The 112,099-nt window shown below is 38.8% G+C and overlaps 7 protein-coding genes, 2 long non-coding RNA genes and 5 pseudogenes across 17 annotated transcripts; 7 read left to right on the top strand and 7 right to left on the bottom strand.

Annotated features, from left to right (window-relative positions):
* Nucleotides 1–4,811: 4,811 nt before the first annotated feature.
* Nucleotides 4,812–7,274, bottom strand: LOC143470980 (uncharacterized). Its single transcript, XM_076969289.1, has 6 exons — nucleotides 6,959–7,274; nucleotides 6,579–6,663; nucleotides 5,989–6,146; nucleotides 5,611–5,735; nucleotides 5,182–5,282; nucleotides 4,812–5,049 (listed from the first exon to the last, which is right to left on the bottom strand). The coding sequence occupies exons 1-6, from the start codon at nucleotides 7,008–7,010 to the stop codon at nucleotides 5,001–5,003; spliced, it is 570 nt and encodes a 189-aa protein (XP_076825404.1). The 5' UTR covers nucleotides 7,011–7,274; the 3' UTR covers nucleotides 4,812–5,000.
* Nucleotides 7,275–13,650: 6,376 nt separating this feature from the next.
* LOC143470979 (uncharacterized) lies at nucleotides 13,651–16,891 on the bottom strand. Of its 2 annotated transcripts, none has more exons than XM_076969288.1 (6): nucleotides 16,794–16,891; nucleotides 16,101–16,182; nucleotides 15,667–15,824; nucleotides 14,635–14,759; nucleotides 14,192–14,292; nucleotides 13,651–14,070 (listed from the first exon to the last, which is right to left on the bottom strand). In XM_076969288.1, the coding sequence occupies exons 2-6, from the start codon at nucleotides 16,121–16,123 to the stop codon at nucleotides 13,998–14,000; spliced, it is 480 nt and encodes a 159-aa protein (XP_076825403.1). In that variant the 5' UTR covers nucleotides 16,124–16,182; nucleotides 16,794–16,891; the 3' UTR covers nucleotides 13,651–13,997. The 2 variants fall into 2 exon arrangements, with proteins under 2 accessions (XP_076825403.1, XP_076825402.1); XM_076969287.1 differs by lacking the exon at nucleotides 16,794–16,891 and adding an exon at nucleotides 16,385–16,529.
* Nucleotides 15,189–18,906, top strand: LOC143470981 (uncharacterized). Its single transcript, XR_013119456.1, has 5 exons — nucleotides 15,189–15,326; nucleotides 15,603–15,855; nucleotides 16,111–16,259; nucleotides 16,372–16,415; nucleotides 18,478–18,906. It is a non-coding gene; the product is annotated as an uncharacterized LOC143470981 (long non-coding RNA).
* Nucleotides 18,907–20,245: 1,339 nt separating this feature from the next.
* LOC143471033 (uncharacterized) lies at nucleotides 20,246–38,715 on the bottom strand. Of its 2 annotated transcripts, XM_076969358.1 has the most exons (11): nucleotides 38,508–38,715; nucleotides 31,827–31,992; nucleotides 30,959–31,156; nucleotides 29,727–29,815; nucleotides 29,044–29,283; nucleotides 26,617–26,810; nucleotides 24,655–24,787; nucleotides 23,746–24,444; nucleotides 21,678–21,878; nucleotides 21,426–21,512; nucleotides 20,246–21,181 (listed from the first exon to the last, which is right to left on the bottom strand). In XM_076969358.1, the coding sequence occupies exons 1-11, from the start codon at nucleotides 38,608–38,610 to the stop codon at nucleotides 21,066–21,068; spliced, it is 2,226 nt and encodes a 741-aa protein (XP_076825473.1). In that variant the 5' UTR covers nucleotides 38,611–38,715; the 3' UTR covers nucleotides 20,246–21,065. The 2 variants fall into 2 exon arrangements, with proteins under 2 accessions (XP_076825473.1, XP_076825474.1); XM_076969359.1 differs by lacking the exon at nucleotides 23,746–24,444.
* A 2,862-nt stretch (nucleotides 38,716–41,577) lies between these two features.
* LOC143471398 (glutathione S-transferase Mu 1 pseudogene) lies at nucleotides 41,578–42,255 on the top strand (annotated as a pseudogene).
* Nucleotides 42,256–43,339: 1,084 nt separating this feature from the next.
* Nucleotides 43,340–44,428, top strand: LOC143470718 (glutathione S-transferase Mu 1 pseudogene; annotated as a pseudogene).
* A 2,212-nt stretch (nucleotides 44,429–46,640) lies between these two features.
* LOC143470771 (glutathione S-transferase Mu 4 pseudogene) lies at nucleotides 46,641–47,425 on the top strand (annotated as a pseudogene).
* Nucleotides 47,426–49,057: 1,632 nt separating this feature from the next.
* Nucleotides 49,058–50,178, bottom strand: LOC143471245 (glutathione S-transferase Mu 4 pseudogene; annotated as a pseudogene).
* A 6,154-nt stretch (nucleotides 50,179–56,332) lies between these two features.
* LOC143470738 (uncharacterized) lies at nucleotides 56,333–57,547 on the bottom strand. The gene is made up of 3 exons (XR_013119395.1): nucleotides 57,291–57,547; nucleotides 57,104–57,202; nucleotides 56,333–56,755 (listed from the first exon to the last, which is right to left on the bottom strand). It is a non-coding gene; the product is annotated as an uncharacterized LOC143470738 (long non-coding RNA).
* Nucleotides 57,548–58,636: 1,089 nt separating this feature from the next.
* Nucleotides 58,637–59,547, bottom strand: LOC143470555 (glutathione S-transferase Mu 1 pseudogene; annotated as a pseudogene).
* Nucleotides 59,548–65,204: 5,657 nt separating this feature from the next.
* On the top strand, nucleotides 65,205–70,336 carry LOC143470883 (uncharacterized). Its single transcript, XM_076969168.1, has 6 exons — nucleotides 65,205–65,345; nucleotides 66,411–66,648; nucleotides 66,966–67,260; nucleotides 67,463–67,652; nucleotides 67,830–68,428; nucleotides 68,571–70,336. The coding sequence occupies exons 1-6, from the start codon at nucleotides 65,288–65,290 to the stop codon at nucleotides 70,128–70,130; spliced, it is 2,940 nt and encodes a 979-aa protein (XP_076825283.1). The 5' UTR covers nucleotides 65,205–65,287; the 3' UTR covers nucleotides 70,131–70,336.
* A 1,916-nt stretch (nucleotides 70,337–72,252) lies between these two features.
* LOC143470882 (uncharacterized) lies at nucleotides 72,253–78,462 on the top strand. Its single transcript, XM_076969167.1, has 10 exons — nucleotides 72,253–72,488; nucleotides 72,585–72,640; nucleotides 73,562–73,752; nucleotides 73,831–73,962; nucleotides 74,152–75,055; nucleotides 75,170–75,737; nucleotides 75,962–76,098; nucleotides 76,317–76,531; nucleotides 76,826–77,138; nucleotides 77,414–78,462. Exons 1-10 carry the CDS (start codon nucleotides 72,409–72,411, stop codon nucleotides 77,962–77,964), a joined length of 3,147 nt encoding a protein of 1,048 aa, XP_076825282.1. The 5' UTR covers nucleotides 72,253–72,408; the 3' UTR covers nucleotides 77,965–78,462.
* A 778-nt stretch (nucleotides 78,463–79,240) lies between these two features.
* LOC143470978 (uncharacterized) lies at nucleotides 79,241–80,773 on the top strand. The gene is made up of 2 exons (XM_076969286.1): nucleotides 79,241–79,728; nucleotides 79,967–80,773. Exons 1-2 carry the CDS (start codon nucleotides 79,357–79,359, stop codon nucleotides 80,627–80,629), a joined length of 1,035 nt encoding a protein of 344 aa, XP_076825401.1. The 5' UTR covers nucleotides 79,241–79,356; the 3' UTR covers nucleotides 80,630–80,773.
* A 323-nt stretch (nucleotides 80,774–81,096) lies between these two features.
* On the bottom strand, nucleotides 81,097–110,945 carry LOC143470976 (uncharacterized). Of its 7 annotated transcripts, none has more exons than XM_076969285.1 (35): nucleotides 110,661–110,945; nucleotides 110,291–110,418; nucleotides 109,875–109,958; nucleotides 99,496–99,571; nucleotides 98,516–98,659; nucleotides 98,196–98,303; nucleotides 97,833–97,971; nucleotides 97,436–97,572; nucleotides 96,962–97,117; nucleotides 96,603–96,752; nucleotides 96,007–96,168; nucleotides 95,635–95,814; nucleotides 95,234–95,357; nucleotides 94,749–94,865; nucleotides 94,492–94,626; nucleotides 93,852–93,924; nucleotides 92,288–92,463; nucleotides 91,891–92,042; nucleotides 91,544–91,629; nucleotides 91,362–91,470; nucleotides 90,717–90,834; nucleotides 90,347–90,497; nucleotides 89,859–90,070; nucleotides 89,572–89,695; nucleotides 89,139–89,335; nucleotides 88,633–88,869; nucleotides 86,327–86,505; nucleotides 86,126–86,195; nucleotides 85,669–86,001; nucleotides 85,182–85,348; nucleotides 83,128–84,793; nucleotides 82,781–82,970; nucleotides 82,411–82,616; nucleotides 82,006–82,140; nucleotides 81,097–81,868 (listed from the first exon to the last, which is right to left on the bottom strand). In XM_076969285.1, exons 1-35 carry the CDS (start codon nucleotides 110,730–110,732, stop codon nucleotides 81,831–81,833), a joined length of 6,531 nt encoding a protein of 2,176 aa, XP_076825400.1. In that variant the 5' UTR covers nucleotides 110,733–110,945; the 3' UTR covers nucleotides 81,097–81,830. The 7 variants fall into 7 exon arrangements, with proteins under 7 accessions (XP_076825400.1, XP_076825395.1, XP_076825394.1 ...); XM_076969280.1 differs by lacking the exon at nucleotides 93,852–93,924 and adding an exon at nucleotides 93,481–93,571 and having other exon boundaries at nucleotides 82,763–82,970; XM_076969279.1 differs by lacking the exon at nucleotides 93,852–93,924 and adding an exon at nucleotides 94,202–94,289 and having other exon boundaries at nucleotides 82,763–82,970; nucleotides 85,669–86,007; nucleotides 110,661–110,944.
* Between the last annotated feature and the right edge of the window lie 1,154 nt (nucleotides 110,946–112,099).

Here is a 112,099-nt window from a genome sequence, read left to right as displayed (position 1 = left end):
GGCGGGGAGGTGCAAACCGCAGAGACCGTGTTATATCTGACTGTTTAATTATCACGTGTCCACAGAATACATGACCTGCGTGTTTTAGATGACGTTGCAGTGGTGGCTCGACTTCGGTCCTGCGACAGCTGTTGCCTGGATGGCTGAACAACTTTGGTTCACCACAGTACGACGACCTGTGGCGAGGTGGTTGAACATTGTCGAAAAATCGATAAGAAATATCTCAAACTTCGACTCTTGTGAGCTAAAATTTATATAAAAATTAGTTCATTGAATAAGTTTTTTTAGAAAACTCACTCGACTGCTGGTTAAAATACTAGTTTCAAATTTTTCTTCATTTTTTTTGTTATAAAGCATTTTACTTAAATTTTGTGGAACTGGATCGACCACAATAAAATTAAGTTTTTTTTTGCCTTATTCCGAAGAACATAAAGCTAAACTTTACGCATACAGCTGAAAGCACAAACATAACAAGTGGTACCGGTCATCATGCGTATATAGATACGTCATGACTCGTCTTCACGGTAAATCGCGACACCCTTTACTGTATGTGCACTTTTGCTCTCGCTTCTTATGATATCGCGGCCCGAACTTCGATTAAGTCGCGTTTATTTCTGAATTTTGTCGACAATCTACTTCACACGACCTCTTTCGTACATGCGCCACATTTGACAGACTTAAAAAGTGCTGTAGGCGAGTCTTTAATATAAGGTTTTACCTTGGAAAGTGTGTGTAGAGTTAATCAGTAAATGTTAATCATTTGATCGTGTTAATCAGTAAAACTTTGCAAATAAGCAATACATTAATGTGCACTGGCCTAACAAATTTCTTCACACAATCGACTCAAAAACTCTTCTATACAGAGCTGTTGCCGCTGAGTTGAAGTTTGGCAAATCGATAAAGAGCAGACAACTGCATACACGTGATAAAATCTAAAAAATGCTTCTTTGTTTAAACTCAATGAGACGTATGACGTAATGAACATCGATTACTAAGTTTATGTAAAAGTGTTTTGTATACATAGTGTAAGTATATGCTCAAGTATACAGTATAAACCAAAATATCTGTTGTAAATAGGTGGGTTTTCGGTCCATGAAAAATGCATATTGTAGCTTAAGACGCAAAGATGGATTGAAAGTTTTGTACAACTATAAATAATAAGCTAAGGCCTAAGGCTGTGATGTTTTGTTCCACGAACAGAAACATATTTACGAGAAATTCCCAAGTTTTCGTGGTTGACAGCTGTTTCCAGAAAGTCTCTGTTTAACATCAACTTATCTAAGAAGCAAAATATCAAAGCTTCTTAACGGTACAAATGAAAAGAATGTCGAGGTGAATGTCGCGATCGCAACACATCCGGGATTAGCATATAATATTGTATCATATTACATCACGTAGCTTCAACCTGTAGCTGTTTCAGACTTTTTAGAGGGAATGGAACACGTTGGTTTTTATTTGTTAGCACTAATTATTTTAACTTTCACTGCATAGCGCCGAAGAAAATCATGATTTTTTTAGTTTTTATGTTGGTAAATTTTACCTTGATTTCATCAATACTTTGAAGTTAATTCAAGCAAGCCATCAAATTTGCCTGTTTTAGAAAAGTGTTTCTTGCATTTCGAAAGAATAAACACAGATAAGCGGTTTTTGATTCAACTTTGTAAAATTTCTGAAAAGCAGCTTGCAAAGCCAAGTACGTGGAAATGATAATTACCTGATGCTGGTATTAAGTGCACTCTGTGAACGTGACTTTGGCCGTGTACACATTAAACACGTTTCTAAGTTCGTGGCAATTGTCTTAGAATAAAGGACAAAGAAGTTTTCGATTGTTAAGATTCTGCTGTTTGTTTTTTTTTTTTAGTAAAACCGCAATCGCAGTAAAAGGCAAAATCTGCCGGTTGCAGTGCCAAATGTTTAAGCGTGAAGTTATACATTTCAACTTATCTTTTGCGTGATAAAATTATATATAAATATATACATAAAAGTTCGGTTATAAAATTTACATTTGCGCAGCTATACATAAAGTTGACCCTCGGTGTTATAAAATGGCGCATGTTTGTAATGATGAAAAATTTGTACAATGATCAGGATAAATGACAAATAGACTGAACGTGATTGTCTGGGTCGTGTTTTTAAACTGGCGCCGAAAAAGGTCACCTGCAAATTACGTCACTTGCATAGCGCAAGTTTGACGTAATTCATGACGAAGTGAACTTGGTTATTTTATGATATAAATAATGTTGAATAACTTGCAAACATCAAGTAATCTTGTAGCAACCCGTAATTAACGGTAATAGTTTCTCAAAATTAGGGTTCACAAAAACGTAAAGTATTTCCATTTTGACTATAACAAGATTGAATGTTGTAATTTCTGGCAGTTTTCAAAGCCTAGAACTTTTGTATTTCTTCTCTTAATGATGTGTCTCTTTTTTCCAAGTTTCCTATTGTTACGAAAATGTTTTCCAAATAGCATGTTCCTTATAAGGTCAGTCAACTTACTATAAGTGGTTGCAACGATTTACTACAAGTTTAACGAGATGCAATTGGAGACTTGGCGTGACTAAAGCAGCGCGGTATGACTTATCTCCTGGAAGGTTAAACATAATCACAGAATCACATCAATATTCATTGACTTTGGGACTGAGTGAAAATATTTCAAACTATTGTTTACCAACCAACAAATTTGGGATGAAACAAATCTTTCAAAATTGCTTGCTTCAACAAAAAGCATTTTGACCAAAAAAATTGCTGATTTAGCACTCGGTCAAGTGTGTTTGAAACAGAGAAAGACAAACTACGTGCAAATAATGCGGCGCTTTGCGTCTCAGGGTTGCCTTCATTTTCCTTAATTATGTGGTAATTACCCAAGATGTAACTGCCTTAAGTTCATTCTACCTGTGGTGCAGTGGAAAGCGGCCATTTGTTTTTTTATCTGGTACTGTACTTTTAATATTTTGTTTGATCCGAGTCGCTGCTTGTTCGGAAACAGAGAGGATTTACAGAACCTAGGAAAACTTAACAACAATACCCATACCTGAAGCTGCGGCATTGAATGCTTTGCTAAACCAAATTGCCGCAGGTCAAACATGAAGCGTTAATTCTGCTTAACGGAAACAAAAAACGTATACGTGACTTTGGTTCTGTTTCTTTGCTTTTGAGATCCGTCTTCTTATGACGATTGATGACGTGCCGCATTTCTATTATTTTGATGTTTTGCTTTTTCACTAAAACTATTCCCCGCTTTCTCGTTTTATTGTTTATCATGTTTTACAACAGAATTTTTTTGTCAGCGAAAAATATCATTGCATATTTCTATTTTCGTTTGCACATGATTTTAGTTAATTTAAGCCATCGTATGAAGTAACACACCTTGTATACTCAGCTTTATGGCTCCATTCAACTGTAGAACGTTGAATGGAGGAAAAAATCGTTAGAATTGCAAAATATTCATGCTTCTGGTTGCATTGGCAAACTTTGATTAGTAATGCATACAATACATTAAAATGCCCAACGAATTTCCGTTTAATAGCGGCTAAAAATTCAAATGAAACTTTACGAAAAATACCAAAAAATAAGTCTAAGAAACCAAACTCCGCTTTGAAATGCGGAGAAAGGTTCCGCACATCGTGACAAGAGCTTCTAAATAAAGTCTAGTGGTGCGGGACTATATTAGGTTGGACTTGATCTTGATTTTAAGCCGCTGTTATATTTGTTTTTGCTGTAAGGAAAAAAGTTTTGTTGTTAGACTTATATAACACGACGTGTTTTATGTTCCTTCGGTGTAAGACTTTGTAGACTTTTAGTACTTAATTTAGTTCCTATAAGCATCTGCAAAGATAATAATAGGTTAACAACAGACATTGTAGCGCCTGTCAATTGAGCTAACTGTGCGGGGAAAGTTTCAACATTTTTTATTCAAGGGTTTTTTGTCAAAGTTACATCACAAGGAATACAATAAGCGAGAAATGCCGTATATCGACAAACAAAACTTGATTATTATTGAATGAGCTTTGGTTTTGTGCTTTTCAAAGATATGACCAAAGATATACACGATTATGACGTCAACTGCTAATCATATATTCAGGCGGCTGTGGCGGGAAAGTACGTTTTATATTTTCGTAACGATCGGTGGTCGATGGAAAATTTTGGCACGAATTTCCTCAGAACTTGGAAATCTTGATTGACAGCTTGAATTAGTTACATAAGCGTCTGCTCGACTAAAGGTTAATACTTAGCACGTGATGATATTATAACTTGTAAACTAAGACTAACATGCCTTTTGAAAACGCAGCTATATTTCAAGCGACTGTACTGCCTTTACAACGCTTTTATAATTACAGGCGTCGCTGGTACCACCGCGGCCGCCAGACACCGCACTTTTAAGCTTTGTGCTGTAATTTACACCTTTTGCAGGGAAAAGATTTTAAGGAGCACGCAATCATAATACACGATTATAAAGTTTCAAAATCCTCATTTTTCTGTTGTCTGTTAAAAGCACAAAATCCTCATTTTGTGCTTTACCACAAACGTTTTGTTGGCAGGTTTCAATGTTAAAATGTTAATGTTAATGTCAATGTCATTACTTTATCCAATGGACAAACTGATCATAGCTAGCAGCGCTATATAGCCGCTGGTTTTAAGACTTGTGTTATAACTTTACAGTTTGCTGCAAAAGGACGAATTATAGAAAACATGATATGCGGTAAATCAGTTGCTTTATAAAAGAGTTGAAATTTTTGACTCATTTTGTGCATAGGACTTATTATACTTATGGAGATTTCATACATGGCAACATTTTGTCGCAAACAAAATAATTGTAAATTATTATTATATTATTATACATATCATCATATTTTTCTAAATAAACAAAAAGACAGAAAACAATAAAAAATGAAAAACGAAACAAACAGAGAAATTTTGGATCATAAATAGTTTTGCAGTAAAAATAAAAATAAAAAAAAACGCAAAAAAACTTATTAAACTATGATCTCATTGACTGGTTATTCTTCGGTTTGTTGCTGTGGCAACGATGACGTAGATTGCAAGTCACTGCAAAGTGCAAAAACACGACTTTTAAATTTGGAAGCATTTACAGGAAATTACCTAAAACTTGTGCAGTAGAGTTCATGATGGTATAGCTAGCAATTTTGTTTAGTCGTAACAAATTGGCTTAAAACTCACTTTTCAAACGCATCGTTGTCTTCATATGCAGGTGGTGGTGATTGCTCGTCAATGTCTTCTTCCGTTTCTTGCGGCCATTTTGATAAAACTCCATAAAAATTCTGATGATTTGATTAAAATTAACAACGGTAAGTTACAAGGAAACGAATGGTTGCGTGGTGCAATGTGTATTGAAATTAATTTCTTTAACACATTATTAATGTTCTAAAAAACTTCAAGCTTATCTTAAAGTTCTGCCGCACACAATTCAAGCCGCAAACTCACAAGTTAAAGACAATCAAAGTTTAAATAAGCCACAAGGTTTACAACAGAAGTCGCACCGACTCAGCGGACTGTAATTTGACAACAAACGAAATACTTTGACATAATGCTCGCGACTTATGCATTTCTATCTGCACAAGGTTGAGCAACTTTCCGCATTCCTCGTACCTTCAAACCGGGTACACTGTAGTATATCGGCGTGCTGGTGGCAAGATCAAGTTGCTTGTATTTGTGGATGACGTCATAGGATGGAGGCTTGGTCAAACACTGCGGTATCGTTATCTGCAACGAACCTGCGAAGATTTACATTCACCTGTTTAATTGGAGATTTTGTATAAATGTTTATCAGCTTATGTCCTGAAGCTATTTTGATACTTAAAATAGTTCGATATTGTTCTCCGGTTTTGTTTCTTATATTTATTTTGCCTCAAAAACTTATTTATTTTGTTTAATGTATTTTGTCATATCGTGAGTTTTTTCAGCAATGATGGTCTCCCAAGAAGCAATACATTGAAACTAAAGCTGTGAAACAACCAAGTAACTTACCGTCAGTGAGATGTGTGACTTGTGCAGATTCTCTATTTTCGTTGTTCGCCGATGACTTGTTTTTGCACAAGAACTTTTTAATGGCCCATTGTAACAGAAGAATGACCACAAATGACGCAATAATGGAGCCAATTATGACGGCTAGTGACGTCAAAGCCCTGCACAAAGCAACTGTTCGTAAATATTTCGATTATACCGAACAGATTACGTCAAAAATCGAAGAATTTCTGCAAAAGTTAGACACGAAAATCTAAAAAGATATTTTTTATACTTTCCCGGAAAACATGATGCCATAAAAAATTCATACTGTATATGACAAGTGATATGAAACAAATAAGACCGTTACATTAACAATGCAATTGGGAAAAGATCATATTGACCTGACAAGTGGTTTTCAAACAGGAGTTTGCAAAAGGGGGGGAGGTGCTTTACTTTCTTAACATCGTTTAAGTTGGAAGTCACCGAGAAAAGAATTTACGCAGGTGGGAGGCGTCGAACCTGTGCTGGCTGCTTTACATTGGCGTGATGAATTTCCGGTCATTTGATTCAACACGCACCAACACGTTTTATTATAAAGAAAAGAAACTTACGAATTTACATCAGGTCTCGTCTCGGTCTCGGTTGGAGCTTCAGTAGCATTTTCATTTTCCTTCAGCAGAGACATCGCGAAACTTCCTGACATAAAATTATGAATTTTGAAAAGTTATTAATTCTAGTAAAACCGTTTTCGACTGATACTTATAACTTTATAAGTTGCATGAACGAATGTATCGATAGTAATTCTGACCAATTGGATTCGGAAAGTTTTGAAAAGTTATCTATTTTAGGAAACACCTTCCTCAATGGAAAATTACCATTAAATCAATGTATACTCAGTAATTCAGAATTACTTAAATTAGAACAGGTTTGTCTATGAGTCATCGCTTAGACTTGTTCTTAAATAGGCTTTAATTGTAGACAAGCAGATTACCTTGGTTGAAAATAGCGCAGGGAATCACCACGTGAAGATATAGTTCGGACATTTTCGTCGAATTAATTAATTTTGATCGTGATGTCTAAAAATAATTGCTATAGCTATTAAAGGGTTAAACAATCTGCAAAAAAGTATAAAATTAGATCATTAAAAATTAATTGTGAGATACATTTACATTTCTTCACTTTTCTATTTTCGAAATTCCTTTTAATAGCTTTTTTTAGTTTAGTTGGAAACTTCACAAAAACCTCAAGTAAGGTTACAGCTTCGTTAATTTTTAGATCTAGCCTTGACATGCGATCTATGTAGCCTACAGTCCCACAGGACAAAAGATGTACAATTTACAAGGTGACGCTTTATTTTTTACTTGGTATTATTTTCCTTCTTACTGTATATATTGTTAGCCGGTAATATATTTTCTATTTAAATCGAATGTTTTAAAAATAAACATGACATTTTGTATACATTTCTATAAACGATACCATCTCTCCCTGTGGTATGTTCATAATCAAAAAGAATTCTCAATACGGAGATTGCAGATAAAATAATAGACTATCATTTTTGTACAATCCTTTTCAACGTTAAGGCGCAGCTGACAGCTACGTGTATACGCTTGGTAAAAATGCTTCGTCTAAGGGACAACGTTTATATTGATATTAAGCTAAGATTTTGATATAAGCTAATAATTGGCTTAATTTGATATGAAGCTAATAATTAATAGCTAATGTTGTGCTGTTAAGAATGATTTCAAGCTTACCATACCTTTTCTTCACTGTTCTAGTAGATGCAGCTGTATGCTTGCTTGCGTGCTTTACTGTAACCAGCTAAACACCTAACCGGCGTAAATTTTTAAAGTTGTTTAAATCGAAGCATCTTTGCCCGTAGCATGCTGTACTTGTCTGAATAAAACGTAATCTAACGTCTGATACAACGATAGATGTCTATAACTTATACATTATATTGATGGCGATATTACTTATTTGGTTACTTTGACCACCGCTGATTAAGCTGCATGCCTGTAGTCTTGATGAGTTTTTTACGGTAACATTCCAAAATGCTGACCACGGTATGATTAACGCAACGTAGTTACAAAGTCATCTAATTAAAAGCATCTTTGTCCATAACTTATTAATTCCATCTAATATCTAATACAAGGATAGATGCCCAACCAAGCACTACAGCTTGAGATATCATATGCTACATAAAGCATTGAAGTTGCTTGAAGCGTATTTGCATACAACTGAAGTGGGGAATAAAAAGGTACTTCGACAGCGTTCCATTACTTAACTTCAACTTTAACTTTTCTATTCAACATCAACGCTGGCAGCCTTGAAGCGTTTCCAAAGCTATCACTTTTCGGTTTCCTTACGCCGGCAAGAGGGCAACTTTCTTCGCTGAATCATTTGCCAGTAAATGATACACTCCGTTCGTCATCACACTCATTCGGTTGATGTCGTTTAGAAAGTTGAATGTAGATTATATACAAGCGCTCTAAGGACACCTCAGTGTCCGATGTAGCGGTTTTAATTGACCGCTAATTACAAGCGAGACGGGTGTGGTCAAGCTTGCTTTACAAGACCTGAAAACGGCTTTTAATACTTTTCAGAAAATGTTTTTCTAATCTGGATTTAACATATTCATGGAATGGTGACGTCACGTTTATCGTTTTGAAACCTGTTTTTGTTGCTTTGTGTTTCCTTGTATTCCGCACTTTGTGAAATGTGAACGGAATTTTACAATTAAGAAAATAAGCTATTGCTCATGTTTATAGATATTTATACACACACTAACACAAAAATATCTTTAATCTGGTACCTGGAATTATAATTGCAGTCACAATGGGTCATGATTTTGTATGCTACGTCATAATGATATACAAATTGTTGAAGTATGACGTTTACTCACAAAGTAAATTTTAGGTGTTATTCATCGAGACTTGGAAACAGATAATCGTTGACGTGTGGACGTTTGGTTCGGTTTCGAATTAATATTTACCAACTAAAGTCAGGGTCAAAGTCAAAGCAAGTTCATTTTGTTCTTAAACGAAATCTCAAACTTAATATATTAGAGAAGGAATCTTAAAATCGAAGATATCTGCAGCTTCATAACAATGCTTCTTTACACATTGCTTCATTTAATCTTGCTTTCTAATCTTGCTGATGCCTCGCTCCACCCTAAGGCATTAAAATGAAAAAGAGAGTCACTATGTTCAGCCTTTTAACCAAATAAACAACGTTTGAGTAAAATTTTCTGAAACTTTATTTGTTCTGATTTTCTCGCAGGCGGGCTTCACTGCAAACACTTGATCTGCCGATTATTATTATATAAGATTATCAGCGATTGCTTGTATAATACCGCCTCGCTAGTCTAACCGCAGGCATTCGGCACTCCTCGTACGTTTGTCACTAATCTACTGCAGAGATCATGGCTTGCATATCTAAGACTCAATCTTAACATTCTATTCCACCTGTACCGTGAAGAATCTTTTGAAATTTTTTTTATTGCAAATAAATGTTAACATTTATATTCTAATAATAATAATAATAATAATAATAATAATAACAATAATAGAATCGTAAAAGTTTGGCCAATTCTCAAAAATATGCTTTTCATAACTGATTAAAAAGGGACTTTTCAAAGCAACCATAACACCAGACTGCATCAATTTTGCTGAATTAAAAGTAAAATGTGTGTTTGGTTAATCGTTGGGCGCTGATTCCAAAAATAACCGCAGATTTGTTCTATCACGTCAATTTTTTTCACAAAACGCAATTCGATGTTTTGACGGTAAGAACAAATAAGTATAGCATTAAGCATTATTCACAATACGTAAATTATGCCTTGGTGTAAAAAGCACTAAAAATTAGTAACAGCATTACAATACTGAAATCAACATTATTTTATGGAAGAAGCTTTGTCTTTTTGTCTTTCGACAATGTTCATGTGTTTCCTCATCTCTCACCAACAGTAATCGACCATCATATTAACGTTCCACCGATCTTGGTATCTTTTTTCCATGGTTTTTATATCTTGGTGGAAACGTTCACCTTGCTGTTCAATCATAGCACCTAAATTTTCTGGAAAATAATCCAAATGACCATGCAAGAAGTGCACTTTTACACTCATGTTACAGCCTAGTTTTTTAGATGCGCAAAGCAAGTGCTAAACAAGTTCTTTGTAATCAGGTGATTTGGTATTACCCAAAACTTGCTCACAACCTGGGTAAAAGCCATCCAACCTTCTTTTTCATCTTGGTTCAAGGTTTTGATAAATTCCTTGTCTTTCATTAGCTGCCTTATCTTTGGCCCATCAAATATTCCCGCTTTTTGTTTTTCTTTATTCAAGGCATGAAAGTTTTGGCAAATATACACAAAACATGCCTCAGGCTTATCAGAGGTGGTTGTAATACTTTACTTTGATCTACTAATGCTTAGTTACAGATGTTTCTTTCTCCAAGAGTAAATTCTTTTCTCTCAAGTCATTGCTCTTTTTCTCAATGTTTCGGTTTTAGCTCTACTATCCCATAGACATAAAAAGCATGAATACTTAGTGTAGCCACCTTGTTGGCAGGGAAGCAAACCAAAAAATTTCAAGTCACCACATATCAACCAGTTGTGCTCAGAATATTTGCATTTAGTTATTAAGACTTTATTATTTTCATATGTTTCTTTGAGATGTACTGAATGACCAATTGGTACGGAGGCATATTTGTTTTCATTGTACAACAGCACACACTTTAAACTAGCCTTGGAGCTGTCTATGAATAGACGTCATTCCTTTGAATCATACACATAGCTTATTGCATGTAAGAGGCCACCTACGTCATGAAAAAGCACAAAGGTATTTTCCATGCTGGAGTACGGATCAAACCTTCCTCTCTTCGTCTGTATAATGGGTTTGGTGACACTTAATCACGCGACAATTAATCACGCGACGCTTAATCACCGACACATAATCACTAGGACATTTAATCACGCGACATTTTATCACGCGACACATAATCACTAGGACATTTAATCACGCGACATTTAATCACACATTTACAATATTTTTTTACATTTACAATTTACAGCAATGTTATGCATGGGAAATGTAAGCAACTGCACGAAGATAGACTGAAATCTCGCTTGACAGATAACGGTCAACTGTGTTTTGCACGCGCAGTTTCAGTGCCTTGTACCGCATTGGAATAGAAGGTTGAGTACCAGCAATTCCTTGCAGAAACGTTGCACGTTGCATTTGAATGTCTTTTTCAATTCCCCGTATGAAAGTCCACAATGTCGGGTGGTGGCATTGAAAAAGCACTTGGAGACCAAAATGCCAACCTTCGACTGCATTTGTGGTTCTTGCAATGCAACCTGCCCCGGCTTCGTAATGATTCCAACTTTCGATTGGAAAGATGGCTGAGCCGTAATTTTCACCACGTCCCGGACGTCGTCTGCCTCTGATATATGTGTGTTCGAAATACGAAAGCAGCTCAGGCATCTTCTCGTGATCGGGCATGCTATCAGCTAAGATCAGAAATGACTCGACTACGTCAGAGGAAGGGGCCATGGCTAAGGCTGGTAAACACCGAACAGCTGTTCTTAATTCGTCATCAGACTCGTAGTCACACTTCATGCCAATTTCATTAACTTTGCGCAGGACGCTTTGCGTTAGGTGAAAATAACAACTCCTAACATTGCTGTAGGAAATGCTGTGCGGAAAGCACTTACTGCGGCAGTCTCAAAATCGAGCAAAACGCATTCCGGTGCAGCAGTGGGGATCATTGTTTTAATTGCATCAAGGATGCGATCGTACGTTGCTCGCGTTTTATTTTGAACGAGGCAGTAAACTGCTGCAGGAATAAGACCGGGAACAAGTTCAAAATGTACTGTGTACAGTTGAAAGAACAAAGACGGTACAACCTTGAACGTTCCATCAGCTAGCCACAATTTCGCTCTGGCCAAACCGTCTAGCAGATCCCTGCTGCCAAGAAGAATCAGACGATTGTTTCCAGGTCCAGAGTCGTGCAAAATCATGCGCTGGAATGTTTCTGGTATTGTGAAATTAGTATCCATCGGAGACTGTAGAGCGGCCGTACAGTGTGCAGTCAGCATATCGCGACGTTTTCTCTGCAAGGTCCGCTTCAAAGATTGCTTTTTTGGCAGCGCCATGAGTACACCTGGTTCCAAGTCTCTGCTTACAGACCCGATGACGTTGCTTGTACTGGCTGACAGTTCACCCTTATTCACCTTCATTTGACTGATAGCCTGTCTTGCCAAAGCCGTGATAGTAAATTGTAAACCGGTCGTGATAGTAAATTGTAATAATTCATTCATTGGCATTGTTCCAGAGTTCCAAAACCGACGCTCTGACACAGTTTCAAGTAGCATTGTATTTTACGGTGTAACGTTTTGATGGTACTTTGGTCAAGAGCTTCGGTGACAATACAGTAGAATAATGTTAGATATTACATAGGTTATACTTTCGGACAATGTAACAATTAGACTTTATGAAGCTGGTGTTGATTTAAAGAAACATTATAGAGAAAGCCGGCGCAACGGAGTCAAAACAATTGTCGGGGAGTTCTAAAAGAAAGACCAAGGAAGCCTTTGGCAGTCGCATCCAAGTGATTATGTGTCGCGTGATTAAATGTCGCGTGATTAAGTATCCAAGTTGCGTGATTAAATGTCTTAGTGATTATGTGTCGCGTGATTAAATGTCCTAGTGATTATGTGTCGCGTGATTAAATGTCCTAGTGATTATGTGTCGGTGATTAAGCGTCGCGTGATTAAGTGTCGCGTGATTAAGTGTCGGTACACCGTATAATGAATATGTGGTTCCAGGAACCAGGAGATTGTTGAGGTTATTTTTGGAATCAACAGCCCAAAATTAACCAGAAGAAGTCATCTTTTGTAAACAGCATAAAAAAAACTTTTTTGATTACCAGTGATTATCTATATGGGTCTTGGCCGATTGTTTAATTGAGAAATTTAAGTTTATCTTTTCTTCTTAATGTGCCTCTTTCTTTGGATCGAGAACCCGATTATACGACTAAGGTGTTTCTATTAGGCTTGGCAAGGCTTGCTCATATGTGTATGTTTGCATCAAACCGTTAATGTACATGAAAGAAGTGATCAATATTCATCACATCATACTTCTTGTTGAGTATAAAAGGAAAGTTATTTCTTAGATTTTATCACGTGTTGCCTGCATTTTGTCGTTCCGTTAAACAGCAAAAGCCCCTGTGACGTGTGCAGGAGATTCTGAGTTTTTGTTATGTTTGAGCTTTTCAGCTTAATGAAGATAAAATTAACAACGTACTGATGGATGAGACAAAGATGGTTGTTGCAAACAACATTTTCGCGGTATTAACATTTTTGACTGACAACTTGAATCGATGTATAAATTCATGAGCGTCCCCGCTCGACTAAAAGCTAATACTTATAGCACACGATGATGTTCAAAAAAATACAGTGACGTGTGAACTAAAACTAAAATCTATTTTCAAAACGCAGCTATATGGGCTACATATTGAGCAACTGAATTATTTTAAGAGGTTTATAGTTACAGCTGTTGCTGTAACAGCCAGAGCGCCGTGTTGGCGATTTTAAAATATTCGATGATAATTTAGTTGAAATTTTTGCACAACGTTTAGTGCTTGTCAAAACTAGAAAAGAAAATTTCATACAATTTTAGATTTTTTGTAAGCTTTATTACGTAGTTTCAATTTGATAAATGTCATTTTATTGGCACTGTATAGAAGGTGGCAGACGGACTGAGGAATGGCTTGTACCAACAAATCACAATAGCTCTAAAAGCCTATTCTATCTTGAGTCTACCTTACATCTTAAGCGTGTCAAAACAAACATGAAAAAAAAAACTTAAAAAGTTTCATAAAATAAGCCCAAAATTGTACTAGATAGCTTTCATCTCACGACATGAACGACGAGGTCACGTTAATTTTACAAAACGATAAAAAATGAAGAAATAAAACAAAGAAAAAGGTAGTAGATCATTAATAGTTTTGCATCAAAAATACTACAAAAATCCATTAAACTATGATCTCGTTGGCTGGCAATTTTTCGGCTTGTTGCTCTGTCAACGATGACGTAGACTGCACGTCCCTACAAAAAGATGACATTTACGTTTGGAAGTAAACATTTACCGAAAATTACTTAAAACTTGTACAGGTTACGACAAAGTTAGCAACTTCCTTGATTCATAATAAGGGAAGTTAAAACTCACTTTTCAAACGCATCGTTGTCTTCATATGCAGGGGGTGGTGATTGCTCGTCAATGTCGTCTTCCGTTTCTTGTGGCCATTTTGATAAAACTCCGTAATAACTCTTGAGTTATTTGAAATTAACAACGGTAAATTATAAGTACGAGTATATAACTAAACGCAGTGCTGCATGTTGTAATGTATATAATGAAATGCTTTAACATAGATAAAGTAAAATTTCAGTAAAATCTGCAATGTCAATAAATTGGCGCTCGAACACGATCCACAAGGTAAAAACAAATTGTAAAGAAGCATTATAATACTAAAAAGAGTTGAATATTATTCGCGACGCATTTTAATTGATGTTAACAACATAACAACATCCCTACTAACCGCACTGACTAGGCCTATATAACAAAGAGCAAACTGTAATTTGACAACAAATTTGAATTTGAGTTTGAACCACCTTCATGCCAGGTACACTGTAGTATATCGGCGTGCTGGTGGCAAGGTCAAGTTGCTTGTATTTGTGGATGACGTCATAGGATGGAGGCTTGGTCAAACACTGCGGTATCGTTATCTGCAACGAACCTGCGAAGATTTACATTCATCTGTTTAATTGGGGATTTTAGGAAGAATTATATCTACATTTGCTTAAACTTAGCGAAAAGCGTGTAGGCAGAAGTATCACAAAAATTTCACGTTTTATAATCGTTTGCATAATACCAATGCCGATAGGTTTGTTAGTTTACTACCCCCGGTATTGATTTGTGTTTAGACATAGATTTAAAGATATGTCACCCACGATGCGTGACTTCGTGTTTAGTATCAAGGTTTTAAGCCACTTGTGATCCTTTTTAATGCTTTTTTTAGTCCGTTTTAGATACACGTACCTTACACGTTTAACGCTCTTCCCTACACAACACCTTCCCAAGGCAGGTTGCGCTGCCCCCGATTCCTTATCTCGCTCCTAATCATGACAGCGCGGTGGTGATGAAAATCGGTTTTTAGTTAAGGTTTTGATCCTTGCAAGAAGAACTGGTGTTTTTCTGTCAGATGATGAGGAAATTTGTTTTTATCGTGCACCAGCGAAGAAAAGGAAAGTTCGGAATTAATTCCAACAGTGAACGAAGGTTGTTAACAGTTCGAAAAGCAAAGGTTGGTTATGTGACTAGTCGTGTAAGCGGTGAGAGCCAGATAGGAAGGAATTTATCATGACAAAAGAAACCACAAACTTATAAATATTTAAAAAGTTGGTAGTTTTTTGTTAAAAAACGTTTTTAAGGAAACTATCGTCACAGTCAATAATTAGCTTTAAATTTTTCTTAACACTGAGAAATACATAAACATCTGCAAAATCTATTCCTCAATCATTTATAAAATGTACTTAAATTTTTAAAAATAATTAATTTTCTAAATCATGAGTTTTTTCAGCAATGGTGGTCTCCCAAGAAGCAATTCATTGAAACTAAAGCTGTAAAACAACTAAGTCACTTACCGTCAGTGAGATGCGTGACTTGTGCAGATTCTCTATTTTCGTTGTTCGCCGATGACTTGTTTTTGCACAAGAACTTTTTAATGGTCCATTGTAACAGAAGAATGACCACAAATGACGCAATAATAGAGCCAATTATGACGGCAAGTGACGTCCAAGACCTACGCAAACAATCTCTCATAAATGCTTAAAGTGAGGGGCAAGTCCAAAAACAAGTTAATCTTATACGAAAGAATATTATTAACTTAACATTCTGGTAAAATATTTTGGAAAGTTTTAGTGGTTAGGTAGTAATCGGCAAAAAGAAAATCGCAAAAAGATTTTGGCCTTCTTTCTGACGTAGATGAAGGCTCTTGTTATGTCATAGATTAGTCAAGTTGTTTGACAACACGCTGTTGCTGTAAAGGTTCTTGTGTGGCCTGCAAAATAAAACTTACGAATTTACAGATCCCGTCTCCATCTCGGTTGTAGCTTCAGTGGCATTTCCATTCTTTTCCTGCAGAAACGTCGCGAAACTCCCTGACATGAAATTATGAGGAAACGTTTAGAATGCTGTTACTTTTAGGAACAACGTCGTCAATGGAAATTTATATATTGTAAGTTATAATTCATTAACTTATATTTAGTACATTCAAAACTACTTTAAATAAAACAGATTTGTCCATGAGTCATCGCTTAGACTTGTTCTTAAACATGTTCCAATTATAGACAAGCGGATTACCTTGGTATGGAAAAGCGCAGATAACCATCAGGTAAAGATATGAATTGGTCATGTTAAACGAATTGCAATAATTACTTTTAGTCCTGATTTTTAAAAATAACAACGCTTTTTAAACCTGAACATTTATGATATCCTGCAATAAAAACGGCAGCATTTGACTATAATGTCACTCATGTCCTCTTAAGCTGTCGTTTGAGATAAAGCAATCTCTCATAAGGACTTATGTTAAAGCTTTTTCTAACGTAAGGGCTTACCTGGAATACTTATTTAGAATCAAAAATAAAGTTAACCTTCACAGTTCCAAGCTATATCTTGTTTATATTTTATAAGAGCTTACTTCATGACGTAATGCAAAACACAAAAGCCGCCAAATACGCATGACTTGACATGCCATGACACAGATACTCACCGTAAGAAGCAACTGATCATGCGCTGGACACGTGATAGACATTCTTGCAATCAGCCTTGTATCATGCGCGATACACATGATCGATATGCTCGACTGCTCGTAAAGATAATAAAGAGAGAAGAAAAAGGAGTGGAAAGTTTTATTTTGACACGTGGAACCACTTGGTCTCGTAATTCTGGATTCGACTGCATAATGATATGATTCTCGTAGATTTTGTATTCTAGATTCTAGAATGCCTATTTTCATTTGAGGTTAAATGGGCCAGGGCCAGAACTTTGAGCGCAAAGATGTTTTTGCAGTTGGACAACGGTGCTATGATATTTGTTTATATTTTGGTTAATGTTATAAGGCTGCCCTATAATTATACACTGCGAACAATTCGTTCCGTACTAAGTCAAGAGAAAGCGGTAAATTTTCATTTTTCAATCAAAAACGTTTTTGGTTGAAATTTGCAGAAATTATATTTGTTATGATTTTCTCGCAGCCGATAAATTTCGCTGCAAAGATCTGACTTTCCAACTACATAACATTATCTGGCATTCGTTAGTTATATAATACTGCTTCGCCCGTGCATTCTTATTCCACACTTAGTTTACATCTGCTTTACGCGCACAATTACTATTTGATTGTTTCAGCACATTCGGTGTTTCTAACTTAAACAAGATCCGACGTTTGGCAGAGTTATACCCGGACAGATTTTGGTTTGTAAACCAGGCTCTGCTTGAAATGTTGCACTGACCTCCTTAACTGCTTTGCACAACTGTGGGTAAATTTCGACGTTTTTTACCTGCCCCGCTGTGAGTCTTTTCTTGTAAAAGTAAATGCCTAAAGGAATTCACCTAAATAAGCATTGAACCATTAAAACTCAGCCACGCCGCCCATGCGTGCTTGTGACTCAAATACTCATATAATCGGTTAAAAGCAAGTAACATTTTATTGCATGGTATTCTAAACTTGGTTTACATGTGAATCGGTAGACCAGTTAATCGCGTAAACCCATTAATTAATTCGAAATTAATGGAGTTAAGTGGAAATGGAGAGCACGCGTTTTTATTACGGCGTGCTTTATACACGCTGATATGATGTAATTTCATTTGAATACTTAAAACGTCAAGAATTAGTTAAAGTAATGAAAAGAATATGCTTTCAACACCGCCCGTAAGCAAAAAAATACGTAAAAAGCTTGAAAAATCACTACATGTATTCAACTTGTTTCGCCTGGTACAAAAACTCATACGGCTTATCAAAAGAAGCTAGACGCTTTCTTTGTGGCTTTGACTTGTTGATTGCATCAAATTTATTTTCTATACAAACTTTAGTTTAAAAGCGTCATCGTTATAGCATCACTCATGTACTCTTAAGCTGTCGTTTAAGATAAATTTTCAATAAGTTTATTCTAAAAATTGATAAAAATTTTCTTAATTAAAGTCGCTTTTTATTTACATAGATACAACCGGTAAACGTAGATCTAGTTTTTATGTAACAGAAGAACGACCACATATGATGCAATAATAGAGTCAATTGTTGTGACTAGTGACGTGAACATCCTGCACAAAGCAATCTCTCGTAAGCATTTATGTTCAAGCTTTTTCTAACATAAGGACTTACCTGGAATACTTATTTAGAATGAAAACTAAAGTTAACCTTCACAGTGTCAAGCCATATCTTGTTTATATTTTATAAGAGCTTACATGATGACGTAATGCAAAACACAAACGCCGCCAAGTACGCATGACTTGACATGCCATGACCCAGATACTCATCATAAGAAACAACTGATCATGCGCTGGACACGTGACAGACATTCTTGCAATCAGCCTTGTATCATGCGCGATACACGTGATCGTTATGCTCGACTGCTCGTAAAGATAATAAAGAAATAAGAAAAAGGAGTGGAAAGTTTTATTTTGACACGTGGAACTACTTAGTCTCGTAATTCTGGATTCGACTGCGTAATGATATGATTCTCGTAGATTTTGTATTCTAGATTCTAGAATGCCTATTTTCATTTGAGGTTAAATGGGCCAGGGCCAGAACTTTGAGCGCAAAGATGTTTTTGCAGTTGGACAACGGTGCTATGATATTTGTTTATATTTTGGTTAATGTTATAAGGCTGCCCTATCATTATACACTGCGAACAATTCGCTCCGTACTAAGTCAAGAGAAAGCGATAAATTTTGCTTTTTCAATCAAAAACGTTTTTGGTGGAAATTTGCAGAAATCACATTTGTTATGATTTTCTCGCAGGCGATAAATTTCGCTGCAAACATCAGACTTTCCAACTACATAAAATTATCTGGCATTCGTTCGTTATATAATACTGCCTCGCCCGTGCATTCTTATTCCACACTTATTTGGCATGGCTGGCTTTGACTTGATGATGGTAACAAATCTATTTTTATACACACTTTAGTTTAAAAGCGTCATCGTTTGAGTTGTTTCTTCAGTAACTTTTCGACACCAAAGCGCTAAAGAGCAGTGTTAATTGTCGATCAATCAAAAGCAAAATGAAAACAATATTACCTCGTTTGAATATCAGCAAAGAAATAACAATCAACACAAAAACAAAGGAAAATCTACCAAAAAGGAACGAACCGAAGCTTAATTAGGGTCTGGTGAGCAATATTTCAGGATGTTCAGCTCATTTGAACGTGAAGTGAACAAAAGTGTACATTCTTCCAAAAAGGACCTACCCTTGTTGTAGACAAATGACAAATACGTTTTCGCATTTTCTAATGAACGAGACTGTACGCTTTAGCTCGATTATTTATTCTCAAACAAAGCAACTGTCCACCGCACAATCAAAAATGGAACGACCCGTCGTAGCAGATAATTGGGGTCACGTGTGTTGCGTAACGAGAATAAACGTCTCGGCCTGCTTCACGGCGAGGCACGTCACCAGGGTAACACTTGAGTGTTCATGATATTTATAATTGAAAACTACGCACAAAAGAAGACGTTGTCATATAGTTAAAAACTCACTGTCAGAGCAAAGAACAAACGACGTCCTACCGCCAGCACTCACCGACAGATTTGTCTCTATTTTTATTAATTGTGTGAGTGAGAAAAGCGGGAAAATTTGGTCATTTTGAACTTTTACTGAAACCTAGCGGTAAAGCTACCTACACTTTTAGTACCGCTGAAAGACACCAAGCGCCTAAATGGTTGGTGAATCAAAGCTGACTACACTTCAAAGCGGTTTATTTCTTCTCATAAGTTTTTTTAACTTTTGTGTGACCAGTTAATTTGTTGATCTTGGGTTATAGAAATTAACCTTTAATTGCGCGGTTTAATTTTTCAGAAATGAACTGTATGTTCAGACGCAGCGTGCGTCTACTTTTCAACCGTTTTCAACCAGGAATGCTTCTTAACATTTGTTGCGTGTACATAAGCAAGACAACTTCGGCTTTCTGTCTATCAAGGTCGCTCCAAATTAAATGACACAAGTACAGTTAGAAGACGAACAAACATTTATTGAAATAGTCTGTCGAAAAACTTGCACTTGCGCCTTACAAGGTCAATAAAACTATCAGGGACCTTATTAAGATCAGTCATTCTGCATGGCTACTGCATTTATAGCAAACTGTATAAGAAAATGACGTAGATTTCAATGACGTAACGCGTTTGGATGACGTAATGTGGTTGACATGGAATAGAGAGACGCAAAGCTGGAATAAAACCGGTACGATATAATGTAAGAAAACAAACCATGTACAAGTAAAGCAAAAAGATACAGAATACTCTTTCCACACAAACACTATAAAAAATACCAATCAGCAACTTTCGTAAGGAAACAAATTTGGCTCCATACAAAGTGACTTATATGGCTAAATTGGCAGTGTTTTAGCACATCTAAGGTCTAATTTGAAGGTATTCAACCGTTTATAAGCAGTCTTACTAATGTGCTTTATACACTTACAACCATTCTGCTACAAGCGGTTTGATAAAACATTTTTGGCAGATTTTAGGTAGCTTAAACTTTAGGGAGACGCACACAAAAAGCATGTTTGCCACAAAAAAAACAAACTCTAGACGATCGAGTAGCTATTTCAGAAAAAAACAAGCGAACAGACAAAGTTTGTAACATCTACAATTAACTTATACATTCTACTGTAATTTGAAGTAATAAGGTGGTATCACAACGAAATACACATATTACATAAACAATAAGAAAAAAAATCACAAAATTCCAAACGTCGTACATTTGGCAATATTAAGCAAGTTCTTCGTCAAATTCAGAAAAATACTGCACCAGTTTGATCAAGGCTGAAACTACTGTGCACTTATTAGTCCCATATTTGCCGTGTGTTCCTTTGCGCGCAATCTTAAATTGTTCAAACTCGAATCTTGCTCCGCAACGCCATCGTGCAGATGTACCGGGGCCCCATCTAACAAAAGAACATTTGTGATTTTCTTGATTAAATGTCATTTTATGTTAAATGTTTGTTGGAGCTGTAATTTTTTCTATATATACCAACATTTCCCATTAAAGTAATGACTTATAAATATTTCTTTGTAAATCTATTGTCAATTGTCCGTAAATGTATAACTAATTGTTTACAAAACTATAAATCCAACCAAACCAACTAAAATAACCTTGAAATTACTCTCCAACGCCCAAAAAAAACTCACCGAAAACGGGCGGTTGAGTGATTTTCCATGATTCGTTGTAGCCTGTATAGGGGTGCCTCGCGCTTCGCTGGTCTGGGTAATTGCTGCCTGTCAGGGAAGAGTAACTCTGTTTACTTCAAACCTTTGCTACGTGACGTTACAAAACCTTTACTGAACATTCTGTATTGTAAATGGAGCCAGCAAATAATTAATATGCGAGTCCATGAAAACAGTAATTTATTCGTTGCGAGCAGTTCGTTGTGGTCAACTTACCATAAAGAGAGTGATCGGTAGCTGGCGGTAGAGGTGTTTTCTGTGATGATGTCTTTATCGCGGAATACGAAGCTGGATTGTTGACGTCAGAATAGGCATTGTTATCACAAGTTGACGGAAGTGATGTAGTGGGGACGCAGGATGGACTTCCGTTTGCTACGTCACATCCTTCGCTTCTGTTCGGATCTTGGTGAGGCAAGACTGAAAATTTAGAGTTAAATTTGCGTAAAATGTTCAAAAATATACGACAAAAAGCTTCACTTTTAGAAAGAGAGAAAAAACAGTAAGTGAGTATAGTTAAAAAAAGCAAGCAAAGGAAAATAAAAATGAAAACAAGACCGATGAAGATTTTCTGCAAAAACATCCTTAAGCCCCGTAAAAATACATAACATGAAGCCATCAACCACAGGGATTAACTTGCGTCCCACTCTAAATATTGTCTTCTGTCGTATCTCAACGATCGCCTTATTACCTCACAAAGCTCTTTTAGAATGCCGTAATTAGGTTTATCCTGATAACACAGCTCGCTCCTGTTTCGTAATAATGTCTCTTTTTGGTGCTGCTAGGTCGTTGAGTAATCCCGCAAAATTGCTGCCTTGCTTAAAAATTACGTTCTTCCCCCCGCACAAAAGTAGACAGAGTTTACGTAGGAGCACGTCGCAAAAGTACGTCACCCACAAACGAAAATCGCAGGTGATTTAAATAACGGTTATTTTTATAACAAAAAACAGGCTTATTCTCCTTGCACGCAAAATTTCCCGAAAATACATGAAAGGTTAATCTTATAATGTTAAATTTAAATTAAAAAATGTGCATAGCTTTGCCGTGACGTATCAGGCCTTAATCAGATGAAAACCATTTCGTTTTCAAGTTTTCGCTTTTCCAAAATGGTGGCAGAAACTTATCCTTTTGTGCCTTGGGGTGGGCGCAGAAGTTGTCCCGTGGCCCCAATTTTAAAAACGCTGATATTTACCAAAACCCATTAAGCTATAAAATCTCAATGAGTTTATTTATGTTTTGTGTTCCACATATTTAGGGTTACCTTATATTACTATCATATACTAAAATTAGGCAAATCTAACATCCTATTGGCACTAGATCTGCAGAATAGGCACCAGTCGTAATGAAAGCGCTGCGACTTCGAAACATTGATAAGTGAGTGTCCCGTGAACAAGTCTGCCGGTTTAAAGGCAAAACAAAAAGTGTTTTTGGCAAAATTACTTTAAAATTTGGATTCCTTTTTGTAGAAAATTTATTTAAATATTTATTAAATTTTTTTATAGGAAATACTGTACACAGAAAGATTTTACAAAATTTTTGATTGTGATGTTATTGTAGCTAAAACATAGAACTTATACAAGAGCGAATTCAAGATTTGGTTGAAAAAATGAAAAACGCAAACTACAGCTATACAGTTTAACCCGGTTTTCAACCATTTCCAGAACTTAATGTTTCACCCACAACTGCGGAAGTAAATTCAGTAAGTTCTGGGTTAAATTTTCGCTTAAACAGGTGCAAGCGTGTAGTTGGTATCATGCGACTTACTGCGAGGGTCACCGGGTACCCACTCAACTGTAATCATAAGCTTGACAACCAACTAAGATGTCGGGTGTAAATCTGTTAAAACAAAAATTAAAAAGCTAGAAGAAGTAATCAACGATTGCTGTGCGGCTGAAATATTATCTTTTTTACAGATCACAGTCATTATTTTATTTATCGCTATACATGAAATCGCTGTCAGGTTCCCAAGTGGTTCAGAAATCTTTTAATTTTGGACTCAATTGCTCTACCGACGCTTGGCTGCATTTTACAGTTATAACGCTGTTTAAGTTGTCGTCTGCGCACAACCTTAGATCTCAGCCCATAAAAAAAATGTTTTGTACAGAGAGAGGCAAAGTGATTTATGAAGTAATAAAAAAGTCAAAAAGGTCACATAAACGTAACCACTAAAACCATAAAAATCAAGCACATTAACACAACCAAAATGACACTACCCAGTCAACATAAAGGAACATGTGGTATGTAGAACAGAGTTAGTGTTTAAGACAACTACGAATGAAAGAACTACCTGAGAGTTGTGTTTGATTAGAAGATGTCGATGGAGCGTAGTGAGCATGATGATGATAATTTGGATGAGATGAACCGTGCAGGAATGACGGGACCGGGGGGAGGGAGGGGCACGAAGGAGAGGATTGGTTTGGATCCCGATGATCATTCGGGGGCAAGGCGGGGAAAAACGGTTGGTTGGGAGCATGGTTTTGGTTAGGATGCATCACGAATGCGGGATCGTGTGCGTAACCAGGGGCAAAAGGAGAGTAGCCGGGCCCCATGTTTGTCGTCGGAAGAGCTTGAGAAGTGGGGTAAAGAAACGGTTGGTAAGATGACGAAATCTCTATTGGAGCAGCGGGTTTAGGAGGTTGGTATTGTACTGGTGTAGGTTCTTGTTGGGTTGGTACCGTACTCGCAATAGTACCGGAGTGTACCCCTGGGGCAGTCTGCAGGGAATCCCCAGGTTGGTTAGGTCTGGTAGGTTGGTTAGCTGCGGGGTCGATGGGTTGCATCGTGGTGAGTTGGGGTTCGTGCGATGCTGGGCGGGGTGTGTGGGGTGAACTAACAACTTGGGGGTACTGCGAGATTGGGTTCAATTTATCGATTGCATTGGTGTTGAGGTGTTTTGCAGCTGGGGTCACAGTTGCCCCCAAATCATCGGTTTCCTCTTTAATGCTAATAACCCGATCACGTTCACTTCCAATTTGACCGCTACTACCTGTGGGTGATGAACAGGGTGAAGCGGGTGACTTGAGGCCAACGGAACCCTAATATTCTCATGGGTTCATTACATCATGAAACTTACTAAACTTCATTTCATGAAACGTACGTTACTACAATCATAACTGTCGTGACTTCACAGACAACGTCTACATGACACAGGCATGACGTAATGAGGATGACGTAATTAAAAACCACCCTACTGTACCTGTGTAGATTGCTGAAGAGCTCTCCGGGCGAGATTGGTGCAAACTCCCGCAGGCGGTACTGGCAGGTGCCGTGGTGCGGGGGACCATTGTCCCACACTGTCCGAACGTATCGTATTCGCTTCGGTTGGTCGCCTGAAATATTTAAAAAATCGTTAAGGTTTCTATGCCTTTGAAACACTTTAGACTTTAGGTCCTGATAAAATAAACTAGATTTCGAAATACAAGGTACAAGCATTCACCATTCATTTGAATGCAAAGTCGTGTTGGTGTAATTATGAAAAATAATTTAACAACAATACTACTGCTTGTATTGAAAAGGCACAAGAAGCGTAAATTTTCCAGTACTATTTCAAAACAATATACGGACATAACGGTTATATGTTATTCCAAACAAAATAATAGGTCTTAGGGAAGATTCGTGCTTTGGCAAAGAATTCTTTCCTTATGTCGCTTCCTCAGCGCAAAAATGATCTTTATAGAATGTAGGAAGATTGTCTTCGCGCTTAAATTATAGGGTCTAAAACGCGCACCCCCTTTTGTTGGCACCATCCAGTAGGATAATATTTACCCATGATTATCGCGAAACAAGAAAGGGGCTTTATTATCGAGATAAAAGAAGTAACAAAAGGTTTTGTTTCTTTATATTTCCTCCTTCAAAAGCGGCTTCGAGAATTTCAAGGAACAATAATGGAACTGCACGAAACCTAAAAGAAACACTCAGAAACAAGCACAACGAAAAACAACGAGAGACAAAATAAGATGACTGAGTCGGGAGAAAAAGACAAAAGCATTTACTGTAAGATCAAAAAATTTTGCTGTCGCGGGATCACGATGAAGATCAATTTTAAAACCTGGAAAACCGCAACTGTGAGGTTTTATTTCAAGCATCGGCAAATATCGTGATCGCTTATGATATTTTTAGTACCGAGAATCTCCTCTATTGGGACCAAAGTAAACAAATTAAATATGAATTGACGATCGGTTCCTGTATTAACTCGTCTTGCAAGTTTGTTTTCGATTTGCAAAAGGGCTCAACACATCTATTAGAAATACATAAAAAAATACCGAAGCCAGTGATTTTTGGAACCCGTAATTTCTTTTCAAAAAACCTGAACAGGATGTAGGTAAATAAGTACTCGGCCATAAATCATATAATGTCTGTATAGAAAACTTCTTCCTCTAACATTTTAATATGTTTGCGCTTGTAGCGTTTACACTGTCGTTTGAATTTGTATTCAAATATAGTCAGAAATTTGATAACAAAAATATAGCCAAACTATACAACATATTACGTTGTTTATGTTTCCAATAACGCACCACAGAAAAATAGCGCTAAATAATATGTCATTTTGGCCATATTTTTTACTGTTACTGTGACACATTGTCTGATTTTTCAACAGAAAAGTCACAGGTGGCAAAAAAGGCACTCGATAACCGGTCAAGTCGCCTCTGTGGGATCATTTTCGTGATATTTGATATTTTCGTGATATTTACACCTAAAATAGAAACTCTAGAAACTGCAAACTTTATCAAGTATACGAGTTTATAACTCCGTCTGGAACAACAGACGTGACGTGCTAGAATCCTCACCCAAACCCTCACCCAAAACTAACCCCATTATATACGTTGGAGGTTAAGGTGAGGCTCATTAAGTTTAGGTCTGTTTTATTTACACAGTACTCCGGCCGCGCTGCACCACAAAGTAGAGAAATATTCAGCTTTGACTCCACTAAAGAATTTTGATGCTTATGATATGACACTTGTCCAGAAATTGTTGTACTGAGTTACAATAAAGTTTGTTTTTGAGCTCAAATCCAAGCAAATAATAGACCCCCGTGTCGCGTCACAGCTTGAAAGCACCACAACGCCTAACCTGTAGCACACTGATGTAAGCTATCCGCAGCCCTATACATTTCGAAAACTCTTTCGCAGTTTTTCTGAAGTTTCACTGAACAGCTCACCTTATTGTCCAAAGATGTTTCTTTCATTCCTCCTGCAGCAAACTGGCGTTGTGTTCCCTGCAAACTCTGACCGTGCATGTTCGATATCACGTGATTAGCTTGGTGTGGGGAGTGGGCTGCTGAGGCAAAGCGGTCGTGGTACATAGGTCTCGTCGACCCTTCTGTGGGGACGCTTAAGCTGGGGTAGCCGTTTTCTGTTGACAAAAATAATTCCTGTTCGTTAAACAAAAACCAGATGATAGTTGAAAAGTGACGTCATACGACGCATGACATATAATTCAAGTAAGATGATGATGGTGATTTTACTACAGCAGAAGATTCTTAAAAGGAGGAGTCGTTACGTGTAAAGCTGTTGTCAGCTGCTTTCTTGGAACCCTTGAGCTAATAAAGTTTGAAATTCTGAAAAATGACTTCGCAGCCCCTGGGAAATATTGAAGGGATGTCCAAGATTTTGTGGTTGTCCAAATGATGTAGTAGGCCACGGTAAATTTTAATGTCGGTCTGTTTTAATGAAATTAAGTCTTGCTAAAGCCCCGGTTAAGATGTGTATTGAACGCTGTAATTAAGCGTCTACACCGATTCGTACAAAGGTGCTACAAGAAGAACAAGGCACGAACTTTTCACGTGTTTTAGACTGACTGAAATCCAGCAATCCCGTAGGCGCCAGTTGAATACGACCCATGATGCCTAGTGGCACCCTTTGATCCTTACTATCGTTTCCTTCGTAGATCATTGAAAGTAAAACCAATTATTACATGTCGCCTTGAAATCCCTTTTCTGAATAGTCAGGTACCGCCAACGTAATGCTGCAGTCAAACGGGTTGTTAAAGACCAAACGGTTAAGACCCACTAATGCTAGGCTTAAGCGTTAGGATTCAGACTTTATCATAAAGCGAAATGGTCAGGATATTTTGACGATATTGTTTGTTCTGTCGAAGGTACCAGGTTTCCAAAGAAATTGCTTAACTTATGTAAAGTATTTGGTAATTTAGATGGGCTAATTTTTTCGGTATTTTTGCATTTATAAACGCTCATGTAAAAAAGCTTTAGTTTTAAGTTAAAAATTTATTATCAGTTTAAAATTATCGTATATGGTTAAAACGAAAGCCCAAGTAAAATTGACCAATAAAGTTTCCGAAGTAACTCTCCCAATACACAAACTTCAAGTTTTTTACCTGCTAATGGCAGAAGACGTTCATTTATGGTGGCATCAATCATAGCCCATTGCATGACTTGAGTGAGGAATTCAAACATTACTCACTCCTCGACCTTCGCTAACGAGCCTTAAAAAGCTTGTCCAAACACAATCAAAAACACGTGTCTTTACTCGGGCACGTATAATTGGATCAAATAATTAAGCGACTGATTTGGGCGTTGGTGCTTTATACTTTCATGGGAAGAAAGAACACAACGACCGTCTATGCCCAGTTGGACATTATTTTAACGTTACCATTTCTTTGGCCGGTGAATCAGTTCTCCTTTCTTCTTATTACTTCGTTGAACATTACGTAGGTGTTGAACAGTTTTGAGAAATTGACGCGACGTTTGCTTTCTGCGTTTTTTATTGGGTGATGTTGATTACGCTAATAGCGGGACCAAAACACCATGGTATGATGTTACCCATCGACGTCACACCGTAAACAACCCACAATGAGAAGGGCCGTCTATCTTGACTTAATCGCTCGTTTGATTCATAGCGTACCGGCTAACTAGTTACTGTTCCCATTGCCGCTGGTGTTTTCAGAAAACAATTTTCGATACGTGATTCAACTGGTCTCATTCAATTACCCGAACTTAAATAGGTCTGCCCTGGAGTTAATTTGCATCATGTGACAGTCTAAACGTTGCCCTGTTTAGACTAAAACACGCCCGGATCGCTTTTATCCCGGGGCAATTTTCGAAATGGGTTAGACACCGGGTTATTGCTTCCTTTCTATACCTTCGTGACCTCTTCCAGTCGCTTTTCTGTAATCGTTTGGTGTCACAGGAAATTACCACAGGAAAACGAACGGCTCTCGAACATGTAAAAAGCGGCTGTTATTAGGCCTACAACTGTACGGGATAATGAACAGCTTGTCGACAACTAACGCTCCATCATTTCAAACTTAAAGTCTTAAAATATTTAACACGTAGCCGCATTTGCGCGGGTATGTGTGATCGATCAATCATGAGGCCAGAATGATTTTTTTGGGTAGGGTGGTGTGATTTTTTTGCTTAATAAAATAAATTAAGCAATAAAATTTAGCATAAATTTAGCAATAAAATCGTTTTTTTTCATAATTCGTCTGCTTTAGACCTACTACGTTTCTTTGTAAATGTAAACGACTTTTTGATTCACGTAACGAATAAAATGCCATAAAACCAATAAAGATGGATGATAAAAAGGCAAAATGAAACGCAGATAGAGTGATGGAAAACATATCGTACCTTGTGTTTGGTGAGGAGGATAAATCTGCATCCTCGGAACGGAGACACCGCCAGGAGGGGTGAGGTGGGCCCCTTTCGGGTAATTGTACATTGCGGGATTTGTCTCCGTAGAAGAGCCGTGGACATGATGTGGAAGAAGATGAGGATTGGATGGAGGAATCCCGAGTATCCCGTTGATAGTATACGAAGATCTTATATCGTGGTCTGCAGTCATGGACGGTATGCAAGTGGAAGGCATACCTGGAGTTAAAATGTTTTTCTATTAAATTGGTATTTTTAGGTGATTCTAAAAACCAGGAAAGAAAGTCGTATCTTCTGTACTGGTTATGTTTTTTATAGACGGTCGTAAGAGTGTCACTGTCATAAGATTTTTGTTCATATCACCGAAATCAATGGGTTTGATATAACTTAAAGTTCAGGATATTATATTCTAAGATCAGGTTGATGTCAAAATATGCTCGTAAATTCCTTTGCCCTAATAAAAAATTCCTTTGCCAGTTTAAAGAGCGTTGAAAGCAAAACGTTTCTCAAATCGAATTTTCAAATTCTTCACTTCGAGTGCGAGGTGTTTTAGGTGTAGACATGGGTACACTTAGCGTAGACATTCCATCGTATTAAATTTTTCAAGGAATTTGGCTCCGAGCTTCGAGCTTATTTGCCCCAAGAAAGCAAAATAAACTTACCCAGTGAGGGGGAGGGAGGCATGCCAACGACGTGAGCTAACTGATGGTGATGATGCTTGGCGTTCTCCGCCGCTTTGTTGCGCACAATTCTGAAAACAATGGAGTAGAAAAAATATCTCATTGCTGCTAAAAAGACGTTAAAATAAATTTTGGTATAATAATCTCCACTAAAGACCGTGGGTAAAGTAAAAACTAATCACAAAGCAGGAAGCAGACCAACACTATACCCCAACATGTACAAACAATTGTGACTAACATAAGACGCAACTTACATCAGCGTAATTCATGTCTACATATATCCAAGGTATAAGCTGATGATGACACCTTGGTGCCCTTGTGCCTATAATTCTATCACATGACCAAAGGCCTCCATTTATTTGGGTTATATTTCAAAATATTTCAGCTCTAAATCTCTCCCTTCCTTTATTCTTAGAACGATCACAAAACGCATTATGTTAATCATGACGTCGACTAACGCGCCATTACGTCTTCAAAGCAACCCGTACACGTCATACAAAGGGTTAGGCTTAGAAGCGGGTCTTTGTCTAATCTCTCCCGTTTTTGTCGACCAAGAGATTTTTATGCTTTAACGCCATTTTGTTCCGAGTCAGGAAATTTCACGATAAGTCGATTTTAACCAGCTTGGATTTAAGCAGAACCGGTTTGAAATAGACCTGTAAAGCAATTTCGACTTTAGGCAAAACGTCCACTGGTTTTAACTACTGTAATCTGCGGAAAATTTTCTGGGTGGTCTGCTATGTTACCCCTTTAACGATATGAGTTTACCCTGAAATGTAAAATATAAAGGGGTAAAATACGTTTAAGTTAATGGTGTTCTCACGACTTGACGGAAAATGGCTGTTTATTACTTAATGTTTCTCGTTTTACCCAATTTAGGTTTCCAGTTCGTCATAAATCGTTCATAAATGTCTTCTTTATTTCTCCACATGCAACGTGCAATAGCAATAAACATCTTACAACCGAACCTGAGGGTGCCATTTGGGGTCTCAAATGTTACAAAGCATCTTGCACTTTAACAATCTCCCATTTTGTTATGCGATACATTGTCTGTTATTTGACAGAAAGCGAAATATTTTCAGTCTTTATGAGATGCTTATGTTGGAAAACTACTTTTAACTTTCCCCAATAGGTCGGAGTGTTGAACAGCAGCAAATAGTAATTTCATGGTCATAACTCTTGCACCACAAGAGCTTACACGTATGTGTACTCACCTGTTAATGGAGCTAACACTTGGCACATTGTCTTGGTCACATATCGTTTCGTTCAGCAGCCTGTCCCTTATCTCCCAGGCGAACATGGTCGGGTTCTGTCGCTTGTATTCGCAGATTTTTTCCACAACCCTTGGGGTAGCCACTTTGGGTTTGCTGCCCCCTATCACTCCGGGTCTTATGCTGCCAGTTTCGTAATACCTGGGTAAGAAATATAATTTTGAGCCGGTCCCTTATGCCGACCGAGCCTGTAATCTATAAATTTTGTAAATATCGCGAATGATTAATGATAAGCAGTTTAAGCTGCCGAAACAATAACATATTTATATGACCTCAAGTTTTATTAGATATTATTTATTTAACAGTTGTGGTACAAATGTGGGAATTGTCTTGCTTTTCTACGATTTTGTGGCATAAAAACCGAAACAAAAAGTTTAGAACTAGGTCTGAAGCAAGGTAACCCTTAAAACTAAGCGATAATCACTTCGATACTGTACAATACTAAATGTCAAAGTACACTCATTAATCAATATATATAGACTCTTCCTAAATACTGTATTTTGCAAAAGGTGATTTCATTTCACCTTTTTGAGAAAGCTTGGTAAATGATTTTTAGTGTAAACGGCGTAAATTCGCAAGTTTTAGTTCAAATATTTTGTGTACATGACGAAGCAGCTCTTTTTTTAAAACTGCTATTTATCGGATCAGTTGAAAGTTCAAACAGTGAATGACATGCTTTGAAGTTTACGGTTAATTTAACGCCAGACTAAAATAAATTGTCTATTTTGGAAATCCGTTTAAATCAGTACAAAAACGTTTTATGTTGCGAGCTTAAAACTCCGTCGCTATTTCGATATTTGGAACCACTAACCTGGCCAGGATCTTGCTCACGCATCCGTGAGAGACGCGAAGCTGCCGCGCGATGTCGCAAGGGCGCACTCCGTGATGAGCCTGGTCGACAATCTGCTGACGAATCCTATCTGGAAGTGGACGCCCGTTGACGTAAACACCTCCCAGCTGATTAATACCTCCGTGGCCTATGAAATACGAAAACAAAATCGTTAATTATTACACGGCACATATTGCCTAATCTGCACCTGTCCGACGTACAACCCTGGGTATATGTAATTGTAATTGATTTAAGCCCTAACTACTACATGACAGGGTTAGAACCCTCAATGAGTATAAATAGCAGCGGAACGGTTAATACCCCTCAGTCACTGCTATGCTGCCGACACTGAGTCTAGAATTTAAAGACGATGAATGTGAATTTTGATTTTCTTGAAAATTTTGAAAAGAGAAAATCAATACGAAATTATTAAAGATAAAGGCGATATGTGTGACACTTTAAAATGGATAGATTTCCGCTTAAAACTGAAAATGTAGCTAACAATGGTGTAAATAGTCTTTTTATAGTAACAAAACGGAGACATCACAAAATAGCGGTAACTTAGACAACATTTAAATATGATACGATCGAGTCATTCACCTTTAGACAACAGACAACTCTATATGTACGGAAACTAACGTTTGATAGGTCCAACAAATGAAGTTAAAAATATTATATGAAATTTAACGAAATTCAGCTCAATAATATTTTAAGAGACGACTCTGCATATTCTCATCTTACGTATCAACAATGTCGTAATAATTCATAACGTTGATTTTTCTCCCCGGAAATACTTCTTTAAGTTTAAGACCTTGTAAATCGGCGGATGTCGCCATAACAGCAGTCAGTAGGATTCTCCCACGCCGTCCAGGAACTGACAAGCCGTAAAATCCTCGCGTGTTCCTTGCTCCGCCCAATTTAATTTGCCCAAACAGAAAAAACTAGCTTCAAAAACAAACGATACACCGCTGGAGGCTTAGGATGTGCTTGTGGCAAAAAAGATTTAACTAAAGCAGGGTACCGGTTGAAAGCATAAGAAAGCATTAGCCATCATTCATTCATTCATTTTGTCCTTTTCCGCTACACGCTTTCTCGCCTTCCGTTTCACATGGTTGCCCAAAGTTTTTGCCGGTTCGTTTAGCACCTTATTAATAATACTCTTTATCGCTTGTTCTCTTATGTGCGGGCTTACTTCCAAAGAAAATAGATTGTGCCAAGTGTCAATAATTTGAAACAAATCTCAATCAATCAGGCTGACGCGACTGCTAGCGACAAAGTGGTCGCTGACGGGTTCGCGTCCAGGTCAACGGGGGGTGTTGAAAGGCGGTGGATTTGAATGGAATAATACGATTATAATGCGGTGCTTTTCTTTACCAATCAAACACGCCATTGATTCGGCAACCCTGTTACTATTGGCCATACTTTCCAACCCGATTCAGACGGTCACCCTTCTTGAATAAGCAGTCAGTCAACTGTACATCTACGATAAACTATACCAAGCCGCAGAACGTGCGCCGGATAGAACTTTTACACGGACTTTACACATATTTTTGGTGCCATAGTAAACCGTCAAGGTGCTTAAACACCTACAAAAGTGTGAAAGTTTTTGTAACGAGTTAGATAGGTTACAAGCAGGCCAGAGCTTGCCGGTGCCTGGTGCCAGCAGCCACGCAGTTCTTTAGATCTAAGTCAACTCCGCTTTACCCCGTGTTGAAATGCATGAGGCAAAAATTTTGTAGCTTCCCTGCGATTGGTCTGCATAGACCAATCAAATTAGTGGACGCAATTTGACTTAATCAGACCGTTGCATTATGGAAAGTCTTTTATTTCATGACGACGTCGTTCCCTTCTGCTGAACACTGGCAGAAGTACGAAATCTAAAATACGGCGAAACACGACATTTTACTGTACATAACAAGAAATATGTAGTATTTCCGTTATAAATCAAGAACTGTGGAGACGAGGAAATAATTGCCTTTACCTGGATTGTTATTTTGCTCAAAGGAATACTTCCTGTCCTGTACAGAATCTCCGAATACTTATATTTTGACAAAGTTTTCAGTAACTTAGAGAGGTTTCATATCTGGTTGGAAGGTAACACTGAGTGCTTCCGAGTGATTGGCAAAACCACTTCATTCTTCACGATTATTGAGCGCGATTGGTCAGTTGACCGGCAGAAGACCGCTCCATGTTTAGTGTGTGTTTGTTTAAGCAATGCATTGGAATGACGGTCGTATTTTCTTCAAAATGTTTTCAATATTTCTAGAAAAACCTGAGTTGTCTTTTATGGTTAAAGCTAAGCTTCGATACGAATTAAACGAAAAAGGTTTTTTGACAAGTGTAAAACCAGATGACATTTGTGTCAGAATAAACCTAAAACATTAACAACCACTAATATAGTGAGAAATGTTCAATTAAAATCAGCGTCACTCGCATAATGACAAAGACTCACTTCGGAGAGAACACGCAAGAGCTTACATGCTGTATGAAAACAGAGCCCTGTGTAAGCTGTGGAAGTTTAAAGTAACAAGAACATCCAACTTTCACCCATCATCCATCCACCGTCAAATTGATGAGAATGAATTATCGTTGAGAAGTGTTCCACTGAATAGTTTTTATAACAGCAAAGTTGTCTTCGTTTGAGAAAGAATTAAAATTTCTCGCTCGTTATTGTTTTCCTATTATTACCTATGAGTCATTTCATTATAAACGTGCTTATCATATAGGTTTAGTGTGGTTATGTTATATAACTACATTTTACAATTTTGTGAAATGTTACTTTGAAAGAATTGCTTTGGGGTAGAAAAAATTGGTTGATAATTGTCAATTTTACCTTAAATTCTAAGAAAAATAGCACAGAATCTCTTCTATCACACCAACTTTAGCAAACGAATTAAACCTCCAATAAAACAACACATTATTTCGAATCCAACTTTCATCGCGAAGACCAACTCTTTAACCGCTCATTGTCAAAACAAGTTGGTATAAGACGTGGAGCGTCGAGTATTTGCGCCACCTGCGCGGGAGAAGGAATAGCAAATGAGGGCGACACAGAAAGCGTACGAACCTTACAGCTGAGTTTTGTCTCTCGCTGAAAGCGCGTAAAGAAAACGAACGGCTGTAAATTGCGGGGTCTTGATGGGCAATTGAAAGTAAAGCTACGTTGTTCGAGAGCCTAAATTTCATCCGAGAATTTTCCTATCTACATAAGAGGTTTTTGGTGATCAGCAGTAATAACACACACGCAAGTTGATGGTGCTATAAAATTGCTCGAAACTGAATTAAGCAAAGCAAACTATGACAACAGCCGGCCACGAATTGGCATCTTAATTGGAGGAAATGTGATTAATCTGGAAACAGGATGTAATAATTTTAAGAGCGGAAATGAATATAACACCAAAATAAAAACCCAATACTTTCACTACCAAAAAAAGGAAGAATGACGTCATAGATAACTTAAATGCCGCAATACACCCGCGCTTATAAATGGCATTAGTTTGCGCACACAGACACATTGCTTTTTGAAATATCAACTTTCGGAGAAATTTCTTGCCGCAAGATAATGTCCATGAACAAGTTTTAATGAAAATATTCCAATTCTCAGCGGAACCAACTGATACAAGTTCAGAACAACTCAAAACATTCACATAGGTATGTCGTAACATCGGTTCCAATGTGAAGCAATTACATCAAGTCAATCCAGATTGCTTTGGATTTGTAGTTTTACCCACACCAAAGCCTGAGCGCCTCAGCCAGGGTTATTTATCACTTTCGGTTGAAGTAATCTTTGCTTCACGCAATCGCGGCCCGATTGGTTTAACCTATTGATATAAACCTATTTGTAATAAGCGAGGTTAATTCCATGTTACTTTTAATTGATAATAATGATCGTGTAACGATAACTGATCCTTATAAAGATTAGAATTTGAACCGAAGGAACGCATCGCTAGCGTATGACTCCGACTGCTATACAATAAAGGAATGCATGGTACTGAAAGCACTGGAAACAGAGCAGATTTCGACAACATTTAACGAATTGTAGAAAATGATGAGCCGGGCACAGGTCAAATGTGAATGTAGAAAATCGCCCTTTTACCATCAAGCCTACTCCAGCGCTGCTCGTATGTGGCAAAGTGAATAAACGACGTTATCTTTTCCATTTCTGAAAGCGCTTTTGTTACACTTTCAAAACGACACTTGACGTTTGAAATGTCTTTGTTTATACCAAGGAAGAGCAAATATGTCCAAGGACCATTCTAATTAGTCCCGTTGATCTCGTTATTATACGTTGCTGGCTCTTGTACATAACAAGACATTCAACCGATATGCAGTGCCATACACCTCAGGTTTTAATCGAACCGTCAACTCACTGTTGTGTACTAGCAGAAGTGCATGGGTGCTGTTGGCAATTTGCATGTCCACTAGCAGATGTCCACAGAACACGCGGTGGAGCGATGAACGGAATGTGATCCATAACATGTCTTAACGACGTTATAAAATTCTCATAAATGGATGGTTTGGCAACAGCACATTTTCTTCTTCTTTTCAACCTCGAGATTGTATTTCCTACCATATATCCGTCCTTTCTATGCGCTTTGTTTTTACGACAAACATACTCGAAAGTAGCTTTGATGTTGGTAAGACGAAGAAAGTTGTTACTGATACTTTTGCACCAAATAATTTGAAATTGTAGTCACGCATTTTCGACAAAATTTCGCTACGGGATCTGGTGGTGACAGCTGAACGCGTTAGAGAGTTCAAATAAACGGACAACAACGAAAATGTTTCGTCTTCATAATCGAGGTGAAACGTATTTTGTGTTACAACTAAGAAACAAAACCTAACGCACAATCTTCGGCGTAATTACGAGGGAAAAGCAATCACGTCTTCCTGCATATCGTCTTGATGTGCGCTGCAAAAAACAACCTCCCACTTCACAGGTTTATTGCCGTAATGACGTCATGTGATACGTACGTGACGTCGAAATGAAAGCGATGTAATCTTGAAAATCAAACACCTTTAAACAAAACCCATCACAAAACCCTTCATCAGCGCCGCAAAGAGATTTCCTCTGTTTAAGTTACAAGAACGTACGCTCTGCGGCAATGACATTCCAAAGTCAGTATAAATTTAAAACAAGACAACGTTTTTGCCCGTTATTAATCACAACTACATAATGTTGCCGACTTACAAAAAGGAATTGAGCCCCAGCGTGTGGTCATCCTAGCAGGAGTCTATTCCGTGCTGGATGCCAAAAGGCTACTACTTTAATTCAATTTCCATTTGTCAATATGCAACGAAACAAGGATAAAAACCGACAATCATGTGTTAGAAAATACCCGTTGGTGACACAGCGGACTCAGGACGAGCGCTAATATGAACTACAAGCGATTATGAACGCAGTGGCTTAGACCATAACAAAGGAGAGTATTTCACCTAAGTACGGGTGCGGTGTATTGTAATGATACTTAAAGTCATACATGCTCTGTTTTATTAATACAAGACATTTCGTACGCACATTATCTATTTGAATAGACGAAAACGGCTTATGTGCTGAGCCTGTGTATAAAAAGTTTTTGTTGAATTATGCGAAATACAATGTTGAGAGTTATACCGGTGACCACAAAGAACACCATAAACATCATAAACTAATCATAAAATGCAGGACATGCATGAATCAGAAATGTTGACTTTTTAAAACGTCCGAACGTCAATGAAAGAGCGACTAAAACTCACTCAATGGCAATTCCTTGGACAGACATCAGCCATCGACATCTCAAACCGTCAAATTGCAAACGTCGTCCCTTGGGTATAAGATTTCAATGCCTTGATGGACAGCCAATTAACAAACTGACATACGAAAATTGGTTTGGGCATCAACCCTTAAACCAAAATACTGACTTGACGGTGTGAGGAACAACAGCGGTTGGAGATTTGTCTGTTTAAAAGTTTAATTTAGCTCCGGTTCAAGCCAAGTGTAGAATTTCATTAAATCTGGCAGCAGATCTATCTGAGGTTGTAAATATTTCTTTATGAATTTGCCTAAATCTTCTTCAAATTAGTCTTAACGCTATATAAATGTGACGATTACTGAGTGTTATATTAAAGTTATGAAACCAGCAGGGCGCTTGCAAGTTTCCTGCCGTAACTTCTTTAGGAAGTTACCGGTGATGTCAGAAAATGGCGACCGGGGTCGATGTTTTTTCAAAGTTGGCGACCTTCGCCTGATAGCTCCCTGCGGAGTGATCGGGGGGAAACGATTATTTCTGCCGCGACCTGATAAAAGGCAATTACTGATGTTTTAGTCAAAGGGAATTGCATTTCGACGCTTTTTGAAACCTTCTCTTTGAAACCTGGTTTGCGTCGGTATACTTTTAAGCAACAAAACTTAGTTATTCCAGTTATTTCATTCAGTCCGAAATAAATCAGCTTGCTGGTATTTACAGCAGCATTTACATTACCTTAGTTGTATACTTAGTATCTTAGTATTAATAGATTCTGTACAAAACACACACACCTAACTCACTTGACACAAATAATTAGAATCAAGAACTTCAAATACAGTTACAATTTGCTTCAAATATTTCATTATGAATTCAACTGGATATAATTAGCGTTAAATAACTCAAAATCCTAACCTGAAATATTTTTAAAAAATCTTACCTGATCTTGTCGGGGTCAAGTTCATCGGGTTCGGGGACCCTCCGGTGGCAAAATGATGCCCCATCGGGCTCGGTCCAACAGTCATGGCCGGACCCCAATTCATATTATAGGGGCGACGATCCAAATTTACAAACTTTCTCCAAACGACAAGCTACACTTGACTACAAAGATTACCAAGTAGCTGATCACTGATCAAAAAGTCCAAAAAATCACAATTTTTAGTTGCGATATAAACTTTTAAAAGCTGTAAGACTGCGAAAACTTTCCTGAAATTTTTTTATACACGTCTGGACTTGTATATTGTATAATTAAAACCTTGCATTAAAAAAATAAAAAGATAAAAACGTTAGTACAAAGGAGACAAAAATACGTTGTTGACTTTAAAATTTTAAACCTCTGGGGATCTGTGGTAAACTATCCTAGGCACTACTACACGCTCATAAATAAAAATTCTTTCAATGGAAACTTTAACTTTTATCATACGCTACACTTTGGCCGTACTACTAACAATTTAGTACTGATTCTTACTCTGTGCAATTTTAAGCATTTCGTAGCACTCAAAGCATCTTCTATCATCATACCGAGAATATTCCATCTCATTGGGAAATAAACGACGTAAGATTTTAGAGACACGCGCGATGCGTTCCACTCGGTGCACTTTTTATGTGAAAAAGCGAAAAGCGATTTCGCGACTTTAGCCGAGTTCTCGAGAGCTGAAAAAAGCTCGATGGCGTATTGGGCCTCACCTCGAGTGACGTAAACAAAGTCATAGGAAAACGGGTGACGTCGTTCGCTATTAAAACCACTTAAATAATGTTTTCTTGTGACAGGTTTCCCATGATTATTGTCTTTGCTGCCGACGAACGGAATTTAGCTTCATTTGCCCTTGTGGTAAAATGACAAGCGAGGAAACGAATTTAAAATTCAGAAGAGATATTTCTTCAATAACAGATGCGATGAGTCGCGATATTACAGCTTTTGCTAAACTTATAACCTCAAGCTGATGTACATTTTGCGGTGTTAGGCTTCCTAAGTCTGTAAGTTAATTTATGCATTTTCACGGAAAAATTTACATTTTACTTTTCGTCTTTGTTTTTAAAGCACTTGACGAAAGGAAGTGTTGGATACTTTGTTGTAGGAACGTTCCCAATCCGATTCCCATTTACTGCAGAACAATCCTGCCTTTTGTTAATCCCTTCCGACAAACTTAGCTTCCGTCGGCGGCATAACTTGGTGCACTTGTCTTTGAAATCCTGTCCCTTCGTTTATTTTGTTTGTGCGCTGTGGCAAGTCTTTGACAATGGTCTCCTGTAACAAGTTTGGCGCCGCCTTGACTACACACGCCACAATAACATCGTGCAGTCATTTTGTCAAGTTTGTCTTCTATCGGCAAACTAATTAAAACTACATTTCCTCTTTTGACAACTCTTTTCTTGCTAGTCAGGATTTTTGATTAGTAATTAACAGTAATTGCTTTATTGCATTGATCGACTTCTTTTGTTTGGGTTAAACTTTGTTTAGACATTTTTGGGCAAGTTTATTTAAAAAAATTGGTATATTAATTAATTGGTATAAAATTATTTACAAGATATTCTGTTTGCAGTGTTTGGTATTTTTGCAGTAGTTTGTTAAAATAGTTAATAGTTTCAAACAAGGACGCATGGTTAAAAGCTTACCGTGTTTGCTATGTACTGACACAGGCCGGTAATACTAAACACGAAAAATGATCACAAGGTGATGCACGAGGACCTAAATACAAGTCCATTCTACATGCGGTGTTCTTCCGTGTGGTTGCGATTTAGCGGGCGTCATATACAAAGCCGCCCTGAAGAAACCGAGATAGGTTATGTCTTAATGACAAGTAAGACATAGCGGTTGATTACGTTCTACATGTTTTTCGCTTTTAAGTGCGAATTCGTATTATAGACAGAAGTCTTGAATTTCAGTCAAGCTAACATGGGTTACAGCTTTGCAAGAAAATCTTCATTTAAAAGAATGGGCCAAAGTTTTGTGCGATGTTTTACAACGTATCGTTGTAAATTAGCATTTTGCCTATTACGAACTTAAAAATACTCGTTAACTCTCTGTGTGGTTAATTGGCAAAAGCGTGACAAAATCACACAAACATCAACCAAAGAGGATAGTCGTAATACTTGCTTTTTCTCGATGGCTTGGAGCTTGTGTATCTTCATTGTACATATATTATATGATGTTTAAATCACTTTTTATTGTACAAACGAAAGATACTTTGAAAGTCAAGAAACAAACGATTTAATGCTTATTGATTGGCCATATGGCTTGGTCTGTTGAACTGTGGCAATAGCCTAATGTCGATTTGGAAATGCTTATGGATGGGATGCGGTACATCAATCGAAAATAGGTTGTGTGCTTTGTACAAACGAAAACACAGAGCTCGAGATTAATAATTAACTCACTTTACGATTAATATCATCCAGAAAGGCCCTTATTTTCTTCAGTAACCGACATGTTATGGTTTGTAAGAATTGTTTAACTTTCTCAGAGTAAGAATATCTGAGCAAACACGCCATAAAGTATGCTCTCAGTACAACAGCCTGAACAGTTCAGTGTATCAGCTTCAGGCGAAAGACAATCGTTCATGTCAATGAGTAGGAAATATCTCCGTTACCGCTTTAAATAGATAAGCAGATTGTGCGTTGTCCCACCATGCAATATTGATGTGGGTATTGAATAGTTCTGACGTAACGTCTCGCTTGAATGCACATTACTAGTTCCTGCTCCCAAACGAGTAACACGACGCCAAGTCTGCTGGTAGAGTAAAACGGCGCGTTTGCAAAGTTAGGTGCGATTTATGACGGCAACTATCTCTTGCATTTCAAAATCAGCATGCGCAATGTGCTAGCACGTTCATCAATTCCCTTGTGATGGAATGGAGCGGAGTTATAAGCGTTGTGGCAGCAAACGCTTCTTAAATAACACTTGGAGATGTATCAAGCAGTTGTTTCAAGTTTGTATGTTTGCGATCATTTGTGATTATATTTGATATGTATTGACAGGTGCATGTTGACTGGCCTGAAAACGTATAACAAAAATGTCTAAAATAATTCTTGGCTATTGGGGTATTCGGGCTAGGGGTGAATCCATTCGTTTAATGTTGGAATTTTGTGGGGTTGATTACGAGGACAAAAGATATGAAATGACAGGGGAACCCCCAAACGTGAACAGAAGTGATTGGCTTGACGTCAAATTTAAGCTCGGATTGGACTTTCCAAATTTACCTTACATCATCGACGGTGACGTCAAGATGACGCAACAGTGGGCGATTATGAAATACCTCTCCAGAAAATACGGAAAACTTCTTCCGAAAACTGATGAAGAGATGAGGAGATGCGATATGGCACAAGAAACAATTAGGGATTTACTCTTGGGTTTCAAGCAGGTCTTATTCGGCAAGGACTACCAAGATGCAAGAAAGAATTTCGAAAAGGAGGTTTTGCCCAAGCATCTTGAAAGCCTGGAGAAGTTTCTCTCAGACAAAGATTGGATGTCCGGTGCCGCTCTCACCTACGTTGATTTCGAGATCTGCGAAAGACTCGACGAAATGATTGAACTTAAATCCAGTTGCTTGGATAAATATCCGAATGTGAAGAATTACAAGGAAAGGTTCTTTGCACTCGACAAGATAGCAGCATATCGTCGCTCTGAGAGGTTCAAGGAATACCCGATAATAGTTCATATTGCAAACTGGGGATTTAAAAAGGAATCTTAAGGAAACCAGTTATCTATGCGCTTTATGTAATCCCATATTACTCATATTACTATCTTGATGAGTCTGTTTGTTATGTGTAGATCAAGTGACTTGAAAAATAAAAATAAATTGACTTGGTATATTTCAGTCCAGGCCGATGCAGCTGATGCAGCTGAAATTTAAGCCAATGCAATGTTTTGTGTTCTTGTGCAAATAGGGAATGTAAATGACGCAGTTTTAAACAGAAAGAAACAACTATAACTGCGTGACTTTTCAGACGAAAATCAAGTAAGCAGAAAATTACAGCAGCAAAATTTATACCTAATTTTCAAGGAGAACACAGAAAATGATCTGAGCGAAATAGTTCAAGACTAGTTTTCCTGTAAAGTTATTTTGAGATTTTGGGAAAATTTTCGTCAAAAACACTTTTTAACGGTACGTTTTCCTTTCTTGGTTCCAATGACAACCAAAAAATTATTTTCGTAGATACGATTTTCGAAAATCAGTGGATCCACTGCTAAAGCATTGATCTTGTGCCCAACCACACACAAGTGTCGCGCAAATGTTTTTCTGTTTCAATAAATAGAGGCAAGACAAGAATGCACGCAAGAAACGCGTGACGTCAAACGCGCAGGAATCACAAAACCACTCCGTGTCTTTCATTCTCTTGAGAAACTCAAGTTTATTGAATTCTTTAAAATGGTATTGATCTGCTCTCTACTGACACCGTTTGACAATGTGATGTAGAATAGAAAGTCACAAGAGGGCATAATCGAGACGACAGTAAAAGAGATGTTGAAAAGACATTGATCACTTGAAGCGATGAATGAATCCTGTAACGGTTATAAGAGCAAATAATGACTTGATAAAAACGGCGTCGATCGACGTTCTTCAAGTGAACAGCGAATTCAGTTATGGTAGTCAATTATTATTAATGGGGGATTGCTTATATAAGGTCGTTTTAGAAACGCTTGGTGTGACTTTGAAGTTTGTGAGTGTGTTTAATTGCAGCACCATCCATAAGCGGTTTTATTCAGGAGGGATTTGGAAAAATATTTGATCATTTAAGATCAGGAATTTAATATTTCATTGCACGTGTAGGATCGGATAAAGTTAATAAAACTCAATAAAAATGCCTAAGATTATTCTTGGTTATTACGATGTCAGGGCTTTGGCTGAATCAATTCGAACCATATTGGAATATTGTGGAGCTGATTATGAAGACAAAATATATCAATTAAGAGGGGAACCACCTAATGTTGATAGAAGTGATTGGCTTGGCGTCAAATTTAAGCTTGGATTAGATTTACCGAATGTACCCTACCTTATCGATGGTGACGTCAAGATGACGCAACAATGGGCGATTTTGAAGTACGTTGCCAGGAAGTTCGGAAATCTCGTCCCAAAGACTGAGGAAGAAACGAGAAGATGCGACATGGCACAAGAAGTGAGCAAAGACATCTTGTCTGGGTTTTTTCGTGTGATTTTTGACTTCGCCAATTACGAAACCTCGAAGAAGACTTTTTTGGAAGAAACTCTGCCGAAAATACTGGAAGCCATGGACGCATTTCTTCAGAACTCTGATTGGATGGCCGGTTCCACTCTCACCTACGTTGATTTTGAGATCTGTGAACGCCTCGACGTGTTGACTGAATTTAAATCCAGTTGTCTGGATAAATATCCGAATGTGAAGAAATACAAGGAAAGGTTCTTTGCACTCGACAAGATAGCAGCATATCGTCGTTCTGAGAGGTTCAAGGAATATCCCATTGTTGTACATTTTGCAAAGTGGGGTTACAAGAAGGAAAAATAAATGAAATAAATGGCTTTCTTCGTTTTTATCTCTAACCACAGCGTATAATCAAACAAATTGTTTGCTTTCCTGAGTTATAGTAATTACGTAATTAAATACAGTAATTTAAACCAAAATACTGCTAAGAGACGTAATACGTAAACTGTATGTAGCCTAATCGAATTATGATCATGCATATTGTGCGTTGAATTTATGTATATTATCTTTTGTGAAATCACACAGCTAGAATGTAATTGAAATTTTTATATAGTTATCTACAAACCTTGGTTTATGGAGGTAACGTAGCAACCACATAGCATTTACTTCTGCGAAACATATTTAACCATTGCAATTGTAATTGCGCACAATTATCTGCTGGAATTAAACACGTTGCAATCGTCATTCATGCGATTGCAAACTCTTCGGAACGTCATAGCCAGATTCAGCGATCTGTTGTTTCATTGAAATTTGATTTACAGCATTCAAGCAGAAAGCGGAACTCATATAGGTAGGTAACTCACATAAGTCGCTGTCGTAATGTTAACAATACGCAAAGTACCATCAACAGAAATCAATACGGTTGCTGCCATGTCGGCTCCTTCATTGAATGGTTAAAGCAAACATAGACCAGCGTAAATCTTTACCAGTAAATGTTCAGCGGATTTCTGGATTTCTTTATTGACGACTTTATAAGTCAAACAATGACAGGCGTATTTTCTGAATGATTGCTTCCCAAACGCAATGTGTCGATTTCGCGGCTAAGAATCGGCCTTAGCTTTGATTGGATATTTTACGCGCAACTAACTCAGACCAATTCGAAACAGCAACTTTGTTTAAAAATCTATGGACATTGTGCACGCAATAATAAATTGTGAAAATTTAATTTTTCACGCGTCGATCTCTTCAAAATCCATCAAATCATAACAACCAGTCAGTTCCCCGCGTAAATGGCCCAAGCTCGTTTATTTCGTGCTTACCACCTTGACAAATTTATTTGGAAAGATAAGGTTCCGGTTATTGAGCGAATTTTACATCCATCTAGCTTTCTTAGGTTTTCTAGATGCTTTCTTTCAATATTATGTCGTTAAGTTTCCCACATGGCGCACAACGACATCAATCGTCATCGACACGTCATCGACACGTCATACATCATACAAACAGTGATCACTGGCTGTGATGTAATTGCAATGTCACGCTACAATGTGCATAGACACAATCCATCAATTAAAAAGCAACCAATCAATTCAAATGATTTCCGAATCTAATACTCTATTAATTATTTATTTACTGCGTTCATTATTGGACAGTGTGAAAAACGCTTCGAGTATGTGAGAAGTAATCAAAGTGATGCTTCTTCATTCTTTCCACACAATGGACAACATATCGGCTAAATTTGAAACTCGTTGATGCCCAGCTGCAGGGCTGCAACCCCTCCTTTAACTTTTTCAACTTGAAATGAAGCAAAACGCTCACGTTCTATTTTTCTTTCAAAGTGTTAAATATTTTTCATTGTTTTTTTTAATATTTTTTTATTATTATCTTTTTTCGATATTTTTTTTGAAATTTTTTTTTAATTGAAACCAATTACTGGGCTGCGCCCTACAGTATTTTGGCTTGTTGTTCTTCTTCGACTCACAGAAGGAAAATTCCCTGTTAGCAAGTTGTAAGCAACATAGTTGGTGGTTTGGTCAGCAGGAGTAGCAGTCTGAAATTGTACAAAACTGCGCAGCACGCACTGGATTCCTGCTGATCTTAAACAAGTTAACATTGCTGGCAGGTCAACGCTGCTGCGCTGGTACTGGATGACTTACCTACTTGCTACTGCAACAGGACCTTTCACTTGTAGGCTAGGATCGTTTTAACGGTCGTTTTAAAGACGCAATAGGCGAGACCGCTAGACTAAGGCAATGAACCTGGGAGAGGCTTAGGCCAAGGTTGTGTGGGCAAGGCAGGGCAGGGTTCATTTCGTATTGAGTTGAGTTAGCCTGCTAACTAACTAACCAACTAACCAACCAACCAACCAACCAACCAACCAACCAACCAACCAACCAACTAACTAACTACTAACTAACTGGTTAAAAGTTTTCATAGAGCCTTGTAGAGGAAAGTTTCAAAAGTAACTTTGATTAATCAAAACAAATCATGAACATAAGCCCTTGCAAAATTTCCTGCTGGCGCCACTAGTGGTAAAGTTGCAAAAACTTGTCTTGGGCTCTTAAATAATTGCCCTTTTCTGACATCGTGCGGCAATCCTACACCAAAATAAAAGTTTCAAGAAATGGAATTAACCAAAGTAAAAGAGATGTTGAAAAGACCTCATCACTTGAAGCGATGAATGGATCCTGAAACAGTTATAAGAGCAAATAATTACTTGATAAAAACGGCGTCGATCAACGTTCTTCAAGTGAACAGCGAATTCAGTTATGGTAGTCAATTATTGATGGAGGATTGCTTTTATAAGGTCGTTTTAGAAACGCTTGGTGCGACTTTGCAGTTTGTGAGTGTGTTTAATTGTGACACCATCCTTAAGCGGTTTAATTCAGGAGAGATTTTGCAAAATATTTGACCATTTAAGATCAGGAATTTAATATTTCATTGCATGTGTAGGATTGGATAAAGGTAGTAAAACTCAGTAAAAATGTCTAAGATTACTCTTGGTTATTACGATGTCAGGGCTTTGGCTGAATCAATTCGAACCATATTGGAATATTGTGGAGCTGATTACGAAGACAAAATATATCAATTAAGAGGGGAACCACCTAATGTTGATAGAAGTGATTGGCTTGACGTCAAATTTAAACTTGGATTGGATTTACCGAATGTACCCTACCTTATCGATGGTGACGTCAAGATGACGCAACAATGGGCGATTTTGAAGTACGTTGCCAGGAAGTTCGGAAATCTCGTCCCAAAGACTAAGGAAGAAACGAGAAGATGCGACATGGCACAAGAAGTGAGCAAGGATATCTTGTCTGGGTTTTTTCGTGTGATTTTTGACTTCGCCAATTACGAAACCTCGAAGAAGACTTTTCTGGAAGAAACTCTGCCGAAAATACTGGAAGCTATGGAAGCATTTCTTCAGAACTCTGATTGGATGGCCGGTGCCACTCTCACCTACGTTGATTTCGAGATCTGTGAACGCCTCGACGTGTTGACTGAATTTAAATCCAGTTGTCTGGATAAATATCCAAATGTGAAGAAGTACAAGGAAAGGTTCTTTGCACTCGACAAGATAGCAGCATATCGTCGTTCTGAGAGGTTCAAGGAATATCCGATTGTTGTACATTTTGCAAAGTGGGGTTACAAGAAGGAAAACTAAATGAAATAAATGGCTTTCTTCGTTTTTATCTCTAACAACAGCGTATAATCAAACCAATTGTTTGCTTACGTGAGTTATAGTAATTAAATACAGTAATTTAAACCAAAATACTGCTAATAAACGTAATACGTAAACTGTATGTAGCCTAATCGAAATATGATCATGCATATTGTGCGTAGAATTTATTTATATTATCTTTTGTGAAATCACACAGCTAGAATGTAATTGAAATTTTTATATAGTTAACTACAAAGCTTGCTTTATGGAGGTAACGTAGCAACCACATAGCATTTACTTCTGCGAAACATATTTAACCATTGCAATTGTAATTGCGCACAATTATCTGCCGGTATTAAAAAAGTTGCAATCGTCATTTCATGCGATTGCAAACTCTTTGGAACGTCATAGCCAGATTCAACGATCTGTTGTTTCATTGAAATTTGATTTACAGCATTCAAGCAGAAAGCGGAGCTCATATAGGTTGCTGTCGTGATGTTAACAATACGCAAAGCACCATCAACAGAAATCAATACGGTTGCTGCCATGTCGGCTCCTTCATTGAATGGTTAAAGCAAACATAGACCAGCGTAAATCTTTACCAGTAAATGTTCAGCGGATTTCTTCATTTTTTTTGTTGTCGACTTTACAAGTCAAACTCAAAAGCTAACTAACTAAAAAGCCAACTCGTTAAAAGTTTTCATGGTCGAGTAATAAGTAACTGATATTGACAAATCAATTGACAGCAAAGTGGTAGATGTCATTAACCTTCCTTACGTTTTCCATTTCACAGTTAATTCCACTTCTTGTAACTTTTATTTTGTTGTAGGATTGCCGCATGGTGTCAGAACAGAGCAATTATTTAAGAGCCCAAGACAAGTTTTTGCAACTTTACCAGTAGTGGCGTCAGCAGGAAATTTTGCAAGAGCTCATGTTCATGATTTGTTTTGAATAATCAAAGTTCCTTTTGAAACTTTTCTCTACAAAGCTTTATGAAAACTTTTAACGAGTTAGCTTTTTAGTTAGTTAGTTAGCTTTTGAGTTATCTTTTAAAGCTTAACGGAACCTAAATTAAATGTGGGGGTGCGGCTAACCTAAAAAAGCTTTAGCGTGGACCATCGTATATTTGCAGTTAATAATCCCAATTTTTAGTTGCCTGTTTTTCTTGCAGGCTAACTCAACTCAATACGAAATGAACCCTGCCCTGCCCACACAGCCTTCAGCACTAGGCCTCTCCCAGATTCAAACTTAAATTCTCACAATTTATTATTGCGTGCACAATGTCCAAAGATGTTTAAACAAAGTTGCTATTTCGAATTGGTCTGAGTTATTTGCGCGTAAAATATCCAATCAAAGCTAAGGCCGATAATTCTTAGCCGCGAAATCGACATATTGCGTTTGGGAAGCAATCATTCAGAAAATACGCCTGTCATTGTTTGACTTATAAAGTCGTTAATAAAGAAATCCAGAAATCCGCTGAACATTTACTGGTAAAGATTTACGCTGGTCTATGTTTGCTTTAACCATTCAATGAAGGAGCCGGCATGGCAGCAACCGTATTGATTCTGTTGATGGTACTTTGCGTATTGTTAACATCACAATTGCAACTTATATGAGTTCCGCTTTCTGCTTGAATGCTGTAAATCAAATTTCAATGAAACAACAGATCGCTGAAACTGGCTATGACGTTCCGAAAAGTTTGCAATCGCATGAAATGACGATTGCAACGTGTTTAATTCCAGCAGATAATTGTGCGCAATTACAATTGCAATGGTTAAATATGTTTCGCAGAAGTAAATGCTCTGTGTTTGCTACATCAACACCATAAATGCATAAACCAAGCTTTGTAGTTAACTATATAAAAATTTCAATTACATTCTAGCTGTGTGATTTCACAAAAGATAATATAAATAAATTCTACGCACAATATGCACGATCATAATTGGATTAGGCTACATACAGTTTACGTATTATGTCTCTTAGCAGTATTTTGGTTTAAATTACTGTATTTAATTACGTAATTACTATAACTCACGTAAGCAAACAATTGGTTTGATTATACGCTGTGGTTAGGGATCAAAACGAAGAAAGACATTTATTTCGTTTAATTTTCCTTCTTGTATCCCCACTTTGCAAAATGTACAATAATCGGGTATTCCTTGAACCTCTCAGAGCGACGATATGCTGCTATCTTGTCGAGTGCAAAAAACCTTTCCTTGTACTTCTTCACATTCGGATATTTATCCAGGCAATCCGACTTCATCTCAGTCAACACGTCGAGGCGTTCACAGATCTCGAAATCAACGTAGGTGAGAGTGGCACCGGCCATCCAATCAGAGTTCTGAAGAAATGCTTCCATAGCTTCCAGTATTTTCGGCAGAGTTTCTTCCAGAAAAGTCTTCTTCGAGGCTTCGTAATTGGCGAAGTCAAAAATCACACGATGAAAACCAGACCAGATATCCTTGCTCACTTCTTGTGCCATGTCGCATCTTCTCGTTTCTTCCTCAGTCTTTGGGACGAGATTTCCGAACTTCCTGGCAACGTACTTCAAAATCGCCCATTGTTGCGTCATCTTGACGTCACCATCGATAAGGTAAGGTAAATTCGGAAAATCTAATCCAAGCTTAAATTTGACGTCAAACCAATCACTTCTGTCAATATTAGGTAGTTCTCCTCTTAGTTGATATCTTTTGTCTTCGTAATCAGCTCCGCAATATTCCAATATGGTGCGAATTGATTCAGCCAAAGCCCTGATATCCCAGTAACCAAGAGTAATCTTAGGCATTTTTATTGAGTTTTATTAACTTTATCCGATCCTACGCGTGCAATGAAATATTAAATTCCTGATTTAATATTTAGCAAAATCTCTCCTAAATAAAACCGCTTACGTATAGTGCCACAATTGAACACACTCACTAACTGCAAAGCCGCACCAAGGGTTTCTAAAACGACCTTATATAAGCAATCCTCCATCAATAGTTAATAATTGACTACCATAACTGAATTCGCTGTTCACTTGAAGAACGTCGATCGACGCCGTTTTTGTCAAGTCATTATTTGCTCTCATAACCGTTACAGGATCCAATCATCGCTTCAAGTGATGAGTGTCTTTTCAACATCTCTTTTACTTTTGTCTCGATTATGCCGTCTTGTGACTTTCGATTCTACATAACATTGTCGTACGCTGTCAGTAGAGAGCAGATCAATACCATTTTAAAGAATTCAATAAACTTGAGTTTCTCAAGAGAATGAAAGACACGGATTGGTTTTGTAATTCTTGCGTGCATTCTTGTCTTGCGTATATTAATTGAAACAGAAAAACATTTGCGCGACACTTGTGTGTGGTTGGGCACAAGGTCAAAACGTCAAATGTTTGCAGATTGTCAATTAAGCAAATATTTTTTACGGCTGTGTTTGCATAAGGGAGAACAAGCCAAGTTTATTGAACTTAACTAACACCACATGCTACAAAGCAAACAACATTTTCAATACATTAAAGCTATACTGTAACTTCCCATAAGTTTAGCGTCAAACGTGTAGAACTTTGGAACCAAATTGGCTGGTTGCGAACTTTGAAGCTGAAGTCGTGACGTCATCGGCTTGTACTTATTGCATAACGTCTCTATTTACTTTTGTTAAAGTGATAAGTGGCGGTAATAATCGCAACATGTTGTACTCATGTAATTGGAAACAATCCACAAAGCAAGTATCTCTATCCACAACACTCTCTATGCATGATGATTGATGGGGCCGTTCGAGGATTCTTCTGGATGATTCTTTATCCTGGTCATGCGTCCATGATTGTTGTAGGTTATATATTTAATTTGTTTCTTTTTGCGCTAAAACCTGTGACTAACTGCTGCTAAAACCTAAAACTAACAATTGCACATGCATAGGCTAATCGTTGCATATGACGCTTGAGACGTTGGTTCATATCTTTTCCAACAGAACAATGTTCGCGTTTAAACGTTTTCTCGTATAGTAGTGGCTATGTGTAATACATGCCTGACATTTGCCTTTAAGATAAATGACATAATAATGACTGTAGCAAGAGTAAGATAATGACTGTAGTATAAATGACATTTGCCTGTAAGATTGTATTTTTTTGTTTTTAGCATTTCTCCGTATAGCACTTTCCCGGTTATTACTCAAACACTCGACGAATTTTCAGTTTTGCTACATTCGCTTCAACACTGATTCGTTCTTTTTGTCACGCGGACCAGTGATGCCGCCGGCTTATTCTGCTAATTGTATTAAGTTCCCGCCGTTTCATCCTGAAATTCTTTGCGAAGAACGTCAGTTCGGTTGGGAAGGTTAGTGAAGCAACAGCCTTTCTTAAAACTGCTGTTTTCTTCTGCTTGATTGGCTGACAAGATCTGTGTAGTTTGCTGGTCTTAAGTATGAAACGCCGCATTGTATACAAGTGCACAACCACAGGATGTCTTTTTATACTAGACTCCAGCTACTCAAACTGTGGCATCATCTGGTTGTGCAATTATATATTAGACCCGAAAGCGTTTGGTTTGCACTGAAAAGGTAGCCTATATACAGCTATACATAGAACCACGTAAATTGATAAGCAGCATAGCTAAAATAAGCTTAATTTCGAAGTGACTATTTCACTGTGTGTAGGTAACGCAGCCTGTTGTCAAAAACATAGGCGATTAAGTTAGGAGAATGGGTACGTGCTTAAATGGTCGATTAAGTTAGCTGTTTAAGGTTTTGTTACCTGCATCAATGTTGCAGAAACGTTCTGGCAGACACAGTTTCCTAGCTTCATAAAAATCAAGTGGTCAACTAAATTGGTAACAAACTTTATTGTTTTATTGCTTCTAGAACACCAAGCAGAAACAAATGGCTGTTTGACGTGACTTTCAATTACGTTCGAAAAGTGTTTGTACTATAGACTTGAAACATGAAAACTTATATGCTCAATTAGCCATTTTTTTGCAGTTAAGTTGTCACATGAAATAAACTTTCTATGCTCTGGTATTTATACATGTGCCATCTATTGTCAGGAATAACATATGAAGAAAAAGCATTGCTCAAGGATGAGCAGAGAAAAATTCGGAAAACTTCAATTAGCTTCACGATGTCAAAGTCTTGTTCCCAGAAAACAACAAGTTACAGACGAGTTACAGACAAGTAAAACAGATGTGCTTCCCCAACTTTGTATTTTGTTTAGTGTAAAATTGACAATAGGTTCAGTGTGTAGCAAAACTACGCCAGCTAAATATTCAGTAAATGACTATTTTTCATGCAGCTTTCGATTGTATTGCTTAATTTCACCCTGAACTGTGTTTAAAATGTCCCTACTTCAGGGGGTTATTTATTCATATTGGAGACACTGGAAGATTTATACAATATTATCGAGTGTCAAGTTCCTGTGCCGTCATTGTATTTATATGAAAGGCAAATAATTCATAAATTTGTAGTTTTAATTTGCTGGAATCCTTTAAGATTAAACTCTTTCTTGACATCTCAACAATTTCAGTCACGTCTTTCCCAAAATATATGTTAAACACACATATGTTAAACACTCTTTGACGTAAGCGCAGCTACTTTTCTATTGTAAGTCAATAACTTTAAATTTCTAATGATTTTCGTTGGATTCTTTGCAGAATAATCTTAAACACACCGCAAGAATTTTCCTTGATTCCAATTTAAGTCCGTTGATGAAAAGGGAAGATGTTCTCAAAAAGGCAGCATTTACTAATCTCTGCTCTCTCGATGAGGCGAACAGAGACTTGAAAAGGTACTTTACCTTCAAAGCACACTTGTGCACGTTAGGGTTCGTCGTATTGAGGTTATGTTAAATAGACTAATCACATTCTCTATCAATCAAAACCAAATTTGCAAAAAAATTCAGCTTTCTGACCTCACTCATAAGCAATGTTCCCTCTAATTTTTTACGAGTCTGAGCAAACACACTAACTCCCTGAGCGGTCCCTTGGACCACCGTGAGCAACATCAGACGTGCCACGTGCGCACTGTGGCCATTATTATGCGTTTATTCTATTTTCAATTCAGATTGGATTATTTTCTTGTGCGCAGCACAGATTTTCTGTGCGCAGCACAGATTTTCTGTGCGCGGAGACCGTATCAGCAGTGCGCATTTGCGCACGCGCGCAGCTTAGAGGGAACATAGCTCATAAGCCTCAAATTCTTACTTAAAAAAAAAAAATGCTAAATTTGGGAATTCCCCCTAACCGAAAATGTTGAAAAACAGATTATAACAGCGCTGCGAAAAACCTAAAACATTTTTTGTTTCTCACTTACAAATGTCTCAACTTAGTTTAAAAAATATTGATATATTTTCCTGACTAATGTAAACTAGAGTCAACATTTGTTACTGAAGGTCATTTACTTAAGGGTTTTACTTTTCAAATGAACTTTTGATCATTTGGACAATTATATCACGTTACAAGCAAGATTTGACAACTTTTTGATGAAATTTTGTGAAAACATTTGGGCTCATTAGCGGGGTCAGAAAATTAAAATACAAAAGAATTTTTTTTCGCAAACTTGGTTTCGGTTGATACAGAATGGGATAGAATGGTTGATACAGTATGATAGTTTATTTAACTTGAAAACTTTTTAAACACGACCTAAATATAAAAAATCCTAGTGCACGTGTATACCGTGTACAGCATTTAATGTGGTCGAGGGCGCTCACGATGATGCAACTCGAGTTCGATACCCAGCTGTGCCACCGTAGTAATGCTTTAAAGCAAGGTAAGAATTAAGCTTTGATCATGATGAAGAGACTCAGGTTCGGGCAAAACCACAAATAAAAAATTGAAAATAAATACGCCAACCATCTGATACCGTTCACGCACAGCCTTGGACTCAAACGACGAGAGAATTGTCTCCCAGTTTAACTCTTGCAAAGACTTTCCCAATCCGAGCATAAATATTCTGAAGAAAACGTTGTATGCTGAGTCGGCCGTTAATTTTTGTTGATAAACGCTACAAGTGCATCATGATCATGAGGATATTGAACCTGAGGACTTGTCTAGTATGTAAAAGCAGTAGAAGACATCATCTATGCCCTCTTTCTATACTGCTGCCCGCAATTTCTCTTTTTCCTGTGTTTTCTGCTCGAAATTTTTGCTGAAATAAATGAACACGGACCAGCATAGCATAGCCCCGAATGTTCTAAGTCTAGTTGAACCAGACAAATGCACTTAAGCCTGTCCGTGTCGTTCGCCGTATTCGTACTTTACCAAAAATGTATGAGTTATGAATTATTGTGATTATTGTTATTTTGTGATTATGAATTATTATGAGTAATTAATAATTATTAATACTATTAATCAATTAATTAATTAATTATTAATTAATATCAACCAGTAATTAATAAAAATGTGTGAACTAGAGGAAATTTCATTGTTTGTATCACTGTTTTCATTAGTTTCAGTTGAACTAAGTTCAGTTGTAAAACATGTAGATAATGCACAGCGCTGCTGCAGGGTTTGACAAAATTAACCAACTGAAGTATGCTTTATGAAGAATACATACGAACTGCATTCGTCTAATTTTTTGTGTAAATAATTATTTTGGTGTGCCTTAACTTTTCACAAATCGCTGCAAATGGATGTATCCTGGCCGATTCCGGCTTCTGTTCAGTGAACAGGCATAATTTCGGGCAAGTTGTGTGACAATTGGAACAATTAAATAACATAACTTAAGTACCTTTACACTTAAACAAATATCATGGTAGGTTATTTCCTATCACTATTTCGTGCTGTTGTCGCGGGATCAATTAAAATTATTTCCTATTGATTATTTCCAGGGGTTCTAATACTTGTCTAGAATTTAGGTGCTTCCCCTACTTTTAGCAATTTTCTACAAATTAGGTGTTTTCCCTATTTTAGCAATTTTCCACAAATTAGGTGCTTCCCCTACTTTTAGGATTTGTCTACAAATTAGGTCAACGGTTATCCATAGCAAGTGCAAGGCATTGCATGTGTAATTGTATACCTTTCATTGAAATGTTAGATACTGGCACAAATCTTGTACAAGCGCAAATTGAAGCGTAAGCATACAGTCCTGCTTTTCTTATCGATTTGAGCAATATAGATTGCTTACGAACCATTTTTTGATAAAAAAAAAACAGTTGATGGTCATGTATTAATCCAACTTCGCTGAAAGATATCGCTTCATAGCTCGGCTACAGGTGACGTTCATTCGGCTTTAAGAGTTCAGGGTTCGAATCCCCAGATGATACTTTTCCTTTTTTCTAGAACCATCACCTGATGCCAGGTTAAATACGTGAATTTACCTCTGTCCACAGTTGCCACTTCTTAGCTCGTATTCTTCGACACTGCACTCGGTGCGATAGGTTCCAGGTTCGAACCCCGGCCATAAGCCATTCTAGCCCAATTCACGGCCATAAGCCGCTTAAGCTGTAATTACGGCCGTAAGCCGCGATAGATTAAACCCCGGCCGTAAGCCACTCTTAACCCAACAAAGGCCATAAGCCACTCTTAAACAGTCCATGGCCTTAAGCCGCTTTGTGTCCTATCCCTCGGCCTTGGGCCACTCTAACCCCTTTAAACCCCACCCCAACCCCACCCCTCCCTTCCTAATCCCTTCCCTATCTCCAACCCCATCAGTAAGTTAACGGCCTTAAGCCACCTAACAATGTCTGGGACTGAGGCGCCGGCCGGGGACGCGGGTGAAGTGGCAACATTAGTGGGAAGATGTTTTTACTTGGCAAGACGATTCCGAATGATATATATTTAAAAATTGAATCAAAATAAAATCGGTGGTTTAGCATGGTGGTAAAGGTTTTGCCTAATAGCATGAAGGTAGCGGGTTCGATTCCCGGCCATGCAGCATCTGCAGAGAAAATTTTTTCTTGCATCGTGGTTGAAAGCTCAGCTGGAGTTTGATCATTAGCACCGTTTAGTGCTGAAACTTTTTATAAATCAATGTCCACGAGGAAACAATAAAAATCACTAATACCTAAATACGATAATTAATTAATCAATATTTCACATTTTATTAAACAGATGCTTTTTACCTTAAATAGTTTACGCAACTTTCCGTTAAAGCTATTTAATGAAAGCTTAAGGAATTAGATCTACGCATTAAGATTAATAAACTAACTATGTTGTATACCAGCTAAGTTAGGTCAAGGAGAATTTAGCTTTGAAATTATGGATTTTTCGGCAAAATAGTGACAGCGTAAAAGAATTTAAAGACATAAAATTCAAAGAGAACATTACGATTGAACTATTCCACTGAACACATGATCCGCAACAATTAAAAGAATTTAATTTTGCGAGTTGTTTATCGATCAAAGTTTTGCTAAATTCGCTCACGTCAATAAAAGTAACTGAACTTTTCCAGAAAGTCTACGTCATTGTCGAAATGTTGAGAATTGATCGGAGGTACATCGCCTGAACCTGTAAACATATTTTAAATAAAAAATTTTAAAGTTTCGTAAAGTTAACGTAAAAAGCTAAACTAATAATTTCTTACAAAATAAAGTTAATTTACGAGCTGGCTTTGTTACAAAAATAAAATGGGGTAACTTCACACCAGTTTAAATACAAGTCAACAGAAATTGTTTACAATCAAATAGAAATATCAAAGGGAAAGCTTTAAAAACTTCCTAATCGTCTAAGACCTAATAATGTTAATACGTATACTATATGTATATACTGCATCTGTACACATAAAGATTATGTTTGAATTATTTTTATCATTAACATATTCATCACTATTAACAAAATGTTGAACATTCAACTCACCAACGTACCAAGGAAAGCTTTCACTCTGCGCTGTAATGTTGAGCTCACCAAGCCAACGCATAAGTTCTCTCAACTGCGACCTTCTCAGCTACCGTCAAACTGAAATGATCACAAGCTTCTTTATTCACTTGTGACGTCAACTTACATTCCACGCGTCGCGCGCTAATTACAGATGTTTTCAACTAACCAATCAAACGTCTTCGCGATTAATCACTGCGAAATTGTCATTCAGGACTTTTGTGAATACGTCATACGAGTTCATATTTCCCGGATTATTTCCAATACCCAGAAATTTTGGTTTTCCTGGGTTTAATTGCCGGGTTTGGATCGACCTGGACCATTAAGCTGAGATAAAATGATGAAGTGACCCAACTTTCTGAACTGGACTCATGCGGCTTCCTTCTTTCGAACATTTTTACTTGAGCGGGCAGGTAATTTCGAATGATATAAGCTTAAAATTAGCAAAAAAATAAAAGCTTTGGTTGTAAAATTTTTAATGATGGAGTGATGAGGAATGATCGCCGGTTTTAAGGAGGCGTCAAACAATTAAAACTAAGATCAAAAAGATTAAAAGATTAAAGATTAAAACTACTCACATCACATTCAATTTTCAAAAACACCTATAACGTCATGTACAATACACCCAATAGGCCTCCTACCTATTATCTGGTCTAGCTGGAGGTGTAGGGTTAATATTTGATTTCCAGTAGTAGCGAGACTTCGAGGAAAATAATACACGAAATCGAGCTTTCGTCTCGTTTGAACTGCAAGCAAGACAAGTTGGTTGTATGGCCGACCATTCCTTTGTTAAAATGATTGCATTTGTATCGCTATGGGAAAATAAAAACATAATAGAAATATTTAATCAGTTACTGTACCATTCACATATTGGTCTAGGAGTCTACATTGACGAAATATGGATAGTGAAATCATTTATGACATTGCTCATCGTCCTCATGATAAAACCTTGTTTCTTTTGTTTTCCTTTTTCTTTCTTTCTTTCTCCTCTCTCTCTCGTTCTCTTTGGACATAAATACTGTCAAACAATAGACTTGTACCGAGATTAGTCTATGTTATTGAGACCAGACTTCTGGTACCTTGACAACTAAACATTACAATAAACTGTAAAAAACCGAAAGATAGTTTTTGACATAGGTGGGCAGTACCGCAGTACTATAGTACGGAATTACTGTACCGTGGTACTTTTTCAGTACGGATACCGGTACCGTCGGTACTTTTGGAAAAAAGTCCCGAATCCCAATGAAAGCCTTGGTGATTCATTTAACGTTCATCACATCTAGCGTTATGCAAATTAGTTTCAACTCACTTCAATTCTCGAGAGATTCCATCGGCTGTTAAACGATGAGTGCTTTGCCAAATAAACTTTCCTTTACTCAGTTAGTTTGGTTTGTTACATTTTTAGCATTGATTGCAAGTTCACGTCATGGTAACTGTCAAAAGCAAGCAGCAAATGCCCGGAAAATGTTTTTATTCGAATGTGACAGACACTCAATTCAGTTTGCAACTTTTTTCGGGTTTTTTTATAGCATAAGACTATTCAGAGATCAATAACTAACAGTAATAAATACAATACCAGGTTGAAATATGTAATTGTCCAACTGATAAAAATAAAATTTGAATCACCTCAATAACTTCCACTATAAATCAGGGTACAGTCTTTTTGCTAACGCAGTAACGTGATACTTATAAGCCCAATATACACAAAGGCAATACAGGAATTGTTTTCAAGCACTGTAACTGATTTACTGTACACTTTTTTTGCCGTCCCAGGCAGCCCAGGGGCCATAAACCGACATTTTCATAAATCTTTTTGATTCCCGGTATGCTGCTATCTTGTCGAGAGCAAGAAATCGTTCCAAGTACTTCTTGACCGCGGGATTTTGATCCAAGTTACCTGGATCCATTGTTACGACACAATCCAGTACCTCACAGAGCATAAAATCCACGTATGTCATCTTATCTCCAGCAACCCACTTGAAATCCCCGAGAAAATTCCGAAAAGCCTCAAGAAAAGCCGGATTTGTTTCTTCTAAAAATTTCTTCTTTGAAACCTCGAAGTTCTTGAGGTCATAACACATCACGCCAAAGGCAATCCATAAATCGCGAGTTACTCCTTCGACAACGTCACACCGACGAATCTCTTCCGCCGTTGTTGGAAAGAGCCCGAATTTTTTCCCTAGATATTTCATAATCGCAAAACCTTGCGTCATTTTGACGTCACCGTCGATGATGTAAGAAATATTTGGCAAGTCAAGGCCCATCATAGGCTTGACGTCAAACCATTCTTTGCCGTCAATGTTGGGTGGCGCCCCGGATAGCTTGTATCTCCTTTCCTCAAACGCCACGCCAGCATATTCCAGCAGATGACGTATTGGCTCGGCTCGACCTCTTTAGTTCCAGTAACCGAGAATTATCTTTGACATTTTTCAAAAATTTTGACTTACGTTATAAACCTTAAACAGTCTTGTGCCTGAATATGTTACTGTGTGTTACTGTATAGCTTTAAAATCATAATGAAACTTTCAAACCCACATTTATTCTAAGCCGCAAGAGCACAGCACAAGCTGTGTTGCTTAACTAGTTCATTGGTTCATTTCACCTCAAATACTTACAACCACGTTTCTGCTTTTTATGCTCCACTTTGTTACAAGTCTGAAACAGGTTTTTCTCTTCATACGTTTCTTAAATTTTTATTATAACGAATGTAAAAAAATGGCGAAAATGTGAACACCAACTCAACAATTCCTCTGGAATTACTGGTAAGCCGTAAAGCAAACCTTTCTGATTACCGCATCACAGCAATGTAATCTCTCCCAATGATTTGCTTTTCTTATTTACACAGTTCGCTGTTTGGTAGAAAAGCAAACAGTGCAAAAAAGGATGATTAGGCCTACAGCACTAGTTTGGTTCAGCTTGTCATATTTTATTTGTTTGCGATACCATCGACATTCTCTCATTCTATCAAATGCTAAATTGAGCCCAACTGCGAATCAAAATTAAGTATTCCTTGGTTCTGCCTTTGCCAATTAAGTGCAAAATTTCCAATGTTTAACCATAAGCGCTGTACTGTATTTTGGCTGTGTTTAGTATGCGCGACCCCGTTTTGATTACTTCCGAATTACGTCATTCTAAATTCAGCGTTCAACATGTCGTTGAACAACCATGCGTTCAACTCGTCTGATACGCATGGTTGGTAAATTACAGTCTACCGAACGCAACTTTATTCAGTGCTCTGAAAACAGTAACCGTTTCGTAAAGAACCTACAATAAATAATGATTCAAAGACACTGACAGTTTTGTTCAGGTACTGAGATGCTTAACTGGCTATCAGGGGTTAATGAATGCGCTATCTATAGAGTCAGATCAGCGAACAATCGATCAAACAATAATTAACAACTGTTCACAACCTCAACAATACGCTCAGTTAGCACAGGGCCATGGGCCCCCTCCCAGACCTAATACTTTGAGGTCATCAGTATTTTTACGATTTTTGTTCTTTTTTCATCCCATTTTCCTATTTGCGACTGTTTATTGGCTACAACCTTTACAGGAAAACATGTTCATAGTCGAGTACACGGCGTTTCAAAATCGTAAACTATAAATTGGCAGCTATTGTAAATATGAGAATATACATTACATTTCGACGCGTTTTAAAGCTGTTGGAACATATCAAACTCATTGTAGCATTTTTAAAGTTGGTGCATGATGAACTAAGTTACTCAAAGTCTACAGATTTTAAGACGACCCGGCAGGCAGTAGACAACGTTGTTTGTCAAGGTTGGTCGCAACATCCTCAACCAGAGACAAACACGTTGCCTCGACGTCATTTTGACAAATCCAAAGTACGTTGGATTTGTGTGTCTAAACTCTAAATCATACTTTGCAACCTCTTCGTGTTCCAGAAGTTTGTCTGGGACTTTGCTGAAGTGACATTCAGGCAAAATTCTTCTGAAATTCGACATGCCACCAGTCCTCACCGTAAGAATACAACTTGCAAGCTTAATCTCGGTTCAACCAACTACCAAAATTGTCTAAGTTTTTGTTTGATCCGGATCGTCATTGATTTTATGCTGTAAATGTAACATCCGAAAATAGCTTAAATTGAAATTTGATAACAGCGGAGGCTGAAAACAAAGTTGATCGTGCGGCAGTTTGTGAGGTTTATCGAGAATTTTCGAAATCACGCACCACATTTTCAACTGAAGAAACATAATGTCATCATCTACTTCAACGAGTTTAAGAATACAATAGTGCAGCAAAATAGCACAAGGAAGCCACAATGTTTTGGCTAATATCAATGTCCAACAAGCGCTGGACGCGGAAAGCTTGCTGTCAAATAACGCAATTTGTCTAATGCAAAATCTTTGCTTAAATACTAGTTTTTTTGGGGCCCTTACATGTTCCCGGTAAAAATTTGTGATCCAGTTAGCCCCTAGGTCGTATTCGGGATATACTGATGTATGTGAGTCAGTAAGGTCAAAATAACCAATTTGCTTTGTATGTGCTTTATAATCCGTCCTTTTTTCCGCCCTGCACAAGTGTGAATTTCTGTAACCACTGTTTCAAGAAAATCTTGTTTATTAAAATGATAACTTCTGCATTTACCTCATTTCAATATTTCCGTTAGAAGCCGCTATATTGACCACAGTCGGAGAAGTTACTGATTAGCAGTATCGTATCAAATAGCAATAGCTTTCTAGAAAGATAAACATTAACTCACTGGCGCCTTCTAAAGGTCGGAAAAGTTTCGAAGTAGTGCGATTTTAGTTCCTCTGCCGCTGTACAGCTGCAACATAAGAGATCCAATTGTCACGTTAAACTCTTCAGTCCAGGAATTTTCCCGCTCTTACGGTTAGACACTGAAGGGAAACCTACAGTTTCGCAAATGCTTCCGATTATTATCGACAGAACAAATGCAACGCTAAATTCACATAAAATTTGTGTACCTGGGGCACATTTTCATCTAAAGTCATTTGTCGCAGTCGCCATCATCACAGGAATGAAAACCAAACCCAGCACACAGCCCAACAAGCTAACTAGATTTTGTCGTGAACACCGTTCTTTGCCTCGAGGAGGGAAGGAGTGAACGAGGTTTGAGACAATTCCTCACATTGCACTGATTACACGAATGATAAAACGTGAACCGTTCAGTCAAAATTTGATTAAACCCGCGATTAAAACAAATAATAAAATGCGCATGTTCATATCGGTACCAAAAGGCACAGTGCAGAAGGTGAAATCACAGATTTACCTTTCGTGAAGTGAATTATACATGACTTGGTTTGCAGCAACAAGCAGATATGTAGCAAGCATAGGCGTGTGTGATTGTCCGACAAATAAACTATATGCAATTGACAGTACAAAACGTGAAAATCACGAACACATAAAACTATATAAAAGTGTAAAAATGCAAAACGTGTTGGTCAGCACCTAAAGAGACTGACATTTGAAACTGAAGAGAAAACAGAAATTGTAAGAAGCGACAAACATCAGACAAAAAGGGCCGAAGAAATGGACCAAGGACTGGATGTTTGCGTTATCCGACGGCTGAAGAATTTGTTAAGTTTCTTTTATCTTGAGTTTCCTATCTTGACAAGACGAAAAGAAAACCTATTATGTGGTTAAAGTGTTCGCGGAGTTGTTTGGCAGCTTTAGATTAGTGGTTAGAAATTTGCGGGGTTTGTGTTTGTTCATCCTTGGCAGGATAGAGCTTCTTGCTTGTTGGTCTGATATATACTGCGCACCACACGGACACTTGAGCCGATGTGACACAGCTGTTTGATAGAGGGAATTTTCAAACTCTTTCTACTTAACGAAATCACCAAGAGTGGTAACTGTATATAAACAAATATGTCATGTTGAAATCATGTCTGGATTCGACAAAGCGGCAAATTTCCAGCCAGCAGTTAGTGGGAGTGGCCTACACACTTACATTTATATACCTATAGTTTGTAGAAACCTAAACGTCAAATTTAAGCTTCCGTTTGGTAAAATCCTGAGCCAAGTTGCCGTGAAACTGGTAATTAAATAACGAGTTCTGCGAAAACTTTTGTCAAAACTCTGTAATTGAACTTGATGAAAAGTTATGCGAACGAAACAACTTGCTATGGCAAAAGCGTTGTATTCATTTTGAACATTTCGTGCAACGCCTTCATATTAACATATACGCATCCGCACAAAAATGCTTAAATTGTATAAGAGAGACTCCCCGAGTCTAATGTACGATAAAAGTAAAACTCTTCGTAAAACACAATGCAGGGATTAGAGAAAAAGTCTCCTTAAAATGTTTACTATTCGCGCTTTGTGGTTCTTCAGAGATTGCTTATCTTGAAAATATCAGTTTTAACAATCGCTTTCTCATTTCCCCCTGCGATAAAAATACACAATGCATGAAATATTCATCAATATAAATAACAGCGGAATGTAGTTTCAAGTTCAACTGTTTTTGCCTAGAAGTATTTTTCACTTTGTGAACACAATCCTAGATGTTTACAGGAACGCAATGTTTTTTTGGTCGGGTCATGGCTAATTTAGGAAACTTCGGAGATAAGGAGAAAAGGGAAATTTTTGCCTCGTGATCATGAGTATATATTTTTACACCATTACAAAGTTCAACAGAAGTCGGCTCGTGGTTCTGGACTTCATAGAACCATGAGCCTTATTTCGTAAAAGTACAACAAAACCGCAGTCAGTGACTTCAGCTATGGGTAGTGTAGACATAAATTATTGTTAGTTCATAACATTACATGACCCGAGTACAGTTCAGATGGGTGTTTGGGGTTACGTTTTGCTCTAAACGCTTAACAAGAAAGTCGTTCTGTGAGAATAGCAATGGAATACTAAGCAGAAACTTGTTCAAAACTGATGTAACTTTGAAGGAATTGTCAGTCATAGAACCTCAGTATGCAATTAGTAAACCTACACCTCTATTTTGTAAACGGTATAAGTTCAGAAGATGTTATATCGCACCAATCCTGCGGTCAGGCCCCGGGCATAGGTATGGCTTAAGATTGCCCAATACGTAATTTCTTGAAGTATTTTTAGAGCTATTATAACATCTTTAAGGGATTCGCTAATATATCATAGAATGACGACCAGATTATACGCATGGAAGCATTCAGTTGGCTTCATATACATATTTATCTCATTTAATGTTGGAGCATCTTAGCTTAGTTTTTTTCTCGCGTTATAGTTCGTGGTTCAGTGCCATATAATGGGTTTCACGGTTCAGTAAACAAAAAAAGTTGCCTATCCTAGTATGAAACAGCCAAAAGGGTTTTACCTGTTATCAGCTGACCAGGTGGAACGACTTCATGTTATGAGATTAGTAAACTGGCCAATCGAACAGTATTGCGTTTAGGTTTACGATTCTTAGCCAACTTCATGGACATGTTTTTGAATATTGTGATTCGGGAGCCGCAAAGTCGGATTGTAGTGTCAGGCGAAAATCTCGTCTGATGTGATAATGACGATGTTGCAAGTTGATTTTTTGGCTTTATTGTTGCAACGTTTAGATTTAATACATGCAAATTTTATTTGAACTTGGGTCTTGGTCGTATTCAACAAAGTTTTGGCGGAAATGCGACAGTTTAGTGTTCTACAGAGTATAAGATAGAAATAACACTTCAATATTGTCTAAGATCGGCGATGGCTTTCATCTTCAGTGGAAGTTTGTAAACAAAATCTACAGATACAGGTCCAGTAGCTTACACAGTAGCGTATAACACAGCTATATCCAACCCGCGGCCCTTTTGAAGTTTTTATGTGGCCCTGGTGTTGGTATCGTTGTATTATACGTAAAATGTATGCGCAGGAAGTATGTAAGAAACTGTATGAAAGTGTACCGTTGATCACTATTTTGTTCGTGTACAAATTGCTTGAGCGCCGTAACGTCCGTTATTGTGGGAGTTGTAGTACCGTTGTGTGATTAGTAGTGTAAGACTGTAAGTTATTCATGGTGGCAATATGCGACCTGAATTGAACTAGTGACGTAATTTTTGGCCCACTGATGTATTTCGTTTGGACAAAGCAGGTGCAGCGAAACGTTGAGATTGTACTAAACTTTTTGTGCGCAGGCCACATAGGGTTTTAATGGTTTTATGTTCAATGACAATTGAAGATTCATAGGAAAATAAAAAGGAATAAATTTCGGATTATTTCTACATGGATGAATTCAACTTTTTCCTAACATTAATCGCATATGTCAGCAATCTTCAAAGAGGTAAGACGAACCAATCTTTAGTTCTCGTACCAAATATCATAACAAGATTATTGACAGCGTTTAAATAACCGGCCAGGCTTTAAGGTACATTTGTTACAGTATGCTTATGTATACGCTGTAGATTTCGGAACCGTTTATGCGTAATTAGGTCGTCATCTGAGTAACCGTTGCCCGTGGCAATTGAAGTGAAAAGAAAAAAGAGTCAAAAATATAGGGTATTGGCAAACTGACATAAAAACTTTTGCCATAAACAAAAGAATGAAAATTTGTTTTTTGTGATCATGGGAAATCCCATGACGTGGACATCAAAGTGTTCGTTAGCTGTTTATCTCTACATGGCCATTGACAACGTTGGGAAAAGATATTTGATATAAACCACAATAAAGCTTATTAAACTTATTATCAGACTCAATTTCTACCGCTTTGGGCTATGCTGGCGTTGTTAATGTATGAAAACATTACAAACAAAAATATCACGTAAAACTGGTCCTTTGTTGGTATTGTGGTCTCAACCTGCTTTCAGATAAGTCATAGCGAAAATAGTAAATCATGAATTATTAAGTATTTTTCACATGAGTTATTGTAGCGACGGACAAGTGGATCAAGCTATTGCGTCATAACTTATTTCTCATAACCATTTTTTAGTTCCCGACTTGTCAGCGAGCAAAGTGTTTGATGCAAGTATTTGGACTGATCTTTGTAGAAACTTGTTAAAGGTCAACTTTTCTGCAGTTATTTGATGATGGACAATAAAAATCAAACAAACAATGTGAAGAATAATACAATAAAGAATAAATAAACAATAAAAAACAACCACTAAAATATAGCTCACTTATATAAAGCCGGCAAAACCTTGAGTTTTCTAATATTTCTCTAAGTTTACTTTCGCTACTTTCTAAAATACTTCGATAACTTTAGTAACTCATCGCAAATATAAATCTAAATAATGAATCAATCCATAAACTTAAAAAATTATTCACTTTTTTAAATTACTGCATATAAATCTCTCTTCATCTATTTACATTTTACATCATTTTATGTCATCGTGGTGGCCTTATTGTTTAGGAGCTGCATTTGTGTGTCCATCCGGGATTGCAATTGACGACTTTTATCTTTGTGACGGGATAAACGACTGCTATGACCTCAAAAGCAGTGACGAGTGTAATTGCCCGGACACAAGAGCGGATGTTTGTTGGAATAGTCGCTGCATCTTGGACTCGAATATATGCGACGGTTTTGATGACTGCAAGGATGGATTCAGCTCCGATGAGGATTGCTCCCTGGAGGAGTTAGCAAATAACTTGTATGGATGGATCTTCTTCTTCTATTTTCGTTTGATCTTGCTATTTTCTTTCAATTAGAGTGAAATTGTTTGATTTTTTTCTCCATCGCTTTTATGTTTTAATGCTGTATATTGCTCCAGCCGTGCGGTTCCTGTTTGCTGGGGTGTTAATACATTGTATACGTACATATATTTTATACGTATATTGTATTTCTAAAGTTTTATCCTGGCTACGTAAAAATACCTGTAGCTAACGCAAACTGAATAAAATAACTATTGTAAATTATAATCATTAACGCTTGAATTGATCATAGTTTAAAAAGGATTAATGCTTTTAGGACTGGGACGATTCCCTGTGATCGAAGTAACGCTGTATTTTGTGCGGATGGAGCATCGTGCGTTCGAATAACTCAGCTCTGCGATGGACGTTATGATTGTCCGGACTATTCGGACGAGAATTTCGCCGGACCCGGACTAAAATGCGTAATAAGATCATCCCGGGGAGCGGCCTGCGTTTTGCCGCAACCGAACATCTACGATTCGATCGCGCAATGTTCGGATTATTCGGACGTCTGTTTCGATGCCAACGGAGTTCGTAGCTCTGCTTGTTTCCAATGCTTGGATGGGGAACATGTAAGTTGATACACTTTGTATTACGTGGATTGTTTTTAGCTTAGAGAAAAGGAGAGAGAGAGAGAGTGAGAGAGAGAGAGAGAGACAGAGACAGAAAATGAGAGAGTGAGTACGAGAAAGAAGATTTTATTCTTCTAGAAGCGTCTCTAACACGTCATTATTTATTTAGCATTGTTTCAAAACCATAGTTTCCTTTCTCCAGATCATCAGTGAATATCAACTGTGTGATGGAATCTTGGACTGTAAAGACTTTTCCGACGAATGTCTGTGCGAGGAGATCCGGACACCAGAGATATGCGCAGCATATTTCGGCAAAAACTTCAAGAAAATATGTGACTCTCTACCCGATGATGATCTGTACCCGTACCGCTTAGATTACCAAAGCAACCAGGGTAAACGTTCTTCTTTAAATCTTCTTCTTTAAGTCTTCTTTCGACACATAAAGATTTCTTAAAATGTAAGATGCTTCCTCATAACGCCATGATGTGTTTTAAGGATTGGATCGAATTTTTTATTCGCATGTGTCCGGTCATTAGAGTAAACTTCATTAAAAGGTTATTTTTGTCAAGGTAACGTTTGGATTGATGGACTTGCCATTCCATGCAGAGACAACGGTTTGCCGGATTATGCAAATACGGTAGAAAGCAGTTTTGACTCCTTCTACTTCAACCTATATGATCGTTTTAATTCTTTTTACCTGGAAACCCAGTGTGTGGATACTGAAAAGCTCTGTGATAATAACAATGACTGCCACACTGGAATAGATGAAAAATACTGTCTCTCTGCCAGTATAATCCAAACGGTGCGTGAGTTGGAGAACAGCGATTTACAAGGGAAGCCCTCGATTTCTGTGGCTGGATTCGACAACGTGACTTCCACCAATAAAACCACAACCTGTCTCAACTCTGACGGATTTTCAATCGTAGCCGATCTATGCGATGGAAAACCGTCCTGCTCTGGCCTGGTCGACGAATGTACGCCGGAATGTGGCGTGGCGCTTCCCCCGTTCTGTTCTGTCAACTTGACCTGCCTCGACGCTCATCAAGTCTGCAACGGGAAGTGGGAGAGCGATCTGAGATGTGGAAGACGAATTGATGAGGAGGAAATTGGTTGTCCACAGCGATTCTACTGCAAGGTTGGAGAGAGCATCAGTATTGACAAGAGACAGGTAAATTAAAAGACTGACGTGATTAGCTTTATCATTCCCGGCATCAACACGTCACGCCAGGAATGATTTAAACTTTTATTATTTTTTGCCTTCTTATTTCCTTTGCCTGACGTATGGACTAAACGTAGCAATTGTCATATAGGTGTGTGATGGCGTCATCAACTGCGACAAAGAATCAGATGAAAGCAAGGAACGTAACTGTACCGATCAACGTTTCTATTGCGAGACGAGAACCGCCAACAGCACCGACCCTCGCAACCGCTTTTTCGTCCCTAAAAACTTGATGTTAGATGGGAGACAGGACTGCCTGGATGGCAGCGACGAATGTCCCCAATCATGGAACGAAAACGGTTTCAGTTCAAGGGATGCAATGATCGGTAATCCCATCCTACAAGTTATCCTCTGGATAATAGCCCCTTTCGCTTTCTTCGGCAATATTGGGGTCTTGGTAAAAACCGTGTTCACCTTTCGCAAGAAGAAAAAAATGAACATGGTTTCTAAAATCCACCACAGCCTTATTTCGAACCTAGCGGTAGCAGATGGACTCATGGGAGTGTACCTAATAATACTCTGCATCCAAAGCGTTACTTTTCAGAAGCGTTACTGTCTCTTAGACAAGCAGTGGCGAACAAGCACCCTTTGTGGCGTCATGGGCTCATTGGTGATCTTTTCCGGCCAATCATCCGTCTTCATTTTGTTACTTATCGCCACTTTTCGTTTTTACACGTTCTTTAGACCGTTTGCTGCTCAGCTTTCCCCCAGCTGTTTCAAACTGTTTAAAATCGATCTCGTAGTCATCTGGTGTGTCTCGTTTCTACTGGCGGCCTCACCCTGGTTCTCAGAATACTTTACAGTCGCCGCCTATTACCCGAGTCATCTTTTTCACGGCGATGTTGTGGAGAAGAAAACTTTTCAATCGTTCCTCACTCTGCTTGACTTTGCCCTGAACCTAACAAACAGCTCTATCAATAGTACACTTTATACCACAAGAAACATTACTTCCAATGGGGTCAGCGTTGGAACCCTGTTTGTTAGTCAACGTGCCCCCGATGTTACCCCTAGGGGCTGGTTCGGGTTTTATTCACAAAACAGCATTTGCCTGCCCGGATACTTTATGCGCCCCGGTCGTCCCGGCTGGGATTTCGGGATTTTTCTTATCACTTTTAACTTTGTTGCGTTCGTTGCTATGGTTATTTTCTATGCATTGATTTGGAGATTTTCAGACCCAAAGCGCGTCACCCACCTGACGCGGAATTCCCCGAAATCGAAACTTAACCACCAACGATGTAAAATGCAAGCCAGGGTTACCCGACTTTTATTAACGGACTTCGTGTGTTGGATTCCGGTCTGCATTATGAGTTATATCTATCTCTCGGGGGTCGACCTTAACCCGACAGCCTATGCGGTGTGTGGGATCGTCCTTCTCCCGGTAAACAGCGCTCTGAACCCGATCCTCTACGCCGGGATACTGGAATCAATTTGGGCAAAGGCTAAAAGCGTGTTTAAAGAAAAAAAGGCGTCGAATTCAGTTAGAAACAGTGACGCGCGAACTGCGACTAATACCACTCCACTTTCATCGATAAAACCATTCCGAAAGCAGCAAATCAAAACTGGGGGATCTCCCAGTAGTAGTCCTGTGTCAAGTGTTCCGACCACCCCGAAAGATCTTCGTAGAAAAACTATTAACAACACATATCTATAACTTGTGCTGCTGTGTTGTTGTGTATTTGCACCGACAACTTGAAGATTGTTGACATTTTTTCTTTCAGATTTCAGTGATCGAACTTACGCTCCCTATTTGCACAGCGACATATTGTGGACGAAACTCTATTTGAGGTCGACCCTTAGGTGGAAGCCTAGGTCTACATTTGTAACTGATAATGTACTGCCCCACCGGCGCAGAAGATGGGATGGTACAGGGAGACGTTCCCCCAACTCCAACAAATATTTTGGAAGATGCGATACATTTTGCCCCGCAGTTATTCAGAGTGAATTGATTTTCAACAAATCGTTTTATTTTTAATTTTTTCTTTCTTTTCTCTATTGACAGATAACAACGGCAGGCATAGGTATTGGTGCGTTTGCTCAATGTCCGACCTTGGTTGCCCCCCAATTTTTTAAGTATCTTGAGCTTACACTGTATCGATCTTGCTTGTGCAGATATACTGTCACTTTTATTAAAACGTTACATGTATGCAGTTGAACGTTTACCAAGCGACAAAGATATTTCTGAAATTTGTTCGTGCAACTTTTTTAAGCTTTCTTGATCTTGGCAATGGTAACCTGTGACAACATAACAAGTTCATGAGAGGTAAAAATCATATTTGATTCGATTTGCAGAATCGGAAAATGTTATCGTGTTTCATTTCGAAAAGGAAAGTGCCGTCTAATACTTGTATATACGTATACGAAACCTTTTACTGTTTAACGACCCAGACTACCCGTCGTCACATCCCAAGGGTTTCACAAACATACCGATGACGTCATTAAGGCAGCTGCATCGGTTGCAAACGACGTGAAATTAATTCCAAACATTTAAAGCGTTCCTATCACGTTCTACTGGCTTCTTGCTATGGCATTTTATCAAGGCCAGTTCAGTTTCCGAAGCAACAAACACACAGACAAACCTCATCAGTGAAAAGTCATTGTGACGTCAAAAACATTTGAAAAAGTTTTTTGTATTTTTAACGTTCCTGACCTAAAAATTGATGGATCTAACATTCACTGCAAATTTTTATATGAATCCTTTAGCTGAATCATTTGATATCCTGAATCAGCGTGGTCCAACTTCTTTTCATCGCGGGCCAAAATCAGAAAATTTTTTTATCTTGCGGGCCAATGTTTTTAAATTAGAACTGAAAAACAATGTGATATTGATATTAGAACTGAAATTAGAATAGTTCAAAATTTAGCTATTAAATGCTGATCAATGTGACATCTGCGGTCGAGGTTCTTCCTCGACAATAGCGACTATCAAAGCTGACTATCAGTTCGCGGGCCAAAAAATCGGTGCTCGCGGGCCAACTTTGGCCCGCGGGCCTGCAGTTGGACCACGCTGTCTTGAATCATGAAATATGAGATCACAGTAAGCTTCAACTAACGTACTACTTGGAAAAACGTAAATTGGCGCCGTTTTTTCGCGTTTTCCTACGACAGAGTGAGTGGACACATTACACACAACATAGCAATCAATCAACGTAAAATCATATACACATTGTCCAATTCAAACTCAAAGTCTCAAGTTAAGTCGAGACTGAGCGCGCAATATTCAAAAGTTTGACATGGACCAGGACCAAGCTGTTATCACTAAACCGCACTCACTGCGTTTAGCCCAGCAGGATAATAAAGTAACGTGTTACAGCGTATGACAACGAGGCCCCCGATATCACTGCACAGCTTCATAATGTAAGTGGCCAACCGTGTTTATCGCCGTCAAATTCTTCCTCGAGTAGTCAGACGCCAGCCAAGATGGCCGCGCTTCCAAAGCCCTCACTAATTGATATTACATGCAGTGCAGTCGGTTATGACGTTTGTGTGCGTCACCAGTTAAAATAGGTAAAAGCAGTAACTAAGAATGTAAATATACCGAAAGAGGATATTTATTCTTACAAGATTTAAACAAAAGCACTTGCTGCGAGGGCTTGAGAATACTTTAGACGCTGTACAGTGCAGAATGCTACAATACAAAAGAAGTTCATTGTGTTTAGAAGCAGTATACACTTGATTAGCGGTCGATATGTTTGCAGGAAGGTCAAGTAGAAAGATGGTTGTATGACAACTCAATTAACTTGTCAATTAATACAATTAAGACTGTTTTAGGTCGAGATAGCGGATTCCTGAAAACGCCTACTTTGCCAACAGGCACTTAGTTGGATCAATCAGCGAATAGGAAATACAGTTTTTAGTAATTATAGGATTTTCTTGTTGCTACCGTCTCACGTCCCTAAACATCCTCATCTTAAACATAGTTTTATTTGCCCATGGATTCCGTCCTTCAGCAACAGAATACGGTAAACGGGGAACTTCGTGAAAATGAAGAATTTTGTGACAAGGGAAAAGGGTAAATAATAATACTACTTTATGCAATATTGAAGCTTTGCAGACCAGCTTCTAATTTAAGGTGATATTCTCTGACTTTTGTTTTGTCTACACGCAGATCGGTCACGTCTGGAGCGCAAGATGCAGCCGACGAAGACCATTTTACATCGACAGGTATAGACGGACTTTTACTGAAATGTGTTATTGTTGTCATCAATTATTTTTTGATTCTGTGTTAACCTTTCATTCACCCTGTGAGTCCGAACGCTTTTGCAGTTAAATGCTGACCTATGTGACTCGTTTATTTCGATGTTATAATGGAGTCACCAGGGATTTGCAGCAGTCAGCCTTGATCCTTGGTGAAACAAACTCGGAAATGAGGCTTAGCAAGCCAGCCCTGGATGTTGCTGAAGCACCTCCTTAATCTTTGGGGAGTTTGGGAGTTTGCTATAATTAGTATTTGTGAAACAATTTCAGGTCGTGCTTGGAGCATCAAAACTTATAGTCAGCAAAATTTGTCAATATATCTGTAGCAACTATAGGTGTGGTTACAGATAAGAGCAACTTCATGAATAATATTCTAAAGTCAAGTGTCAGCAGTTTTACAGATTTATCTGTTGGTGAATTCGTCTCACCTCAGCGGAGAAAGGTGATGACGACTCCAGCAGCTGCTGCTTGCGTCTGAAATGAATTGTGAGATATATTTAAAACAAAATAGTTCGCTGAGCCTTAACGCATCCGTTAATACCGTGTAATAAATCGAGTTAGTGACGCCGGTCTAAGATAGATGATTTAGTGATGAAGTTGAACAAAAGAATGCCGCTTAAAAGCTTCGACGACAAGTTATGTTGAAAGGAGATTTAGTTTGGCGTCAACAAATATGGCTTTGGAGCTATATCGCGGCTTTTCATTAAAGCGAATTGTAAAGTTGCAAGATATCTTTTAAGACTGGCATTTATAGCGTAAACAAAGGTCAGGAAAGGTCTGTTCGAACCCATTGTCCAACTTTAAGCTTTTGGCAGTTAGTTGACTCTATTTGTTACTTCAGCATAAGGGGTGCTTGGTTCCATGATACATCCACTTTTCCTTCATTAGGAAAAAAACTTGGAAGGCCAAAGGGATTAAAATCGGAAGCGAAGCAAGTGTGCGGAAAGATTTCGCGCTTGCTTCGAGACAAACAATCGAACACCCGCGGAAGTTGCATGTTCAGGAAGAGGAGGAGACGATCGGAGAAGTTTGCAATCGTGGGATACGGGACCCAGCCAGTTGACGACGATACGGACACTGTAAGTGATGACATGATGCATCGGCGCTCCATTTTCAACTTCCGGACTGCAGCATTTAACCGCCATTTTTACTCCAAGGAGTCAAGTCTCTCAGATGAGGAGTCGGAACCGTTTCCCTGGACATCGACAGACGACGAAATAGACGCTTACGACCGACCTGGTCCTAATAACGTTCTTGAACAGGATTCGAATCTAAATTGTTATCAGCAGGTAATGACGTAGTTAATGTGGGTGTTTAGGTGAATGTAAATATAAATGGTACAAGACTCAATGAAATTCACACTGTTTAAAATTAATCTTTACCGCAAATTGGTACGATTTAAAATATCACATGAGATCTATGTGTACACTTGAGATTAAGGTACTGTCTTCTAACCGTAACTTACGACCACCGTTCAGCTAGCTCACAATCAGATGAAGCACTTAGTCATGGATACTGCTCAGATGAAAGGCAAGGGAGCAAAATTGTTCGCTAAGAGACAGAGAAGGATGGAAAAGTATGTTCTGGAAGGTCCGACAAACAATGGCGCCAACTACGCGGTTGAAAACGGAACAGGTCACCCACCGCCAGATGGCATCTTTGTCATGGGAAGAACTGGTGACGGAATGCCGCACGATGAGTTAGATGGAGTAAGTTTTCCTCCTGTCACTCTCAACGATATCCACGCCGGAAGAGGACAGGAGGAATTAGAGCCAGCCTATGCCGCACTACCTCCCCAACCACCAGCGGTAACGAGAGACCAGCGCGATTTCAATAACGACGTTCTGACGCGTGACGATGGATCGGGTGCTCAAAATCAACGGAGAAGAAGACGTTCCCGGCCCCGACACAGGATGCCTTATGTTCCTCACGGAAACTTCGCGAGCGCCGATTGGTCGACAGACGATGAATCTTTCCAGCAACAGCACCATCTTCCTCAAATGGAGAGGCAGCTTCATCCTCAAGAGCAAGCCCATTCGGGGTCGTGTTCTGGTAACCATAGAAACTCTGATGTGGATTCAGAAGACGACGACTTACCGGCGGAAAGACAGAGGCGTTTCCGCGGTGTAAAACCACCAGCAGCGCAGAATCCACTCGGGCTGGATCAAGCGGTTGACTACTCAATGAACGAAGAAACAACGCAATTCTCTAATCACGGTGTCGGTCTGATAAGGCCCAAAGACACTTTTCCTATTGACACATCAAGCTCGCTATCCCGTGGACGAGATACATCCAGCGTGGCAGTTGCACAAGCTCCAGTTAAAAAGGTCTGGGCCTCTGTAAAGTTTGCTCCAAAAAATACAAACGACAAACCCGTACCAGGTAATGCATGAAGACGTGGATAACCCAAATCAATTGCTTTTGTTGATTTTAATTTAAAAACTACCAATTTTCCGCGATTTGCTACAACTTTTTCTTGCGTGTCTTTCACTTTAGAACCGTCAACGACGAAAGTTGCGTATCCATTTCAACTTTCGCCAAGCAAATATCCCGAAGGAAAACTGCCGCCGCCTATGAAATCGTTAAACTTAAACATACCTCAAAAGAAGGGTCCACTGTCGCCATCCATCCATCTGCTGCAGGAACCGATTCCAAGAACCCCTTCTCCATTTTCTGCCGACCCAGCCTCAGAACAACCGATCATTCGTGACGAGGAGTTTATTCAAAATGCGAAAAAGCGGTTCCCTGTACACGGCGACCTCAATCCGACCGGTTTGCCGGTTGAAGTCCAACAGAGCGTTCAAACCGTTACGTTTAAAGATGCCGCCAATAACCCTGCCCAATCAGAGCCGCGGAATTTCAGCCGATCTGAGCTTAAATCTACCATAAAGCCGACACCTGCACAATTAGAGAGAGCCGTGGAAAAGCCTAAAGTAGCCGCTTGCCTTAAGCTGCTGGATCCAACGAGGGGAAAATACGAGCCTAAACTGGAATTAGTCTACAAGCAGACTCCGTCCATTGGAAACAAACTTGATGAAGAGAACAGGCCATCTTCAAGAACAAGGTATTTTTTATAAAACCTTTTTAACATTAACCTTAAAAATATTGATATTTGTATTCATGTTTGTCAGTATTTTTGTTCATCTTTTAATCTTTTGACTGAATCGGTTTGGGGATTAAGAGATGGACATTTATCGTTTCAGTTTTACTCTCGAGTTGTTTGTCAGAAAACTGAAATATATTTTTTCCGGTTTGATTTTAAAACCTAAAATACCAAAACTCTTCTAGCAACTACCAACCCCAGCAATTCAACAAACCAACTTCATACGACTGCAACCAACCTCAAGCATCCTACGTGAAAACTGGTGACGTCTACCGCCAAGTCGCAGTACAACCGCAGGCTCTTGGAAGTATAGCAGGACGGCGTACGTCAATGCATGTTCTGTTGATTGCGTTAAATTTAAAATTCTAAGTTTTAGATTGTCTGTTTTATTTTGACTATTTATGATGATATTAGTGGTATGAATTTCCAATAATCGTAAGAACATGATAAATTCGATGATATCGAGAAGCTTCGATGCTAAGCTCACAAGCTAATTTCAACAATTAAAGCCATCTCATAAACGCAGTTGAAACTTCACAGAGCTTAAAGGAAAAGGAGCCAAGATGTTTGAGAAACAGCAAAGGAGGATGGATCGATACACGAAGGAAAGCAACGGGGTAAATCAGCCTCAGATGGCTCTATTGCAAGCAAGTTACAGCAACCCACAAGTTCCTAAAGTACCGGGAGAATCGACCAAAGCAAATATGTCTCAAGTGTTAGGGGAATTTAGAAAAGTCTCGGACTCTGAATCCCCGGTGAGCTCCTTAATGTTTGTTGTTGGTGCAGTCGCTCAAATCCTAGATAGGCTCCAAGTGCTAAGAAATGCTCTTATCTTATTTGCTGAACAATCGCTTCCTTGCATTCTCCTCTATATAAGAGAAACTTTAAAACACTTTATTGTTTTATTGTTGTTGTAATCATTCCATTCTTCCATTCCTCTTCCTCGAAGACTTATTAAATGCTCTCTTCTTCTTTACTGAACAATCACTTCCTTGTATCCCGTTGCTGTATTGGGAAACTTTAAAAAACTTTATTGCTCTCGTTTCTAGAAACGTCCAAGCGCCACTAGACGAGGAAGAAGCCGGGACCCGTTCCACTATCAGCAGCATTACGTCATGCGCCGACCACCTTCCGCAGCCGATTTCGTTTGCGTCGATGATACCGCTTATGCGTCAGATACGTCATCGATGACGTCATTCGATCGCGATGATAAAGGCTCCACGTCATCATCAGGAAAACTCCAAACGCGCGATGATGTTTTCCAGAACGTTCAACAGGTTCCAACCGGCAGGGGTCCACCACCGAAAGTTGCCCCTAAACCGAAAATCCAACGAATGATAAGCACGGAGTCTAATACATCAGGTGCGTTAATGCGCATTGTACAATATTGCGTGGAAATACGTTTGGAGTGAAAGCGCAACTGCAACGCTGAAACAAGTTGGTCTTAAAATAAAGTAATAATTGTGTAATTAACGTTTTGATAAGTTACTCAACTCAAAAATCTTCCAGTAAGGAGAAATTTATTTTCGAATTTCGCATTTTTTGCATCCCGGCCATCTTCAAAAATAATCCGTCTGTTAACGTTCTATTAACGACTCGACTATGCCCCAAGCTTTTTCACTTGCTTGTTGATCTAGAATTTGCTCTGGAGGAAAGCGGGTTTTCCTCGATGGACGTCAAGGAGGATCTGGGCGCATCATCGGAAAGTAATCTAAATGAGACAGGTCACCAGAGAAGTAGCAACACAGGAGAAAATTACGCGGTAACACAACAGAATGCACTCAGTATGGGACAAGCCAAACAATACCAACCGCCTGACATACTGACAGAAGAAAAGCAAACGGCAAAAGATGATGAAATCGACGAATCGAACAAAAAGCGCTTTGATGTCTGGTCGCCTGGACAGCCAACTTACGAACCTCCAAATCTAAACCATCTTCCGCCACCACCTAGTTACAACGAAGTGACATCTCATAGCGCGCTTGCTCCAAAGCCTAAGTTTAAGGTGACCAACGCAACTTACGAGACTTTCTTGCCAGGTACAAGCTCGAACAAGTTTGACGTGAGCTCACTGAAAAATAATCTTCCAGCGGTTCCAAATGCGCGCCCCGTCAACGCAACGCCGTGTCCCAAGCCTACTTTCAGCGCCAAAACGCCGGTAGCAATGTGGCAACCCGGTTCAAAATGATATCACGAAACTTACGTTACCTTAAAGCATATTTCTGTCACTACTTGTACAGTTGAACTTAATGGACGACTGAGAATTTGAATGTTTCGAATACTCTGCGATAAACGCAAACCTGATGGTTCTTATGAATAGCCTACAATTTGCTGTATTATTGTGACTTGTATGAAATACGTTTGTTCGCTGCGGTATGGCTGAGTTACGCATTAACGGTGTAACTTTAGCTTCTGCGAAATTATTGTAGTTTAATAAAAATATACTGTTTTATAAAGGTCAAAGTGTATTTAAGCTTTTCAATCTTGTTGTAAGTCTAGCAATAAAAAAGCAATAGCTACATAAAGGAGAGCACAGTATTGTATTTGTATGCAAGAATGAAAGAAGACATCGTGCGTAACAATTACGGTTTCGTCACAAAGTCGTTTATTTTAATATGTACGTTGAGTTTTAGAGTGTTGGCGATTTGCATGGTTGTTTAATTGCAAGAGTGGAACAATAAACGATTATTCATTCACTTGAAAGCTATTCCAGATTCTGTACGGTTTATATCGTCGGAATGGTCCGGTCAGCGACTCAGTGAACAAAACAGAAAAAAACAAGTAAAGATATTCAGTAGTTAAACGTGGCAGCAAAAATTTTACTGGCGCAAAAGTTAATTATAAATGTACCCAGCCTATACTGGCTACTAAGGAAGAATTGACTTGGCACTTACACTATAGTACAGAGGTCGGAAACCTATGGCTCGCGAGCTAGATGTGGCTTTTTTCATGACGGCATCTGGCTCGCAGATAAATCTAAGTTGGCATTTCTCAGCACGATTGTTAAGAATAAAACTTTTTCTGTAATTTTAAGTCGCAATAACAGTAAGAAGCATGTTATTAAAGATTAAATTCAGACATTTACCTTTGTCAAAAGTTGCTGGTTTTACTTAAAAATGCACACGTTAGTTGCATTAATTGTTGAAAAATATTATATAGCTCTCACGGAAATAAAATTAAAAATACTGTATGTAGCTTTCATGGCTCCCTTAGACAAAAAGGTTTCCGACCCCTGCTGTAGTAGGACGCATAGCGCTTTAGAAAGAGAGCGCGTCGTATGATCGTCAACCGTCGAATTTCTACTGCAATGAGTGCCGGTACAGTACAAACTCGACTCATTACGCAGTTGGTTTTTATTAATAGAAACAGCAGATGGCCCCGTGGGATTGCTTTGCGAAGACCTTATTCCAAAGGGGTTTGCTCAACTTGCATCACCTGGCGCTTTTGTAAAGAAGAAAGTTTATCAGCGCAAGCACTTCGGTATCTTAGAGGTACAGCGGCCTTTGCGCCGATGTACTGGCTTTGGAGTCGTTCGTACTAGACTGAAATTCAATAGTTCACTCAACTGGTGAACTTAAGCATGGTCGTATCTAACTTTCACGCCTCAAACAGTGCCAGTTATTGGAAACCGGTAGCTAGGCCTGTTCCGAAGTCGGACTTACCACTTTCCTTGGTGAAAGGTACAGCCCCAGCTGTAGGTCCTAAGCCAGGTGGAAAGGTCTTTGTGTACGTGTACGAGGCTCCAGGGAACAATGGCCAGGCCATAACGAAAAGTGGCACCCTGCCACCAGGCGCGAAGGTTATTTTGTCGAAGGCACCTGTCACGACAAATGGTCCAGCAGTAAGTTATCCTCATTCAAACGAACTGGTAGAATTTAGTGAAACCCCAAGCGAACGGTTGCAGCGGCGCTCAAAGAAATCCGGAAAAGGTTACAAGGTTCTAGCAGACGTGGTAAGGGCCAAATGTCATTGTAATTAGACGTGTTATTAAGTTTTTGAGATGAAACAAATATTAACTACATTGTTGTAACGTTTGTGGTGTAAATTGTTAGCTTGATACGATTGATTTGGCTAACCGTTGCAATAGATTAAAAGTAAACTAATAAATGGAAAAGCTGACATTATCTATGACTAGTAGCTAGTTACGGTATTGAAGTCTTGCAACCAACAAGAAATCATTATATTTATAGAATCCAAATCTAGGAAGATCCCGCGGATCATCCAAAGGAGGAAAGATCTTTATGAAACAGAAGCAGAGGATGGATCAGTTCACAACTCAACCGTCTGAGGGAAAAGCTCTAGACATCGAGCTTCCGCGCGCAATGAGCGTTAGTCCGGCTCCCAACGGATCTAAAGATAAAAAAGTTACCAAGATTTCCGCCTCCGCTGAAAAATATATTCCCAAGTCCGTATTGCACAGCAAGTGGGGTCAGAATCGGAGAATGAATATCGGGGATTTGATTCCGCGCCTACACTCGCCTCCGCCAGAATGGCGGGCTAAGGTGGAGGCTGATTACAGGCTCTACGACTGTCAGACTTTACCGAACAGAAGATGGAATACTGTCGACCCGACGCACAGATCCCATTCATCTAGATCGGAATCGGCCCCGCCACCGGCTTATCAAGGAGATGAAGATGTATTTTACTCCGGGAGCGCCCACGAAAATCGGCCGAGTTCGGGTGCTGTTCCGGCCGTGCACGTTAATTTCGACGCCAGGCTCCATAAAGAGGCACCGCATCGCAAACAAGGCGTTCGCACCGGACGTGGCGTTTTCATGACAACGCCACGTGTACAACATGACTTCAATGCCAGGGCCATTGGCTGGAGCCGATGCTACGCCGAACAGTATTAAACTAAGAAAAATAAAAACTGGTCTTTTTTAAATTAGTTAAAACTGGACTTACGTTCTGCGAGACACTGGCAAGAAAAGAAACATACTAAGCAAAGTTTTTTCAAGTACAAGTGTATTATTTCGTAGTAAAAGGTTGCGGACGTTTTTGTGGTTGCTTTTTTGGGTACCTGAAGACGTATGGGTCATGATAAGAGCAATTTTTGTTTTAAGTTTATGTAACAAAATTGCCAAAAACAGTTAGTCGAAAAACCCGCACACGGCCTCATGAAACGTTCATGGAATGAGCATATTTCAGGCTTCCTCGTATTGGAATATGACCAAAATCGCTTCACTCAAACAGACGCCTAAAGTTTTGTCCTTGAAATGCACGCTTTACCAATTGAGCCATATACTGCATGTGATTTGGACCCTTTAAGCTCGCCAGTTCCTACGTTAATTACCAGCATAAAAGACCAACACCAAGCATGTTGACAAGAGATTGGTTTAATTAACAGGGCTTTCTGAAAGCCTACGTAAGGGTCAAAAATTCCACAGAAATTTCGAGCTTGATCCATACGCCCTTGACATCAGTAAACACGTGACTGTGCATATCAATGTGAAAAGATGATTTCCTTTCCAAATAAAATATGCATCGGTTTTTAAAGTAATTCAAACTTTTAATGATCACGCAAAGGTTTTGGTCCGGATTAATTTCGGCAAAAGAGGCAGAAAAATGATTCGAAGAATGATGAGTGATGCGAAGAGGACAGGATCCGGGAGGCAGTGTCTCTTCTCCTCCGTGATCATTGTCGTCATCAAAGACGTAGTCATGAAAAGTGAGATAACAAGAACACCGGAAATAAATTCTATTCGACATGATTATAATACTATTCATCTAAAGACGAGAGAAAAATTGACGACGACGGCGCAAAAGTCACTTGAGATGCGAAGTTGTCATGGCAACGCGCAACCGAGAAACGCAAAAACGCGTGAACAGAACGAAGGAAAAATAGAAAAACGCGATAAAAAACACAGCTCGGGAAATTTATGAAATCCGCCGAAAATGAAGGCACAGAGTCGACGCGCGCGATAAAAACGATATAAGTTACGACGAAAAACCTGCAATAATGAATCAACATTTCCAAAGACAAAAGAACACGTCATTGTGACGTAAATGGAACTCGGGTACCGACGTCAGGAAACAATGACGTCTTCAACAACGTTACACTTGCGAAACTTGTTCCTTAGATTCACGAGTCTCTAAAGAAAACGTCACACTTAAAAAAACGGCAGCAGTTAATACTAACCACATGAGGAACTAAACACACACGCAGTACAACTTAGAAGTATCGTGCAGGCTCTAGTTGGGCCTAGAATTCATCAACGTTTTGCGTTACCTGAAGTAAAAGGCCTGTAAGCATTCGCAATAGGTGAGGAAAATAGTGAATTCTGTTTTGCGTTGATCTGGTTAAGAGCCTCGTTATAAGACGGGAGCGATCTTCTGTCGGTCATCGTCGGAAACTCACTCCCGGCTGAAAAATGTAACAACTGGGTTTAGTTGACCTTCAACAAATGATTTTCCGAAAACGAAATTTTACGAAACAACCAGACTAGTCTGACCCGAAAAGGCATAAAACTGGACTTTGATTCAGGGAAAGCTTTGTTCAATTTAGTGGAAAATCAACAAACGAACATGATTTTCAATCCTTACTAGACCGTTAAATATCAGCGCCAAATATTCAAACATATCAGTTTTAAGAATAAAAAATCCGTTCAAGACAAATGAATATAAAACCGCTCACGAGATGCAAAGCTCATCCGATTGGACGCGTGGTTTACCACGTGACCGTTCGCTCCGGGAAAGGCAGCCTCGAAACTTTGGTGGTAGCGATCCATCGCGTTTTCCAGCGAGTGCTCGAAATTCTCGGAAACCGTGGGTGACGGTGGGGGGGAGGGGAAGGGGGAACCGGGGCTGGTTGCAATTTGAAGTTGCTTGGGTCGGCCGATGCTGAAAAGGTACAACACGCTGAATGTAATGAATGTAATGTGTCTGTTAAGTCAGCGGCACTTAGGCTAAACACGGAACTTTCAGAGCGAACACGATCGCGACCTATTGGTTAAAAAAACTTCCACTTAAAACAGAGTGCTTATCACCTTGGTGCCCGAACTGACCTAGTCGTCCGTTGAGGTGGCGGAGGCGGAGGGGGTTTCCCGGCACTCTTGGTACCCGCGTCGCCCGTGCTCTTGCTGTGGAGTAATCCCTGTTGCAAGGAGCGGGGTGGCAGCTGGTAATTCTGGTTGTTAGTGGAGGTGTACTTGGTGTTGAGTGGCGCGGTTGGAAGACTGGTACTGCTGCCCCATGCTGTGAGGACGAATGGTGGGTTAGTCGCATTCATTGTTGGATTGTTTTCATCCAAAACAGCAACGATTAACAAATTATTGAACTCAGTCAGGTTTACGAGTAATTGTCAAAAAAATTCTTAAGGAGAGCACTTGTTAGCATTATAACGATTATCCACCTCTCATGGTTTGCTGCATCTTATCCCCATCCAGGTCGGTTTCGTTCCACTCCTGACTTGTTTTCCGCCTCACTTGGGAGTGGGTCCACTTTTCGGTGGTGGTTGTCGTTATCTGCTGGTAACTTTGCTGGAAGATGACGTGGCCGTCCGAATGCAATTCGGCAGGGTGGGGTAAAGGTTCGTTCGGGGTGCTATGTTCTTGGGGGAAGGGGTAACTTCCTTGATACGATCCGGAGCTATCCCTCTGTTCTTGCCCGTCGTATGACGTGTAATGCGCCAAGCGCTGCTGAGAATTCTCAGCGCTAGCAGTGGGAGTGCCTGCCCCACGACGGTACGGACCCTGGAAACTTCGATTTTGCATTTGGTGCTCATTTGGACTGTTGCCGAACGTTGGCAATGTCAGGTTAAGTCTAGTCCTATTTGGTGCATCGTGGTGGTCACTGTTCAGTTGGATGTGAAGATTTTCTTTGCTGGTTCGAAAATCCCTCGGCGTTGGATTGCCCCAATTTGAAGTTGCATGGGTGAAAGGAGGGGTCGCATTAACAAGTGGGGTCTTATTCTGGGGCCACGGTGGCCTTGTTTCAGTCGTTGGGGTTTCGGCTTTGTTCATACTTGGAGGTAATGAGAAGCGATTGGCGTGGTTCATGAAAACGGTATCGTTTCCTGGGGAAACTCCCTGCTCCATTGACCCTTGGGTTTGGATCCTGTATTTAGGTGAAGAGGTTTTGGGAACCATTCCATGTTGACCCAAGGGTTTTGCGCAGTCCACCGTATCTGGGTACGGTCCCCATTCAGGTGGGTTGTTCAAGGACGGGTCTGATTTGCTTAAACTCAACCTTCGTAAATCGACCAGGTTATCATTGTGTTCATGGATCACTTCGTCCTGATGGTTTCGACGTTTAAATTTCTGGAAGGTTGGTTTTTGTTTTTGAAGTTCGAGCCTCAACTGTTCCTCCAGCATGTCCTCCGGACTCGTGGTCCCTCTGGCCTTAGCGTAATGTCCAAGTTGCGATACGTTGTTGTTGCCGTTGGTATTACCACGGAGGTAGTAGTTTTGAATAGCGGCATGGCGCTCACAGATCAAGAAGTCCTGGATGCCACGGCTATTCTTCCCGATGATGCTTCGCGACAGCACGGCGCGGCTGGATGTTGTTGCTGACGCCTGGTGTTGATGGTGGTGGTACATTGCGACACCTTCGGGTACGAACTTCCCACGATCGACGGCTATGTTGGTTGCCGTCAAGGGTAAGCTCGTGGGGTAGGGATCTTTTTGTTCTATTCGCGGGGGATCCCTATGACCCCTACATCCAGATAAAAAAGTCTGCTCTATTTTATCGGTGTTGGTCTCCTCATGATTCTCAGGATGCTGTCTTCCGGATGACGTCTGCTGCGAGTACCTCGGATGCGGAACAGATCCTGGAGGAGGATGGGATGAATGGATGTGTCGATCCGCCGGATGTGAAGGATGCTCAGTGTGGCGGTGATGCTGCTGCAAGCGATAGTGGGAGGACTGCTGCTGATGCGGATGTTGGCGAGCAAATATCTCCGATTCGTCCCCCGGGTTGAATCTCACCGAGTCTGCCGATAAAGAGCCAGCACTCAGCACCCCACTGTCGATGCTTGGGGTTCGTGAAATCTGTGGATGATTCGGAAGAATAAACGCCGCCTGAAACGACAGAGAATTTGTTGATTTACGGCAAGCAAATTTTTTGCAAACACCTATTTGTTCAAAATTGTAAGTCACTCGAGTGCCATACAATCAAAGTATCAGCCTTTAATAATATCAAACGCATGCAGTGTTTTTTTAAGGTGTTTTGGGGGACCGAAACGGTCCCCCAAATTTCTCCAGCGGTTTCCCAAAATTTGGACTTGCAACTACAGTGAGACCTCGTTAATCCAAATATGGCTATTTTTTGGTATTTAAATGAAACACTTGCGGTCTCTTAAAACTACTTAGCGGTCACCCAAACCAAACCTTAAAAAAAAACCTGATTTTTACGCATGTATTTATAAAACCAACGCTATGATATTGCTGTCAATAGGTGAACACTTACATGCGCTCCAGGAGCGTTTAAGCTGGGTGTGGAGGTTGAAGAGGATATCTGTGAGAGACGGCGATCTGTCATGGCCGACACCATCATACTCGCGCCGGCGAATGAACTGCTCCTGCCGTTCTTCTGCTGCATTATGACGGGGCGTTCGTGGTGGTTGCGTCTCCCTCCTTCAAAGGGAAATCAAGTTGTCCAATTATTTGATATTTTACCTTGCTACGACTTTGCCACGCTTCACTCAACTTTTTATATTGGACACTTCGCTTTTACTTTACTATTTAATTCAGTGACCCTTGAATTTATTATCACAATTTATAAATTCTGTTAGTTAAATTTTATTATATTCAACTATTGTCATAATTCATATGTAATTTTTGTTTGTTCTATACATTTCCTCCTACTACCTTAGAAAGTTCAAGGATGAAAAGCCCCACAAAGATCTCATAGTGGGATTACGAGGTAGCACAATTTACCCACTTATATTACCCACCTACTGACTTGACAGTATCCGCAGACGAACCAGAACTAGATCTCGCCGGACTGTTCGTGTTTCTGTGCTGCTGTGCCGGCAACAATCTTGGCGATGAAGTCGCGGTGCTTGCCAAGGACCCACTCGAGCCCCATGGCACCGGGGATGACGACCTGGGGCTGTTGCTGTGCTCGACGAGTGACGAGGTCGATGGGTTGGATGATGACATTGTGCCAAGACTGGACGCGCTTGCGATGCTTGATCGTGAACTCGATGTGTTGCTGTTGGACGGGAAGAACTTCTTGTTCAACACAGGAGCGCTTAATATTCCAGGGGAAGGTTCTGATGACATATCTGCTCCTGGGAAGAATTTCATTTAGTTTGACGGTGAAAGATGCAAAATAACTTCACAGTGGAATAAATAAACCCAGCTATGACCAGCGTGTTATGAAGCTCATGATGCGTTGAGTCAACTTACCTGCAGGCAAGCTTAAGCGATTGTTGTTTTTGTTTGTGTTTTCCAAACCCACAGTGTGATTGCTTTCGACCTAAAACCACAGAACAATTTAAAAGCTTGACGCTTCAAACCACAAAATGCTTTGAAAAACAATCAGATTTCAACAAGCTTTCGAACTGAAGACATTCTATACAAAATTCAAACATGATCGAGATCACTCACCCCAGCCGCGCTGATCCTTCGTGGTGAAATGAACGGTGAAGCTGAAGGTGAGAAATCGTGGCTACTGACAGATGCGCTGCGTTTTGATTCTTTTCCTCGCTTCCCTGTCTTCCTCTCATCTGCTCCTTCTTCGGAAAGAGCCAACAGCTTCCGAGAGATCAGCTGTGGGGAGTTTTGTCCTGAGAAGATGACATGCGTGATAAAAGATGTTGCTCCATATACTGTACTTGGAAGAGTTTTAGTAGAGACACTAGACTAGTTAAGCGATCAACCAACTACAAAGTTCTTTGTTTCCATCTAGAGTTACTCTTTTCTAAGTGTAATTTCCTGAAATGCCATACATTCTCAACACAGCAGCAAACGTGTTTTTGCACGTCTTGGACTTTGTTATAAGCACGATTGATGTGCAGTGCATGCATTTTTTGCAGTTTTTATAAAAAAAACTTTGCAATTTAATGTTTGTATTCCAGAAGTAAAAGTTTGTCAATGGACAGTTAAAAGATAGTAAACAAAGATTACAATTGCAAGTAACAAGATATGAATTCAAAGAGTAGAAATCATGAAAGCAAAGTAGAAACAAGTATAAAACTGAACAACGATCTAAATCAGTTGACAAAAAAAAAAACGTCGCAACGCCCAAGAAAATGTTTCAATTTCATGAAGATCTAAACAAAAACATAAAAGTTTAAAGAAATTCATTTACACAAACTCAAGTCACAGGACTCTGCTGATGGTCTCTCCGCTGTTTCCAGGAGTACAGAGCACTTGCAATCTCACCCGATGACACTGGATGTCGTGATAATGTGACATATAATGAGCTGCGTTTAATTTGACTGTGATTGCACTTCACAGTACCGACAACAGTGGCTGTTCGTACAGGCACAGTGTAGCTTACAGTCACTGCTATGGAATTAGAAGGCTTAGATTGCTCCACTATCTGGCATGCATAAGAACACTCTGCCGTTTTTGGTTGGCAGGTTGTCTGGCTATGTGCAAATTTAGCTTTTGGCGGAAGTTTATTTCTGCAGAAATGCCGATATTTCATTGGGTCTAGTTGAGTTTGGGTAAAAGTGGATTCAAGGGCTGGGAAAGACTTTCTTTGTTGTACTTGACCATTTGATGGAAGTCGAATGGATGAAGAGGTATTGGAAAATATGTCCGTATTATTTGGAAAACAAGTATCTTCTACAGTACTCTCACTGTCATGGGAGAGGCTTTTCCGAAAAGTTCTGGCTTTATCGCGAGATCTGTTGGTATTTGCTACAACACACTGATCAGGTGTAAATACCGACAAAGTCTTGTCAGACTTTGGTGCATGGCAATCACCAATAGGAAAGAATCTGCTGCAATCAGAAACTGACTCCGATAGAGTCTCATATTTATTTGGATGTGTTGGCACGGGTCCAGGGTTTCTCTTGTCTTCCATGTTGTCGTGAACATCTTCAATCTCTGTGGCTTCTGTAACTATAACCTTCGGTGTTGATGGCTTAAATGTTTTTGACAGGGATTTGGAGCGGAATCGTAAATTTTTTAACAATGAACGTGATTTTGACCTCCCTGTTCGTCGTTCGCAAGGAGATAACCCACTACTGCCACCATCTGGTACAGTTTCTACATAAGCTGAGGTTATAGCTTCGGGTTCAGGTTTTAAAAGCATCAAGTCTGATCCACTTGCAGTGCGCGTGTGACTTGGTGGTTGTAAGGTGTTTGTGCTACTGTGCGGAGTACATGTGGCATGCATCGGGTGTGGTGTGCAGAGATGTCTACTGCCATCGTTAGTGGTAAAATGCTTGCCGAGAAAAGTCCTCCGAAGCAGTGGAGAAGATATTTTGATCCGTGATGCTGCTATATCGCTGTCGTTGTCAAGCGAGTTCAGAGAAGAATTTGAGTAAGATTTTAAGTCTGAAAAAGAAAAGAGAGGAAATGGAAAAAAAGAACAAAAGATCGGACGAGAGAAAAATGGGTTTAAAGAAAAAGAACAACTTTGAACACAGAAAAAGATTAGTTTCTCGAACAACCACAACAGGCGTCCACAAAAAAAGTTTTTGCAAAATGTCACAACACCATAAAGATCATGTATGAGTGGCATGAACGTTACACACACCAATATTGTAAATGATAACTAAAGTACATAAGCATACTGCAACTGGTGAACTTAACACAATCATGCCTTCAACTCCAAAACAACTACTCAGTTGTCTTGTGTTTACTTAATACTATCAAGCAATGCAGGGTTATGACACGGTGTAGCATTCATTCAACAAATTTCCCATCGTTACTACACACGATAACCATAGATAACTTACCAACACCATATTTGGGCAAAGTGGAGGATGGCGTTTTCTTCTTCGTAGCAGGCAAGGTCAAATTTGGAATGAGGTTGAGATGTGGTTCGGAGTTGTTGCGCGATTGCAAACTCGAGTTGGATCCCGTTGAAGATGATCTTCCCGCTTGAGGAGGTAGGGTCTTTGATGATCTTGAGGGGGAGTCACTGGAAAGAGTGTTGTTGTTCTTCGGACGTTTCATTTGGTTGGAGTTGGAAGCTGACAGATGCAATTATAAGGTAAATCGTACGATATAGGTGCAGTGGTACACATTCGTCTATTTTGTCGCATAGTCATAAAATATAAATTGATCATCCATGACATGAATTCTCTCATTAACCAAAGATACTGCACAACTGCACAATTTCATTATTTCGAAAGAATTTGCGCAGTGCATCAGCAGCAAAAAGTTCAGTTGACAGTGGCAAGACCAAAATCTAACTTCATGGCTAGTTAACATCTACGAGTTTTTAGGAACTGCAGCTTACCGGATGGTTCAACATTTTTTGACATCTCCATCAGTTTATCCTCGTCTGAGATGATGTCGATCTGTTGCATGTACTGGCGGACTCTCCTTACATTCATCTGATCCTCGTACATCCTCCTCGCATTGTTGAACGATGACCTTCGACCCCTCCGAGCTAAGGTCTGGTAAGCGCCACGGTCGGTTTCTTTTTGCTGTGCTCTGTTTGAGCATAACGTGAAGAATCAATACTTCCACTTGCTTCATGCAAGCTTTCTTCCATTAATAATGGTTAGTTAGTTAGTTAGTTATTTACATAGTTAGCAATGGTTTACAATAAAATTACGTCTTGTTTGAGCTTTGACAAACAGTTTACAAATTATTGTCATCCTACATCTGGATAAAATAAAAACACTGAAGCACAACAATTCAGTTAAAATTGCAATAAATCAACTTACGCCACAGCGCTGGGCAATATCTGCTGATGATCTGGTGCGCAGAGTCTGCAGATGCCCCGCACCTCCTTCGCGATCATCCTCATCTTTTCGAAATTAATCAAACCATCGACTTTGGTATCATTCCCTGCGCGACGAAAAAAAACATCGGTTACCAAACATTGGCGGAAATTCCCACAAAAGCTAAATATAAAAAATGGGCCGACTGGAAAATTAAATCGTGATGAAGAATATGAGATGGATTCTGATATAAAAGGACGACACAGAACAGCTGGTGAATGGTCCCGTACCTAAATGCAGAAAGGTTAAGTCCTTCTTCACAACAGGGACATATGGAATGACCGGCGGTTGAGAGACATATTCGTTTAGCAAGGTTCGATATTTTGACATATTTCGGGAAGGGTCCATCAAGGCCTGCAGTTCCTCGAACAAGCGGTTGCTCTTCGCCGGCACCCTCTCCCATGACTGCTTCATCCTGGACACCGCTCGATAGCCCAGTCCACTGTTTGTGAAAGTTTTATTTAAAATCAATAAAACTGCAATTATTGCATTTATTACAGAGTAAATTACATAAGGAATGCTGTCTGTTACATTTTTGTCTCGTACTTGAAGCAACTTCTGCACATTAATAATCACATTAGTAAAAATGACTGTTCGATCTGTCATGTGTGGTAAAAAAATGTTGACCAAACAAGTCACTAAAAGACTTACATTAAAAAAATATACAGACACAATAAAAATAACCAACAACTAAGTGCAGTTGTTTGAGGCATCTCACCTGATAAGGGCAAAAGTTGAATTAAGATTCTTCAGGAGTTTACAATGATGAGCTATCTTTGTAAAATGTTTTACAATTTTCGAGCGCAGGATAACGCTCTGTTCCTTGCATAGCGTCGTCACGACCCAGAAGAGCTCGCGATTGACAAGATCTTAGTAAAATTATTAACTATATTATTACCTAACCAAATTATTACTAGTATTGACACATCCATGGTTTAGACTTAATTAATAGCATCAAAATCATTAGTCACAACAAAATATTGATATTTTAAATGTATTATATTATAGCTTTCACATACAGACCTTAAACACGTAACGTAATCTCTCAAAAAACGAACAACTTTCTCAACTTAAAGTTTGAAATTTACCTTCAAACTGCTTAAATTTCTTCAACTCGGTATTTAATCCGAAAAGATCTTCAATGAAATTAGTCGGTTCCGTTAATTGGAAGAGTTTGTAATCCTCACGAGTAAGGTAGAGGGCCACCTAATTAAAAATGCTTTTGTAGTACTACATACTTACAAATGATAATAATTTGGATGAGCAAATAGGTCAACACTAAATGGAATTTGAATGATACCGTAGTTTGTTACTTCTATTAAGAACGGTAACATGAGTGCACTTCGCAGTTGAATTTTGTGTTTACAAAACATAAAGTAAATAAATATTGTGTTGCATTGATTATATTTATACAATATTTAAAACTTGAAAAAACTTGTCATAGGTGCTGATGATGATACTGGGATAGATCAAGCTTTTGAACTTTATCAAATCTAGTCATAATAAGCCGATGCGAAATTTAAATTTTAAAAGAAAAAATAGCAAAAATCTTCCCAGAAATAATCCACGACAAACATACTACCATATAAGTTAAACAACGACTCAGGAATGATAAAAGTAGAGCTGACGTCATACGTACAACATGTTCCACTGTTGGTTATGGGTCCTTTCTCCTATAAGTTTAATTATGTCACAACAAGCGTAAGCCTGTTTGAAACAAATGTCATACACACCTCGAAACAATTGAGGTCGAGGAAAGAGAAATTTGCTTCTTTTAAAAGTTCCGGAATATTCTCATCTGGAAGAAGCTGTTCGCTATTCATCATATTTTTAAGGTAATACCTGAGAAAATGTTGAGTCAAATTTAATGTTTATGTTTACTTTTTCGATGTTTAAAGTCAAAACAGGCTTTTACCTTGAACCAAGCGGCATGTCTGCCAACTTTGCTAAAGGTTCTGGAAGCTTTGATTGTTTGACAAACTTCTCCCCTTGTACGGAGACCTGTAGAAAAAATTCTTTCAAACCAAAGAAAAGCGCAAAAGCTATCAGTTCCCTGCAGTACGTGCCTATGTACCATGTCTATGTACCAGCTACAAACTAGAAATATAACCAGCCAAGCCATTAACTTGTATAAAATACTGGAAATTAAGCAGTTGTGTTCACTGAATGCATAGTGAGTGCATGATGAAATCACACACAATCTATTGGGATTGTTAACATTGTGGTTTTAGTGGTCACTTTATTGCTGAGTGAACCGCTTACTTTGTACAGTGCGTAGTTGTGCACTTCTTCAGTGATGCCAAACTCTCTGCACGCCATCTGGACTGCGTCACCTGCCGTCGTATCCCGACTTACAAATATGAAGCGACATGTTTGGTCCACTCGGTAGACTTTTATCACATCTTCTGGGATTTCTATGAAAATATAATGCGATGTCAATACGATGTTTTGGAAGAATTGTTACTCCAGGATATCTATTGAAAGGTGACCAACTGACATCCTGAAAATCAAATAACTGATCTCCCAAAACACACTTGAAAAAACCGGGTTTGCATAAACATGTGGTTTGCCCAAGTTGCAACACGATTAATTGCACCTCTAAACCAAACCGACATGTCAGCTTAAAAAAAAACAACATTTGATAAATTCTTTCTTTTACCTGGCAGCGTAGACATTTCTAGTGCATTGGGATCCAGGAGATCGGGGTTACTCAAACTAATGTTTTGAGTATTTTTAATCGGACGAAAGGAATCAATGGTGGCAGAAGAGCCCCGCGTATAAACTCGGCCCGGGACCAAGTAGTTGTCGTCACGGGTAACCTGTGACTCTCCCCCGCTGTTGTGTTTGTGTGTGCGTATGTGTGTTTTTCGGTTATGTTTCAGACGTGTTTTAACATGATATCAGGAGGCGAGATATGAATGAAACACCATTGGCAATGAATGTATTCGAAGATGTATATGTGGATGTTTCATGTGATGCATCATACCGAATTGTCATGCGAGATGTTATGGAAATGCAAAGGAGAGACAAAACATGCACAGAATGGTTAGCGGCTACGGCAAATTATCAATTCCCAATAAGATAAAGTTAAGTCAATGTACCGGTAAGTTAGCAAAACTTCTACTAAAACATAGGTTTGTTATATTCGTAGCAAATTATTCAAAACTTTTAAAACATGTTTGTTTTAGAATACAGCACACATATTTACTCTGTTACAAGTTACACATAAAACTATACATTCATATGAACACTAATTAGAAAAGCAATAAAGCATTGATAGAACAGCAAATCTCCACGTACATAAACAGCATGCAAACCAAATCAATAAAAGCAAGCACTAATTACATTGCATGCAATACAGGAGTTAATCAAGCACTACATGCCAACAGGTGAGTTGTTTATCATGAACCGTTCAACTACAGCAAGACTTTCGTCTGTTAAATTATGAATTTGTTGAACCTTGTTTGCTAATGTTAATGAACTTAAAATAACGATGTCAAGCTACTTAAGCGGTGTGAGCGCGCATTATTATCATTTTTGCAGCAATGTATTATGATGTCTATGCGATTAACAACCTATGTTCCCAAACAACTTTTTATGATCTGAAGCAGGACTTTATAAGAGAGATTGCTTCTGCAATGCATGATTCTATGTGTAAGATGAACATCTAAAACCAATACATGTTGCATGAAGTTCTACGTTGTGTGGATTGTTGAGATGATTTATGTAAAAGAATGACGGTATTGAAAAAATAGAAAGTAAATTAAAATTGAAATGAAAGGCGTGAAAACAAAAATCTGTCCAAAAAATTTTGAAAGTATAAACTTTGTCCCAAATTGAACAATAACTCACATCCTTGCCATATCATCGAAAAAAGTTTCTTTTTTGGACAATTTCGAACGTTTTTTGAATATTCTAAAGGTGGCACGGCCCAAAGTTCCGCCTGAGAAAGTTCGTAATTTGTGTTTATCAATTAAAAAAATTCTCTATAAACGATGACACACCAAGAAATCAAACACAATTACAACATTATGACACAGACCGATTATCCGGCGAATGTAGAATTTTCAACAATTTCCGTAATTTTATTGAAATGCAGCACAAAAGTGATTGTTATACAGATGTCAATTTCTCTACCACCACAAACGGATTTACGTGACCATAGCACTTAGTGAACAGCAATTCGGCATGTAAGCATTCATGCGTTTGACTTGTAAACTTACTCAAAGGAAGGAAACTTTGGTAAAATTGCAAACTTCGAAATAAGCTTTTTCGTTTTTCCACTTAAAGTGGATCCTGTTTTTCAAACATTAAAGGAAACGAGAAATAAGAAGGTTGCACACTACGAATCATCTAACTACACTTAATACCAAAATCCTAAACATTCAGTCCATAGTTGAATGCAGTTCCCCAACTAATCATAGCAACCCTATTCAACGAAAGACCCAAAATACAAGCATAGGTGTACATTATAATCTATAATATTAGCTACAGCCTACAGGTGCATGTTCAGTGTTAGTATTTGAACTAATCCTAATATCTCGACTACAGCTGGTCACGTTTACAAACTCACATCTTGAAATAGCTTAGATTTGACGGGAAACTTGATATCTTGTTTATCAAACTTAACTTACGAGATTTAGTGTACGGTTTTGGCAAATCTGGAGTAAAAGACAAGCATTATGAACTGTAAGATGTGGACATTGTAATAGCGGGATACAACGTATGCTTTGCTTTGCACCAATTGCAACTGTTAACCGTATATTTAGTTAACCACGCAACCTAACATACAACAATTTACTAGACAAGTGTAATTTTCACTTTTTGACATTCTAGTTTAAGATATTGCCGGTTGGAACTTACCTTTCTTATGTTTATCGAAAACTTCACCATCGTTCGTAATGGACACACGAGGTCGCCGTAGGCTGTGTGAAAATTTCGAATCCTTCTTCGTTTTAGGTTGCGGGTTGGCCAACTCAGTCATCATCTCTTTGAAAGCTGCGCCATGAAGTTAAAACATCAATTACAGATTACGTGAAGACTTTTACTAATTACTAGAACTGTGATGATTTTTGCTTGTACTAAAAGAAAAGGCAGTGAAGAGAATTTGGACAATTTACCAAACAAGCTCGTTTTCAGGGTCAGGTTCAGTTCGGTATTCTTCTTCAGAATAGCCTGGGCCCGTTCGTGTGATAACTTTTCAAAGTTCTGTCCATTTACTTCCATCAGTTGGTCACCTAATAGGACAAGAGAGAAGTTGCAACTACTAAGAAATAAATACAAGTATATACTTAGCTTTAGTATTAGAACAAGTTCACAGATCTGCCAACTGGGTTATATGTAATCTTTAGAAACGTGTATTTTGCCTACAATGGCATAAAATGTAATCCCTGATATTTCAACTTTACTTCATTTTGTTTTTAAACTACAAATGCACAAGCTTAAGTGAGAACAGTTAGAAAATACAACTCATAAGCAGAACGAACATTCAAGTCAAAACAATCTCTTACGGTACTTACTTACAATTACATTACTTAATACTTATGTCAAAACAATGGAGACAAATTTCTCGTTAAATACTAAAACATATTTATTTACAAGTTACCTCTCTTCACTCCTTTGGATTCGGCCGTGGAACCGTTTGACACTTGCGAAACGTAGATTGGGAAGTTGTTTTCGGAACCGCCGAGTATCTTAAAACCAAGGTCAGCTTCACAGGAACTTCGAGTCTGTTGAAACAAGATGAAACTACTGTGCAGATGATAGGTGATAACTACTGTGATAATTAAGCAGATGTAAAGCGTATACGTCGCACAAGTTAAAAATAGTGATCTGAGAAAATTTACTTAAAAGTTCAGTTAAAATTAAGTAAAAATAACTGAAGTGTTTTAGCGGTTAGAGACGAGGTGACTCTTTGATGATTCACGCCGCCGTCTTAACGCAACTAGATACCATAACTTCTACATGTTATGCGAGAAAAATCTAAAGAATTTGTAAAGTGCTTACAAATGATACAGATCGAGGCTTCGCTTTTGCTGAGCAAGCGATGTTGAAGAGTTTGGTTTCGCCGTGTAAGTTGAACCTGTTGAGCTTCTCTTCGAATTCTTCAAGTAATTCCATCATACGCCAGTCGCCTTCAAAGTCACTGAAATGGTTGTTGACCCAAAGCAAAATAGTACGAGTCACCTGGATATGACAAAAGTCACATTATGAGAGAGTCATACGAAGAAGTTTTTCGCAATATACAAAAAACACAGGTTCTAGTAAAACATCGTTATTTAGAAAAACAATAATGGCGCAAATAGCCTGAGGTTGTTTTTTAACAACAACTCGGTTCCTAGTTTTAGAAAACTCTCTCAGGTAAGTCTGCGATCTCACCTTGTCTCTGAATAGCTTATTGTCGCACCGGCGCAGCAGTTCACGACATATTTTTAATGGTTCGTTGAAGAACGCACGGTAAGTCAGCAGGAAATCTTCAGCGAACGTCGCGTCTATTGTATTTTCATCCAGAAGGTGGCGCATAAGATGCTCAGGGTTCCCCTGGTCGAGTAAAACAAAGCCAACATCAGTAAAACCGTAAACAAAAGTGTGTAGTAAGTATGTTCTCAATACTTGTGTGTGTAAGCACTGGTGAACAAGGTGTACAGCAACTAAGAAAGAATGTGTACTTTGGTAAATTCGGTAAAGTTGAACTGTAGTAAAAAGGGGTGAGCAGACTTGTTCAATGAAAGAGTCACTTGCGGAAAACTACAAACACCAGTGAGTCGCAAAATCAGTAGTGTTTGTCAATTTGGTTATTATGATATATAATATTAGATAATTAGTAGTCAATTTGGAATATTACTATTCAGCTAGAAGAGCCAAAAAACATGTCGGCGAGCCGCAGTTTGCCGACCTTTCGACTATGCACTTGCTATGCAAACCGTTTCAAGTCAACATAAAAAAGTAAACAAAAGCAAAAACCGGTCATTTACCCTGATAACAATATTTCCTTGCTTCGTGCCATCTGATTCTCGTTTTTCTTTGACCAGAACGAGGTCGCCTTTTTCGCTGTAAATATTTTCAATATTCTCCTCGCCTTGATGGAGAATATCGTAATATTGTTGTTGCGCGATGCAGAGGAACTGGAAAAGTTAACGAACAACTGTGCAATTTGTTGACTAATCAAATAAATATACTGCTTAGGTGCTCAATGCTTTACGATTACTTGGTCATTTCGATCAAGCGTAAAAGCAACCATCTGGTGCGGAAAAACATGAAAACCAGTGATATAAACTTTTGAAGAAAAACTTTAGAACCTATTTTTATTCCTCAATGGTGAATGGTTGGTTACCTGGCAGTCGTCAGTGATCGTGTGCATGGCGCCTTTGTGACGTTGTTCTTCGAGCGAAGGACTAACTCCAAAGCTGTCCCCCATGCTTAAGATGAGGTCATCACCGTCTTGCTGGACTTGAACTTGTCCATTTATTATAACTGACCACGAGTCAAGCTGAATATAATGAAGTCAATAAAAGTCATAAAAGTCAGTCAATGAAGTCGTTATCTCGTATATTCTGTATTGTGCTACTTAACATCCACTGCGGGACGCATCGTTCGTTGTTGATTATAATCGTTCAACAATTGAAAATGTCCGAGTTTCGTTTAACAACTAGTTAATAGCGATGTGAATATTTGTTTTCGCTAGCACAGGTTGGACATGTTTCAATGAGCTTGTGCTATTTAAAACGCAGTACAGGAAGCACTGTAAACAAACGATAGAATTCGAGCTATTGTTAAGTATAAAAACTTTATGAGACGATTCACTAACCAGTTCATCATCCTTTAAAACAATAGTGTTAGCTTTCGGTACCCATGCAAATATCATCACGTTGCATAGGGCTCTCCGCACGGGCTCCGTCATGTTTGAAAATGCCCGCAAGCTTTTTGTGAATTCCATCAACGTTTCTACGAAGGAAGAAAAATAAAAGTGAAACCGACCCGATGGTTAGGTGTGGTTTTTGGCAACATATCTCAGTTTACATCAGAAGTCAGATGATTATTGCTGAACTCAACCTAACTGTTTCTATAAACAGTAGACTGGGGAAAGGGCATTAAGCGACAAAAACTTCCTCTTGGCAAGCTTTTAGCAAGAACGCAACGTGTGAATCGTTTCAAAATATTCCAGACGTCATACAACATGTGATAAATGCAACAAGAGGACGAACCCAAATCGTCCTGATTCCTGTCATCTGTTTCCTTCTTTAGGACATCGATGACTTGATCCTTGATGACTAGGGAGGAGGTTGAATGGAGGGAAATGGAGTCCTCTTCGTCTAACTCATGGTCGTCAAAATCATCTCCATCCTGAAACATTACATAAAATTTAAGCATGGGAATAAATTGGAAAACACTCTGTGGTTAAGCATAGATAAGTGTACAGCCTAGGCAGTAGAAAAGGTGGTAAACATGACTAATTACACTTTAATTGGCAAAACTGAAGCATGAAACTACTTTTGCAATGGGACACAAATTAGAAAGCAGTTTCAATTTCGTATTTGTTGTTTTACCTCAAGATCGCATGAACTTACTGTGTCTTTAGACAAACTTGATTGCGATATGCTATCCGTCATCATTACAGCCTGACCGTTCGCGGCGTTGTGCAAATTATTTTCGCTGTTAGTGTGCAATGGTGACCCCTAAAATTGACACCGAACATAAAGAATCTTGTACCGGGATTACAGGGTTCATAAAACACAAGCACAGAGTATGATATGCTTAACATTTCAATACAAGGACATATTAATAATAATAAAAACTTTCTATGGCAGTTGACACCAAACCCATTAAATTGATGACGTCATAAACACGGCGGAGTGACAAATCGCAAGTCAGGTTCAAATGAGTTCACCTCAGAAGAAGAGCTGTCACCCTCCGCTACGTTGTCCAGAGTTGATTGTGAACTTGAGCTCAAAGTAGTGGAAATGCTGTGGCGAAGGGCGTGCGGCCTTGTGGCGAGTCCACCAGCATGTACTGGCATGTCGGGGTAGTCGATCTGTAACGAAATGCGAGGCGGTAATAATATCTACTCACATTTGAAGTGCCAAATGTGAACTTATTGTCATGAAGTGACGTGACTTGACGTTCACATAAGCTAATATAAAGCTACAGAACAAGTGATAGTACGCTTTCATTGCGGGATGTGTTAAACCGGAAAATACTACTGACTAACGCTGGTCTAAGTCATGCGCTAGTTTAAACAACATCACTGTATAACCAGCAATTAATGCTTCGGTGATGGCCCAGAGAAAAAAGCGGCATAACTGGACGCTACGAAGCCGTCAAAGCGTACAAAATCATCTCGTAAAATGATCTCTAGCCGTAACAATACCACCGGACTATTACAAAGGATCGAACGCATTAAACTTGAGGGTAAAAGCAGTGTTGAAATGCTGGCATGTCAAGGTCTCACTTACCACTCATTAGCCTGGAGGATACAAACATAAAAGATAGTGAGCAATGTCTGTGATCTGATAAAGCCGCAAACTTTGACAAAATTTACCCTGGGGCTTTGGCGGCGACGTTCTGATAGGACTTCGATAGCATGCCTCGCGCTAAAAGAGCGGAAAATACCTACATACACTAACCTTCTTCTTTGACTGCACCCTACATACCAGCAAATACCATGCATTTCTTTGCTTATCATGTACACATTCGCTGATGCACGTTTTTGCTAAGTACTTTAGATAACGCTACAGCTTAGCTACACTTTAATCGTGGATAAATGGTGTCCTTATACTTCTAAGCCTACTTTTCAGGATAATTCACTTTCAACCGAACACCAGGCAAAATGTTCCGTAATGTAAACATAAGTATAAAACGAAAACTCACCGCAATCATCTCAGAAGACGACAACACGACGCATTGGCAACCTCTTCGTTTTGTACCAGGTATTCGCTTACCAAAGCTGTAAAACAAAGTGTTAATAATTGTTATTTGACTTGCTACGTCGCATACATGATAGCCGTAGGTGTTAACAGCAGCAGCGGTTTGTTAAGAAGTACTCATACTAGAAAGGCGATCTGACTCACAAAAATAGTTAGCTCATACAACAGGCCAACGACTTTTTGGTGTTTTTGAGAAAGGGGCGGCATGGTGCGTTATTAATTCAAAGATTTTTCGTCGTTTTAAAGGATGATTTTAAGATCTACTGGCTGTACGATGTGCCGTTTTGTACAATGAGTAGTTTCGACCAAATCTTGCCTTAGTATAGGCGATAAACAGAAGAACCGCACACTGGAAGACCCACTCAAGGCTTTCTACCGGAGTCATAACGTCAACAAAACGCTTTAACACAAACATAACCTGGCCAAACCACCAACAAAACCCTGTCAAAACATTACGTCACCAATAGAAAAACACCACGTCGACTGTATGCAGTGTAATGCAGAATGTGTCTGCAGATACGAACTAGGTACAACGACAGCTGGATGAGGGGACACAAACAGTTCTATAATAGGTTGACTTGGTAAATACGGTTTACAGCGTCTCGCTACCTCGAGCTAGCTACAGCGGAAGCGAGGTGTATTATTTGTAAGCATCGAACTTTGAGTAACCTTTACGCCGGTATTTAACCTGCATACGGCATCGAAAGCGATTCGTTGAAGATCATGATAACGTAAAAACTCCAAATAAATTCTTCAAATGAAATCGCGTTCGTCATGTTCGTCATGCTTACGTTAACGCCGCCTCACACGTCACATTTCAGCGAATTGGACACATGCACTTAAATGTAAATATCCCGATACTGAGAATTTAATGCGCGTTTGCTGAGAAATGAAATAGAATAAATCCCGGCCGTTTAATAGCTGCATGAGTGCACGTAGCCGTTAAAAGGCGTGTGTGCATCGATAATGCATCAAACTCATCGAGTTTCCTTGATTAAAGCAAAACATTTTCCTGAAACTGACTAACTAAACGCAGATACAAAAACCTGTGTCAACAATATAACGCCCTGTCCGAACACAGTCAGCAGCTCCTCGAAAGTGTCCTGTTCAACACACGTTTGCCTTTTTAAAAAGTCTGCGTAGATACGTCGTGTAAAACACCACTGCACGTTAAGGCCTTAAATAAATCCTTAGGCAGCACAAAGAGCATGCATTCGAGGTATGCTGTGCACGCTCCCAGTCTTAATGCGGGATCGAGTGTCATGTGAGATCGGAGATTGAAAACACCGGAATTGAAACTTTCAGTTGAAATCAAAATTCCGCAACACGCGCGTCCTGGAAGAGTCAGCAACCCAGGACAAAAATACACTCCTGTGCAAACACAAGAACCCTCTCAAGTGTACTTGGCTAAACGTGGGCGCTTCACTTAGATGGGACACAAAGATTGTTATTAACGCCGTACAAAGACTTCAAAACAACTTCAAATATGACCAACCATTTAATCAGTATAACTAACCAACCAGGCGCCATTGTAAGTAATTCTAACTGACCTTACTACTGGACATTGAAACTGAGTAGTGATAACATCAAAATTAAAACGTAATCAACTAACCTAGCCGGCACCAACAAATGGTAACTTAGTTAACATTAGTTAACATTGCAGCGCATTAGTTATCACTTAAAGCTGATGACAATTAACGTCAAAATTCAAAACTAGACAACTGACCAGGTCACTGTCGCTATTGACAGATTTCTCTCCCGAAAACGGTGTAGTACTGACAGCCGAAGATTTAACAACCTCCTAAGTGTACACTGTACATACCACGCGAAACACCGCAACCGCCTCTCACAGAATTGAGTTTACGTCTGTTTTGCCAACGCAGAATACACATAACCGCTTTCTGACAACTTTGCGTGTTAAAACCTACAGACACATCATACGTGAATTGAAACCAGGATTGCAATTGTTTTACAGCAAGCAATGATGCAAGAGTATTTCATCTATGCATCAAAGCAAAGCACGTTTTGTGAGAAGTGACGTAAATGGTATTGCGTATGTTGGCCATATTCAGAGTTACTCTCAGACCCAAACATTAATTATTATTATCCCGGAAAAGAAGTAAGTGGTAAAGCATTGGCTAATGCACACTGGCCAAAACGTTTAGCGTCCAACACGTTACAGTAATTAATAGCAAAATGTCAGCCATGGCATAGTGGCATACGATACAGTTGCTGAACATACAGTTCACTTAAATCTGTGTTTAATCGACGTGAAATTGCACTTGAAGGACATTACATCGCCAAATTTCAAGTGCTCAATTATATGGACTGATGCCACAATTATATCCAGTACTGGCTTGATCGCGTGTTTTCGTGGACCTCACCTCTCTACGTGTGCTCTGCGAACAAGAATCATCCCCAAAACAAATCATATGTCGCTTAACCTGCAAAACGTTTAGTTCAGAATCTTACTATGCAGTGATTTGTAATGCAGGAATAAAAGCGTATGTTGGGTCAAACTGAGGCCGGTAATGCGTAACAGTATCCTAAAGTTTTCAGGAATCATCATATGATTAAACCGATTCAACAATTCAACAGGAAAATAACATCCTGTTTGCAAACAACACCTTCACAATCGAAAAGTTTGCATCCTAGAAATATGTATCATGTGCGGGGGGTTTAAGTGTATTTCTACTTGCACAGACATTTATAAAAACGGGTGAAACAACACGGCCACACGCCCAACTACAGCGTAACAATATTAGGAACCGCACACGTGTGGGAAACTACGTTCCTGGGTGTAAATTTATCGAAAAAACATCACCTCTTTCGCTGTAGTAACTAAAGCATTACGTATCATATACAAATATAGAACGTGTAGTTGCTTTTTCCTGGGATGCTATTCTCTATAAAAAGATTAAAATCCTCACACTTCCGCTTTTTGTTGGGAACATAGTTGATCGGTCTATGCGTCATCATTCTTATGATGTCATCGACATATTACGTGGCATCCGATTATTAATCGTTCGACGGGACGCGCTGTTGACTTCGATTGGTAAAAAAGCTCGTGTTAATTTTTTGGGCGAAAATTGTTGGTCGCGACAAAATACCAGAAATACCGCGCTCAAAAAGAATCTTTCGATGGTGATTATCTGGATTTGAACAGAGTGGAAGTTTTGACGGAACAGTAAATACCAGGCCATAAATAGCAAAACCTTACTTCGGGCCAAGTTAATTAAATCTAGTCAAGTAACAGTCGAAAATACGAAAACATGTCATTATTTTTGAAATCTCCATTTAATTGGGCATTTAAGTGCGGGTTATTCTCAGTGAAAAAATCGAGTAATACAGTAACAAAGTCCCACAATTACACAATTAAGGTTATTTTCAAACGATCATACGGCTGTCTCCCGCGTAATATAAACACACTACAAACTATTACTGTTAAGAACATAAATGATTAACTCATTAATTGCACTTCATTAAATACCAAGAAACTAATAGCATAGGCGTTATGATAGAATACGACTAGCTAACACGTTTTCTCCGTACAGATAAACTAACCGGCTAGTTTGGGTTTCTTACTCTTGCTTCTTACTTCTTACTTGTTCATTACGTTATTGTGCTGTCTCACTGTACCACAGGCTAAGTAGTGACTGAACTGCTGTGACCTTTGTCATAAAAATCATATACTTCGTTAAATACTGAACCACCATAGCCCTTATGTCCGACAGGGATATGCTATGCAATTCAGGAAGTATCCAGGTATTGAGTAATTCCACGTCGGGTTGCGCAGACGACCTACATAACAATCTGTTTAAACTGGGTTCGCATAATATAGGGAAGATTGCTATCTCTTCAGTCAAAGTGAGAACCTAATCTGTCTTCCACCGTATGCCTATACTGAATACTCGCAAACAGAACTTACTTAACTTATTCTAACGCGCAGCTCATCGCTCTGGCGAGAGCGCTACATCTGACAAATGCTGAGTTGGTTGAAGAAAAAAGTTTCTGTCGATCTCATTCACAACGATTCATACCCGTTCTATATCGCTTTGATTTATGTGCTACGCCAATCCGTGTCGAAAGTGGAAAACTAGTAAAAAAACCATGGATTCACGCTTCGTAGGTTTAGTATTACGTAAATCGTCCGGATCCTGATACTAAACTACGCTTCGGCGATTTGCTAAGGAAAACCGCAGCCAACGAGTTCAACAAACGACGAAGTTGCCACGAGTTTTTTGCAAGTTTTGCACCAGACTTTTGGGCTTGTAATACGATAACTGGTCCTGTTCAAGCACGCGGAACGATTTCAAAAAGAATTAAACGTTAAAAGCCTCCGAATTTTCGGGGAGTTTTACTTTTAGATTACTACACTAACTAAACGTGTTAATTGATGTATTGTACGGTATTTTCAATGTTTACAACTCAAACGTCTTCAAGCGAACTGAACTCTAAGTGAGACAAAAATTTAAGATAAAATAAATCATTGCTTAAAAGTCAACAAAGAATCTACGAACGACCCTCGATAAAGAAAAACAACAGAGAACTGACTGAAAGCGAATAAATCTCGACTGATCAAAGCAGACGACCAAGTCAGCTTAGTTACGGTTGCTGACGTCATAAGACAGCTCATACGCACAGAGCATCAGCCGCAATGAAGTGTATTTTTAAAAATTGGCGTCGTCTGTTAGAACACTGGTTTTTTCAGTGGTTCCTCGGCTGCATAGGTATAGATTTCCCGACCACATTGGTTTTTGGATTTTAAACCAAAATCGATTTTATATGCAAATACTGCTCTGCAAAAAAGTCTAACGCTGCACTAAACGCTTCGTGATTACAGGTTTATAACCATTTCGATGAAATAATTTTCTTACCAGCTGAATTCTGCGATCTATACCATGACGCTTAATTCTGAATTAAGCGTTACATTAGCACCAAACGCTCTGATGTATGCGCTAAGCGGCCAAATTTGGATATTGAAAATTTTCGCTATTCTAAAAAGGCAATCCACAAATAGCAACGAGTGCTTTTAATAAACCAAACAACAATGTACTGAAGGCGAGGGCGTCACGCATGCACTGTGCTGCGGAAAGCAAGCCATTGTTTCAAGCCATTGAGAGACGTCACGATGCGTGACAACAACGCTTGTAGCTGTGACAACTTTAATTTTACGGAACCTTTTTAAAGTGGGAAGTTTCGCATTGATAGTATTTCCATGTCAAGCTTAACCAAAAGCAAAAATATTCAGCCATTTTCGAAAAGGAGCAAAATTGCATCTATACTATTTATTATTTAATGCATTTTGCAATGCAAAACAGGGGACTGTGCGCACGTTTCGGAAAGTTTTAATTAGAAGCTACATTTGCATCTGTTGCTTCCAATTCCGAGAATCGATCATGAAAGACAATATCTGACCGTAAATAACTCGCTGACTAATTTTTGTAAAGGTCCGAACAGACCGTTCTGCAGCACTGCAAAAACCAATCTCGTATCGCACGCGATGTCAACTGTAATTAATTAGTATAGCCACCCTGCATTGTACGTTCAAAAAGGCACCGCAAACGATGTATAAGATGCAAGCTGAAACAGGTTATTTGTGGACTAATTTGACCAGTGGATGTCGTGATGATAGCTTGTACGACTCGTGTTGGCTTGTCGAATCGTATCATGTTCTGATTTTAAACGCAAAATTTGTTCAGTTGCAAATAAAAACAGCCAAAATTTTGCTGGGTATCACACCTAAAGGCTACAAAGTTGCGGAAAAGTTTGGAAAATGCAGTGGCTTGACAACCGAAGTGACAGGAAGTGCATTAGAGAAAAGTTACAATTGTGAATTGGCGATAACTTCAGAGCCCTGTGTCAAATTACGTTCTGCATTCGGCAATTGTAAATGGCAAGGCCAAGAAACGGAACTTTTCCGTCAAAACAGCCCATTACGGAAATACTTAATCTCTTGTAAGCGCGGTTTTAACACCAATAGCTCTAATCCGCATCACGTAGCCTACCTTGAGATAGTCTCTTGTATGAATAAGTTCGGCGTGTCTCATCATACAACAATATTGACCGCAAATAGGAAACCAGAAGTCAGTTTGCAGCTCACGAACGCCTTCAAGTAAAGTTTACTACCACTTTGAACGAGTAGACACATCGAACATTTAAACGTGCTGCCAACTGCTGGTTGCTGCTGTCGATACCGTCATATGCATCTTTTTGTTCACGTTAAGTTGTACGTTTATTTTCAAGTCATCGCAAACTTTCGTCGCTGGCTATTATTGCCACTGACCGAAGAGTCAACCACAGAAGCGAACGCGTTTGACCTTTACGTAAGTTGACGAGCGGATAAGGTAAAGCAATTAGTTGTCTAACTAAAAATTCACAATTACCCAACACTAGTAGCTGGTTACGTAATAGCTAGCGCGTGGGCTCTGTTTGTGCGACACAAGCTAAACGTGATATCCTGGCCAACATGCAAAGCTGCAAATTATTAAATAGCTTCGCTTGGACGTAGCTGATCTGGTTAAGCAGACAGCCAGAGAAACAACATGTGACGAAGTCTACAGACTACAAGGCATGTGAACGAGTGACTTATAGTAGCTTAACGCCATCTCGCGGTTGGATGAATCACCATTTTAAATGATATAGCTGCTTATAGCATTTTGCCAAGGCGGCAAATATCTTCGCCTTGTACAACGTGCGAAGCAGCAAGTGGTAAATTGAAACAACGGAAAATGCCATTATCGAGAGAACAGATTGTTGAATCTCTAAATCCGGAAATATGTTCAACGAATACGTTTTACAACGCCGCAAAGCAACCACAAAGCTGTGAACGTTTCCTACAAGCGACAAAACACCAATTACTGATCGAATGAGATCGGTAAGCGGAAGTCATGAAAAAATAGAAACATGGCTGGAAAATCCGATTTCTTGCTTGCCATTCAAACATAAAATCGCGAAATTAAATATTCAATTGCACATTTCCATCAAATAAAGGTTAAGCTGTTCACGGTCAAAAAAGTTCAATTCAAGTTGGCAAATGTGCAACGGTGTGCATATTAATGCGGTTACGCAACAAAAAAACTTACTGCATTCTTAAACAGGGCGGTAACGGCTGAGTTCGACGCGATAAAAAAGTATCAATTCCACCGACTGTCCAAACTGGTGTTTACCGCGCTGTTATGTCGCCATGTATATTTTTAAGTGCACTTGACGCGCGTTAAGTATTACAGGGAATTTTACGTAAACGATTCCAACAAAAGACACATTATCGCTCGAGCAGTAACTTACCGTTATCATTTTCACGAAAAACGAATAGACGTCAGACTTGCATGAAAAATAACACAAAATCACTGATTTTTATTGTCTACCATGTTAATGGTCGTCTGGAGCACTTGACTATTACCGTAATAGCCAGCCTTTGTTTTGGTCGATTTTTGGTAAGTTACTTCGTCCAATCAATTCCAGATGACTAGAATATTACGAGTGATTTTAAGCAGATTGAAATCTGTCAGCAGATGCAGCTTTCGTCGAGAACCGTATGAGACAATACGTTTGATACTGAAGCGCTGACATGTGATAAATAACAATACAAGGCGCTTATGCGAGTGAATACAGCAGAATGCGTGCCCTGACTGCTATGAGGCCTTATTGTGCGAATACTGTGCAATTGGTCACGCTCAAACCGACGGAAAACAAAGTTATACCTTTGTTGGCTTTAAAAAATGGGCACGTGCTCTAACTAGTTCGCTTATGAATTGATAATCGGGTGTGTCAACGACTACGTAACAACTGGTAAGCATACGCGTTCAGAGGAAAGTCGTATTTTGAAAAGCGTGATGGAAATAGCATTACGCGTGAATGCGCGTGTGTACAGCATGACAAAATATTTGACAAAAAGCGCAGACATTTCTTGGGCGTCCGACTTAACTCGGGCTATGACTGTTATCTCTGGACTGGCGTATGACGTCAGGACAGGAAGAAGCAGCAAGGAAGATACCAATTATGACGACACAATTACAGCGCTGATAAATGTAACCACCGAATGTCGTTCACCTCTGTGCCGACCGATAAGTACGTCAAGCTGGTCTGTTTCCACAAAGCTGGATTCGCATGCTGCGGCGGTAACAATTACCCTGTTTTATGGCTCACAATTAAACGCAATTAAATACCATAACAGACACATTTGACGTGTGTGCTATATTTCATTTGTCTTTGCTTAAGTCAAATCTGTTGAGCAACTCTTTTGCCTAAGCATCTAAAGCCACAGCAATTCTTTCACATGTGTACGGGTTACGGCGTGACTCACTAGCTTTTCAGTTATGTACATTCCTACTTATCACTAAACACACCGACCTTATTAATGTTTAACGTAGAATGCTGTGTACAAAGCAGGCGGCAAAACTTACGTACGGAAAGTTAGTTTCATTCGCCATTATTTGATGGAAGCAATATGGAACTGAAAACTGCTTTTGACTTTCGGCACAGAAATGGAAAGCGGAGATTCCATTGTAGTGGATATACGTAAAGAGGAACAATTTGCATTTTTAAATGCATTCTCACGCAATTATGGCATCCCAAAAAAGCACCATACGTCCAACTGCAATGCTTTTGAAACCAAATATCGAAATTGAACAAGGGCTATTTTTTTTAATATTAGCCGTAAGCAGTTTCCTATCGTTATGCTCAAAGGTGCATTGAAACTACGTACGTACGAATAAAGTTTCGTATAGGATAAGCCAAAAAACGAAACCGAAATTTCGCCCAAAAATGCAACATTGCGCAAAAAGATGCGACTTTTTATGGAAAATTAAGTAACTTAAAAATCTAACATTTAAACGAAAAGTTAAGAAATTTTGGCCACCTATACAGAATGCGGACGTATAAATTCGGTCAGGACGATTCACGCAATTTCGTAAAATCACGAGAACTCAATTTTGTGATATTGAGGATATTCGCATCCGACAACAGTTGATCGAGGGTCAAGGCTGTTGTCCGCGTTTCGCTGACAGGTCGAGAAAATACGCTTGAACGTTGAAAACAGTGGGACAAAGCTTATTCTACTTGTCTATCGTTTTCAAAGCTGAACTACCAGCAACTAGCGATTGTATGCATAAGCGTAGGCAACAAATGCATTGTAACCACACGTCCTGACAAGCTGTAGCATCGAACACGTAAATTCCGCTTTGGGTTATACTTGGTATGGCTGCCTCTGTAATGGGAAATGCGTAGTTAGAGCGACGAAATTAGACCACGCGGTGTTGTATGGAAAGATTCTGTCCAGTAAAGTAAACGTTTGACAAATGGCAACCCGTGGGCTTCCACATTACCTTGTTGTGTATGACGTCACGATAGGATAAATAGTTACAGTATTGTGGCAGTTACAAGGATGGGCTTAAGTACTTGCGACGTAAATTGTACTTAACAAGAGCCTTCAAGCTTGTCATTGTACTCTTAAATGCCGAGTAGCTGTAACAAAATAACTGTTTTCTATGAGAGATCACTACATTTAAAGACCAAGCCTATGGGCCATTGACAGTTTAGACTAATAGCTGTAAAACATACGGTAATAAAGTACCGCAGTAACCACAATATTGCACCAATAGCATCAAGCACGTTCTAATATGCAAGTTATTTGATAATCCTTTTGTGGCTGCTTTGTGCAGCTAGATAATACCATTGTAAATATATGCTTTGCTGGAACAGTATGCGAAGTAAATAAAACATTTACCTTACACACACGCTGAAAATAATTAGCTGGAATGAGAGGAACTATTTCAAAAGTTTTGCTATTGCTTTTTTCTATTGGGAAAAGATACATCATGTCCAGTGGCATGAATGCATAATACGACCAGCACACACTACTTTGTTAGTATTAGTGGCAGTTCAACATTACTAACATTACTAAGTACCAATAGACTTGGGGATATTTTAAGATTTCATTTGATAGAATATTTGTCTTCATTGCAGCCTGCAGGTGGGAGCCTACATGAACTCATCAAAAAATGAACTGTGCAACTATTCGATACCAACATGAATAAGGTTGATGTCTCTAATCAAGTCTATAATTTAGGTTATACATCCAACTAACACTTACAATGATGATATTTCTATACATTACTAAAATGGAAAGCACGTAAGTCTATACATGTGCATGCCACTGCAAAAACTTACGCCCTGCCTTGTCACAAGACTATAATTGTGTGGACATGTTACCGATAATGCAGCAAGTCCAGCAAAAAGAATAAAGAACAGACAGACAATGTGAAACTGATGAGCTAAGTGGTTTCATGCATAATTAATATAAGAATGGATGTTGACACGTACCATTGGTAAGGAAGGAACATTGAACCTTGAATAAAGACTGAGCCAGACATGAGCACGTACCAACAGTGGCAAGGATCATCTTTCCTGAAAAAGAATCAATAATTCATCTTAACAATTATATACAATATTAATCAAGGACGGTCAATTCAAACTATTGTATGCGGAAAATTAATGACAGAAAGGTATTGAAATGATTAAAGCCGATAAGGCATATATCACAATATAAGGGAGAACATAAACCAGGATACTCCTGACTTAGCAAACACATTGAAAGGGTGAGACTTTCTATAAAGTATTTGGTCTTGATGTCTTGGGTCTATTGTCTACCTATAACTCACATACAAACCACACAATTCGACCAAAATGACACACAAATAAAACTCAAATATAAAAGAAGGCTGATATTCATTCACAACCTGTAGATGGTGTCATTTTCGCTGTAGGATTCGTATCGTACTTGAGAACAGAGATCTCGCAAATTTTGCTCTTTTAATCCACTAAGGATCTCAAGGCGATGTAGCCTCGAATATATTACATTGAGTTCCTGAAAAATTCATATCTTAGCATGTTTTCATTGTGTAATCAGGTATTCGCCAAAGTAGTTTTCAAAGATATGTGGATCTGTGTATACATGTATTTGTAATATAAAAGAATTGGATACATGCGCAAGTAAATTTTTCTATTCCTTACATACTGTACGAATTATAGTACCAGAAATATACGGCACATAAAAATATGGTATGTGCCGGCCACATAACTAATATGAATATCAGAAAAGAAACATACCCTTTCACTTCTCTTAGCACCTGGCGTTCGCAGTGCGAACAGAAATTCATTATCCAGGCCTCTCATTGACATCTTATAACACTTCTAATGTCTTGACTCCCATGATCTACATATTCGATCATGTCAGTGCATTTCCAAAAGACTTAATGGAATGTGTATTCCCAAGCCAACTGTCCAATAGCTTAATGCAGTGCAATCAATCGTATAAATGCAGCCTCAGTCTTAATAATGCTATGTTTAAAATTCTCTAAATGAAAGAGCGCCTTCGTAAAGACATAAAAGATAATTATTACTGCATGATCAGGATTCATAACATCTATATACACAGAATTCCTCTAGAACTGCTGTTGTTATTAAATTTAAATTGCATTATATGCAGGAAAAAAAATATAAACTTAAAAATGAAATACATCTAATGAAAATATATATCTAAGACTAATCCTAAAACAGGTTTTAGACGTGCAATAGTAAATGGATCACAGTCTTCACAAGACTCTACTGTACCATATGTACTTATATACAGTTTTTATCATGACGACTCACTGCCAGATTCACAATGCATGGTCACTTAAATTAAGTACCAATATACATACAGAATTTATAGTAAGCAAGCATGTAACTTTAATTGATGCTTAAGATTAAACGAAAACAAATAACAGCTTTTTCCAATAAATGAACGATTAATTTGCTGTCACAGTTATATAGTTGGGAGAAAAAATTAAGAGTGTTCACATCAGAAAATTTTGATATTTCAAATTCCTCTAGATTATCCATTTTCAAATTCAGAATATGGAATTAGAATTTCATCTCCACTTGACTGCTTTACAATCCTATTTATCCAAATTAAACCCTTCGTGACATCAGCAGGCATAGTTACTATTGTATGTCTGCCACAAAACTATGTTTGGTCTCAGCTACAAAGCTCTAAATACCATGTTGCAAACAAGTGCAGAACATTTTCTGGAAAATTGTCATTAGTTTATATCAAGAATCAATCCATCTAACAATGGAATGTCTGCAAGTTTCATTCAAAAACAAAAAGCACTTTTTATTTAGAATGTGGATGTGACAAATTAAAAAACATACGATATTAGTATTTGAATCTACTTGATATTCCGAAATAGATAACGTAGAAAGAACTACAAAATGGGGGTTTCTGAGTGGTTAAACGATTTCGCTTGGCTACCCTTTCTCATTAATAACAAGCTGCGTTTTACTTAATAAGGAAGTATGTTTTCCTTTACACATGCATGCTTACTTACATTTTGTGCTTTTGCTAACATTTACACGCACACGCACACCGGACATTGAATCGTGCGTGCACACACATCTGGGTTATAGACCCTTATATAAACGATGTGATTTTAAAGAGAGATTAGGTAACCAGTTTCTTTATTTCGCTGTATAAACAATACTAACAGGATATGTGAAACTTGTAT

The sequence above is a fragment of the Clavelina lepadiformis genome, chromosome 9 (genome assembly GCF_947623445.1).
Source record: "Clavelina lepadiformis chromosome 9, kaClaLepa1.1, whole genome shotgun sequence".
In the NCBI taxonomy this organism is placed as follows: domain Eukaryota; kingdom Metazoa; phylum Chordata; class Ascidiacea; order Aplousobranchia; family Clavelinidae; genus Clavelina; species Clavelina lepadiformis.
This window is presented reverse-complemented; position numbering and strand designations above follow the sequence as displayed.

Coding starts and splice junctions, on each gene's coding strand:
- LOC143470980 (XM_076969289.1), bottom strand. CDS start 7,010: ATGTCCGAACTATATCTTCACGTGGTGATTCCCTGCGCTATTTTCAAC. Junction 6,147..6,578: donor ACGAGACCTGATGTAAATTC/GTAAGTTTCTTT, acceptor TGCTTTGTGCAG/GGCTTTGACGTCACTAGCCG. Junction 5,283..5,610: donor ACAGTGTACCCGGTTTGAAG/GTACGAGGAATG, acceptor TCAAATCATCAG/AATTTTTATGGAGTTTTATC.
- LOC143470979 (XM_076969287.1), bottom strand. CDS start 16,436: ATGACCAATTCATATCTTTACCTGATGGTTATCTGCGCTTTTCCATAC. Junction 14,293..14,634: donor ACAGTGTACCTGGCATGAAG/GTGGTTCAAACT, acceptor AAATAACTCAAG/AGTTATTACGGAGTTTTATC. Junction 14,071..14,191: donor GACAACGATGCGTTTGAAAA/GTGAGTTTTAAC, acceptor ATCTTTTTGTAG/GGACGTGCAGTCTACGTCAT.
- LOC143471033 (XM_076969358.1), bottom strand. CDS start 38,610: ATGAATTGGGGTCCGGCCATGACTGTTGGACCGAGCCCGATGGGGCAT. Junction 24,788..26,616: donor AAACATCTTTGGACAATAAG/GTGAGCTGTTCA, acceptor TAAATATTTCAG/GCGACCAACCGAAGCGAATA. Junction 21,182..21,425: donor CACTCAACCGCCCGTTTTCG/GTGAGTTTTTTT, acceptor TTCTTTTGTTAG/ATGGGGCCCCGGTACATCTG.
- LOC143470883 (XM_076969168.1), top strand. CDS start 65,288: ATGGATGAATTCAACTTTTTCCTAACATTAATCGCATATGTCAGCAAT. Junction 65,346..66,410: donor TGTCAGCAATCTTCAAAGAG/GTAAGACGAACC, acceptor CTTATTGTTTAG/GAGCTGCATTTGTGTGTCCA. Junction 67,261..67,462: donor AATGCTTGGATGGGGAACAT/GTAAGTTGATAC, acceptor TCCTTTCTCCAG/ATCATCAGTGAATATCAACT.
- LOC143470882 (XM_076969167.1), top strand. CDS start 72,409: ATGGATTCCGTCCTTCAGCAACAGAATACGGTAAACGGGGAACTTCGT. Junction 73,753..73,830: donor TTGACGACGATACGGACACT/GTAAGTGATGAC, acceptor TTTTACTCCAAG/GAGTCAAGTCTCTCAGATGA. Junction 76,532..76,825: donor TCTCGGACTCTGAATCCCCG/GTGAGCTCCTTA, acceptor TCTCGTTTCTAG/AAACGTCCAAGCGCCACTAG.
- LOC143470978 (XM_076969286.1), top strand. CDS start 79,357: ATGGTCGTATCTAACTTTCACGCCTCAAACAGTGCCAGTTATTGGAAA. Junction 79,729..79,966: donor ACAAGGTTCTAGCAGACGTG/GTAAGGGCCAAA, acceptor TTATATTTATAG/AATCCAAATCTAGGAAGATC.
- LOC143470976 (XM_076969277.1), bottom strand. CDS start 110,732: ATGTCAATGAGAGGCCTGGATAATGAATTTCTGTTCGCACTGCGAACG. Junction 97,118..97,435: donor TTTTAAAGGATGATGAACTG/GTTAGTGAATCG, acceptor CATTATATTCAG/CTTGACTCGTGGTCAGTTAT. Junction 88,870..89,138: donor AAAAAATGTTGAACCATCCG/GTAAGCTGCAGT, acceptor TGCATCTGTCAG/CTTCCAACTCCAACCAAATG.